The following is a 144,179-nucleotide window of genomic DNA, read 5'->3' as shown; positions in this document are numbered from 1 at the left end:
TAAAGGCCAGCACAGGAAGTCACATCATCGGAACTGGACTGGAAGTGATGTCATCGAGACCAGAAGTGACACCCTCAATAGCGCTGGACCCGGAAGTGACGTCTTCAGGACCAAACACGATGTCATCAATGATGCCCGGTACCAGAATTGATGTCATCAATGGCGTCGGAACCTAGCGGTATTTCCCATGGATGGTCTGCAGAGGAATGAGAGAGAGAGTAAGTGCAGCTCGCCACCCCCTGGTCTGGTGTGGTACTACTATTATTCAGGCCCTGTAGCTGCCTCCCAATTGCACGTGTGTGACAATAGATAGATAGATAGATAGATAGATAGATAGATAGATAGATAGATAGATAGATAGATAGATAGATAGATAGATAGATAGATAGATAGATAGATAGATAGATAGATAGATAGATAGATAGATAGATAGATAGATAGTGTGGTGGACCTGGCTGGGACGCCCCAAACATGGAAGGACCAGGGGAGAGAGTATTTTCAGGACAGTTTCTCCCCTGGGCTGACAGAGGGCAGCCACCTTGTTTTCCAGTGGGGTCACAGGTATTGAGAATGGGAGCTCAACCCTATTGAGGCCCGTGGCCACTGCCAGGGGACACATGGGCTTTTATAGTACCCTTTGCTGCACAAGGGGGTCATACCAGTTACTGCAAAAGTTTTTAACACACAAATTTGCAACATTGGACCATTTCCCCTAATAAATAAACAAATAAGTGTAATGTTTTTTGTCATTTGTTTAATTGTGTTTCCTTTATCTAGTTTTAAATAAAAATCTGATCAGGTTTTAGGCCATATTTATGTAGAAATAGAAAGGGATTTGAGTTTGCATGTTCTCCCCGTGTCTGCGTGGGTTTCCTCCGGGTGCTCCAGTTTCCTCCCACAGTCCAAAGACATGCAGGTTAGGTGCATTGGCGATTCTAAATTGTCCCTAGTGTGTGCTTGGTGTGTGTGTGTGTGTGCCCTGCGGTGGGCTGGCGCCCTGCCCGGGGTTTGTTTCCTGCCTTGTGACCTGTCTTGGCTGGGATTGGCAACAGCAGACCCCCGTGACCCTGTGTTAGGATATAGTGGGTTCGATAATGGATGGATGGATGGATAGAAAGGGATTTGCAAACTTCCTAAATATCATCCAAAATACAGGAGACCCAAACCACTCACACACTCTGCCCCTTTAAGAGAAAGCTCTTTTGCAAGACCCTGGGAAGAAATCCAGTGCACAGCAAATATGAGAAGTATGGGCAGCCTGGGACTATTTTGGTTCACGATTGGAGTGGAAAAATACTGAGTGTCCAAGGCTATCAGTAACTCATTCTTAATGAGCACTTCAGCCCGCAGGAAGACTCCACTTTCAAACCTTGACCTGAACTCTGCCAGTTTTACTTTACCAGACAAATGCAGATTGAGCACAGCCAGCTTGCAGAAAATAATCTTTTAATAAAAAATGAGCAATGCATAATTATAAAGCACACATTTATACACGCATAATTAGACAACAAACATTTTTATTATTGTGTTTATGTATTCTAGAGGTAGGATCTCAAGAGTAGCCTGCCTCCCTCCCTGTTCATGAGATACACAGCATATGAATGCACAGCTACATGGTGGCATAGTCACTTCTGACTTTTGTGTTCACATCTGTACTTTAACATTTATTAAAAATCAAAACTGAAATCTCTCATTTATTTAGGCATTCAAACCCTTTGCAGAGGCACTTTAAATTATGGAAAGGTATACCCTGTTTGCTTAAATTCTTCTTGAGATATGTCTAGAACTTGACTGGAGTTTACTTGTGGCAAATTAAATTGATTGGACATCACACGTCTACCTGTGTCTCTAAGGTCCCACAATTCACACTGCATGTCAGGACAAAAACCAAGCCATAAAGCCCAAGGAACTCCCTGTAGGCCTCTGAAATCAAATTGGGGGTTTGGCAAAGATCAGGGCAAGGGGATCAAACTGTTTGTAAAGCTTTTAATGGTTCCAGGGGCCCTCAATAATTGTTAAATGGAAGCAGTCTGGAACACCAAAAGTCTTCCTAGAGATGGCCGTACAGACAAACTGATTTACTAGGCAATAAGAGCCAAGGTCAGGACGATGGTCAGGAATGCAATGGTCACGTTAACAGAGCTTCAGAAGTCCTCTGCTGAGATGGGAGAAGGACTACTAGCACTCCATCAATCAGGCTTTTATGGTAGAAGGAAGCCACGTATGACAGCCCATTTGGACTCTGAGAGCATGAGGAAAAGGATTCTCTGGTTTGATGACACAAAAATTGATTTCTTTAGCAGAATGCCAAGCACTATGTCTGCTGAAGACCAGGCACTGCCCATCACCTGTCTAATACCTTCCCTGTGGTGAAGCATAATGGTGACAGTACCAAGACATCGGGGTGCTTCTCAAGGACAGGAAGACTGGTCACAATTGAGGGAAGGGTGAATGCAATCAAATACAGAGAGATCCATGAAGAAAACCCGCTTCGGAGTGCACACAATCTCAGACTGTGACAATATTTCACACTTCAGTGTGACAATGACGTGAAGCATTCAGCCCTGACAATGCTGGATTGGCTTCAGGACAGGTCTCTAAATGTCCTTGATGTTCCAGCCAAAGCCCAGACTTAAACTCCATAAAGACTAGAAGATGGCAGTTTACAGATCCTTCTCATCCACTCTAATGGAGCTTGAGAGGATCTGTCAGAAAGACTAGGATAAACTGCCCAAGCCCAGGTATGCAAAATGTGTAGAAACTTACCCAAGAACACTCAAAACTGGAATTGATGCCAAAGAGCCTTCTACAAAGTGCTGAAATAAGGGTCTGCATACTTCTATGAATGAGAGATTTCAGTTTTTGACTTCTAATAAATTTGCAAACACTTCTGAAAACATGTTTTCAATTAACATTATGGGTTACTGCAGTTTGACCCCAACTCCAGTCCTGGAGGGCCGCAGTGACTGCAGTTTGTCATTGTAACCCTTTTCTTAACTCTTTCAGGGCTGATGCTGACTTTTGTCAAAATTCAGGAGTAGAGGATGGTAGTCGGCTGTAAGCTATGACAAAACTTGCCCTTACATTTTAGTTTGACTCTCTTTGCATGAAGGAAAGTTATGTAGCTTTGTTGCTTTGACCTCGATTCCCTGTGTGTGAATGAGTAGTGAAGAGTAAACAGCCTCTAAAATGGCATCGACATCTGCTGAGACTAAAGCAAATGTGCAACACAAAATACTCCATGGATGTTTTATGTATTATCACTGAATCAGGCTCTGACTTTTCGGACTCTGAGTTTGATGCAAGTGATCTGGAGATGGTTATCGAAAATGAAAGTGAGGTACCAGCATCAGCCTTTCGGTCCCCAGCTGACTGTGGTGCTGAACACGTTCGTGTAGCTGATACACCTACAGGAGCGTTTGCCTAGGAGGACCACCACTTATGATGACGAGGTACAAACCATATTGGGTCACACTACGACTGCCACCGTTGCCCACCTGCTGTGCGAAGACACAGGTAGGTGGCCCGCCATGTGTTCCTGCTGATCATCAAGCCACCCCTGTGCAGCCACTGCTGCCAAAGATGCCGAACAGGCGCCAACAGCAGCCACAGCACGTAGGAACAGATGTTTTATATTGATTTTATGTATGAAACCAGTGCATTGTGTGGAAAAAAAATTCAGCCCTCAAGGAGTTAATTGGTGACCTGTTTTTGCTGCTAATTAACTTCTTTTACATTCATTTTAATTGACTCAGAAACCTCAATTGTTTTTTTTTTTCTCCTCAGTTTAACAAAAATGAGATATAAAATGAGTCAAAACATGACTGGCAAACTGTGTCCATCATACAATATCTGAAAATAAAGAAAGGTGAAGGTCTCAGGAATGCTGATCTGCTCAGGTCCACAAAACATTTTAACAGTACTCTTAGAAAAGAGAAAAATCAACAATTTCAGAAATGTCTGCTATTGCACAATGAGACCAGCAACAAGCCATGAAATTAAAGAATGGGTTTAATAAACCTGCATTATTATCATTCTTTAATTTAATATTATTTATTGTATCAGTATGCTGCTGCTGAAGAATGTGAATTTCCCATTGGGATTAATAAAGTATCTATCTATCTATCTATCTATCTATCTATCTATCTATCTATCTATCTATCTATCTATCTATCTATCTATCTATCTATCTATCTATCTATCTATCTATCTATCTATCTATCTATCTATCTATCTATCTATCTATCTATCTATCTATCTATCTAAACAACAAGAGTCGGTGCCTCATTAAGCAACTGGTTGAAGTCAAATTGGTTGGAGTTCAAGGCCCTGACTTTCATTTCTGTTTGGGTGCCATGTAAGGAAAGAAATGAAGTAATTCAGTGGAACTAATCTTAAAAAAACAAGTCAATTAAAATGAATTCAAAAGAATTAAATTAGCAGCAAAAACAGGTTATTAATTAAGAAAAGAGTTAGGCCGGGTTTATACTTCACACGTCGTGACGCATGCTCCAGCGGATGCTCCTGCTACTCAAGTGTTTTACTGTTTATACTTGCGCATGTACTTTACGTAAATCTGGAGGAATCCACCAGGTGGCAGTGCAAGATATTATCACGGTGAGAACAGGTTTGGCTTCGCTGTGTTGTGAATTGCCTGGAACAGCCATTAAATTCCAATGACACCAATATCTCTGAAAAGGATGTTTAATGATTAAATCTGTCAATCCAGGGATGTGTCCATTGCAGCAAGCATTGCGCACGAGGCAGAAACAATTCCTGGACGGGCATCAGCTCATCGCAAGGTGAATACAAGCACTCACATACACCAGTGTCACTTTAGTGTCACCATATCTTCATATCTTTGGAAGAAAAACCGGAGCACACTGTGGAAACCCAGCAGGAAAACGTGAAAATTCCAGGCAGGGAATATCAGCGACGTGACTATTTGCAAACCAGCAGTGCTAACGCTCCACCACCGTGTCACCTCCATATGTGTAATTATTAACAGTATTCATTATTTAAACAAAATTAACGATTTATCTGTAAAATGTAGCATATATAACTTTAATGCATTTCATCTTGAAAGTGATATCAAGTATAAATCTTAGGATTCTAAATGTGCAGAGATTTGGAATATCATACATTTAATGTGTTTTGTGTGGCGATCTATTGCTGTTTGCCACTGCTGTCAGGTCCAGAGGAAGCCATAGAAAAAAAGACGGCACAGAAGACGGTATGTGAGACTTTAAAAATGTATCGTGTCATTACGGGAATATGTGATGCTTGAATATGAAAGCACCGCGGATGCATTTGTATGTCGGCATTTTGCTTCAGATAGATAGATAGATAGATACTTTATTAATCCCAATGGGAAATTCACATTCTCCAGCAGCAGCATACTGATACAATAAACGATATTAAATTAAAGATTGATAATAATGCAGGTGAAAAACAGACAATAACTATGTATAATGTTAAATGTTAATGTTTACCCCCCGGGTGGAACTGAAGAGTCGCATAGTTTGGGGGAGGAACGATCTCCTCAGTCTGTCAGTGGAGCAGGACAGTGACAGCAGTCTGTCGCTGAAGCTGCTCTTCTGTCTGGAGATGACACTGTTTAGTGGATGCAGTGGATTCTCCATAATTGATAGGAGCCTGCTGAGCGCCCGTCGCTCTGCCACAGATGTTAAACTGTCCAGCTCCATGCCAACAATAGAGCCTGCCTTCCTCACCAGTTTGTCCAGGCGTGAGGCGTCTTTCTTCTTAATGCTGCCTCCCCAGCACACCACCGCATAGAAGAGGGAGCTCGCCACAACTGTCTGATAGAACATCTGCAGCATCTTATTGCAGATGTTGAAGGACGCCAGCCCTCTAAGGAAGTATAGTCGGCTCTGTCCTTTCTTGCACAGCGCATCAGTATTGGCAGCCCAGTCTTCTAACTTATCATCCAGCTGCACTCCCAGATATTTATAGGTCTGCACCATCTGCACACAGTCACCTTTGATGATCACGGGGTCCATGAGGGGTCTGGGCCTCCTAAAATCCACCACCAGCTCCTTGTAGGTGGTTTGAGTCACACCATTTAACAAAGTCATTGATTAGGTCCCTATACTCCTCCTCCAGCCCACTCCTGATGCAGCCCACGATAGCAGACATCACCACATCAAACCGTTTATCAAACATTGAAGCGTGCACACCGATCTCATAGGATCCACATAGTGGCTTTCTGTCACATGTAGACAGTAAACAGAGACTCTGACATCACATTCCGACTTTTAACACACTGCGCCCCCTGACTTTTTGCTGGTACTGCAACTCGCGCACACGTCGCGTTAATTTTTGAAGACCTGCTCAGAGGACGCGTCAAATGAATGCTGGGAACATGTGGCAGCTATGATGCGGGCGCGTACGCGTTCTGAGCGTGAAGTATAAATGAGCCCTAAGTATGAAAACCTGCAGCCACTGGGGCCCTCCAGGACCGGAGTTGGGGACTCCTGGGTTATTTAGTATAGAATGATGGGTAAAATTTGAGACATGTCTCAAGTTCAAAATAAATCCACCACAGAATAAAGTTCAGAAAAAATAATGATGTTTGAATACTTTCTGAATTCACTGTATACAAGGACCAGTCTACTTCACATACCACAAAAACAAAATGATGCTACTGTGGAGCAAATCATAATCTGTGGGTATCGTAATCCAATCATACTGCAGAAAACTGAAGGTTAACGGCACCTGACAGGGCAGACACTATATTAATAAGTTATTGGTCATTTGAATGTGTTCTTCATGGATAATTTAAAATAAACAAGGTCTCTGCACATTGGGGGACTCCTGGAATGAAGCACCACTGCAGCCAACATTACTAGGTGGATCTTGATATAATGTCATCATATTGGGAGAAATTTAAGAATCACTTCCTAACTGGGGATGCAACTTGGGTACATCACTATGAACCACAGTACAAACAGCAATTCAACACCAAGGAAAATCAAAGTACACACCAGTGCTGGCAAGATGATCTGCACACATGTTTATGACACCAAGGGCAGTCCATACTGATTACAACCCTCAAAGACCCACATGCCCTGGTAATGTTACGTCAATTTACTTTGACATTTATGGCTGAGAGGAAAGCTGTTGATCAATCTCCTAATTATTTTTTTGTTCTTTATTTCGCTTGTACAATTTCTTGTATTAGGAATTTGTTTGTTTTCACATACCCCTTGGGGTCAGAGTGCAGGAGCAGCCATTGTACAGCACCCCTGGAGCAATTGTAGGTTAAGGGCCTTGCTCAAGGGCAAGGCAGAGTAGGATCTCTTTTGGCAGTAGCTGGGATTCGAACCGGCAACCTTCTGGATTGCACTAAACAGATTGCCAGAGCTGTTCTGCAAAATTGTAGGTTTGAGGAGATGCCACGCTTACTCTGTTTTCCATATCTGGCCCTGTGTGCCAAACATCTGTTTCTCAATCTGAATAATTAATGTCATCGGACTTGCTAGGCCGATGATGAAGATGTCCAGTCAGGAACAGAATAATGGATGCACAATCAAGACAAAACGTTTGATTGGAATGGAATCGAAATGCTTTATGAACCCTGCAGCCAGTGCAATAACACACACGTGTTTAATAAAAACAACTTGTTTCATTTTACTGGTGTTTATCTTATAGGTCCGCCCCAAAAACTTATGATCATCCCGTAGTGAATCTTGTGTGAATGCTTGAAATATGATTACACAATTTCAGCAACTGCTCAGGTTCAGTTTGTGTAATTTAGACAACAGGTAATGGGAAATAAGCAGTGCTCAGGACAGCTTTTTAATGTAATACAACACTGGAGAGTGGTGACATGTTGAATGTTGATTGGCACACACAAGTTAACGGAATACTCCACCCAGAACCGGTCAATTCACTAGGCAGTATAGGCGACTGTGACGATGCGGGTCCACTCCATGCTCCCATCTTGCGTTCGGGTGCTCTGAACCCGACACCATCAGTAATGTCACCGAGATGAGCTGACAAATGAGGACAATTCTCAAATGAAGCCAGGGGATAGTGCAATCAATTTATTAAAAATCAGCAAACAAAAGCAGTTAGTGTATCGTGGGGATAAAAACAATAAATAAATCCTTTAAAATCAGAGGTTAAAAATGCAGTCCCACTCTTCCCGATCACAGCCCACCTCCGTCTCTCATTCTCCCCGGCTCACCCATTGCTCCCGCCCCTGGCGGAGACCCAACAGCCATGAGCTCCTTTTGGCCGACCTCTGTCTTGGCTTCCTTACGGACACCACTGCCAGATCCTCCAAGGTCGGTTCTTCTCCCTTCATCCTTCGTGCTCACGCAGTTGCTCCTCAGATCCCTCAGGAGGACACCTGCCTTGCTCACCCCACTCCAACAGAACATTCAGTGGGGCGTATATATACACACATCTCCCGAGCCTCCGTGGCCGCAGCTCCTTAATCACACGCTGCAGGAAGCCAATGAAGCAATTGAGAACGATTGCACCCACACATGCAGGTGCGACTCACTCCAACTACCAGATTAACTCCCTGCGGTCGTGCAATCGCGCCCATGGAGAATGACATGGCTATACGGGTTAAAACTTGGCCATTTTTTTTTTTGAAGCCACGGACCTTTTATACCACAGCAACCACTTATGAAAGTTAATGGCCGAGTGCTCCGCAAACCGAGTGGGACCATCGTCCACCCAGACCCGATCGTCAAACACGGATGATACTGAATGGGCACCGTTACCCACTGGACACTGTTTATGAAAGTGAAAGTGCGCACGCTCCATATACCAAGGCGTGTGCTCCTTACATTTAGAGTTACTAAAAAAAAAGATAAATGTCAATCCCAAACACTTTCACAATGGAGATTGGGGGGTTTCTGATTGCGTCATTGTAGGGAGTCAGTGCTAGGCTTCAAGGCGTAAGAGGGGTTCCCGCAGATTTGTTTTGCAATCTATAGAACTGGACGCCCTGGGGGTCCCCCCTAACAGTTTAATTGCCTGCCTCGCCTGTCCTGTTGCTACGTCTCTGTGGGACCCTGAGTGAGTCATTTCACCTGTCAGAAGTCCAACTGAAAACTGTGCAATTTTTAATACGTTTTATTTGTTCAAATCTATGCATTATACAGTACAAGTTTTATGATATGACAATCAAATGCATGTTTCAGGGTAAAACAAAATTCTAAAATCATGCACATAGAGTATATTACAGGAATAATTAAAATTTGTCACTTTAAGCCAGGCAGTCAATTTGGATGACACCAATGGATTAGTGCAGTGTGAGGTTAACAGTTCAAGTAAGCGGGTGGCCTAGTTTTTCCAAAGGAGAAAGTTTTGGATGAGTTACAAAGCTGCCCTGCCCTTCCACTCATGGCACTTATGTTAAGCAATGACAAAGAAAAATGTTAATGCCTGTGAATCTGAGTTATGAATTTACATTTGCAATGGGGTTCGGCAATGGGATGGTGTCACATCCAAGTTTTGTTTCTGCCTTGTACCCGAAGCTACATATGAATACATTATAAGTTTACAGCTTATGTTTACAAGCCAGAAGACTTTACCCATGATGCACTCCATTCTCACATTCCTTAACTTGCAGATCTTATCCTTTCCTGCTTTTTCCCATTGATCCATTACTGCAGTTCAGGGTGGTCATTGTGAAATTGTTCTTATCTTGGTAGCTTGAGTTGAAAACTAGAAACCAAGCCTGGAAGAGGCCATCAGCCATTGCAGATGTATGTTCATAACCAAGCCTGGTGCCAGGCCATGAAAGGGTACACTTGTGTGCACACACTCACTCACCCCTAAGGGACCAGTTTAGCATTTTTAGCTGTTTCGGCACATTTCTGTAATTTCATTAAGCTGGCCTTTAGCATTATGAAGGTGTCTGCTGAATAATTCAATGGCTACAAGACCTCAATGCTGGTGTATCATGGAGAGAATGTGTAGCATTGTTCATAATGGCCCTCAGTTTGATTCTCATTCTCTCCTCCACTACTGTGTCCCATAACTGAGCCTGCCTTTTTTATTCAGCTTGTTGATTCAGTGGACCTCTCCTGAAGTGATGTTACTGGTCCAGTACATCATAGCATAGAAAAGCGCACTGGCCATGACATACTGTAGTTGTATAACACATAAATGACGTCACTATATTAAAGTCTGCACTGCCCTTTCTTCTATAGATCCTCACTGTTACTATGTTATCATCTGAAAGGGTTTTCAACCAACAAACAGTAAGCAGGCCAAGGTATGAACTCAGGCTCTTGGAGATATGAGGCAGCAGCCTCTGAACCACCATCAACCCTAACTAGTGTGCCTATGGGGATGTGGGTAAGAAAACCCATGCACCCACCCATGAGTACTTACATACTCCATAGAGACAACATCCAGGTGTGGGACTGGAACCCATCATGCTTGATCTAGTGAGGCAGCAGTGATAACCACTGTGTCTTCATATAACCCAATTATTATTATTATTATTATCACCACCCTCATCTCAGTGCACCAGCATACTCTGGTGCATTCGCCAGAGGTCAACCGGACCTCTCAGGCTTTGAATTCAGCTTGTTGTTAAGCTGAGGACTCTTCGAAGAACGCGGGCCGTGCCGAGGAGTGCAATCTTCTGGATCTCTTTCGTGCTGACTCTACATGGGAGTTTGTCCAGATGCTTTTGGAACCCCGTCTTGAAGGTTCCCAGTGTGCCCATGACTACTGGAGCCACTCTTGCCTTAGTATTCCACATGCATCTCGACCTTTGATGATTTGCTCTGCTTCCTTGCTCAGGATGCTGCTGTCATCTTGAATCATCACATTGATGAAGACGCAAGACTTGCTCTTCTTGTCATAGAACATGATGACCGGCCTATTAGCGGTGATAGTACAGTTTGAGGTTTGTCCCACATGATGAGGAAGTCTCCGGTGTCAATGACCATGTCTGGTATATGCTTGTACCACTTGTCCGCCATTGGAACACCCAGCTGTTGACATAAAGCCCAGTACGGGTACATACTGACCTTGTTGTGACGTTCAATATATTTCTTCAGGGTCAGTACAAGGCACCTGAATTCTATGTGGCTGATTGTCTCCTCAGCTTCACCACACAGATGGTGTTTGCTGTTCGTTGATGTACCTATGACTTACTTCTGGTAGTGCCGGGTGTTCAAGGGTTCTCTTCCTGGCCATGGCACACATTGTGTTGAGTTTACATATTCTCCCTCTTTCTGTGTAATTTTTCTTCAGATACTCTTGGTTTCTATCCATATCACAAACACAGGGGTGTTAAACAAATTGGTGAACCTAAACTGATATTGACCTTAGTGCTCCAAAGCAGTAGAGTGTTGTACCGTGTTAGCCATAGATTGATACAGAAAAAAGTAGGGTGAAATGACACCTTTTATTGGCTAACTAAATAGATTATAAACGCAAGCTTTCAAGGCAGCTAAGGCCCCTTCATCAGGCAAGATGTAACAAAGAAACTGAAAAATACTCTAGCTTATACTGGGACAGCAAAGTGATTTTTTTTTCTTTCATCTTAACAACCTTTTTGTTCAAATGTTAGCAAAATGAACACACCTGAGATGAATTAACCCTGAAAGAAGACAACAATGAACTAATAAAATGTAGAGATAAGATAACCATCACTAGAGAAAGTCCTGTAAGGTTTTTTTTGAAGTGCATTGTCTGTAAGATAGGCCACTGATGTAGTCAGCTGGTCAATCAGTCACATATCTGGTCATAAAACTCTTGTCTGGGTTCAGACCATTTTGTAGAGTGTTGAATTTAAGCATAAGTTTGTATTCTCAATTCTCTCCGCTCCTGTTGGGTCTTGAAATTACCCATAAGTACAGTGACCCTCAGATCCTTTATGCTGTGGCTATAACTGTTAAAGTGTGCTGCCACCGGAAGATCAATACTGTTCTGATTAATATGAAATCTATGTGAGTTCATTCGCTGGCGCAGTGTCTGACCAGTTTCCCCTACATACAGTCCAGTGCTGGGGCACCTTAAGCACATGATTAGGTAGACCACATTAGCAGATTTGCATGTGAATCGACCCTTTATTTTATGCTCCTGCTGGCAATGTGGTATAACTACCTGATCTGTTGTGTAGTTATGTGCACAGGTGCCACACCTGTTCTGCAGGCAGGGAGATGTGCCATTTACTGCCGAGCCACATATAGAGTTTCGGACAATCAGTTGTTTGAGGTTTGGTGGTTGTCTGTATGCAAGGAAGGGAGGTTCTGGGAATATATCCTTCAGTTTATTGTCTTTCTGTACCATGGGTTGAAGCTCTTTCATAATTTTGTGAAGTGTTTCCAGATGTGGATGATAGGTTACAACTAGCGGGACCTGGTTCTTGGTTTCTGCACCTTTGTATTCCAAAAGGTTTTCTCTGGGTATAACTGTAGCTCTCCTGATTTGTAGGTCTGTTGATTTGGGAGTGTATCCTTGTTTGATGAAGTCTGTCCTGAGTTTCTGCAGTTGTGTGTCCCAATCCACTGGGTCTGAGCAAATACGATTGTAACATATTGCCTGGCTGTAGATGATGGAGTTCCGTATATGCTTTGGGTGGAAACTGTCATTTCTTAGATATGTCCATCTGTTGGTTTGTTAAAAATAGAGGTCATAAGGGTACCGTCCTTTATGCGAATGGTAGTGTCCAGAAAGCTGATTTCTGTTTGTGAATAATTTAATTTAACTCTTTCAGGGCTGATGTTCACTTTTGTCAAAATTCAGGAGTAGAGGACGGTAATCAGCTATAAACTGCAAGAAAATTCGTACCTTCTGTTTTAGTTCAACTCTCTTTGCTAGAAGGAAAGTTACAAAGCTTTGCTGATTTAACCTCGATTCCCTACGCGTGCATGAGTAGCGAAGAGCAAACAACCTTTAAAATAGCACGACATCTGGCAAGAGACCAAGGCGAATGTGCAAAGCAAAATATTCCATGGACATTTTACGTAATTTTGTTGAATAAGACTCCGAGTTTGATGCAAGTGATCTGGAGATGGATATCAAAAACAAAAGTGAGGTACCAGCATCATCTCAATCGGTCCCCAGCTGATCGTGGTGCTGAAAGCTTTTGTGTAGCTGATGCACCCACAGCAGTGTTTGCCTGGGAGGACCACCACTTATGATGACAAGAAGTTCAAACCATATTGCGTCACACTGCAACCGCCACCACCACCCACCTGCTGTGCGAAGATAGCCAGGCAGCTGGCACACCGTGCATTCCTGTTGACCAACGAGGTGCCCCCACGCAGCAACTGCCGTCAGAGATGCCAAACATGCGCTAACAGCAGCCACAGCACATAGCAACAGACGTTTTATGTTGACTTATATGTGAAACCATTGCTTTGTGTGCTTTCCAGAAAACTGAGCTTTATGGAAAAAATATTCAGCCCTCAAAGAGTTAAGTTTTATGTTGGGGTGGAATGAATTATAATTCCTATGGAAGCAAAGAAGGTCTTTTTCGCTTGCGGTCCAGATTATAAGAATGTCATCTATGTAGCGAAGGTAAAGCATTGGTTTTACTGCACATGTTGACAAGAAGTCCTGTTCTAATCTTGCCATGCATAAGTTTGCGTAATGGGGTGCAAAACGACATCCCATTGCAGTTCTGGCTAACTGAAAAGATTGCAATATGCAAGCTTTTGAGGCAACTCAGTCCCTTATTCAGACAAGATGTAATCAGCCTTGTAAATTTGCATTTTGTAATCTTTTAAGTTAGCCAATAAAAGGTGTCATTTTGCTTGACTTCTCACAACATCCATAATGGCTAACACTGTACAACACCCTAGTACTCTTTAAATCAAGACTAAAAACCTACCATTACTCCCTTCATTACAACCTGCTTTAGAATTCAGCCAAGACTATCATCTTTGAAATATTCCTTTAATCTATAAATTATTGATATTATATACCTATACATACCTTAACTTTTAATATTTAAGGTCATTGTATTTCAATTTTATTATTCCTCCAACATTTATGATTTTTTTTCATTTTTGTTTTTATTTTGCTTACTTTATATATTGCCCCATGTATTCTTCTAATTTGTACTATGAATTGGGACCATGCTGCATAGTGTTTATGCACTTTAAATAAAGTTGATTGATTGATTGATTGATTGATTGAGTGATTGATTTGTGCCCCGTCTAGTGCTGGTCCCTACCTTGAAGTGACTGTTTTTCGGTTACAAAAATCAGGGCAGCAGCCTGACTATACGAACAAATAGCTCACAGACCCACAATTCCTTTGTGAGTATCACTGCGAACTTGGCGTCCGGGAAGTCTGGCACACTTCACGAGGCAGTCATCCACCAATCCTGGATGAGAGAAGGAGAAACACCTACATGTCCTGCTATTGACTCTGGCACAGGTCCACCTTGTAATGCTGTTAGTCTGCTTCCAAAAACACTTGAATAAAATGAAGGCGCGTCTCATAGCTGAAAGGGGGTTTGTTCTTTGGATGAAGTGTTAGAGCTCTGCAGTAATGGCACACAGTGTGGCAACTATTTCATCATAAGATGGGGTAATTGAATATTGAATAGTCAAGGTGACTGAAATGCAATCGTGAAAAAAGAAGTACATCCCATGAAATACTATTTTTATTTTTTACCATACTTTATGTGGAAATACCAAGATTTGATCTTCCTTTAAACAGTATCTATAAATAAAGATGATACAGTGTAAGACACCTCATGCCACATTGACATTTTGTAGCTTATTGTATAATTAAAAAAGAGATACCTGTAAATGTAAATTTCACATATGGAAAAAGTAAGTACACCTGAAACACCTCAAATTAGAATTGGGTGCAAATGATTAGAATATCATTAGAGCTCTTTGTTCCTAAATTGTGTGTTGTCACTACGCCAAGACTGAAAGAGCTCTCTTTGGTTTTCAGAAACACAATTATAGATGCTTATGAGTCTGGAAAAGGATTTTAAAAGATCTAAAACAACTGGAAATTAACCATTCAACTGTCTGGATGATTTACAAGTGGAGAAGATTTCAAACAACTGCCAACTTATCCAGGCCATCTCAAAAAGAACAGAACACAATATGCTGAAAGAACTCTGTAAGAACCCCAGAATTTCACTATGGGACCTACAAAAGTAAGACTTGCCACTACTGATGGCAATTTGCTTGAGTCCACCACTAGAATGAGGCTGTACAAATTAGAACTTCATGGGAGAAGTGCCAGAAAGAAAGAAATCAGGGCAAGACTGAAGTTTGTCCATTAACACCTAGGCAAAGACCAGAACTTCTGGAACAATGTGCTCTAGAATGACAAGTTTAAGGAATGTTTGGTGAAAACCAAAGACAACATTTGACCAGAAGAACCTCACACCAATTATAAAGCATGGGAGTGGGAACATTATGCTTATGTGGGTGTGAGCAACACTGGAGTACCACAAGGAACTGTCTTCTCTTCTGTTTCCTTCACCCCATACACCTTGGACTATAAACGTATCAGCAGGTCATGTCACTTGCAGAACTTCTCAAGTGATTTTGCACTTATGAGGTGTATTGATAAAGAGAAAGAGACTGAACTCTTTTATTGTGAGGAGTAACATCCTTCAAAGTGTTCTACAACTCTGTGATGGCCAGTGTGATTTTCTATGCTGTGGTCTGCTGAGCTGGTAACATCACCTCAAGAGAGGCCCACCGAATCAACATGCTGATTAAGCAGACAGACTCAGTTATGGGATGCACTCTTAACTCCTCTAAAGGTAGCAGCAAAGGAAATAATGAAGACAAAACTGAGTGCAATTATGAACAATGCTACACATCCTCTCTGTGACACGCCAACTCTGAGGACTTTCAGCCAACAAATCATTCAGCAGAAGTGTGTCAAGAAACACTTTGGGGGCTCCTTTATACTCACAGCAATACGTCTGTATAATGCTTTACTAAGTCTAGGACAGTCAAGTCATATGTTTTCCTTCTTAGTCATTCTGGTGTGAATTTCAGAGAGATTAGTTGTTTGTCATAATATTTATCTATCTATCTATTGTGAAGTCAACCCCGACACAGACAAGCAGGACACAGGTCTAGCACACACAACACATGGTTTACAGTATTTACACAAATTGCCTTCACAGCTCAAAAGTCAAAGCACAGAGCACAACACAGTCCTTCTGCCTCCAATCCTCCTCAGGCTTTGCCCTCTTCTTCCCGACTCTGGCTTTTGAATAATGGGAACTGACACCCTTTATAGGGCATCTGAAAACACTCCAGGTGGTCAACAAGCTTCTTCAAGCAGCACTTCTGGGTGTGGCAGAAGCGCTGCCAAATAGGGTACTATAAAAGCCCATGTGTCCCCTGGCAGTGGCCACGGGCCTCAATAGGTTTGAGCTCCCATTCTCAATACCTGTGACCCCACTGGAAAACAAGGGGGCTGCCCTCTGTCAGCCCAGGGGAGAAACTGTCCTGAAAATACTCTCTCCCCTGGTCCTTCCATGTTTGGGACGTCCCAGCCAGGTCCACCACACTATCTATCTATCTATCTATCTATCTATCTATCTATCTATCTATCTATCTATCTATCTATCTATCTATCTATCTATCTATCTATCTATCTATCTATCTATCTATCTATCTATCTATCTATCTATCTATCTATCTATCTATCTATCTATCTATCTATCTATCTAAAGTTTTATTGGCCTTACTGATCACATTATAATAGTTCAGCTAAAGGACAGATCAGTCAAAACTTCATAAAGGAAAATATTGCAAACATGAATGTAGTGTTTTTCAGTGGTGCCACAGTAATATTGTAGGGGTGCCACAGGAGCACATTGCCAAATAATCAATCCAGTGTTATTGATATGAATGGTACTGGTACGCAAGACTGTGTTTGTGAGCATGCTGCAAGAGAGTAAACACCATAAAAATGAGTTAAGGAGAGTTTAGAACAACGATTAATAAGTGTAGCTCTTGGGGTCTGGATGTAGCTGGTCAACTGTGCAATGAGTATTTGTTTGGGATTTACATCAGAAAACATGGCATTCTGTGTCATAACAACTCAACAAAATTCACTATGGTTGATTCTGGAATAAAGGAGGTGTGATGGAACTAGCGAGCCCCAAACCCCCAAACACAATCACACCAAGAGTCCTGGGTTCAAATAAAGGAGATGTTTATTCATCACAATTCCACAAAGTAAGAAAAAGCACACAAACACAGGTTCTCTGTCTCTCCACAATACCTCTCTTCTTCTCACTGCACTGCCCTCCTTCAGTTGAGTGTTGCTTCACGTCCTCCTAGCTCCAACTCGCCTGGATAAGGGAGTGTGGCCCCTTTTACTGAGGACCCTGGAGCCCTTCCAGTGCCACGGTCACTGATCGATGGAAGTACTTCTGAGTCACATGGAAGTCCCGTATTTTGGGGAGCGCATCTCTCTGCATTGCCCCCTTGTGGCAGGACTGCGCTGACAAACTACAGTTCCCAGCATTCCCTGATGGTTCTTAAATGGGTGCCGGTATGAAGGGTTGCTGTAATCTAGCACCTGAGGGGAATAGAAAATCCCTAGTGACCTTTTCCACTTTCAGTGGGCTGTCCATCCATCTAGTCTGGCCAACTCTTCTGGGTCTGGTCCCTCTTTCTTCCCTGGTCAGGATACCTGTCTGCCTTCTAGGAGTCTCCCATCCAGGTAGGGAACCATCCCCTCTTCTAGCTGCAATGCCGGTCCAGCCCATGTGGTATCTCCAGTGGCTAGTTTTTGTCTGAGCACCTGGCTTACAAACAGGATGATTCCCAATGTCCTCCCAGTAGCAATCAGTGAGGTTGAGTTGCTGCTGTTTGCCCAATTCTCTACTGACTGTGATGTTACAAAGCTCCCCCTTGGCATGTCATACAGATGGGGCTTCACTGATTGTTGCTTCAGTGGAAGGATTTGTATCTTTGGTGAAGAAAGAGAATGTGATCGTCACCATCGTGAAGTGCCGTATGGGAAAACACTCATCAGTGAGCTGAAAGATGTAATAGACATAGTTATAAGAATGTTTTAAGTATATAAAAAGCAGATCTCATGAATCACATATGTTTGCAAAAATGTTAAACCAAAGCATGTTATTATTCTTCTTCTTTTTCTTCCTCCCAAGAAAGCATGATGGCATTCTAAAAGAGATGGAAGTGTTGTCACAAGTGTCTGAACTGAAGGATGAGATGTGTTTTTTACTCATGAGAAGCAAGAAGGATTCGCACGACACTAGCGGGTGGTACGTGGAATGCGAAAGTATCACATAGTGCTTAGTTTGGATCTTTGACTATTTTAACAAGATTAATGCCAACATACAAGGAAGGCTGAAAATACTGTATCTTACCTTCCACTGATCAAAGCTCTGATAGACAAGTTAAGTTTTGGGTAAGAATGGTGAATGATTAATACTCAATACATGATCATGCACAACATATTCTGCACCAGAAAATAAAATGATAATGCAATTGACTTCTGAGCATCATGAAGTAAAAGAGGAAATATTTACCAAGCGTGGTGGCTGAAGAATGTCCATATAAAATTATGGGTTGATGAATCCATTTATTGCATCAGTATCAGGCCTTACTAAGCTTAATTTAACAGAAAAATAGAAATGATTTGAAAAATATAGTGATGATTGTGAAATTCAAATATACAGAACTACTTCTTGAGGAATTATGGATAGAAATGAAGAATGAATATCCTCATATTGAGACATAAGCTCTGATAATTTTGATAATAATGGTTAAATCTTCCTTGAAAAAGAAAAGACATTTACTGTAATGGGGTGTACTTACTTTTTCACATGACTGATGAAAGATTAGGGAAGTTGGGACAAGTTTCTTTTAAGAAATGTTCTAACTGGAACATACTGTAACAAAGCAGTGTGTTACTGGGATTTTATATTGTAAGCATACCTGTAAAAGGATGCATGCAAGTTGTCAACACAGAGGTCTCTAAAGGTCTGGATACCAAATGCCATTTATTGTATTAAAGAGTGCGTAAGTTAAAGAAGGTTGGAATATAGGATTATCAGACATCAGAGCAGCAGGCACAACCATCTTTGCTTTAGCTGTTTCTTGTATTGGTTTCATTCAGAGTTTTAAGCAAACTGGACTACTTGTAAATTGCTGATAACTATTAATAACAGGAGTGCATAGCAAAGCACATAAAGAGGAGTCTGAACAAGATTAGATTTTCATGACAAACCAAGAAGATGCTTCTCTGTTACCTTTTCTTTCCTTCTGTAACCTCAAGCCAGGAGTATTCATGAGCCTGTAACACATTTAGTTCTTTGCAGACACTTTAGCCCAAAGCGATGTACAAACCAGCTTGCTATCATCTGTGTCCAATGTATCTTTTTCACATTCTTCATGCTTACAATGTCATGGTGCTCAATAAACAGTAGGTTCCTGCCTTGCCTGCACTACTGTGGGGAGAGGTTCTTTTGTGATAAATTCTACCCATTCATTTCTTATTTACTTGTGATCTAATTGATTGGTGTATTAGGAACAGCATTGTGCAGAATGAAGGTGAATTGAATGCTAAGCAGCATTGTATGGAAGTCCTCAGCATATCCACGGTCCTAAACCTTCTATTTTTAAAGACCTGGGTTCAATTATTTCAAAAGATGGCATGTGCACTCTCTCTCCGTGTCCTGTCATTCCCTTTAGGTTCTCCTATTTCCTGACACATCCCAAAGGTGTGATAGCTACATTGATTGATGTCACAAGCAGGCACTTCTCCAGGGTAGCCAGGCTAAGTCCCCCAAATATCATGTCAAGCCCCTTCACCCACACTGTTACTTGTTGAATTTTTTGGACTTCATCATACTTTGTCCCACCTAGTATTCCAGTTTTGGTCTGGAGCCGAAGCTGGTCATCAGATTAGCCCTATATACCAAAATGGGTGTTTGAGTGAGGGTGCCCTGCAATGGACTGACATCCTGTCCAATACTGGTTTCTACCTTGTATCAAAACCTGACCAAACAAGGTTATGGCCACCCTCGGCTGTATTATGAAATACTTAGGTTCTGCAATGGATGGCTGTATAAGTGATTAAACTTTGCTTTTCTGGTGCATCGTATTCCAAATGTGGATCAGGAGTATCTAGAAGAAGGACACCATTCCACAATAAGAGCACACTTTTCTGGCTGTGAGGATTATTTCTATTTTATTACCAGACTAAATAGCTAACACCACAGTTATTCTCTATTGATCCCATTTATGAATTGTTTAAAATATGGAATATTGACAGTTTTTCTCCCATTAATTGACTTTTCAGGGTAATGAATCACACATCCAAAGTGTGGTCACACTTAAACTACAGAAGAGAAAGATGGCCAAATTGAAAACAATTAGAAAAAAACAAGCCTGATCTTCCCAGTAAGCTTAAGAAAATGCAAGGAAGAACTCAAAATTTGCCTTCTCTGAAAATGCAACCATTGTTTCATATTGCTAAAGAAAAAGAAAAATGTTTACATTGAATAAGGATAAGCACAATACACAAAAATGCACATGTGAGTGAAAGAGTGGACAAAGTTTACAGCTCCACACAGCTGCTTGTGTACACCTGTTGGTGTTTGGTTATTTTTTTCAATATTTTAGATGAGTCTACTTACAATCTTCTATGACACTGTGATGACCAGTGTCATTTTGTACTCTGTGATGTGCTGGGCTGGTAACATTACTTCAAGGGAAGCCCACTGGATCACCAAGCTAATTAAAAGGGAGGCTCAATTATCGGACACAGTATTGAAGGAGAGAACGAGAACAACAAAACTGAAGCCATTATGAACAGTGCTGCACATCCTCTGTATGACACACTAGCATTAAGGACTTCTAGCCATTCGAATTATTCACATACTGTATGTGTAGAAGTACGACTTCATAATACTTCACTGGGACTGCTCTAACTCTATCCCCTGGAGGTAGTAGTGAAGGAGAGAGTTAAATTTCTAAAGTGTTGAATGCAAGGTGTGACAGAGTCTGCCAAGCTAGTATGTGGTTTTGCATATTTTTTAATTATCTCATTAAAGAAGTTCATAAAGTCTGTACTGCTAATGTCTGTTGGTATTTTGCACTGTAGATCGGAATTCCCTTTTGTCAAATTAGCCACTGTTCTAAACAGTGCCCGAGGATTTTTATTATTACTATCTATTATTTTAGAATAGTAGTCTGAGCAAGCTTTAAAGAGAGCTTTTTTATATTTTTTAATACTCTCTGTCCATGAAATTTGAAAGACCTGTAGCTTTGTTGTTCTCCATCTGTTCTCCAGCTTTCGACACTCTAATTTAACAGCTTGATTGTTCTCATTAAACCAGGGTGACTTTCTATGTGCTTTGATCACTTTTGTTTTAAGGGGAGCCACTGTGTCCAGAGCATCTTTCAAGGTCAAATTATAATGTGATGTTAGCTGATCTAAATTTTTTTCCACATTTACCTTTGATGTTAACTGATCTAAATGGTTTTCCAAAATTATGCTTGACTTACTCAAAATATCCACAAATTCTGAAGCAGAATTACAAACTAGATGTCACACTGTCTTTGTTTTAATCTGTGACTGTTTTGGTAAGGGCAGAACCAAATCAAACATAATTAAGTAGTGATCAGAAATAACTTTGTAAGTTACAATTAAAGTCAAAGTGAACTTTATTGTCATCTCAACCATATACATGTATACGGATAGACGAAATTGCGAAGCTCAGGGTCCACAGTGTAACAACATGACATGCAAATAATAAATTAAAAATAGAATTAAAATTTAAATTTAAAAATTAAAACACAAACGAGACAAGACATTGTGCAAAGACAGGACAAAGAAGTAGCAGCAATATTGATGTGTAAGATATGTAATATAATAAATAAATAATAAATAACAGATATAGATAATACAGAAATTATCAGTGTATGATAATAGTTGTCAAAGACATGTAAACAATGACAAGTCAGAATGTTTCACAGCAGAGATCTAATGTGTGGTTATGATTATGAGTTGGACCTTTTGACAATCTGACAAAATCCTACTAAATTTAACAAATAAGTAAAACATTTGCTAAAAATGTCAGTTTCCACATCGACGTGTACATTAAAATCCCCCATCAGCACTATGTGATCATAATTTATAGCCAAATCAGATAAAAGGCTGCCAAATTTAATCATGAACAATGAATGAACAAATAAAGTTCTACTTATCTAATGTGTATATCGTGTGGACTGAACTCCAACAGTGGAATAAGGGTAAACTGTACTGACATCAGATCTTCCTGGAGGGGCCTGACAAAGCACTTACTACTCCAAAGGTCCAGAGAACCACATCACCTCAATCCCCAGCAGCTACAGGTGTCATGATGAAGGTACAAGCCAGTTTTTCCAGACTCACATGGAATCAAAAAGAAATTGACCCAGTGGGTAAATTTAATGGCAATAAGTAAAAAAAAGACAGTAAAACCAGCACCATGCATGTACATTGCAGGAGATGCATCTGCATAAAGCAGTCACTAACTAACATTATGCTCATCATGTAAAGGTGAAATCATAACGACAGTAATTATAATTTTACAATTCTAACAAAATATGCAAAAATTGTCTTTGCATTACATTAATTAAACAGTTATCAAAATGCCACAGTTTGCGAGAAAGAAATGTTTATAAAATAGCTGTTTCATAGTGTGCCATTAGTATGTTCTAATATTTCATTTTTCTGCATATTTTACAAAGTTTTGCTATTTTAATGTGATTCTTTTCTAGTTCTGACAGTATGTAAACTATTCGGGTCAATCTGACCAATACCCTAAATGCTCCTTTTTTTCTCCAACATAATAGAGGGCTAAAATACATAAAAATGTGAAACTTAAAACCCTTTGGCAAATGTTTAAACTATTTATCAAGACCTGGAGTCAGGGCAGGATTTTCCTATAGGCTAACTAGGCTTCAGCCTAGGGCCTCAAGATCAAGAGGGGCCTACATTCAAATTGTTAGCAAAATTTTATTATCTCTCATGTAATTTACAAACTTAAAAATTGAAGGTGAAAGGGCCTCATAAGTGGAATAGCCTAGGGCCTCTTTTCATATAAATCCGGCCCTGCCTGGAGTGATAATAGAACTCCCCTGAGAGGATATTAAATTTAAAACAAAAGAAGAGCCGGCGCCTGCTCTTTAAATAATGAAAGTCGCGGTACATAGCTGCATCTGTTATCGCTAACATGTAAATTGCACTGTCCGTAGGCAACAGGAACAGAATTCTAGAAGATTCCGTCTGAGACTTTTATTCTCGCTGATGTATAACAATAGGAAGCTTTATGCCTACAGTCCCGCATTCTGGATTATTCCATCTCGGGCTTTTGAGGCGGCTGCATGTAAACTACAATATGCCTCTTCTTGTTCTTGTACAGTACTCTGTTTGCACGTAAATAAAATAATCGGTGTATTTATGTGTACAGTTATTTTTGTTAATAAATAAAAGTGATTGGACATTTTGATAGTATCCGTAGTTAAATAAATATTCTATTTGTTTTTTCAGATTGTACCGTAATAATAGACTTTACGATGCGAGATTGTCTTTTGTTAAATATTTATCTTAAGAAATTCTTTTCAGTTTTTTGATATGGAAAAATTCAATGTCAGACCTGTTAAGTTTTCGAATTCAAAACATTAGCCGCATACCTATGGGCTAGGGGCGTTGATAGCCGAGGACTTGGTCAAATAATCGGGCGCAGCACTGCCGTTTTATCACTCCGCTTGAATTACTCTGCAGTTGTAGCCATCCGCGCAGACCAAGGTTATAAAAGCAGCCTTGCTAGACACTCTCCTTCTGTTCCAGCCGACCAGGGCTTCCGGCTTGCTTGCGTAGTGGTAGGCAATTTTTCGACTGCGCAGTCGAACAGCAGCTAAACATAAAGCTTTGAATATATTTGTATCTTGTAAGTTTAATTTTGATTCATGCTTTTTTGCATATGTTGTTTGATTATTATGTGATTCAGTGTTTGGAATGTTTGCAGGGAAATGTTGACTTTAATTTGTAAATGCATATTAATAAAATTGTGCATGTTCGTGCAAAATTATTTTATAGAAAATGTGCACAATTGCAAATATAAAATGTGCTCAATTGCATTGTTTTTTTTATTCGACCACGCCCACCTTAAGCAGTCGGCAGTGTTGCATCAGCCCGGCGCTCCGGTATGCAAGTTTGCGTCACGGAGGCTGCGAATGGGTGACCTTTTTAATAATACCTAAATTGTTCGCAGTTTTAATGACTTAAAGAGCAGCACATATCGATAGTAAAATTGACTGTAATATTAACATGACTATTTCAGTAAGTAGTTTGGTGCCACTTTCAGTGTGAACGTTCTCTGCAGTCCATTGCGCATGCGTGCCTGTTTTTTATCGATAATATTGATAATGCAATGTGCTATACTGTACTTTATAAGTAAACTCACTTTAAATGCAAGACCTTGCAAAGTTGTAGATGCAATTTGCCAACTAAACTGTTTGAGCGCTAAACTGTAATTGTGTTTCTACCGATTTTTACTGAATGTATATGTATCGGCACCTAGCAATCCTGAACTGGTTAGAATATGGTGAAATGCTCTTTTTTGGTGTAAATGCATTAAAAAGCTAAACGATTGTCGCCTAATCGTCTTAAGTACCCGACAATGCATGCATGCATGAAAAGAGAGCTGTCTGCTCTTGATTCATGTGCCTGGGGGAAGATACGAGGCAACCCCACTGCGCAGAATCTTTACGTGTGGGCGTTTCCCCTGCCAATCATTTAAATTGACCAATCAGCCTTAGTGTCTTTATTAGTTTACATTTACATCATTTAGCAGACGCTCTTATCCAGAGCGACTTACAACAGTGTTTGTTAGTTTTTTATTAATCGTTTTTTCCCAGTATTTGTTTACGTACTCAAAAAGTATTATTTATTTGCCTATTTGCAGGTGTCCACTACGTCTCTAGAAGTCATGTCTGCCCAATCCTTTATACTGTGCTGCAGGATTGGACGATTGGCAACGAACCTGCGGGTAGCCAGTCGGAAACGCTGGTCGACATCGATCAACCGCTGCATTTCCTCCTCCACCGACAGGAAAAATTTGCTGGCCGTGACATTGCAAAATCACGCGCCGCTGACAAAAGCCTGGGACCGTTTCGGCATCTGGTTGGACGAGCCCATCTTGCTCCCCCCTCGCTTAGCCGATGCCCGCGTCGAGGCTGGGAGCCTTCCCAACGTGGGCTGCGCCAGCCAAAAAGGAAAGCGGAAAACAAACGAAGATCGCCTCTGCGTCCAGAAACTTTCAGACAACGTGTTGCTCTTTGCCGTCTTCGATGGCCATGGGGGAGACACTGCTGCAGAGTTCTGTTCTCGCAACATATCATACTTCATAAGGTAAGGAGAAACACTCATGTCATTTAATGATTTGATGGTCTGTAAAGACCTACTGCCCACCACACATCTTAATAAATTAATAGAACAGATAAATTGATACAATGGATAACTTGTTTTACAAACTGCATTGTAATTGCTAATTTCTCTTCCACAGGAAAAATCTTCAGTTAGAATTTGATCTTGAAACAGTATTACACAAGTCATTTCTCGAAGTTGACCATGCCTTTCTACAGCATGTTTATAGTTTGCAAGAAGGTAAGTTTTGGGAAGACTGGGAATATTTACTAAAGCTGTCTCTAGAGTATTTGCTTTCATATAGAAAATGCATTGAGAATTGCAGTTAGTATAAAAATGTTTTTCAAAGATCATGCAGTTTAAATGATTTTTTTTTTTTGTTTTGAACAAGTATGCTTAGGCTTGTTGCATTTTGCAGTCCACATAATTTAATTTAAATAGAGATAACAGATGTATGCAGTGTTACTTTTAAATATGCATGAACATATTGAAAAATGTAGGCTTGTTTCCAAATGTTGCATGGGATGAATTGGTTTTAATTATCTAATATTAAAAGTGGCAGTTTAATTCTGACTGAAGTGCTTGTAAAATTGTGTGCGAGTTTTTAAAGACTAATGTTAGATTTTTTTATAATGGACTGGGTCCTTATTTATCAATCATGTAAACAAAAAATTTATACATTAAGACATATCGCCTATAGTTGCCAATATTTACATAACTCATTTACAAATGCCAATTTACATATCTGAGCATGTCAAGTTTAGAAGAAAACCCTTGACAGCATTACATTATGATGATTTTATCCAGTTTAGACTTTTTTCGAGACAGTACATAGACCATGACACCTAATTTATGTGTAGTGGGAGCAGCTAAGGCAAAGCTGAAATCCTAGAATTGGGTCCAGCAGTACCGCTTTACCAATGTTCCCATTAACTTTTCTGCATTAAAGCAGAGTGAACGTAATGCTGTCCCAAGACAAATTTAGCAAGTTGTTCATTCTTCAGAAAATGCTTTACTTTGAAGAAATAGCCACCTTGTAGTCAGCAGTAGATAGTAAAAAGACTTTGCATTTAAATTGCGAAATTAAGGAAAACTGAAAAGTAACTGGCAACTTTATTGGTGGCAGCTAGGCATGCCCTAAAGAATGGAACAAAGTGTGACACAATGATCTCCAGCAAACATTTTTATGGCATTAATGTATACTGCCTTCAGAAATGTGGGTGTTTGCCAGTGGTAATGTGGCTTGATACACATTAGTGTTAAAGCCCTCATACACAGTAATTGCATAGCAAATCATAGGTTATTGGTAAATGGGGACCCTGATCTGTTCTTTGTGTAGCATCTCTATTCCAATTCTAATATTAAGAGATTGTTTTAGCTTTCGTGTTTGTGCTTTTCACATGCTTTTTCCAGTTAGTGAGTGGGATAGAAATGTTCTTGTCTTGAATCTAACAAGCATTTGAGCCTTAGCTGGCTGCTTTTTGGTTTGTTACCTCCTTTATATTTCAACCTAGGTGATGGAGTCCAGCGGTTCCATGTCTGGACTACTGAAGACTGCGAATGTTTTTTAAATACCATGTAAACTCCTCGTGAGTTCTCCTCTTTTTGAGCAGTTCTAAGGTTGGCAGTAGTACGATTTAATTTGAAAGATTTAGGCGGATATGTAGACACTTATTAAATTTAATGTAATTTTGAGCTGTCTGTAATGTTTGATAGTATGTTAATGGATAGAAATCAGATTATTGGCTGCAGTTTTAACACATTAATAATTGTAACACTTTAGCTTTTAAGTTATTTATTGCATTTTAATATATTTAATATTTAAACTATTAAGTAATATAAAATGCCCCATTTTTACATTTTAAATCATTCATAATCTTGAACATGACTTTCCTGCTAGAGGAGTAATGTCCAGTTTTTTTCTCCCAAATTTGCTGATTGTAATTTTTTTTCGTTTTTAGGGGTTGTCTTGTCTGTTGGCACAACAGCAACTGTTGCCTTACTGCGCAATGAAACAGAACTTGTAGTTGCTAGTGTTGGGGACAGCCCAGCTGTCCTTTGTAGAGAAGGAAAAGCAATGCATTTAATTGAGGACCACAACCCAAGGAGAAAAGACGAAAGGCAAAGGTGAGATCTACAAGAGAAGTTGTGTTAGTGGATTAATTTATCCTCTATTGGCTGTCATCACCACCACAAGATTTATTAACACCACAAGATCCTTTATTATGATTTTATATTCACTCAAGTGGAAGTTAGGTTGTCAAATACTTTACACGTTTGTTTTAGTATTGTCAGAATGATGCATTCTGTAGATATTTGGGTCTTTTCTCATGCCTTTGTTGTGACGAGGCCTAATAGATTTTTGAGATATTTGCCAACCGGGTAATTTTGTGGGAATTACAAGGGTTACCACAACTCCCACCATAAAGCATTGTGGGGAGTGGAAGAGGCCTAGTAGATTCACTCAAAGATACAAGCTATTGCCACAGCTAAATGCATGTTTTGGGCTTTTTCTTTTGATTGTTGTATATTTTACACAAAAACTGCCATTAGGGAAGTGCTTTTTTCCCTTCGCCAGTATGACAAGCCAGTGGTGTCAGATTTATTCTTGCACTACCCCCTTTTTCTGGCTCCTCAAACCCACCAGGAGCTTGTTTAAATGCAAACAATGGCAATAGCATTGGTAACGTTCATTTTTATTTGAGCAATGCAGTGACAAGCAGCGGAGTTGAAGTTTTTATAATTAGATATTTAAAGTTAGCTGCTGCATTTTTTTTTCAGCTGGTAAATGGTATTTTAAATATTTACTCCTGCAGGATCCCGCAGTTCAGCATTTTTACAAATAATGTTATGTGCTTTTAGAATGTAGATGCTGTTTGGTAGAAAGGTTTACACATCCTCAAGGCTTATTTTTGCCATTTGGAAATCTGCCCAATTTTGGTTTCTTGTAGTGAATTTCCACTCAAATATGATTTTGTATCCATCCATTTTTATGCACTGTTAATGCAGATGATCAGAAGCTTATTCCAGCAGCAGAAAGCAAGAAAATGTCCCAGACTAGGTCTCTACTCCATTGCATGGAAAAAATAATTTATTCAATTCAGTTTTACTCTTCAGAAGTCACTTCTATTTGCAAACTCTTTAATGGTCTTTTGCAGAATTCAGCAGTTTGGTGGATTTATTGAGTGGAACAGTGCTGGTGAACCCTATGTTAATGGGAGGCTGGCTATGACCAGGAGTATTGGAGATTTTCAAGTTAAACCATATGGTGTTATTGCAGACCCTGAAACTACAAAAGTAATGGTATGCAAATTACAGATTTGTTTAGAGATCTCCTTTTAGTGTGTGATCAATAGTATTTGGAGAAACCTTCTCAACAAATTTTGATTGTGCAGTTGCAGGAATCTCGAGACTCTTTCCTGGTATTAGCTACAGATGGAGTCAGTGGAATAATGGAAGTTCAAGAAATGTGTGATATTGTCAAAAAGTGTCAAGACTCGTCAGAAGCTGCTGTTATTGTTACAGATCAGGTAAGATTTTTGAAAGATTTGAGAACTTTTAGGGCATAAGCTGTGTGCCCCCACCAGCACCAGCCTAAATTGTATTAACTCTTTCAAGGCAGATGTGGACTTTTGTCGGCAGGGAGGAGTTGAGAGTAGAAAGCAACTACAAATGGTGACAAAACCCGCCATTATGTTTTAGTTCCTCTTTGCTAGAAGGAAAGTTAGCTTCATTGGTTTGACCAAGATTCCCTGCATTTGTGGGAGCAGTGAAGAGCAAGCAGCAACAAAGATGGTATCGACATCTGGCGAGAGATCGAAGCGAACGCACAAAGCAAACTACTTAGAGGACAACGTTTTGTATATTATTGCTGAATTGGACTCTGACCTGTCGCAAGTGATCTAGAGATCGAAAACGAAAGTGAGGTACCGGCATCCGCTGATCGATCTCCAGCTAATCGTGGTGCCAAACACGTTCGTGTAGATGAAGACCGCCACTCATAATGACATGAGGTACAAACTAGGTAGCGTTGCGCTGTGACCGTGACAGCTGCTGCCGTCCCCACCCACATCATGTGAAGATAGCCTGGCAGCCGTCATGCTGCACATGTTATTCTCGCGCAACAAGAGACTGAACTGGTGACTACAGCACCCAGCAACTGATCGTTTAGGTTGATTTATGTGTGAGACCCATGCTTTGGGTGCTTTTCAGAAAACAGTTTTTTGGAAAAAATATTCAGCCCTCAAAGAGTTAGATGTTTTGAGAATGTTTTTAGAATTGGTATTCAACTGGAAGTGAAACAGTGTAATTGCTAACCTTAGCATGGTTACTCTTTCAGTGCGTTCATATTTTTCCATTCTAAAATTGGTGTGTCGTGGTAGACATTTTTAATGTGCAGTTTTAGGATGTAATTGTCATTTCAGAAGAAATTTAGTATGTAGTTGTCAATCTTTAATCTGTACTTTTATTTATTTTTTTTAGGCACTCCAGTATGGCGCACAAGATAACGTGACTGCTATTGTTGTACCCTTTGGAGCATGGGGAAGATACAAGAATGCACTGACATCCTCTAGTTTTGGTAGAATAATGGTGGCAAGTTGTCGATGGAGTTAGTCTGACAGTTTTTATTTGCACACCGAGTGTGGCCTTGATGTAAATGCTATTACTGTGCCTAAAATTTGTGAGCTTTCTGGTTTTGGGTGTTAGTTTTTCTTTCGGTCTAAATTCTCCAACTCTTGTAGTGCACTGTAATCCCCAAAAATAAACTGAGGTGCTAAAGTTTAGTGGCACACTTGTTTACACATTTATGTGATACCACTGCTTTAGTGTTTTTTAGGGCTTCTTCCTCCTTAATGGCAGGTTCTGTGCAATCACATCTTCAGTATGAAGCGCATGCCATTGGCAGTCTGCAAATACCGGGAGTGTTTTAAGTTCACTTGCATCTGCTGTTATAGTGGAGCAAGCTTGTTGCTTGTCTTGTAGTATCAGACTAGCCGCAAGTGTAGCTTTGTGGTACCCACATTATCCATTAATGGGAGGAAAATCTAAAAAGAGTCATTAATAGATGATGCACTTTAAATGAATAAGGTGTGTGCTTAAAGGGTGACCTGTGATGTCATGGGTTAATTTGTTTTTCACCTTTTAGCAGCACACTTACCTTACATGCTGTCGTAACCTAAAGAATGATTGCAGTAATAATGTATGGCTGTAGCATCGGAAACCAGAAAGCTTTGTCTAATTTTTTTTTTTTTTTTTAAATGTTGTCTTGCTTTTCCAATTTCCAAAAATATGGATTAGAGGTGTTTTCTCTGGATCGAAAAGGTCCTTCATTTTTTTTTCTTTCATTTTTATGAAAGTATACACACTAGTGCTTTTGAAGCACATTCCTGTAGAATTTTAAATGGTTAATTTCAACTGATCTGTATCTAAATTGCTTCTGTACAGTTACTTCATTGGTATTTGTTACAGAATGAGCCAAAAATGAGAAAAGTGGAAAGATGTGCATTGTCTGCCACTCGTTCTTTGTTGTGTCAAATGTGTAAATGTACCAAAGTTGTCTGTATAAAATGTGATTTTATTTAATGGTGTCTGTTGTCTTTTTTTAGCTGTTCAGTATTTAGAAACTAAGGTTAGAGGCACGGGTTGTGTGTGTTTTTTGGGGTTTACATGATCAAAAAAATTTCTTTAACTTCTGTTTCAGCAATACCCTGTCAAAAAATATTTTTTACCACCGATTGGCAGCATGCACAATGATCTTTACCCCTACAAAACTGCTTTTCCTTTACACTAAATTTCAGAACAATATTTGAATACTGTACTACAAAGACAAATTCTTCACAAAATGTATATTTCCAATTGTTCTGTTCTGAACAAGCAGTTATTTGTGCTGCTATTGTGTCCACCAACTTGAAACCTCTTTCCAGAGCCCACACAAGGAAGGCAGTCCGTGGGCTGGCAGCCCTTCATAATGGGAAGGATGGGTCATGTCCTCCTGTTACTTCCCAGTGCCAATTTTTCTTCTGGCACAATGTCTTGTATGTGGATTACAGTGGAAGTTGTAAAGTGTGCTGGTTTTGCAGGGGCTCTCTACTTAAATGTTTTCCCTAGCAGTCTTGGGCCAGTCCTATTTGAGATAACATTTAATCTTAATACATGCTTAGTTATTTTAGTGTGTTTTATGAAGTGAAAACAAAATGTAAGTGCAAAAAGCAACACGCTGAAAAACTCAACATTTGTCTCCATTACATACCCCCTTATTGGAAGGTGTGTTGTGCCTTACCAACTCCACCAGGTGACAAACGCAGCATTAATTCCTCACGTCTCGAGCTCTTCAGATCCTGGATGAAGCCCACCTGCATTTTGTCTACCAGGCATGCTTGGGCAATGCTGTCCGGTATCCATGAGAGGATTACATTTATACCCCATCTTTAAAGTGTCTTTACCTTTTAACACCGTTGACTAGTTGATTGAAAAATTGTACAAATTTTGAAGAGCTCATTTTTATTTCCTTTCCCATTTTGGTCAGTTTGTTCCACTTCATTTGTGTGGAAGCTCATGCGATGACCCATGTCACTGATGCTAGGCTGTAGTTCTGTTCCCACACTTTACTATTCCTTTGCATTCCAGCATTGAAACGTGGAACCTCCTTCACCACAACATTATGCTGTGTGAATAACCAGGCTTTGGGAGTTAACTAACTTCAGCTGCACCTTCATCGTGAGGATGCTGTTCATTTGCCTCATTTCCACATTTTGCCTCAGCAGGTTCCACAATTCGACACGGACAAACAAGCTCTTGTACCTCAGAAATTGAATTTCTGGAGTCGGAGTGCCTCCTAGAGGTTTAGAAGGGGGGTAGTACTGCAGGCATTGCTTTCAGTGTCTTTTGATGCCTTGTAAGATGGGTGCTCACTGAGAAAAGGTGTTTTATGAAACCAAGATGAGTGATGTTGATTTCCTTTGAAAATGTTTTGTGAAGCTTACGGGAGTGTCCCTCTATTCTGTTAATCCACTGCTTTAGGGAGAGGTGTAACTGACAATAATCTGTTGAACTGTTTACGTTTGTAAATGCAATATGTATTTAAACGGTGAAGGAACTAAGTTGTGAAGGGATCGTTTCTACAGGAACGCTGTTTCTACGGCACTTCCTGGAACGAGCTGTGTGTTTTTATATATATATATATATACAGTATAATAAAAAAGGGGGGGGGGGTAGCGAGTGTGCGCCACAGTCCTTAAAGAGAGTTGTAGAGATGAATAATGAGAAAGAATTGAGTACGTTAGTCTCCCATTTTGTAATAAGTGGAGAATGAGGTATGGTTTGAAATTTAATTGTGTTTAACTTCTAATTCGTGTTAAATGTTAACGTTATTTATATGCAAATTAGTACATGTCCTGTAAGTCCCTGTTGCAGGGGTGTCGAACTCCGAGCTTTGAGGGCCACAGCATTCTAACCCTTTTCCTAATCAGTAACCAGTTAATTACTTTCATTTCCCCTCATTTTAATAGCCCTGTTTTTTAACGCGACAACAGATGAGCATCTAAATTTCACTCCAGTCGATTCTTGCTGTTATTTAAACCCGCTATTTAATTCAATGGCTTGTTGCTGCTCTCATTTTTGCCACAGCAGGCATTTCCAAAACTGTTAGTTTTCTGGATTTTTTCCCTAATAACACCATCATAATATTCCAGTAACCTGAGAGATCAACCTTACTGAGTGAGACCTTCACCTTTCTTAATTTTAAGATATTGTGTTATGTGCAGAGGTGAGCTGGTCAAGTGTCGGATTATTTTGTGTTTCATTATTGTTTGGCTGGGATATAATTAAGGATATAAGAAATAACTAAAGGGCCTGAGTCAAGTTAATTAAAATGAAGGCAAAATAAGTTAATTAGCAGCAAAAACTGGACACTAAGAAGAGGGTTAGAATGAAAACCTGCAGCCACTGCTCTACTGTTTATTAAGGCATAGACCTAGAGATGTTTCATCGTGGAATACTGTATATGCTGTTATTTAAGTGAAATGATCTCTTTGGGTTTATATTGGACTTGTTTTAAGCCTAATTATACGTTTATACGTAGTGCGGAATGGGCTAGGGATCTGCGTCGGCAGTCGGAAGGTTGCCGATACGAATCCCATAAATGCCAGAAGTAATTCCAGTCCTTTGGGCCCTTGATTGAGGCCCTTAACCTGCAGTTGCTTCGTCCAGGGTATGACATTAACCAGCATCCAGCATTGCAAGCAGGTCCTCCAACTTACAGGGAAAACTTGGGAGCTGGTGGCAGGATTGGCACTCCAGCCATTGTAAAAAAAAAAAACGCTCCCTGTTCTAGTGTGGTGCTGAGGTGTCACCCGCTGCACTCGGGTCCCAATCCGACTGGCACTCTCCACGCCTGCTCCCATCCTCTCTCTAGTTATATGTGAGTCAGAGGAAAATATAAGTGCTATAGTTTATGATGTGGGTTATGTTTCTGTCCAGTTAAGATTTATATGTATATTTGTTTCTTTTTCTCACAATGGTGATAATTTGAATAATGATTTAACATCTAAATAAACCATTCGTTAATTCAAATAACTGTTGTGCTCGTGATTACTGGAGGGAGCTACAAGCGGAGCAGCTCTGGTAGTTAGGACAGGAGCCACCAGCAAAGTGTCGCCAACCAACCTGAGATGTGAGGGGCAAACTCCACAACGATCAGCGTGTCAAAAAACAAGACGCCCTGCCTGCATCACCAGAAAAAGGAAGAGCCGCTCACCAGACACACGCAGTGGTCTCAAGGATTCAGACCCCTTCACTTTCTGCACACTTCACTGTGTTGGAGACTTCATTTGAAGTGGATACATTTGCCATTTTTGTCCATCAGTAACCTAGAATGACAAAGTGGAAACATCTTTTCAGAAAGATTGTCAAATGTATTCAAATCAATAACTAAAATCTCATGTTCATATCAGTACTTCGAGCCTTTACTGGGACGCTCCAAATTGTGGTCAGGTGCCTCTTGTTTGCTTCTCCCTGACATGTGTCCAGAACTTCACTGGAGTCCACCTGTGGCACATTGAACTGATTGGTCGGACTTGGTTTATTTAGAAAGGCACACACACATACCTGTGGGTATAAATCATCTCCCCTCTGTGAGGCCTTCTCAAACAGCTCATTTCACAATTCCAGCAGTGCTGATGGAGGCAGAGCCGTTTCTGGGCATAGGCTGTCCAGTCAAGGCACCCCCTAGTGGTCAAGATGCATTACTGCAGCCCTCTGTAGAGATGCCTATTTTTATTTTCTCTCTCTATTATAAAAAAAAATCCTAGGAGGGAGACGAGATGTGATCTTCTCGGAAGACAATCTGACGTCCCGCGAGACAACATTTAAAACAAGTTCACAGACATCTAACCTAGCAGTTGTTGCAATGCTTTTGGCAGACAAACTTCAGGTTCTCCCAGCTCTTAAAACAACGACAAGCAAAACACGCAGCTCGCCAGCAGATGATCGAGTGGTAGAGACGCGAAGAGGCAAAAGGACAGCTGCTGTACAGGCTTTGAAATGATTGACGTGACAAACATAACAACAGCATTTATTTCTATAGCACATTTTCATACAAATAATGTAGCTCAAAGTGCTTTACATGATGAAGAAAGAGAAAAAAGACAAAATGAATAAGAATTAAAATAAGGGGACACTAATTAACATAGAATAAAAGTAAGGTCCCATGGCCAGGGAAGGCAGAAAAAACAAACAAAAAATCCAGATGGCTGGAGAAAAAAAAAAAATGTGCAGGGGTTCCAGGCCACGAGACCAGCCAGCCCCCTCTTGGCATTCTACCTAACAGAAATGATCAGTCCTCAATAACAGGCAGCTCACCAGAAGCAGAAAGACAGCAGCTGATCCAACGGCATCTCCTTAGCGTGTGTTCAGCCACACCCCCATCACAACACGAGCAGCGTTATACGTCCAGCGAGAAAGAGATGTAACCACACCTGGGGCCAGAAATAAAGGACAAGTATTGTTTTTACAAAAGTTTTAAAGTAAAAGTGAAAATAATGCACATGTAACAATTCCCATGAAAATAACAATCACTTTAAATTGTATATCTGGTAAGCAAAGCGAGCAGGGGGCAGAGCCCCCTAGTATTTAGAAAAATATTTCCGGCGTGCAAAGAAACACTTAAGTTGTGTGCCTGAGCCGCGCCTGCACAGTCTGTTCTGTTGCGTACACTTGAGCAGGCGGCACGCCGGGCAGTTTGTATGACGCGCAGCCTTCTCGCTACCTGTGCACAATGTGGCACGTGTGACCGTGAGCCAGAGCTGCTTCAACTTCAGCAGTCAGCCACTGTCATGGCCCGTGATCCTTACATGTGACATGCAACCTGCCAGACGGGCACACAGCTGGATCCCAGTCTCCAAGCCCCCCCTTCAACTTCATGATGAGTGAAGTGTGAGCAACTGAGTGCAGGCAGCTTCATCTTGTCGTTGTTGCTGCCTGATTTACTTGTTCCTCAGGTCAGGTGGTACTAATGTGAGAGAGTGAGCCGGAGGAGCGGAGGTCTTGGGGGCACTGCAGCAGGGACACTATGGTCACTAGGAATTAGTCAGATATAAACGAAAAGCCTGTGGGTGTGTGGAGCAGTCCACTCTGCTCACGCTCCACCACATCCACTAGATGGCGCATACATACACTTTTACAATTTTTCAGAGCTTGCATGCACCTCACTTCTCACTACAAAAGACCTGTGGGCAGCAAACGCCACCACACAAGAACAACTATTTCCTGTTAATGGCACAGATGAAGAGACATGACATCAAAAGGACACAAACGCTGCAGCTCAACAATGTGCAAGTGAAACACCTCAGCAACGGAGGGCAAGGATTGAAGTTTTCACTAAAAACATTGTCTCTTTGGAGGTATTTTCTCAAGACAAAGAATAATAGGACTCATATGCCAATGATACAGCTAAGATATGGCGTCACCAGTGTCTTCTTACGAAAGCCAGTGGGGCAGCAAGCACAGGTGGGTCCATGTCCTCTGCAATACGTAAACCTTAAGAGTTAGCCGACGCCTCTCCAAGTTCATGAATATAGTAAAACGGCAAGGGAGTCTTCGGGTTGCTGTTTGTCCTGAAGACCACACGCAGCTAGTATAGCATATGATGATGTTATAAATTATTTTGCTGCAAGAAACCCAAGGTGTGTTTGATTTTAAAAAGACTTTTATTTGCAATATTAAGTCCCTCTATTTACCAGCGACGTCTTTCTAGTAATATTTAGATGTTGTGCTTCCTTTTTCTATATAAAGTTTGTAGAGTCTGTTAAGTACGTTATGGTTCTCTTTCATTATTTTAGTGTTCTATGTAAGTTTTGCATGTTTTGGTATATACACAATTTACATGTAGAAGAGTTCTATTATTATTTTATTACTCTACTAGAGGGCTTTACCCCCTCGTTTCGCTCGCCAACCAGCCTGCGCTACGCGCCAGCAACTTCACGTCTCACGTATGTGGATTTCATTCTCACCAAACAACAGATCTTTTAATTCTTGTGGATACGCCTCTTCATTGGGAACAAACACTATTAAATCTGAACAATATATTCAATCTCTTTTTGCTGTTCCGTTATTTCACCGAGTAATAATTTTCGTTTGTTTACGCTAATGCGATCTTTACTATCATTTTTTTGAGACTTTTGAATTTTCGTACTTCCATTATCTCTAACCTGCTCTGCACCTGTGTGGATAGCGCTTTGAGTACTGAGAAAAGCGCTATATAAATGTAATGAATTATTATTATTATTATTATTATTATTGTTATGTGTATCGCGCCAAAGTTTTTGAATTCTTTACAACGTTCTACTTTGTCATCTACTCTTTGTCTTTTATTTCCGGCCCCGGGCGTGGTTAAATCTCTTGGCACAAAATCTCATCTTGCGGGATGTGAAAGTGTTTCTCTGTAAAAAGTCACGTCTCGTTCCAAGCTAAAAAGTCTCATCTTGTTACAGGATTTTGTTTATATAACAGAGAGATTCACATTTATTTTTAATTAAATAAGTGAATAACCTGTGTTTGTTGCACATTGTGTGTGTGTGTCTGTATATACAGTGGGGCAAAAAAGTATTTAGTCAGCCACCCACCAATTGTGCAAGTTCTCCCACTTAAAAAGATGAGAGAGGCCTGTAATTTTCATCATAGGTATACCTCAACTATGAGAGACAAAATGAGAAAAAAAAATCCATAAAATCACATTGTCTGATTTTTAAAGAATTTATTTGCAAATTATGGTGGAAAATACAGTGAGGAACATAAGTATTTGAACACCTGGCAATCAGCAAGAATTCTGGCTCTCAAAGACCTGTTACTCTGCCTTTAAGAAGTCCACCTCTACTCCACTTAGTAATCTTAATTAGTAGCACCTGTCTGAGCTCTTTAAAGACACCTGTCCACCCCACAGTCAGTCAGACTCCAACTACTACCATGGGCAAGACCACAGAGCTGTCAAAAGACACCAGAGACAAAATTGTGGACCTCCACAAGGCTGGAAAGGGCTACGGGGCAATTGCCAAGCAGCTTGGTGAAAATAGATCAACTGTTGGAGCAATTGCCAGAAAATGGAAGAGGCTAAAGACGACTGTCAGTCTCCATCGGACTGGGGCTCCATGCAAGATTTCACCTCGTGGGGTATCACAGATGATAAGAAAGGTGAGGAATCAGCCCAGAACTACACGGGAGGAGCTGGTCAATGACATGAAGACAGCTGGGACCACAGTTTCAAAGGTCACTGTCGGTAGAACACTATGCCGTCATGGTTTCAAATCACGCATTGCACGGAAGGTTCCCCTGCTCAAGTCATCACATGTCCAGGCCCGTCTGAAGTTTGCCAATGACCATCTGGATGATCCAGAGGAGGCATGGGAGAAAGTCATGTGGTCAGATGACACCAAAATATAACTTTTTGGTCTAAACTTTGGAGGAAAAAGAAGGAGGAGTTGCATCCCAAGAACACCATCCCTACTGTGAAGCATGGGGGTGGAAACATCATGCTTTGGGGGTGCTTTTCTGCGAAGGGGACAGGACGACTGCACTGTATTAAGGAGAGGATGAATGGGGCCATGTATTGTGAGATTTTGAGCAACAACCTCCTTCTCTCAGTCAGAGCACTGAAGATGGGTCGTGGCTGGGTCTTCTAACATGACAATGACCCGAAGCACACAGCCAGGATAACCAAGGAGTGGCTCCGTAAGAAGCATATCAAGGTTCTGGAGTGGCCTAGCCAGTCTCCAGACCTAAATCCAATCGAAAATCTTTGGAGGGAGCTGAAACTCCGTGTTGCTAAGCGCCAGCTCCGGAACCTGACAGATCTAGAGGAGATCTGTGTGGAGGAGTGGGCCAAAATCCCTGTTGCAGTGTGTGCAAACCTGGTCAAGAACGTTTGACCTCTGTAATTGCAAACAAAGGCTTCTGTACCAAATATTAACACTGATTTTCTCAGGTGTTCAAATACTTATGTGCAGCAGTGCAATACAAATACATTCTGTACAAATCATACAATGTGATTTCCGGAATTTTTTTTTTAAACATTCTGTCTCTCACAGTGGGAATGCACCAACCAACAATATGAATTTCAGACCCCTCCATGATTTCTAAGTGGGAGAACTTGCAAAATCGCAGGGTATTCAAATATGTTCCTCACTGTAAGTATTTGGTCAATAACAAAAGTTCATCTCAATACTTTGTTATATACCCTTTGTTGGCAATGACAGAGGTCAAACGTTTTCTGTAAGTCTTCACAAGGTTTTCACACACTGTTGCTGGTATTTTGGCCCATTCCTCCATGCAGATCTCCTCTAGAGCAGTGATGTTTTGTGGCTGTCGCTGGGCAACACGGACTTTCAACTCCCTCCAAAGATTTTCTATGGGGTTGAGATCTGGAGACTGGCTAGGCCACTCCAGGACCTTGAAATGCTTCTTACGAAGCCACTTCTTCGTTACCCGGGCGGTGTGTTTGGGATCATTGTCATGCTGAAAGACCCAGCCATGTTTCATCTTCAATACCCTTGCTGATGGAAGGAGGTTTTCACTCAAAACCTGACGATACATGGCCCCATTCATTCTTTCCTTTACACGGATCAGTCGTCCTGGTCCCTTTGCAGAAAAACAGCCCCAAAGCATGATGTTTCCACCCCCCATGCTTTACAGTAGGTATGGTGTTCTTTGGATGCAACTCAGCATTCTTTCTCCTCCAAACACGACGAGTAGAGTTTTTACCAAAAAGTTTTATTTTGGTTTCATCTGACCATATGACATTCTCCCAATCCTCTTCTGGATCATCCAAATGCTCTCTAGCAAACTTCAGACAGGCCTGCACATGTACTGGCTTAAGCAGGGGGACATGTCTGGCACTGCAGGATTTGAGTCCCTGGCGGAGTAGTGTGTTACTGATGGTAGCCTTTGTTACTTTGGTCCCAGCTCTCTGCAGGTCATTCACTAGGTCCCCCCGTGTGGTTCTGGGATTTTTGCTCACCGTTCTTGTGATCATTTTGACTCCACGGGGTGAGATCTTGCGTGGAGCCCCAGTTCGAGGGAGATTATCAGTGGTCTTGTATGTCTTCCATTTTCTAATAATTGCTCCCACAGTTGATTTCTTCACACCAAGCTGCTTACCTATTGCAGATTCAGTCTTCACAGCCTGGTGCAGGTCTACAATTTTGTTTCTGGTGTCCTTTGACAGCTCTTTGGTCTTGGCCATAGTGGAGTTTGGAGTGTGACTGTTTGAGGTTGTGGACTACCTGACAACGTGAGGTTGTCTTTTATATTGATAACGAGTTCAAACAGGTGCCATTAATACAGGTAACAAGTGGAGGACAGAGGAGCCTCTTACAGAAGACGTTACAGGTCTGTGAGAGCCAGAAGTCTTGCTTGTTTGTAGGTGACCATATACTTATTTTCCACCATAATTTGCAAATAAATTCTTTAAAATCAGACAATGTGATTTTCTGGATTTTTTTTCTCATTTTGACTCTCATAGTTGAGGTACACCTATGATGAAAATTACAGGCCTCTCTCATCTTTTTAAGTGGGAGAACTTGCACAATTGGTGGCTGACTAAATACTTTTTTGCCCCACTGAATATGAGGTGGAATCCCCAAATCTTTATGTTTGTTTCCTTGCCTTGTTTCACAAGGTGTTGAAAAAATAATTCAAACCAAGCATTGTCGATTCTACTCGAATGTTTTCTTTGTTCTTGACTTAATTAAACTCCAGTAGACAGAAAATAAAGGCTTAACCCTCTACTTTGCCATAAAACACATAAAACAGGTGGGCACATTTGAGAAAGAAGATTGTGGTAAAGCAAGGTCTGTGGTTCATTGTCTTTTAAAATAAATAATCGTGGCTTAGGGAAGGGGTATAGTAGTCTGGCTGGAGCAGTTCCCGGGCGCACTGTGGGACAGGCGTTTCCGCACTTAAGTGTACAGGTGAATCATCTGTGTCTGCAATTGATGCGGGGAGCTGCTATTTGCCACACCTTTGCCACGTCCACACATATAAAATGAGAAGCGCAAGTGCATGGGGAAAAAACCATTGGATGTTTTTAAATTTTTATTCTTGTACAACATTGAATCACAGCTGATTTCTTTTTTTTTTAAAAGCCAAAGTAAAACATACAGGTCAGGTCTGGTTAGGGAGCCTGCACTGGTACGGCGCGTTGCTGTACCCACCACACAATGAAACAGCTCAGGATCCCGATTGGTAACCCCCCCAGGCAGACACGCGGTCCAGTCCCACCCTCCGTAAATGACCCTCTATCAGCCGCAGCCAGGTGTTGCGTGGGTGACCCCTTGGCCTGGTCCAGCCACTCAGGTCCCCAACAATGAGGATCTTACGAGCCGGATCACCCTCTGGGAAACGCACCACTTGGCCACTCCCTCAAACTGCAGGTAATGTGCCTCATTCAGGACTCCATGAGTAAACTCTCATTCGACACAAAGTCAAACCAACGGTACCCAAAGTATTTTCCGGATAGACACAGTACCAAAGGAGTCCAGTCTTCATCTCAGGTCACTGGATAGCATCCATGTCTCGCAACCATATAGCAAGACAGAAAGCACCAGGACTCTAAAGACTTGGACCTTTGTCTTTTTGCAAAGATAGCGGGAGCGCCACACACCCCTTTCCAGCGACCTCATGACCCCCCATGATCTCCCAATCCGTCTACTGACTTCATATGAAGAGTCACCAGATACATGAATGTCACTGTCAAGGTAAGTAAACCTCTCGATGAGGTAGAAACTCTCTCTGCAGACAGACACACTGCTGATGGCCGTGCCTAAGAGGTCATTAAAGGCCTGGATCTTGGTTTTTATCCAGGACACTCACAAGCCAAGACACTCCTCACTCAGTCTCTCAAGTGCCCCGATCAGAGCCTCCATTGAAGATCACAGCATCGTCAGCAAAGTCAAGATCAGTGAATCTCTCTTCACCAACAGATGTCCCATAGCCGCTGGACCCCACGACCTTGCCCAACACCCAGTCCATACAAGCATTGAACAGAGTAGGTGCAGAACACACCCCTGACGAACCCCAGAATCAACTGGGAAAAACGCAGAGGTCCTGCCTCCACTGTGCACAGCACTCACAGTACCAGTGTACAGGCCGGCCATGATATCCAGCAACCTGAAGGGGATCCGTGAATCCTCAGGATGTCCCACAGGAGTCGAATGCTTTATGAAAATCGACAAAGACTGCAAAGAAACTTTGCTGATATTCGCGTTTGCGCTCCATGAGAACCCTCAGTGCCAGGATGCGGTCGATTCTTAGGCGTAAAACCAGACTGCTCCGGTCGCTGGTAGATGAAGAAGTGATCACAGATCCTATTGAGGACGACCCTAGCAAGGACCTTACCCACCACTGAGTATTGGCAAGGTAGCTCTAAAGTACAGGAGAGGGCAGATTTGCAGTTCATGGCAGTCGCTGTGGTGTGTTGGTTAGAACACAAGAACTAATCCAACCATTGCAGGAACATTGCTTTAATGTTGAAATGCCAGAAGTACACATGAGGTAGAACAGCTACTCAGGAAGGTGTGTGTGTGTGTGTGTGGTTCTAACAAGGCAAACAACAAAAATGGAACATTTCTCTCTATTATAAAAAAAAATCTTGGGACGAGACGAGACTTTTTTCCTGTGACGAGATGTGATCTTTTGAAGAGAGACAGAGAGACATTTTCAAGTCCCGCGAGACAGTCAAGTCATGTCATACTTACAACCATTTTCAAACAAAACCACGGTCATCTAACCTCTCAGTTGTTGGAATGCTTTTGACAGACACACTTCCTGTGCTCCCAGCTCTTAAAAATTTTATGAAGTAGAACGTCATAAAGAATTCAAAAACGTTGGTGCGATACACACGCAGAGCAGGTTAAGAGATAACGGAAGTACGAAAATTAAAAGTAAAGAGTAAAGATTGCATTAGCTCAAACAAACTGAAAATATTACTCTGTGAAATAACAGAACAGCAAAAAGAGATCGAATAGTGTTTGAGGATGTCTGGGGGAGAAGAGAGACACGGCAGTGAGAGATAAGGACAGCTGCAGTGCAGACTTTAAACATTTGAAGCGCCTCACGAGATGCAGATCACGCAGCACGGCAGCAGCAGCAAGCCAGCAGCTGATCGAGCAAAGAGGAGGTTAAAAAAAAAAAAATTGCATCACCGTTTAAGAGGGGTTTTGGAGGAGTGACCGCGTCTCCTTGGGGTGCGTTCAGTCCCCTTCTTCACAACTGTACATAGTGCTGACGAGAGGGGGCAAAGCCCCCTAGTCGTACATATGTAAATGTTATTCTGTAATACTAATATGTTGTTTCACTGTCAAGTCAAGTCAAGTTGGGGAGCATGCACTGGTACAGTGTGTTGCCGCACCCACTACACGATGAAAGAACTCGGGATCCCGGTTGGCAACCCCCCCAGGCAGACACACGGTCCAGTGATCCTCTGTCTGCCACAGCCAGGTGTTATGTGGGCGACCCCTTGGTTTGGTCCAGCCACTCGGGTCCCCAACAATGAGGATCTTACGAGCTGGAACACCCTCGGGGAAACACGCCACATGGCCGTAGTGCTGTAACTGACGCTCCCTCACAAAGCAGGTAATGTGCCTCATTCTGGACTCCATGAGCAACACAAAGTCAAACCAGCGGTACCCAAGGATTCTCTGAAGAGACACAGTACCAAAGGAGTCCAGTCTTCATCTCAGGTCACTGGATAGCGTCCATGTCTCGCAAACAGGAAGCACCAGGACTCTAAAGACTTGGACCTTTGTTCTTTTGCACAGATATCAGGAGCACCACACACCCCTTTCCAGCGACCTCATGACCCTCAATGCTCTCCCAATCCGTCTACTGACTTCATAGGAACATGAATACAGAAAAACTCCCAATAGATAGCACTGTAGCTAGACACTACCAACATAATTACAAACTCAATGCTGCAACATAACAGGTTTACATCCATACTAATACATAACATCTCTTAAAGTTTTAATGCAGTATCCCACTAATTATTATAAGCAGGTTCTATATTAAACAAAGTATAACCATTCTCTATTTTTCTGAATGGTACTTAATGTATTTACAGTAATAATAAACAGTATTAGTTCAGAACAGTTTCCTCTAACGTTTAACACTTGTAAACATGTACATAAGGACTTATATTAACTTACATTTGGTCAAGAAATGTCCAAGTAGCGTCTCCAGCAGTTCTGGCTTTCATGCCTCTCAGCACTCACCTGCTCACCTTTCACATAACTGGGCCTCGGTGCCTTACAGACACGTGAGCGTGTTATCCCCGTTCTTCCATCTTCAGATAGGGATGACAAGTGTCATTTTTTGGTCAGTTGGGATGACTCCTATCTCCCAAATGGAAGCAAAGATTGCTTGCAATGCCAGGAGGACGGCCTTACCACCGGCCTGGTGAAGTTCACGCCGGACACCACAGACCCCTGCAGCCTTCCCTCCCCTCAGCTGGTTCACCATCTCAGTGAGACTGGGTGGAGAATCAGCCTCAAGAACTGTGCACCCAGAGATATCCAACATCCTAGCCAGAGGATCAGCTTCAAACAGCTGCTCAAAGTAGCCAGCCCAGCGGGTCACAACTGCAGCGTCATCCTCAGGGCGGGTGATGGATGGTCCTATTAACATTGATCCACAGAAAAAGACTCATTAAATGTCAAAGTGAAAGCAGATCTCTGCAAAGTGGTCTGAAGTAACTACTGTCAAATGAATAAACAAGAGCCATAAAAAGGTTTGGGGCAGCCTCCCGTATACTTGAAGCCTGGCTGCTAAATTGAAAATTGCAAGCACAATTGAACTGTCTGAATGAGGCAAAGATTGTGGCGTTAAGGGTTGGCAGAGGAAGTGACATCATCAGAAGCTGGAACCAGAAACTGTGTCATCTGGACTGGAAGTGATGTCATCAAGGCTCCTGACTGGAAGTGACGTCATCAAGGCCAGGCGGAATTCCCGGTCTGCAGTGGAAAAAGAGAAAGGATTAGTGCACCTCGCCACCCACCTGGTCTGGCATGGAATTACCCTCTTTCAAGCCTTTTAGCTGCCTCCCATGCACACCCGTGTCACAATACAAATACACAACACTACTAAGTTGGTCCTCACCTCCGCGAGTCAGTCTTTAGCAGATGGCCGCCATGGCAGCCTTGTGTCTGTGTGCTCAGGTCTCTCTTTGTTTATCTGCTGCTCTCTGCCGTGTCTCCCGATTCTTCTTTGCCAAATGGCTCAAGCTCTGTCATGGCGCCTCTGAGTTGAACAGCCTTTGTCAAGTCCGGCCACAACTTCTCCACTGGATTGAGATCAGGACTCGACTCGGCCACTCCAGGACATTCACAGTGTTGTGTTTCTAACAGCCATTCCTGTGTAGCTTTGGCTTTATGCCTGGGGTTGTTGACCTGCTGGAAAACAAATCTTCTTTCAAAGTTTAGGGTTTTTTTTTGCAGACCACATCAGGTTTTCCTCCAGGATTTCCATTTATTTTGCTTCATTCTTTTTTACCCCCACAAATCTTCCATGGCCTTCCCACCGTCTGATGTTTCATAATGGAGATGGTGCATTTATGCTGATTGGCAGCATAACAAGTAGTGTGGCGCAGTTGTTAAGGTTTTGGGCCTCAGACACTGAGGTTGTGGGTTCAAATCCCACCATGAGCAAGTCACTTCATCAGCCTGTGCTCCAATTAGGAAAAGAAATATAAATCAATTGTGTCTCAGATGCTGTTGATTTGGGTAAAGGTGTCAGCCCAATTAATAAATGAAAATGTGGTCTGATGGCCGTAAAGCTCAATTCGAGTCTCACTGGATCACAGAACCTTCTTCCAGCTGACTTCAGACTCTTCCGTGTACATTTCTGGAAAACTCAAGCCAAGATGTCACGTTGTGTTTTTTCTTATTGCCACTCACCCACTCTCTGTGACTGGTGAAGTCCCCGGGTGGTCTGGACAGTCACCCCAATCTCAGCTCCTGTAGCTTGTAACTCCTTCAGAGTTCTCAATGGTTTCCTGGTGGCCTCCTCTCTCATCATCTTCTTGCCCAATCACTCAAGTTGTTTGTGGATGGCCTGCTCTTGCCGATTTCCAGCTCTGCCATTGAGTTAACCGGATATTCAGTGACTTGGATATTTTTTTGTCTCCATAACTCGACTTGTGCTTTTCTTAGAGTTGCTTGGACTGTTCTTTTGTCTTCATCGTGAAGATTAGACCACCATCCTGACTCCCCACAAGTCACCCCGTCCACATTCAGGTGCATTTAGACTACGATCAACTGAAGGCCCAGTGGTGAGGTGAACTCATTCTGGGACGTCTCCAGCCAATTCAGGGGGTGAATACTTACGGGACCAGTTATTTGGTGTCTTATATTTCTGTTTCATTTCCACCACGTTGCAGAGATCTGTTTTCACTTTTTCTATTGCTCAGTTTCAAAAAGGCCAAATTAAGTCCACTGCAATTGGATGTCACACAACAATAAAATGTGAACACCTCTGAGGCGGTGAATACTTTTTACAGGCCCTGTAGCTGCTGTGAGTAAAGCTGAACACTGAGGCGATTCATGAAATCCGAACACACAACAAAACATACAAAAGCATCATTTTAATATATCTGTTTCTATTCAGGTAATATTTAAATATACATAAAAATATATACAAAAAGGACATTTTTTAATACAGTTGTGCTGTAAATGTACAGTTCAGAGCAATTGTCACATTTCGTCTTTTTGACTCCTAACATACAAACACTCTTAACTCCCCCAATCCAGGGCAGTGCCAGGGCATACTGCAGCCTATCCTGGCAATGCCTGGCACAGAGCAGGAAACGACCCTGGACAGGAGAAGTGCCGACCCAGCACATGCCCACCACATTCAGGGTCTCCCAGGCATTCCGTTAAATGAAGTCTTTTTCCCTTTTGGATCAAAATGTCCCTTCATATATTTATCACTTTACACAAATGTACAGGGAAAAACATTAAAGTGCACTCACTTGTTTACAACACATTAATCCTAAAAAATGGTGACTTGACTGTTGGGGTATTGGGGTGTTACACTAGAAAATGGCCCGAGAGTAAAGTGCGGTGCCCCTTTGGGGCTTACATTGACCTCTCCTTACTCAATAAGGCCTTTTACTCTGTCCACTTTCAACTCAACAGTATTCAGTTCAGGTTGGTAGGAAGTTGGCACCTATCCTGATTGAGATAGGGTGGGGGGTGGGAGGGAGAAAGGTGAGAACCAACAAGGTGCCAGTACATCACGCAACAGGCTCAGCCGCACAGGGACAATCACATTTCTGTGATTATGTCTGTTCCATAGCATGGAATGTCAAAATGCATGGATTGTGAAGGATACCATTAACAGACAGATCAGCTGTTCATATGCGATAAGCTTATAAAACTAGAACCGCAGGCAATGGCGTGTAAAAAGTTGAGTGTGGATTGTAATACTTACAATAATTCATTCCAAAAACCCGCTTAATCCAATTTATGGTTGCAGAGTTTGGGGGCCCATCCTGACAGCACTGGGCACAAGGTAGGAAAGAGCCCTGAATGAAGTGCCAGTCCACCACAGGCAAACACTTAAACCCCACTTAGGGGGCAAAGTTAAAAAAGTTTCCAGTTCACATAACCTTTATGTGCTTATGAATATGGAAGGAAAAGCAGCAGCGACATGGACAGAACATGCAAATTCCACATGGACCACGACCAGGCACGGACCTTGAGCACCCAGCCTTTGCCTAAAAGGCAGGAAAGAAAGAACCGACTCCGAATGTGTAAGAATACTGGAATTTTCAAAATGCAGACCCCCACTTACACAATTCTGCCACAAAGAAACTTGCCTTTACCTTAACTTTGAATTGATTATCTACTTCCTTAACGTGCCAGGAAAATACGAGGAAAAAAGACAAAGTCGGTATACATTTTCATTTTTTCCTCCGTGACATATTCAAACAGCACGACTTGGGGCTTTGCCTGGTCCCCTGACTGCTGTGGGCCACACGTGCAGATGCCAGCTGGGCACACTAATCAGCAGGTGTGATTCTTAAACACGTTCTTCATTCAAAACCTTTATGACTGACAAGTGGCACACGTTGTATCAACAGTATCGTCATGTAGAGAGCCCAGTGAAACTCATGCCTGATGAATTTCCACCAACTCATGTGTAATTAATTAAAATAATAAAATGTTAATACAGCAGGGGACACTCATTTTCCAATAGATGCCTTTACTTGTTGTTCTTGCCTATGCCATTTTACAGACACCCTCCAGGTCCCAGCATCTACAGCAGGGTGGCCAACTCTGACCTCGGAGAGCCGCAGTGGCTGAAGGTTTTTGTTCCAACTCAGTTGCTTAATTAGAAGCCAAAGCTCATCAATAACAGATCTTATTTAATGTCATGGCTTCTTAGTGTTTTAACTCTACCACGCCCCTTTATTCTTAAATCAGAGATTTTCTTTCCTTTCTAATGATGCATCTATCATCCAAGTCATTTGAAGCCTAAAACGGATGTGGAATTTTCAGTTCTTCACTTTCTCTCCAGTTTCCTTCTAAGTATTTAATTAAACCAAATAGTGAATGATGAATACACACGGGTGGAAATGGAGACGAGCTAGATGGAGAACTGCTGGTGCCTTTGTTATCTGGATCTTATCTCTCTATTATAAAAAAAATCTTGGAAGGCGACAAGACGTGATTTTCTCAGACATTATAACGTCCCGCGAGACAAAAGTGAGACAGTGAGACAAAAGGACAGCTGCTCTACTGGCGTTTAAATGTTCAAAGTGGCGCACGACATGCAGATCATGCGGCATGGCAGCAGCTGCTCAAGCAAAGAGGAGGTAAAAAATGTAATCACCGTTTAAGAGGGGGTTTCAGAGGAGCAACCGCATCTCCCTAGCGTGTGTTCAGCCACCCTCCCCCCCCACCCCCACACATAGGGGGAGGCAAAGACGTCAAGTGGCTGGCGTGTAGCGTGCCCCTTGGGGGGAGGGTGAATAACTACAGCTTTATTACTGGCAAATATCAAGAAATAAAAAATGAATGAAATGAAAATAACAATCTCTATAAATTGTATATCTGGTTAACCAAACCCGGGGGTGGGCGAGCAAAGCCCCCTAGTTGTTAATAAGGAGCACAGTTCAAACAATGAATACAGCTGTTTAAGACTAAAATAAGCAATTAAGGGTTCAATATCTTAGCAAGTGACATAACTACAATGAAGCAGAAAAATCTCACCTGAGCAATGAAGTGACTTGACCTCCCATGAAGCAACTGGAGTGGAACAAAAACCTGAAGCCACTGTGGCCGTCCCGGACCACCATTGCTCAGCACTGATGTAAAGGGTCCGAGTCTTAAATAGCAAATCAATTAAATGAAGTTAATTAGTAGCAAAAACGTATCACTAGTTAATAAAATAGAATGAAAACCTGTTGCCCGTAGTAGTTGGCCACCCCTATGGGTAACATGACTCGCTCCTTTGATGCCTTCAGTTAAAGTAGACACCAGGGGGCGCCATCACCTCACCCTCTCAGTCTGGATTATTGTCATTTGGCCACTTTCACCAAATTCATTAAGGTGTGCTGGAGACTCAGTAGTGTATTTGCCATTTGTGCTACAAGTTGTGACCCCCAATAAACCACTACTTTTTTCTTTTTAAACACTTTTTAAGGAATATTGTATAAACAGCTACAGAAAGCGAGTGGCTGCAAAAATGAGCCTGCTAAGTGTTTTTTTAACATTTTATGGGGGGCATAAAACATCAATCAAGTAGTAATTTAACTTATTTAACTTAAACATATATTATATAAAGAAACTTAAATATTAAATTTCACTTCATTTTTGGCAATTTTGTTCTCATCCCAACGGTTACATGTCCTACTATGTCAGATCCTGAAGGTGTGGCCCCTAAAATGTTCCAACAGGTTCCAAAAAGGGACTCAGAGTTCACTCCAGCCTCCCCTCAATCAGCTTCGCCCTGCCCGGGCATTTTAAATATTTGTCAGCATCAAAGTCTTCATGTCCACTTTAGGTAAATTTCTTCATGAAACGCAGTTTGAAATACGCAATGGCCAAAAAGATGATGATCATGCAGGCCAGTGCCAAGTTGTTTTGCCACATTGCCCAGTCATCTTGGCCAATGCCCTGTCCACAGAGGTAAGCGTCGCCATAGCACCTACAAAATACAAAGAGAAACCTGTCAGCCACTTCAGACTCTCCAACGGTCAGCCTGGTCTTTTTTCTCAGTTTTGCTTTTCTATAAAATTAAAAAGTGAAGTAGGGATAATGCCAATTCAGTAGCTGAATCTCTGGGAATTCGCAATGTCTGCTGGTTTTCATGCCAGTTTTTTTTTTTTTTTAAATATATTGGCTGAATAGATTTTGCAAAATATTTGGAAGTTTTCCCCAACATTAATCTTCTGGTTAATTTAATAGCATATATGTATAAAGGTCTGTTCATTTGGGCAGAGCCCATCACTACTTGGATGTGTGGAAAGCAGCACTCGTAGCCAGTCAAACCAAAGGACAAGTTCATCAGCTTAAGTGACTATGTATTGTGTTGTTATGGACTCACCACGAGCCATCCAGTTTGTATATTTGCACTGTGCTAACTGTTGGTGGTCAGCCGAAAACCTGTAATGAACTAGCAAGCAGGCAGACAGACAGACGGACATTGCTTCTAAGCACTGAAAGGTGTTGCATTATCTGGTGAAGTCAGCTGAACTCACTCCCTCTCATTCTTCACAGTACCCCTTGGCAGTGCAAATCCTGCCAACAACACCAGGCGCTATACCATGGAATCACCCCAACGATCCATCCAAAATCTGGCATCAGTTTAAGCTGTCAGTGGTCTGCCATAAATCTGTGATGTCTGGATAACAAAGATCTTACAGGGTAAGCCAGTACAAGGATGCCCATACTCATTTGCATTGGGCCTGCTTTCTAAGAGCTGCAAGCGGAGGGCTTCTTGGTGATGCCAGCTATGCCCTCTCACACTATCCCCTTAGCTCCTGTGCAGCACCATTCAGGGTGAACACCTTTGGAAAATCATTTTCCCTGTAGATTAATTAACAGCTAAATCACAATCAACTGAAATGTACACACAATGCCTCCAGTGGTGGCTTATCTAACTGCACTTGAGTGACTTTAGATCCTCTCTGTCTGAGCTCCACTGCCCACAATTAAACTTTTCACATAACAGAAGCAGAATACAGTGGAACCTCGGTTCACGAACGTCTCTGAACACGTAGAAATTGGGTTATGACCAAAAAGTTTGCCAAACTTTTGCATCTGTTCACGACCACACACTTGGTATACGAACAAGCCAGTTTCCCTTTCGGTTTGTGTGCGCCAATGATTTCCGCACGTGTTCAGTCTCTCCCTGTGCAGCGAGCGACAGAGAGAGAGACACATACCCGCCTGCGAGAGACACACACACACGCGTGAGAGAGAGACAGACAGAGAGAGGGCTGGCTGCATAAGGCAGTTAAAGAATGCACCGGGCTTTAATGAAGACTTTTTTCTATTGGATTTTAACCTCCACTTCACTTCTGTTTACAGCGATTGGTTCGTAGCGTGTATTGTTGCAATGTTACTTTTCTTGGTGGTTTATTAAATTACGGAATTTTCAAATGTTCATTTTTTCCCCTGTGCTTAAAACTTAAAAAAAAACGTGTCTTGAGTGAGCGGTTCGTAGCCCTATAGCGCGAATTCTTGTAATGTTAGTTTTCTCTGTTGTTCAAGGTTTTCTCACTGTTATTCAATTTTTTTTACGTTTAGCTTACTATTACGCTGTGCATTCTATGGTACACTTAACTATATTTGTGCTTAAAAATCTTTAAAAAAAAAATGTATTTACATACAGTTCATACGGTCTGGAACGGATTAATTGTATTTACATACAATCCTAGGGGGAAAATTAATTCAGGGTCACGACCAAATCGGGTTACGACCAGAGTTTTGGAACGAATTATGGTCGTGGCCCAAGGTTCCACTGTATGCCATTAATTAGCCCTGTAAGTGCTACTGTGGTGCAGTGGCTTTTTAGATGGACACCATTACCGGTTCAGTGTGTGTTTCTTCTGTCAATCATTAACACAGTATTCAACACATGCAACACACATTAAATGCTACTGCCTCTATTGTACTGTGATGCAAGCTGTTAGACTCCTTAACACCAGGCTGCCCCCTGGCACCTTGCACATGGCCTCAACCACCTCTAAAAACAGAACTTTTATACATGCGAGCCACTGTCCTGCAAAGACGAGTGTGCAGGTAGAAAAGAACTGAAAATCTCATACTGACCTTTAAGTATTTTGACACTCTTGTTATCCTTCTGCTATGAAACATTCTGTTTTGGTCGGTTGTAATGCTGTGTTTTTAAGCACTCAACAAATAAATATGGTATGGTATGGTAATGACCTGTCATTGTTTACACACGTCTTAAACAACTATTATCATACACTGATAATTTCTGTATTATCTATATCTATTATTTATTATATTACATATCTTACACATCAATATTGCTGCTACTTCTTTGTCTTGTCTTTCCACAAGGTCTTGTCTTGTTTGTGTTTTAATTTTAAATTTAAATTTTAATTCTATTTTTAATTTATTATTTGCACATCATGTTGTTACACTGTGGACCCTGAGCTTCGCAATTTCGTCTATCTGTATACTTGTATATGGCTGAGATGACAATAAAGTTCACTTTGACTTGAATTTGACATACTTGAAGAAAGCCAATCACATGAAAGTCCTCATTTGTCAAAGACTCTATTTTATATAGCTCCTTTGTATAGTGAACATCATCCTAAGATACTTTAAGGGACAAGTTGAGCACAGGCCACTTGCATGACTTGCCACAGTGGGTCTGAACATATGGTTTTCAGTCCAGCTTCTTATCTATACCACATTGCTTTAACACACTTAAAAGCCGAAGTTAGCTGTAAGTGGACTGCAGCTCAACTCTAAGTGGTCCTAAAATGAAAGGGTTTAATGCCACCCACCCTGATTTGCTTTCATGAGAAACTGAGTACACTCTCTATATGTTTACAATAAATTATTAATAATATAACCCAAAATTCTCACATCTCCTTATTCCAGTTCAGGGCTTTAGTAGCCAACGTCTACTTAAGTCACATTGATGACAAAGCTGGAATGAGCCCCAGACGGGATGGCAGTAATCACAAAGGCTCTTATTCTAAATCCAAATGAGATGGCAGTACATTACACCGTCTCTTATTTGAATTCAAAGCTTTGTGTTTCCTGTATTAATCTTTATTTAGTGTTTTATGCTGATATTGTTATGTATCCAATATTGTGTATTTAATCTTTTTTCTGCCTTTTCCCTGTTGTTCATTTTGAGTTTCTGTAAAACAAACACTCTGAAATGGGAAAGGTGCTATATAAATGAAATGTATTGTTTTTACTGCACTCCCTTAGCATCTGAATTGGTCTGGTATAAAAATACGCTTATCAATTGATGACTCTAAATTGGAAATGTGTGCAAGAGAGCATTTTACTGTAAAGGCTGTACAGTACTATATTGTAATTACAAGATAAACTTAATAGGCTAACTCAGAAATTTTAAATTTGGCACTGTGGCTTCTACATTAACTTATCTCCAAAGTCAAATAATTAATTATTAAAGACAACTGATTGACAGATATCTCCTTTTAAGTGTCAATAATGCATCAGTGCTCACGGAGGTTATCAAATATTGGGATTTTCTGACTGGCACCCCGCAGAACAACTTAACAGGTGAAATAAAAACAAGTAATTGCAGTACACAGGCAGCCGGGGTAGCACATTGGCACACAGGGTGGTGCTGCCGTCTCATTGCTATGGAGACTTGGGTTCTATTCTTGGCCTGGTCATCTCCCTGCATGGCTGGTCTATGGGCACACCATTGTTTATTAGCCCAGTAGGAGTGAGTGTGAATTATAAATCAGACCCTTAGTGGTCTCAGTTCTCTTTGGGCTCTTCCCTCCTCCCAGAGGACAGGTTAGGTTTACAGGCGACTCCACATTAGCTTGGTATGCATGAGGGTGACTGTGTGTTCTACATAAAAGACTGGCATCACAGCCATGCCCATTCCTGCCTTACACTAGTGACTCGGGTTCATAAAGTGGGTGGATAAAATAAACACATACACTCCTCCAAATTGGGAAGTGCTCGAGGAGCAAGTAGCCATGGCTTGTTCATACGACTGGGTAGTGTTTTGACATAAGACCAATCCTCTGAACTCATTTACTTGCAGGGCCTGTGAAGGATAAAAATGAGTAAATTAATTCAAACATGAAATTAGTTCATTAAAAAGCCGCTATTAAAACAACCCCCCCCCCCCCCCCCCCCCCCCCCCCCCCCCCCCCCCCCCCCCCCCCCCCCCCCCCCCCCCCCCCCCCCCCCCCCCCCCCCCCCCCCCCCCCCCCCCCCCCCCCCCCCCCCCCCCCCCCCCCCCCCCCCCCCCCCCCCCCCCCCCCCCCCCCCCCCCCCCCCCCCCCCCCCCCCCCCCCCCCCAATTCCAAAACACCAAACCAAAACCGCTTTTTACTTACTGTTAATCCATAGCGTGGAATGCTGAAATATTTGAGCCAGTTGAGCCAATCCATGACAGAAGTGAGATTCACCAGGAGCCCAGAAAATATCTACAGAGACAGGAGGAGGAGCACAGCTGTCACATGACCCCGAGATAATGGGTGGAGCGCACAGAATGTCGCAGGTAAAGCAGACAGGCAAATGGGGGTCCTGTGCCATCTCCCCTGTGTATCTTATCACTCTTTCATTTGATGTAGCACGTTTCTATCCTAAGGCACTTTTCAGCATTCTACATTGTTCTGAAGTGTGTGCAAAAGCAATGAAACAACTTACCCAGGGCCATGAAAGTATTGCAGTTGTGACCTATCATTCATTTAATGCACCCTTCTAAAAAAAAGGTGCCACCCAGCCCTAGGCACTTTATTGGTATACTGCAAGAGCGCTCATATTTCTTCACAATCACACACAGGACAAAAAAAAAAAAAAAAAAAAAAAAAAAAAAGATTCACTCAGCATAACACAGGAATTTAAAAGTTAAAATAAAGTGGCATATTTCTACAAAGTAAACCATGGCAAAATAGTTAGTCTCCTCAGGGTTACAGATGCAATAATAAAATAAAATTAAAACAAAAAGTGATCTTAAGATGTTTTTAAACATATTTCTAGAGAATGGCTCATAAAGAAGTCATTGTGCCAAATAAAGGCAAGAATAAACTCCAGATTGCAGAGCTTTACCCACAAAAGGGTGACATTGAACTGGTCACTCGCCTTTTAATTATTTTTCTTCAATAACCTTTCTCGAGATATATATATATATTTTAATTTCCTTCCTGAAAAAGGTTAGGGTACTATGTTAGACAGTTCCAAGCTGAACACAAATCTAATAACTGCATCCAGTAGGAATTTGGAGAATAAGAAATGAGCTTTTATTGAATTTAGTATGTTTACTCGCTTAATGATGCTGACATGTTGCCTTAGGTCAACTGAACTAAAAAAGTTTTGCTGCAGATTACCACAGGTACTTAGCATCTGATACTACTCGTTTCAGTGCTCAGCAATAGTTGTCCAGCACTGATGGATAGCACATATCCTGATACCACTTTTCCTCGTGAAACCTTCTTCATGTTTGTCCCTGTCTGCACCAAGATTAGCAGGGAAGGCATTCAAGTGTGAATGTAGAAAATTCATCTCTAGCAACATGTTACACTTGAAGCATCTTGCCAACCAGCTGGACGTAATCTGATGTCCTGCAGTTTCCAAGAAAATTCTCAACATCCTTGAATGACTTCCATGTGATTTCATCTGGCCCCACTAATAGATCTTTGAACTGCTTCATTGATGAGATGTCTAACTTGTGAAACAACAAAAATGCCTTCTACAAATCTTGGCATTAGTTATTTGTGGAAATGTCTTTCAAATATACAAACTCTTCACTTTCTCTGTCCATTGCTTTCACAAAATTTTTCATCAGTCCAAGTTTTATAGGAAGATGCAAAAATATCTTTGTTGGGTCAACAAGCGATTTATGTGCCTCACTTTTCTGCCTTTACAGAGTGGCCAGTTATTTTTAAATGGGATGAGACCCTTTAGCATGGCTGTCCCATTCACACTACTTTGTATATCGGAGCTGCTTTTCTGGTAGCAGTGCCACTACTTTTAGGTCACCATGGTATCCAGATGTTTTTGTTTTACTGTATATTTACAACATAAAAGGAAATCACAAAAATATGCAATTTCAATAACACAGTATATGATATGATAATTCAAAGGTGATATTTGTGATCAGCAGACCAAATCCATAAGATATGCTGAAAAGCGTTCAGGAAGAGCTACTTGAGTCTACAAGGATAGGCTCTGGCTGTTGAATGTCTGAATTGGATTATAAGATTTACCAAAATGGATGCATGTACAAAGAAAACAGAAACTCTGCTCCAGCTTAAAACAGAGTACTATTGGAGGCCGGTAATGTTTTGTGACAGATATATTCCAAAACCATTAGGTGGCAGCAAGTGACCTTAAAATGGCTTATTCCTTCTTAAATTTCAGGACATCCTGTGCTTTCAATGACTGCCAAGCCTTAGTTACAGTGGAGTCTGGGACCACTGGGGGTATATTCTACTGAGTTAGCACCAGGAGCTTTTGGGGTATATGTAAGAGCTATAAAAATGGCCATTTCCTGATAGTACTCTGGAGGCTTGCAGTCAGCTGGAGAATGTTAGAATGAAAGAAAGAGAAAGATTTCTGCAGGAATGAAAGAAAGAGAAAGATTTTTGCAGTGTGTAAGTCTGAAGCTGGTGGGACCTGCTAGGTTATGCACCCATCAGACAACTACACCACTGTTATCTACTCAGTTAATATTTGTGTTCACTCTATATAATCATCCCACCTTTATATTCTGTTAAATAATTTACCAATGCAGACAAGTAGCTGACAAACCTTCTAGGACCTTTTCAAGTTCTACTTCCTATAATGAAAGTTCACACTGTAGCTCCCACTTCTCTTTCTTGTATTTACAACCTTTAAAAAAAAGAAAGAAACCACATTCAAAGAGAGTGTCCCCCTCCAAGTTACAGATGGAGGAGGTCTTAGAATCGGGATTGTTGCGAATACTCATAATAAGTATCCATGATCAGAGGCTGGTTGCCCCAAGGTAACAGGGCCCTTGTCACTGTGTTGAGCACCTGTACAAGATAAGAATGATTTATAGATGCAACATGAGCACCAAAAACAGATGGTGTAAAATATATTCTTTGTCACAGAACCCCAACATACATATAATGGGAGAAGATAAAATAAATAAATATTTTTCAGATCTTAAAATCTGTTATCCATTATTCATGTAGCTGCCTTCAGGGCAGATCTGAAAATCATTCTAATATATTAAAAATTAAGTAGAACCTCATATAGTATTTCAGACTATTTTAGGGGCGTGGTCGGATCTTGCCCCTAACTGGACATGATCTCTCCAGACACCTGTCAATTACCTCAAACTGTTGCCAAAAACATTTCACCTTCAGGATTTTAAATTATTTGCGGTTACTCCGAAAGTCAAAATGCTCCATTACTTCATAGCTTATAGATCCTTAATGACAACCTCACTATAGGAGACCATAGTTGGAGCCTTCATGATCACCCAAACCTGGGACCATGGCTTCTGTCCGGGTCCTGTTTGGCCACATTACAGTTGAACTATGTTGAAAATGGATAGGAAATTCTGAAAGCTTCTGAACCCCCAGTGAACCCTACAATCAATCTAGCTAAGCTCCAGAGAACCTATGTGGAGATGGGAGGAACCATCACTGCAACACTCCACCGATCTGGGCTTTATGTCAAAGTGGCCAGACAGAGGCCTGTCCGGCTTGGAGTTTGCAAAAACACACCTGACGAATTCTCACATCTTGAGAAACAGGATTATCTGGTCTGATGTGACCAAGATTGAACTGTTTGGCCTAAAATAAGTGTCATGTCTAGAGGAAACAATGCACCACTCATCACCTGAGCAATACCATTCTAACTGTTTAGCATGGTGGTGGCAGCATACTGTGGGGCTCGGGACTAGAAAACCAGTCAGGGTTTGAAGAAAAGCTGAACTGAGCAAAGCACAGAGATATCTCCTGGACCTCAGGCTGGACCTTAGGATTACCTTCCAACAAGACAAAAAATGTAAGCATAAAGCAAAGACAATACAGGAGTTGCCTGTATACATCTGTGAATGTCCCTGAGTTGCCTAGTCAGAGCTCAGACGTGAACCCAAACAAACATCTCCATAGAAGCCTGAAAACAGCTGTCTACTGACGAGTCTCCATTAAACCTGACAGATGTTGAGAGGATCAAAAAAGAATGGCAGAAAATCCTCTAATCCAGGTGAGTGAAGCTTGTTACATCATACCCAAGAAGACTCCAGAGCTATAATCAGTGCCAAAGGTGCTTCAATGAAGTACTGAGTAAAGGGTCTGAATACTTGGGTTAATGTGTTATTTCATTTCAATTTTTAATTTTAATAAATTTGCACAAATTTCTAAAATCCTGCTTTTGCTTTGTCATTCTGGGGTATTAAGTGTTGCTTGATGAGGGCAAACGATTGTACCATAAGGCTGCAACATAACAAAATATGGAAAAAAAAACTGAAGGGGTTGGAATACTTTCTGAAGGCACTGTAAACCTGTGATTGAAGCACGAGCAAACTTGATGTGTAAAATTAAGTGAGATAATGTACGCTCAAAGTGGAATAAAAATTATGTTGAAAAGTGGGAGAACATCTGCACATATTTTCCTCCTCCATCCCCAAAGATGGCCAGGTAAGGTAAACTGGATATTCTAAATTGACCAGTGAGTGGGTGTGTGTGTCCTGAGATGGACTGGCATCCTCTCCAGGCCTGTTTCCTGCCTTGCACCTAAAGCTTCCCGGCCAACTGTTAAGCAGATTAAGCAGGTTTTGAGGAGGTTTTTATTCCTCCATAAATCACTATTTGTAAGTCTGTTTATTGCATTTAATACTTTTTAAATGTTTGCTTTTTTATTTCATTTGCAATATAATATTTTTCTTGAATAACCTCTGAAATATTAAAAGCAGACTAATCTAACAACACTGACATTGTAGTCATACTCACAATCATGAAAACGAAGCAAATCGTGATAAGCAGGTTTGCAATGGCCACCACATTCATACCAGCACTGATGGCGAGGGCCATAGATGTGGCCGTGTAGGACACCATAACTAGGGTCAACATGAAGTAGAAAAATTTGCCAGCCATTTTTTGGTAGCCTACAAAGAGAAAAGAAAAGACAAAAAGAGACACCAATCAGAAGTGAAGTTTTTAAGTTAGTCATTCCAAGCTTTGGAAAACCCTGCTGAGTTTCTGTTCATTTGTGTGTCAGGAGGACTATGGGAGCATTTCAGACATAAAAGAGTCACCCAGTGGGGACAACATGATACTTTTGTGATGGAAGGTTGGAGAATATACTAATAGTCACAGACAAAAGTGACAGATACACAGAACAGCATTTGCACTTTTAGATGCACACTGGGTAATTCCCAGCCTTTTTGGTGATTGAAGCTATACAACATTTGGACCTCCAACTACTTTACCTTTCTTTCTCTATGTTACTTGGAGGGCCCCCTACTAATTACAGTATATAGGTCCCAGAGATTTTCAATTCTGGAAACTCACGTCAAACACTTCATTTACTACTCCTTTTTCTGAGCATCATGGCGGCACTCCAGCTTTGATTTGTAATACCATAACTGGGGTGTATAAATCCCCAGAACTTTGGGACATAACTAATTTTGGCTGCATGTTGTTCATGAAAATGCTGCTGATCATCTGCCTCAACAAGTCCCACCATTCAAGATATTGCAGTTTAGACATGGAACTTCTAAACCCAGAGTGCCACCTAGAGATTTAGATGGGGTAGGTAGTACTGACGGGATTGGCATTTCAATATGTTTTGTGTTGTTTTGTAAGACTCCAGGTTGGTGGGAAAATACACTTTATAAAAATAAAAAGAAATGCTGTAAATGATTTGTAAAACATCTTATGATGTGGATTAGAAGGCTCATAAAATGTGTTCTTCTGTTTTATATTTAAGGTACCTGGAGATGGTGCAAAATAGAAATGAAAAATCATCTATCTATATATATATATAAATAAAAGTCAATGTATGTATGTGTATGTATGTATGTTCCAGCATCACTTCTGAATGGCTGGAGTGATTTTTATGAAACTTAATACACATGTTTCTCATTGGTCGACTAATAATACTTTAAGGTGAAATCAACCCTAACCCACCACCTTCTGGGGGGGAGGGGGGGTGCATCTTATATGCATGTTATCATCCACTTGACACTCTGAACGACCACCAAAGGGCGAACTGGAGGTGACTGCCAGAATTCTTTACGTTTCAGCACCACCGCACCCTGTTGCTTTTCAAATTAAATAGAGTTTGTAGGTTCCAAGGTTTAACTGGATAACTTACATACAAGACCTCGAGACAAGCACATTAGTGAGTCTTCATTGTTTGTTTTATTTTTATTTTTAAAGTTGTGATTTTTTTAACTATATTTTTCTCAAACAATAAAAAAAAATACCTGGGCAACGCTGGGTATTTCAGCTAGTATAAAATAAAATGTGTCCAACTTAAACTAAGGGCTATGAATGCATGAAGCAGCAGCACCAATGACTGTGCCACTATACTGTCCCCCCCAAACCCCCCCCCCCCACTTTGAGGCCTGTATGTTCCCTGTGTTTGTATGGATTTTCCTTCAGGTACTCCATGCTTTCTCCCACATCCTTATTTTCAAGATGTGCTCCTTTGGTTCACTGGCAATTTCAAATAGGTGCCTGCAGAACGGAGTGTGTGCCATTGAAAGATTGGCATCCTGTCTACGGTCATTTTTTACCATGTGTCCAGCGCTGCCAGTACAGGCCCCCCACAAGCTGTAACCCTCATTTGAATCAAGCAGGTGATAATGTTATGACTTAAAGTGATGTGGCAGGTCTAAGCACTGCTCACCTCAATTCACCCAGTGTATGTGTGGAGTTTGCATGTCTTCCCAGTGTCTACATGAGTTTTCCTCCAACCTTCCCAAAGACGTGCAAATACGGTTAAATGGTTATTCTAAAAAGGGTTCCATTTTGAGTGTGGTTGTGTGCCCCCTTGAATGGATTGACACCCTGTGAGTTGCTTTTCACCCCATATCCAGTACTATTAGGGTAGCTTGTGGCACACTTGTCACTGAACTGAATTAAGAGGGTCTGAGAATGTTAAGCATATATGTATGACTTTGGGTGAATGGCACGACAGCAGTTAGCCTTGCCTTGCTACCCTAATGGCTCTGGACACAACATCTGTCCATGCCAATCTTACATGTATTCTAGGTGGCTTTCCTCTCACATCGGAAAAACTCAAGAGCTACATGCATTGGCAGTTATAACTTGGCCCTGTTTTGGTATCTACGTGAGCGGACTTGGTGCTGCTGGAGTAAAGTGCAGTTCCCCAATAACTCCAAGACTGAGAATGTTCTAGTATGACTGATTAAGAGCGACCAAGGCAAAATAGTCTTCTTTAGTCCTTGTATAAACTCACCGGCCACTTTATTAGGTATACCTGTTCAATTATATGCTAACACCCTATTTTGGTATCTACGTGAGTGGACTTGGTGCTGCTGGAGTAAAGTGCAGTTCCCCAATAACTCCAAGACTGAGAATGTTCTAGTATGACTGATTAAGAGCGACCAAGGCAAAATAGTCTTCTTTAGTCCTTGTATAAACTCACTGGCCACTTTATTAGGTATACCTGTTCAATTATATGCTAACGCAAACATTTAATCAGCCAATCACATTGCAGCAACTCAATGCATTTAGGCCTGTAGACATTGTCAAGATGATCTGCTAAAGTTCAAACTTTGATTTTGAATGTGACATGGTTGTTGGTGCCAAAAAAAACTGCTGATCTACTGGAATTTTCATGCACTATCATCTCTAGGGTTTACAGAGAATGGTCTGAAAAAGGGAAAATATCCAGTGAGTGGCAGTTCTCTGGGTGAAAATACCAGAAGTCAGATGAGAACAGTCAGACTGGTCCGAGCTGATAGAATGGCAACAGCAACTCAAATAACCACTCATTACAACCGAGGTATGCTGAAGAGCATCTCTGAACACACAACATGTCGAACCTTGAAGCAGATGGGCTACAGCAGCAGGAGACCACACCAGGTGCCACTCCTGTCAGCTAAGAACAGGAAACTGAGGCTACAATTCATACAGGCCCACCAAATTTGGACAATAGAATATTAGAAAAACTTTGCCTGGTCTGACGAGTCTCGATTTCTGCTGCAACACTCAGATGGCTGGGTTAGAATTTGGCATCAAAAACTTGAAAACATAGATCCCTACCTTGTATTGACTGTTCAGGCTGGCGGTGGTGGTGTACCTGGTGGTAGTGTCCTGGCACACTTTGGGCCCCTTTGTACCAAATGAGTATTGTTTAAATGCCACAGCCTACCTGAGCATTGTTGCTGACCATGTCCATCCATTTATAACCACAGTGTACCCATCATTTGATTACTACTTCCAGCAGGATAACGCAGTATGTCACAAAGTTCAAATTATCTTAAACTGGTTTCTTGAACATGACAATGAGTTCACCGTACTCAAGTGGCCTCCACAGTCACTAGACCTCAATCCAATAGGGCACCTTTGGGATGTGGTGGAACAAAAGATTCACATCATGGATGTGCAGCCGCCAACAAATTTACAGCAGCTGCGTGATGCTATCATGTCAATATGGACCAAAATTCATGAGGAATGTCTCCAGCACCTTGTTGAATCTATACCATGAAGAATTACAGCAGTTCTGAAGTACTGGCAATGTGTACCTAATAAAATGGCCAGTAAGTGTACATACCTCAGGCAGCTAGCGACCCAAGACATCATGTTTACAACTCTCATTGGGTAATATGATACAGTGTGGACGCAGTTCTCCAGGTATGCCTCATTCATTTCATCTGTGATAATTTACCACCAAATAAATGAACATAATAAAATAATTTTAAACTATTTGCCTAAAAGGTATTGGGTCACTAGAGATGCTAGATACAGTAAAGTGTCATTTTTTAACTTGCACATTTAAGTGCTGTGTTTGTAAACAGCACTTGGAAAAAAATGTGTTTTTTTCAGGATTTCTTTGTATCCCTATATGTTCATTACAGCTGTGTTTCTATCTTGTTACTTTTTATGTAGGCATTTACCAGTTCTGAGAGGTAAGAGATAAGAACAGAAATGCTGTGGGCTTGTCAGCACAGCAAGCCCTTGAAACAGCCCCTGTCGCTGATAGTAGTCTACGAGTAGGAGAGAAAAGCAGTGCAGAGGATACTTCTGGTGCCAATGGGACTATGAATGCCACGGACAGGAATTTGTAGAGGAGCACAGCTCAGGCTAGGAGTAGGAGGAAGAGAATGAAAGTGAAAGTGGCAAGCAGCTGCAGAGAGTGAAATAATGGACCAAAAGAAAAAAAAAAAACGCAGAAGGTGTTATTAGAGCTTTATTTCTATTGCATTGCTTATTATTTAGGCATTTATGAGTTCTGAGAAATATGAGATAAGAAAAGAACACTTGTCAGTAAAGGAAACCCTTGAAAGAGTCCCTATCTTTGACAGCAAATGACGAATGGAAAAGATAGTGAGATGCATGCAGTGGGGAGACTAACAATGAACAAACAGACTGAAGCAGTGCAGAGTGAAACTTCTGATGCCATCTGATCATGAATGTTCTTTGCAGGGAATTGTAGAGGGGCAGAGCTCAGACATGGTGGAGAAGATTAAAAGTGAATGGGGCATGCTGGTGCAGTAAGCTGCACAGTGGGAAACAGCACAAGCCTTGTCATATTAATCAGCTTCTTACAGAAGCAAAGGTGTACAAGAAACACAGACTGTGACACATACAGTATGTTCAGTATAACTGGACTGCAAAACAGATAATCACTGTAGAGTGTGCCAGGGACAACATTGCAATGATCACAAAAATGTAACAGTAGTTTCGGATTACTTTGCTGAATAGCAAACAATGACCGCGTAATTATATAAAAATATTAAAAATCAAAAGTAATTAAGTACTAGGAATTAGTTTAAAAAGAAGTGTTTAGGGAATGTTTTGACAGTTAACAGTTATTTGTGGTTTGATTTAAAGACCTTAGGTATATAATAGTGTTTGTAGAACATCCTTTGTACAGTATAATGTCCCATCTGCACACGCAGATTAGGCTAAAGGGTGACAACAAAACTGACAGTATCTGAGCCACCATTGATTAGTATTGCACCAGGGATAAACTCCGCTTATGTGATTGTGAGCCTAAGTGAGTGGATTTGGAAAGGAAATAAATGAATGAGAATTTAACAAACAAGGGGACACCATTCAGTCCATTTGTTGTCCATATTGTTATCTAGATTTTACCAGCTTCTCACACAGATCATCTTTCAAAACTGTGTTTGTTTCCTTGGTAAAATGCCTAGTGAGGATCACCATACCAGAAGATCTATCCTACGCATTACTGAATTATTTACAAACACATATGCTCACACGCCGGAATTAATGTTGAGTCATCAATTAACATGAAAACTGGGTTGAATGAAACCCATGGAACACAAGAGTGCACAACATGGACTGTAAGGGGGTGGGGGGCAGTATTTAATACACATCCTTGAAGTTGTACAGCAGACATGATATAGAGAGTGAAAGGTATAATATAAAATTTAGCTTAGTTGTTGGTTACAAAGTTGTGGAGTGTAACCTCAATAATAATGCACTCTTATAATGTACTGGTTATTCTCACCACCCTCTCCAAAGTTACTCACCTATCATCCAGTATGTGATGATTGTGAAAATAATTCCTGGCAGTGTCCTCATTGGGATTAGATCCCCTATAAGGATTGCAATGAAGTAAGCAGACAGTCTGTAGTATCCACTGATGTACTGGTGTCTGAAAGTGAAAAGAGAAGACCACTAGTCAGCCAACATGGACCTAAAACCACAAACACCCACCATTCTTCCAAAAACCTGGTGAAATTCACATTTGATTCAGTGTATTAAAAAAATGCATTAAAAGAAAGTACACCCATATCCCCCAACTTTGAAGCTGGCTGTATTTACCTTTTACATCCTTGGTCAAGAACTTACTTTTCATTAATTTTCAATTTCATGCGGTTTGCTCTATTTACTTTCTTCTTTTTTGAAACTCAATGGCCATTGCCATCCTCCTCAACCCCAGATCATTTTTCTCTTGCTCACTTGGCAGGTAAGGCATTGCCAAAAATGAGCCACAGAATTCAAGACACAACCATCAGTTGTATTTTATCTTGCCTTATTAATGCAGTAAAAAGCCTTTTCTCTTTAACCATTACATAAAGGCTTTGAACCTTTAAAAGATTAAAATTAAGGTAGAAGTAATTTCTATTAGCAGCAGTAATTGTTTATAAATTACACTACTGGCTAGAATGAAAACCTGTAGCCATTGCAAGCCTCCAGGGCCTGAGTTTGACACCCCTGACCTAAAGAGTCAATATTCTTGGTATTCATCCTTTTTAGATCCATTGTTAATTCAATGCACTCACTGCTCCGAGGCGGCCACTACTTAAATATATGGCTAGAAAAAAAAGCGAAGAGAAACAGCCTGGCAATAGAATGTTTTACAATTTTATATCAAACCTACATGAACAGCTTCTTGTCCCTGATGAACAGCTCAATGGCAGAAACACTGGAAAAGCACTGATTGGTGGTCAAGAAGAACATGGATCCCACCCTACAAAAGAAAATGAAAATGATAAATGAACTCGGCTCAAATTTCCCACAACACAGTTTTTTGTGGCAGCTGCTGGTTATCATAGCCTCATTGCAAAGAAGCTGGACAGCAATGGAGTTTAAACCACTGACGTCCTTTGATGCTGAGAGAGGAATCAAAGGTGATCTGCATGAACTGAAGTTTAATAAACCCTGGGTATACCGTGAAAAGCAACATCTGAGTCAGCATTTAATAACACTAGAGATGGAATCTTAGAGATCTAAGAAAACTAGAGCTCAATTTGAAGGCCCAGGTTCTCCAAGAAGAAATTCCATCTATGGGAATTACAAAGTGACAGCAAAAATGCTCACTGTTACGACTGGCAGTCCCGATGCACAATTTTAAGAATTTCTTTATAAGGGGAAGGAGCCTTCTTATGGGTAGATGCTCCATGAAAGGACCTACCCAACCCAACTTTAATAAATCAATAAAGTTAGCAGTCAGGCATCACTACCAAATGGGCAAAAAAAAAAAATAGTAGTTAGCAACCGAAGGCTGTTCCTGAATAAGCTGACAAAAATGGGAGTAGATTCATACCTGGTGGCATGGATCATGGACTATTTTACAGACAGACCTCAGTATGTGCGTCTTGGGAACTGCAGGTCTGACATTGTGGTCAGCAGCACAGGAGCGCCGCAGGGGACTGTACTTTCTCCGGTCCTGTTCAGCCTATATACATCGGACTTCCAATACAACTTGGGAGTCCTGCCATGTGCTAAGGTTTGCTGACGACACTGCTATTGTGGACTGCATCAGGAATGGGCAGGAGGAGGAGTATAGGAACCTAATCAAGGACTTTGTTAAATGGTGCGACTCAAACCACCTACACCTGAACACCAGCAAAACCAAGAAGCTGGTGGTGGATTTTAGGAGGACCAGGCCCCTCATGGACCCCGTGATCATCAGAGGTGACTGTGTGCAGAGGGTGCAGACCTATAAGTACCTGGGAGTGCAGCTGGATGATAAATTGGACTGGACTGCCAATACTGAACTCTGTGTAAAAGAGGACAGAGCCGACTATACTTCCTTAGAAGGCTGGTGTCCTTCAACATCTACAATAAGATGCTGCAAATGTTCTATCAGACGGTTATGGCAAGCGCCCTCTTCTACGTGGTGGGTGTGCTGGGGAGGCAGCATAAAAGAAGAGGGACGCCTCACGCCTGGACAAACTGGTGAGAAAGGCAGGCTCTATTGTAGGCACGGAGCTGGACAGTTTGACATCTGTGGCAGAGCGATGGGTGCTGAGCAGGCTCCTGTCAATCATGGAGAATCTACTGTATCCACTAAACAGTATCATCTCCAGACAGAGGAGCACCTTCAGCAACAGACTGCTGTCACTGCCCTGCTCCACTGACAGACTGAGGAGATCGTTCCTCCCCCACACTATGCGACTCTTCAATTCTACCCAGGGGGGTAAACGTTAACATTATACAAAAGTTTTTGTCTGTTTTACCTGCATTTTTATCACTCTTTAATTTAATAGTTTTTTTATCAGTATGCTGCTGCTGGAATATGTGAATTTCCCCTTGGGATTAATAAAGTATCTATCTATCTAATAATACTCTCCTTATATCCTATAGGATCCTATTTCTTTCCCTCTCGATGCAATCATATAAAATTAATTTATTTTTAACTTTACTGCCTGTCGGCTGGCAATTTGCATAATGGCACATACTGCAAAACTTTGCAAAATTAACAAACAGAAGTTATCTTCTTATATAACCTTTTTATATTAGCCCAGTACCAACTTCGGTCACTTTTAAATCGTGCCTGAAAGCATGTCTTTTAATCTTAGATTTTTTAAACTTGTATGCAAGTATTTATTTATTGTATTTATATATATATATATGTGTGTGTGTGTATTTGTGTATTTATGGAAGCCGTACAGCACTTTGGTTGACTTCTGTTGTTTTAAATGTCCTCTATAAATAAAACTGACTGGACTTCTTTTGGCTGCTGCTAGAAGAATCTCATGGACCTTGTGTGTTCTTTATGAAATCCCACTTAGTTTGCTTACATTAGGTGGTTTGCACCTTCTCCTGTGTTTTGCAGGTTTTTCCTGTTCTCTCCAGTCTACCTCTTACATCCCAAAGATGTGCATGTTAGGTAAATTGGATCAGTACGAGTAAACCCCTGAAGGGGCTGGTTCCCACCTTACAATGCATTTGGAATAGGCACTCGCTTCCTGTGACCCTGATCTGAATAAACAGGTTTGAAAAAGTCGATGGGCAGATTTTCTATTTACTACACACACAAGACCTCAGTACAGTTTGGATAGGAAGATATTTCATGAAATGATGGCATTTCATGGTATTTTCTGAATTAATTCTGTTGATGGTGGATTTGCTTTTCTTCCAGGTATGACAGCACATTCTCCACAGAAAACAATGCCTTTGCCATTAATCCCTTTGTGTATAGTTTTATAGAGACTAAATGTCAATAAAAACTACAGCCCTTGGTACTATCAGTAGATATCTCTCTTGCTAAAAGTTTCCCACTCCTGATCATCAGCGGTCTAATGGCCCACTTCTGGCCCACAGATTCTTTCCAGTGCTTACGGTATGTCCTATTAATGACACTATATAAAATGAACACAGTTTGACAAAATGTTTCTCCACCGGTTCACAACCAGAACACCAATCCCCCAAATTTTTTTTTTTAATTTTCAGAATTCCAATGAAAAAATATAAGCTTTTAGTTTGTGGGCACTGCCACCGTTACCAATACTTCTAGGAGGCTGAAATTTATCCTCCTTTCTCTTTAAAGTTAAGTTCATCCATTTAAAGCTTAAATCTTTCCATGTTAGAGGCTCCCACCCCTTATGCCCAGTAGATGTGTCCCCACCTACTCTTCACAAGTTTAAACACACATTAAACCTTCAGTCTCCAACACCCTGAAGCTGACAAAATAAAAAGATACTAAGAGATCAATCCTGTACCTGTTCTGGATTCCACTTGGGTCCAGCTTCACGCCAAAGAAGATAGCACCAACAATAAGTCCCAAAACAATTGTTACAACAATCTGAAAAAAGAAAAGTCCACTGTGTTACTGTCAGAAAATTATCATTAAATGAAAAGTGATCTTCTGGAAAGACACTCTCACAGGCCTGCTTTACACCTGGCATTAACATCCATTTTGTATCTGGATATAATTTAGGTAGATCAAGAAGCAGCATCTCTTTCTATACAGAAAATTGAAATCTGCTTGTTGCTCAGCACAGTAGGATTAATGGCTCTAAGAAATAAGTGCTCTCTGCTGGGGTGCTATTTTCTTCTATGATATGTGCATCAGCATTCTGAGCATTTTGTTTGGTCTGGTTGCCTGGTCATTACTAAGCTGGATGACTCGCCGTGACAGTATAAAGATAAGCATTGTGCACTTTCTGTGTGTTCAAATTTACGGATATTTTCAAGGAGAAAATTTTACCATTTGTGTGTTATTTTATTTCTGTCTTACTAGCTCTGAGCACTTTTTTGCTCTTGACTACAATTCCCATTTCATGTCCTTTGTATTGTTAAATGTTCCTTTTTTTGGCTTTCTGGCATTGACCTTTGCTAGTTTTCAGACTTTGACCCCTCACCTATTTCTAATAATAAAAAAAAAAATCGTACAGTTGTCATCATCCTGTTAAGTCAGCACACTATTGCAGAGAGATTCTATCTTCTTCTGAGAAAAAAACAATGAATGTCTCCTTACATATATTTGTTTCACCTAAATGTCAGTCCTGTATCTTGCTAGGAAACAAAAATTTACAATTCACACATTTTACTTAGTAGCCACCTACTCCACGCATTACGCATCTTACCGATGGCCCGCAGAAGGTTCAGCAGAGCCCTACCCAGTCAAACAGTAAAAATTCAGCTTGGAACGGCAATAGAAAAAACATTTTGTACTTGGCTTCATTAGTGGAAAATTCTAGGACTTTGAGTTATACAGTTAAAACCCACTGTTGAGCCCTAATAGGGAACTGGGACAACTGTCTACAACTGAAACTGTTGCCACTTCAGGAGTGCACAAAGTGGCATTTAAAAAAAAAAAACTCATCTACTCCCAATGTACATGATATATACAAGAGTGCACTTCAACAGTCGTAGATTAGAATATGTTTAACTCCAATGTCATTGTCTACATTTGAAGAAAGTATGTTAATTAAATCAATGTTAATGTACGAAAAAGGCAATAAAGTGCAGTTAAAAGAAATTTACAGATTTAAAATTAAACCACAACATTTACAAATTTTCTCATTCCAATGGGGAGATGAAAATCATTATGTAGTATTAAAATAATGCAAAATGTGCAGAAACAACTTTAAAGCCAATGATAATGAGTTTTATAAAAGTGTGTTCTAGGTCAATTGATCTAAACCAGTCCATTTGTCACTTTTGCCTTATTTCACACTTTTGCCTTATCCTATTACTAGTGTGCTGTCATGTACGTGAGCATCGGGCATGCCTCACGGGTGTGGGTTCAACTAAAATTATGGGGAAGGTTTTTGGTGTGACTCTACCAAAAATGCAATTTCTGTTTACTCTAGAATACAAAAGGACTTTCCAGCTTCACCTATTCTATACTTAACAGCCTTCACACAAGTAGTCCTTGTTCACTTCGGACCCGACTTCAGACAAAGATGGGTCTTCTCCCTTTGGAATTCATCATCTGGCTGCAAGAGCCCAACAAGATGTTATACTTGATTTATTAGATGAAAATTTCATCAGCTTACCCTTTCTACAACTCGGGCATTAAACAGGGTTGACTCTGGAGCCCCACCCTTCTTTTGTCTCTTTCTCGTGTCTTTACAGTGCCCAGTTTGGCTAATGTAGGGTTAGTGGAGGACAGGGACAGAAGTATATGGAATCGCTTCGGGAAAACCTGAAGGTGTGGTTAGGAACCAGTGGGCTGACAAAACATCTATTTAAATCTTTTAATTGCTTAACATGGTAGATTAAGTAGTTACCACTTTCAGAGTTAAAGCTGATAAAAGTTGACTCCTAAACCCAAGGCTGTGGAATCGAAGTTGGAATTATTGGGTTACTGGAGACAGAGTTGGAAAAAATATACTGACTGACTACATGTAAATATAATGTGTTAAAATTTCCAATTTCACATATACTGTACTAATTCAATGAAATACTTTTTTCTTCTAGATACTTTTTGATAAAAGTATAGCTTTTTTTTTACTTTTGTAAAATTAGTCCATTTAATGTTACTCAGTGTTTGTAAACCACAATAACATTGCTATAGCCTTTAAACCTGAACTTTAACAGATCAGAATGCTACAAAGTAGCCTGATGATTCATGTTGGCAGTAATGAACAGACTTGTATATGGTCTATTGTATGATTTCAATCAACATATTAAATATATTAGTCAAATTACAAATACAGAAATTGAGTTGGATTTGTTGCCGATGGTTCCGTGTACCAACTCCACAGCTCTGCTAAAACCACAATTCTTCTATTTCACATTTCCTAAACCATGCATGCCAACTTGCAATTTCAAACCAACCTAGTTTTAGAGCAGGAGTGCGCATTTGTATGTTAGTGGACCTTAATATGGACTGCTGCCCTGCCCAGGGCTGGTTCCTATCTTGTATGTGACACTGTCAGAATAGGATCTGGCCCTCTTCAACTCTGAATTGGATTTAGCAGGTTGGAGAACATTATGTTCATCCAATACAATCCTGTTTTTCTGGTGTATTCCCTTCTGAGGTAACAACAAAAACATTTAAAAAACCTGAGCCTTGAATTGCAAATTAGATTCATGTTAAATTGGGAGTATCAGATTCAAAATGGTTATTTTAATAGTCTATTGATTCATTAATTTATTGAACCTGCTTAATTCAAGCTTGAACTAAGAAAGCCTATCCCACCAGTATCAAGTGCAGAGAGCACATTCCGTAGAACACTGGACTGATCTATAGACACCAGCCAAACTAACCCAAATGTCTAAACTGGTCTAGTGTGTGACAGAAAGTGTCCTGTAGTGGATTGGTGTCCCTTGTAGACCTGGTTCCTGTTTTGCACTAAGGATGGCTCAAGCAGTCTTCTATCCTGGACTGGAATATCAGGGCCAGACCATAAATGAACACCACCAAGTGCTTGGACTCCCTAATCACCCAAAATGCACTTTTAACTGTAAAAGCCTAATAAACAAAGGACTTTTATACACACATACTTTACTTTTATCCTGCAAGATATAGAACAAACAATTAGGCTACGATTCCAGCTGCAAATATTGATCTTATCATTTACACTTGATGTTTGGCTGTGAATGTATTGATGCATCTTTCCATTACTATTTCCAACGTTGGATCATAAAACCCAGTCACCTTTACAAAACATATAATTTACAGCTCTAAAAAAGACAATGACTGCACGCTGTTGCCTGGCTATCAGTTGAACATACAAGTTGACATACCTGTGCAACTGAAGCCTGAGGGTTCCGAATCAGATTTTTAAAAGCACGATTGATCACCCAGTAGAGCTGAGTTGCGAATGAAGTGGAGTAGGTGATGGACTGCATGAACTTCCTCTTCTTAGATGGCGGTCGAATGGCTTCAATGGCCTTTAGAGCTTCCATCGTTTCAGCATGAACCTCTGACTTGAGGTATTCTTCATGCAGCTTCTGCACAATGGTCTTATCAATGCGCTCAACATCTTCTATGTTGATTGCAGCATCATTGTCTTCATCTGCCTTCACTGCAAAAATAAACAAAGTGTTCTAGCATGTTCACACACAGACGTCTGAGCAACATACTAACAAAAAATTTGAAGAACCATACCTTGCTTGACCTGTTCATCATTTTCTATTGCATAATCTTTGCTTGCAGTCACAGCTGTGGAATCTCCATTGATAACATCCAAAAAGAAATCTGCAGGATTGTTGAAGGATTCACACTCATATCCTTGTGTGACGCAGAAGACAGAAACAAGAGAGAGAGGTGCTTTAATATGCCATAATAACCAAAGATCTCTTCTTTTTATGTGTAGAATTGCCAAGTGTTAACACCTCAAAGGGTTACTTTTGGGGCTTTGTGGGCATGTACTCTGAGAGGAATGCAAATTTGACAGACAGGTTGAAAAAAGAGATAGATTCATTTAGAAATATTTATGTATAACTTGCAAACATTTATAGAATTTCACATGAACTGTGTATAAAATTCATCTTGCAGTACATATAGCAGACATTCTTGGGGTGTCTATAATAATGTTTAATGACCTACAGATATTAAAATCCATCCATTCTTCAATCCTTCCATCTGAGAAGCTCAGGGCAGACTAGGATGAAAGGCAGGAACCAACTCAGTTAATCCAATGTAGAACACATCTGGCGATTAAGGAATTACTATGTAGCTTTTATTTAAATGTATTCTCATAAAATGTACATTTTCCATTATGGATGCACAATACACTCATTACATACAGCACCTGGCAGTTGAAAAACAAAAAGCAGAATACAGTATATACTGTATAAAGTATAAATATTGTAAATATTTAAATAATAATATAAATATTGTACAGACTTTTGCAGTTTTTCAGGTACTTAAGGCTGCAACTATTGGAAAAGTAAACCAAGATAAAGGAGAAAATATGACAAAATGGGGTGGCTGGTTTTCAAAAGTATGTTGGCTGACATGCTCGACTTTCCAGGAGTTTTTGTACCTACCAATAGAGCGGAAATACTGCAGTGCAGAACGGGAAGGTCCATGGTACATCATCTTCCCAATGGCCAGCAGTGTCAAGCTGTCAAATAACTTGAATATAGAGTATCGTGGCTGGTGAATGGAAAATATAATTGTTCTTCCTCTTCGTGCAAGTCTGGATAAATAAAATTAAATGAAAAAAAGTTAAGTCACTTAATCAGGAAATACTACAGGCTATCTTAAGTGCTAAAGAACATGTTTTAGGCCTCTACTTTATCATGGTGCCAGAGAGTGGACACAAGTCGATTGGACATGCAAATATGAATTTCACTGGATATGTGACTTGCGGCCCACAACTCACATTGGCAGTTTAATACCCCCCTTGCAAGTCCCTATACAATGCTTATTTTGCTAGACTGTGTAGCTGCCTAGTGGCTAAAGTGATCAGCCTCCAATGTTTCATTGAGTGCATTTACATGCACACACAAAACTGAAACAAGGTGAGTAACCCAGTTAAGGCAGAAACCAGGTATCTTAAGAAATCTGTTTACATGTGAGAGGCCAATTATGGAATTCTTCTTTGAGAAAACGCTCTAATGTCATTAAACTGCGCAAAATACAATTAAACATCATCAGCTGCCATAAATATGAACCAAGCGTAGAGTCTGCGAGATGTTCCTTCTTTATAAATACTGTCCCCTTTGTACATCCCAGCCCTGAGCCTTTGAAGATTCAACATATGGACAATAGCTGCTGCGTCACCCAATCACAGAGTTTCAACATATCAAGAGCAAATTACTGGATTAAAGCTTTAATAAAATTCTGTTACCAGATTGCAAATAGCACACTCTTTCTTTTCACCTTGGCTGTGTGATTGAGCCCTGCAAATGAGTGGAATGCCAGTATGACTGCTTCTTGTCTTATACCCAGTGCTGCTCGGATAATTATAACCCAGGCTATTCGTAACTTTGAAAAGTAACTGGACTGTGTTATGCATTATACTTTTAACCCACAAGCACCAACACATCTCCATAATGTTGTGCTGCTCAGCTTAGCACTGTACGTTCAGCTCATCAACATAAATTTAGCAATTTCTGAAATACTGAAAAAGGTTATTTCACCCAGGAGAAGAAATAATATAATCACCTAGGCATTTGTCTCAGGAAATTTCGTTTTGTACGCTGCCATTGTTTTCTACTGTACCTGCTGGTAGCATGAAGCAAATACATGCACAGGTGAACACAATGCACAGACTACAAAATCATTAACTGTAACCCGGTCAAGGGTTTACATGGCCAAATAACCAGGTTACTTGCAGAGAAATCTACGTGTTTAGCCTAATTTCTCAGAGATCGATGTCCTGGTTTCTCTAACCACAATAAGGGTTGACATGGTATTTCAGAAACCAGGCCTCTGTTAATAATCAGGTTATTAAAGCATATATATGTAAAAAGCCCCCAAACAAGCTGCATCACTTGTCAGTAATCACACTATAGAAAAGTATACAAAAAATATATTTCTTCTCATTAGTAGCTGGTTTGAATAAAAGTAAATTTAAATGTAACAAAAGACTTTATGTGCAAACTGCTCATTGCAGTAAGAAAATATGGGTTCTATGGTGCAGTGAAGACAAAGGCCCTAAAGGTATTGTATATGTTATCTGACAAATTCAGTACATTGGTGTAATACAATACAGGTGGACAAATTAGCATAAATGTTTTACAAAGTTAATATCAAGGGCCTATCATGGGATAGGGCCAGCTTTACCTTCAGAGAAGCTTCACCACTTGTCACTTGCAACTCATACAAGTCCTATACTGTTTATAGGGGGATACTGCACTATACTCCAAGACAAAAGGCCTCCAGTTCTTTGAGGGATTAATGAGGTGGACATCTAGAACTTCCCTTAAGGGTTCAGTGACGTTTGATCTGATGACAGGGGGAAACATAGGTGAATTTGGGAGTTTGCTTTGGTGATCGCCAAACCACCCTTGGTTTAGATTAATACACTGTATAGATGAATTAGGGGAACATCTGGAGAGAACAGTATCTGCACCATAGCATGCAAGTGGTCCTGTAAAACAGCCTCATGTTCATTTGTCAACCATGCAGAGTAGTCATGAGAGCTAATGACTCCCACAAGAGTGCTGCCTATGCCATTATCGATCCTCTGCCATATTTAACAGCTGACATCAGAAAGAGTTCTTTCAGTTTTCTTAAAAAGAAAAAATGTTCATCTTTTTACATTTGGCTAAGATAGCCTTATGTACGAGGGTTGTCTGGGTTCCGCGCGGAATTTTATCATTTGTCGATTGTCAGCCTGTCGAAACCTGTTCTGCTGTGTAGAGGGATTATTCAAGTGGTTGCATGTTTTTGTTCAGATGTTTTGCTCCCTCTTTTCCTTCAGAATGAACACGAGAAACAAACAAACTGAGAGTGCGCAGCCGGCGCTAGCGGCGAAGCTCCCGACTCCGTGCGTGCGTGACTTTCGAGTGATGATTTTTTACGACTTTTCTGATGGTTTAACAACTAAAGAGTGCTGCCAAAAACTTTCTCGCATCTTCAAGAAGAATGCTCCAAAGAAGACGATGGTTTTTAAGAGGTTCCAGCGCTTCAGCACAAGCCACTTCAACTTTGACGATGAAGAACGTGAACCGAAACCGCGAAGTTCGACTGATGGCAGAAATGCTGATCATGTGAAGGAGTTCCTGGAAGAAGATGGTCGTGTGACCATCAGGAAAATTGCCCTGGAACTTGGGATGACCCGGTATGCTGTCGACACCATCATTCGACGAGATCTTGGCTTTACAAAGAAATGTGCCCGATGGGTTCCAAGGCTGCTGACTTTGGAACAAAAGCAAGCTCGCGTGGAATGGTGCAAGTTTTTCCTTGACAAGTTCAACAATGGCCAATCGAGTGTTTTGCGGCGTGGGTCAGAAGAGCCCAAAAGTGCATTGATGTTGGCGGTGAATACTTGGAAAAAGTTTAAAAAGGATTGAAGTACATGAGAAAAATAGAAAATAATATCCTTGGCTACTTATTTCGAGTGATTCCGCGCGGAACCCAGACAACCCTCGTATCAGTTGGGAAATAAGACAAAACACACAGCCGGCCAAAGAAGCATTGGATAGATGTGTTAAGGGAGGACATGTTGCACATGAACATTGCCCCCGAGGACACCTTTGATTAGGTCAGGTGGTGAAAGGCGTGCAAACATGCGGACCCTGCACCTACAAGGGACAAAGGCTAGGTCAAAGGAAAAAAAAAGGTTTCTAAACACCAGCTTTATGTAGCTCACAATGCAAAGTTTTTATTGAGAGCGGAAAACTGAAGTGCTGGTTAAGTTCTGTGGTGAATTTCAAGGATGTTCTTTTGTGGTATTTAGTAAATGTAACTGAAGTGCTTGCCTATCATTGTTGATGAACCTCAGCTTGTGACTATGGTTTCTTCTTCCTGATGCAGTCTGCCCATGTTTGGCATACATTATGATGTCAATATTGTTCTACCTGTTCACCTTCAAATATTAAACCATTCTATAGTTTATGCAATGGTACACTTGTAATTCGGGCACTGATTAATTGGCCTCTTATAATGAGTTTTAAAAGCAACAGGAGACAACTAATAGAGCTGTAAAGTACTTAGAATCAGACCCCTTTTATAGTGAATATATACAATTAATAGGCAACTCAACTGTCCTGCTGGAATTTACTTATTTTACTCCTTTTTTATTTGGTGTTGGCTGTTTTGTCCACCTCCTATATATCTAACATCAATGTGGACACAAACTTGATGTTATATAGCACCTGCCTTCTTTAGTGAGCACTCTACATTTGGGTTTTACAAATCCACTGCGTTTGTTGTTGTTTCTAAAAATGGGGTAAATGTAGGAGTCTGTGGTGGGAATGAACCAGCAAAATTGTGAGTTACAGCATCATATTTTATGTGCCTAAAAACAGATGCTGGTCTTAGTTTCTCATTTATCCTTTCCCAGATTCTTACACTTTTGTTTTTCCCTTACCGTTTCAGAAGAATAAGAACAGCTTTCGCCGTGCTGGCATCAAGACCAGTCGTTGGCTCATCCAGAAACAATACAGGAGGCTCTGTGATCAACTCCATCCCGATGTTTGTCCTCTTCCTTTCACCACCAGATACCCCTCGGATTAATTCTGTGCCCACCTGAAGAAACAAAATGTTACAAAGAAAAGGTGTGATCCTTTACAATGGATGAATCTTCAAGGGTTTTTCTCGATTACAAAACCTTGTTTGATTTTTCCAGTTATAGGAACCACATGGGACGAAATGTGCTCAATCTACAATGCAGGGAAATGTTCTGAGGAAACACAATGAGAATCACTAACTTGACCTTCCTTTCCTTTTGGAAATCCAAACAAATGCTTGTTATTTTAAAGGGCTGATTCAACAACAGCAAATGGGAAGCTACTTAGTGGCCAAAGTTGAGGACAAGGGCAGAATGCTTTTTTGCTTTTTTCTGCTCAACAATTCAAAGTGAGGAAAGAAAAACAAAAAACTACAAAAGATGCTGAGGCCCCCATGGCTGCAGGTCCAAAATCAAATAGTTCAGACTGTGGGAAATGAAAATGTCATAAACAAGTGACAAAAGGCATAAGTACACTAGTATTTCACTGATCTACCTTATGATCTCACTTACATTATACAGCGGCCTAAACAATGCACCCAGTTTTGATATAAAAACATGAAATCTTGGTTAGTATAAAAAGTTTCAGTGCAAATGACAGTGAAATCCCACATGTCTTATAAAGTTTTAGTGCCAATAACACTTGCTCATTATTCATCTGTTATGTCCAGAATAATATAACAAAAATATTATAATAAAATAATAGGCATATAAAACAGAGCTGGGCAGAAGGCAAACACAAAAAACACATCAGGCATATGTAGTGTACTCACCTTGGAATTGGCCACTCTTGTCAGCCCGAGTTCAGTGATAACGTTTGACACTCGCTCTTCCTTCTCCTTGAAGGTGATGGAGGACGGGAGCCGCAAGGCTGCTGAGAAGAGCAGATTCTCCCGCACTGTCAGCGTACCCATCACAACATCATCCTAGAGCAGAAAATAAAATTGATGTTCATCTCTGTTTATGCTGCTCTGTACACCATTCATTCTTTTTAGTCACTCACTTTCTCATAGACACCAATTAATCCATTGTCTAATGCACATCCCAAATTAAATTAGGGGCTGGATCTAAGACAACTCTGGATGGATTACTACTCCATTACACTCACTACTTCAGAGTCTCCAAACAACCTAACATGTACATTTTGGAATGTATAGGAATAAAACCAAATGGACACAACCAGAGCAGTGGAGAGGCTAGTAATTAAACCTAAGACTTTGCAACTGTACTGTAACAATCCCTTCATTAACGGTTGTAAGTCCATCATAGGGCAGTTATCTACATTCAGTCACAGCAGACCAGGTTTGAATAATCATTTAGGAAAACCTTAGTGATTGCGTAAAATGTACAGAGCAAGGATTACGGAGCCTAGGGTGTCACCTGGTGTACCTTCAGCCTAATGAATTCTGCATTGTTATATTTTACATAAACCTATAGAGCAAGACACATATGGTGCTACCTCTGTGTTGGTCATCTATACAAATAAGGGAATCTGAAATGATACACTTCATCAGAGTCATTGTTAAATCAAAACCCAAGATTTCTGAAAGGACATGCTATCTACATGTGCTGACTAAGTTCACAGAATAAATCAACACTCCATGTTGTGTGCTTTCTGTGGCATGGTGTGTGCACACATATATAAATATAAAGAACATGAAAAAAAATTAAAACAAAGTATGCTGTATAGCTACGCCATAAGGAAAGAGAATAGAGTGCCAAAACGAAATTACCAATTTTTTTTAAATGGTACATGCAGAGTCAACTCTTGTTGAGAGCAGGTAGAGAGAGAGAAGGATTGAGGGCTGCATATCTGAATAAAAGTAATCAGCTATTTTTATCTTTTCTTTTCTGTAGACATAATACAAAGAAGAATTCCGTTTTCAGGCTTGGTTGCCAATACAAAGTTTTGACTCTTAGCAATTTAAAATTTACATTTTTGTAACTCTCCTGAGTACTGCTGACCATAAGCACTTAATTGTGAGGTTAACTGAGGGTTGCTTACTGAAGTTGTTCAAACAACATGTAAATGTTTTAACATTCCCTGCAATAAACCCTTGTTAACTAACAGTGATGTTTCTCATAGGTGGAGGTTGATTTGTTTTGAACATAGTTTTGTTAAACTTCATTTGCTTTTATGGAATGTTGTTTGATTTTAATAAAATTAATAAAATGTTTAAAAAAGACAAAAAAAAAAAAAATAGTGATGGTGAATCACCAGTGTACAATACTAGTGTTACGGTGCATGCATGATGTCATCAGTATTTTTTGTTTTACAGGCAGATCTTTAAAGTGAATGTGCACATACCACTGATCTGGCTCACAATTCCCATCAGTTGTGATTTTCTTCAAGTCTGAAATGGACTTACTACCAGCGAACAAGGATTTGCTCACTGATGTTTTCCTTATTCATCATGCAAGAACAATACATTATATTATCATAGCAGCACTGAATATGCTTATAATAAAATGTACTTTTTTTTACAATTCCATATTGCTATTGTTTTAAATAGTATAAATACACATAATACTAAACTAATATGTTTATGTTTGTAAATTAAACTGAAGTTGCACAAAACTGAATCTATTATTATTCTAATTTATAACAATTGTGTTTTTCAGCTAAACATTGCTCATGTGGACTATAGCACCTTGACTCCCTGATTAAACTCAACAGATATCAGTCATCAGATACTGGTCACTGACTCTGTTGTGGTGGAAACCGAATCAAAACTGCAAACAAGTCACAAGATTCTTGTTCATTTCTGAATCTTCTTTGCAAAGTACACAGTGTGATATGGACGCTGTATAGTGCCCGACCCGACAGACTCGCACTGCGGCACATGTAAAACACCAAGAACTTGTATTTTTCTTCACCTGTGGGCACACGTCTTCCCCATGAACCACAGGCAATACACAGTCCTAAGCACACAAGTAACAAAAGCACTTTTTCTTCCTCCTTGGCGGTGGCGGCACCACCACCACTCCTCCTCCTCCTCCTCCTCTCCTCCCCCCAACCCCAACCCAGCAACCTTGACCTCCTCTACCCAACAATAGCCCCTGAGTAGTGTCTGCAGGCTCGTTTTGTAGCCCTTCTGGATGTGTTCCAGGTGGTAATTGGCCTAATTAGGCTGCACTTCTGGGTGTGGCTGCATTCCAGCCAACATAGGCTCATTAATGCAGCTCCTCCGGGGGGTGGCCACAGAGCCCAACAGGTCTGAGTCCTGAAGCCCCACACCTGTGGTCCTGATGTAACCCAGGAGGGCTGCCACCACGCGTTCCGGGGAACGTAGAGTGCATCCCATGGCTGCTCCCCCAGATCCAGTGTTGAAGGGGCGTCCCAGCCGGGCATGGGACCCGGCCGCCCATCACAACAGCTTTATCAGTCAAGGAGATCTGTTCTGTACAGTGACACTAAATGAATCTAAAAAGAATAGCAAAGTCGAATTGTTTTCTTTAATGACAAGTTGGACTGATCTCGAAACATAGAGGAACTACATAAGAAAGGGAAGAGCAGGCCATTCTTGCTTAGGAGACTGCATTACTTTAATGTGGGAAGGGCATCCGTCACATCTTCTACAACTCTGTGAAAAAGTGCAATTTTCTATGTTGTGGTGTGTTGGGCTGGTAACATCACCTCAAGAGAAGCCCACCAAATCAGCAAGCTAATTAAAATCGCAGGCTCAGTTATGGGATGCACACTGGACCCCCTGGAGGTGGTAGCAAAGGAGAGAAGTAAAACAAAACTGATTTCCATTATGAACAATGCTGCACATCCTCTCCCTGACACACCAACAATGAGGACTTTCAGACAAATAATTATTCAGCAAAAGTGTATCAAGAAACGCGAAAGGGGCTCCTTTACAACAACAGTAATATGTTTGCACAATGCCTCACTGTGTGACTGTGAGGGCTAAGTCAGAACATTTCTTTCTTTTGTATTTTCTTGCTTTATAGTCATTCCTGTGTGTGTTCAGACGAACGTGTGTATGTATGTATAGTTATTTATTTGCTTATCTATTGTGAAGGCTAGAGGACACCAGTAAGCCCCAAATTCCAAACATGAACACACAAACACAGTCCCGGGTTCAAATAAAGGGGTGTTCTCTCTCTCTCTACCGCACTGTTACGCCTCCAGTAGAGTGTTGCCCTCCTTCCTCTGGTTAAGGAAGCTTTCTCTCTTTTAGCTGGGATGTCCATTCATCCACCTGGAGAGTCTCGATCAGGTATAGCATGTTTCTCTCTTTCAGCCAGGATGCCTGCCTATCCACTTGGGCCTCCCATCTGGCAAAGGAATCTTCCCCTCTCCTGTTCAGGATGCCCATCCATCCTGTGTAGCACTTACACTACTTATTAATGTATTTAAAGAGAATCTGTAAAAAGCCAAAATTCTACCTGGGGTCAAATAAAGTCCTATCTATTTATTTTAATTATCCATTTTCACTATGTTGTCTTACTAATGTCCCACGGTTTAACACACAATTAAAAATTCACAATGGCAGGTTTTGAATTTTTTGATTATAGATTTTCATGTGTGCCTACTCTACTGTTGAGAAATCAAAAAAGTGAAATGAATCGATTTGCTTAAATGAATCAGTAAAGTGAATTGATATACGCTTCACTATTAACTAAACACAGTGATTCAATTGTGCTTGTGTTCTAACCAAGAGTAGAGAAGACTAAAACAAAGAGGTTAACAATGTGTAATGCTAGCAGATAGGGGTAATCGTTTCTATTAGATGACTTTTTTTCAACTGGAAAGCAACAAAATGTGTATCTAAAAGTCACATTACAACAGAATATGCGGGATATATGTAGGCTGTGAAGTCATAATTATTTGGGGTGCTTTGGTTATAGGCTGCGGTGGGCTGGTGCCCTGCCCGGGATTTGTTCCTGCCTTATGCCCTGTGTTGGTTGGGATTGGCTCCAGCAGACCCCCCCGTGACCCTATGTTAGGATATAGCAGGTTGGATAATGGATGGATGGCTATAGGGCATCAGTTGAGCTGGCACCTATGCCATTAACAAGCTGTTTCTTATATAAGGGGTCCTACAGCAATATCTGTGTAACCCATTCTAGAATTTTGCATGAACCCCCTCCTGCTGATGTTTTCAACAGTCCATGGTACAAAGTGCACCCCAACATGAATCTGAATCAGGTTTTGAGCAAAGTGAACTGGTAATGAAATTTTATACACCTCTGTGTAGACAAAAAAAAAGAAAACTCTTTGCATCTGACATTTCACAACTTGGAGCATGTCTAATTCCATCCCTTCCAGCTCCAGTTTATGATACAGACCTTATAAAAAACAAGGTGCCACTACACTAAGGATTAAAGATTAATAAAACACTGACAGAAGGTCATTTTGTACTCTGTTACTTGTTCACTTGCAAGGTTAAATGAGGCCATTAATGCTGGCAGGTTTTGCAGTTTAGGATGATCACATAGTGCCAATAAAAACTACTGTCCTCATCAGAAAACAGCTGCCAGCCACGTCCTTACACCGTAACCATAATCAGTATTGAACTGGAGGGACACAAACATCTCCAGAACACCCCTCCAGGATTAGCCTCTGCACTAAGAGACAGGAAAGGTGGGGGGTATTTGAGGTATACTCTGCCAGGAGTGGATATGATACAGAATAGAGGGCTTGAGTATTAGACTAAAACGACTGTATATATAGAAAATATTTAAAAAAAAAAAAAAAAACTTATTTTCTTATTAAATTCCAAAACTTTTTTGCACCCGTAGATGCCATTAGGCAGTGTGTTTAACTTTAGTGATCTTTGCACTTTTTTTTGGAAACCATTACTTGCGTTTACTGAAGAAAATCTGCCACAGACATGATGTGGCTACACAGTATGGATATATTGGTCAAAATTCAGCTGCCAGCATCCCTAGAATTCTAATGCCTTTCTGAAGGGCAAAAATCTGCAAGGTGCGTAATGCGTCTATCCTGGCTAATGTGTTTACCATAGCTGGCAAGACAGAAGGGAAACGATTATCACAAGGGCTGGTGGATTATGGACAACCTTAGAAAATCGGCAGCTGAGCTTAGGGTTTAGAGCACTCGGACACAGACCTGCACCACGTAACCTGAGATGCACTTGAAGTTGGCGGGTTGTTGTGCACCATCAATAAGCACATCTCCAGTTAAGCCGGATGGATCTTTCCTAGCAGCCAAAACGTCCAGAAGCCTGAAAGAGAAGGACAATCACGATAAATACCTTTTAGAGGTGAGGACCTTTCAGCACATGGTGGGAGGAGAAGCAACATGGAGTTAACAAAGTTAGAGAGTGCCATTCTTTCATGAATTCCACCACCCTGCCCTTGCATTTTATATCGTTCAGTTAGGGCTGCACGATTAATCTTTTTTTTCTCATGATAACGATATTTATGACCCACGATCAGTTAATAAATATCGTCGCGATTTTACAGTATAAAGACCAAACAGTTTTTTATGGGCTGAGTTTACGGATTGGACTGCGTCACTATGACGTTACTGCGTCTAGATTGCAAGCGCTTTCTGAAGCAGTAGAAGTCAATAGCAGCAATAACAGTCAGTCAGAATAAACATATGATGGCGGAGCAACGTGAGGAAGGTGCAGAAGTGCGATCGTTAGTTCCTAAAAAGGGGTCATACTCAGTTGTCTGGAACTATTTCGGTTTCGAGGAATGTGATGTTGATCAGGTACGAGTCTTGTGCAAACTTTGCTCCTGTTCCGTCCAAACGTCCCAAGGTAACACAACAAACCTCATCAACCACCTTAGAAGCCACCACAAAGTACACTATCAAGAATTTCAACGACTGAAGGCACAAACAGCAACAACAAAAAATTACCAGCCATCCACAACACAGACAACAATATCAGGGACATTGTTCAACGCAATACCATATCTGCCTAGCTCGCAAAGACACCGGGAAATAACAGAGGCGATCACGTACCATACAGCCAAGGATATGTGTCCAATAACCACCGTGAGCAGTGAGGGGTTTAAAAAAATGATCGCAACACTTGATAAAAGATATAGCATTCCCTCACGCAACCATTTTTCCAATGTTGCGCTGCCCTCGCTGTATGCGAAATGCCGAAAAGAAATAGAAAGAGAAATTCTCAGGCTCAGCCTTGAATATTTTGCTGCCACGACCGACTTATGGTCAAGCAGAACTGCGGAACCGTATTTGAGCTTGACAGTTCATTTTATTGACAGCGAGTTTGAGATGAAAAGCAAGCTTTTGCAAACTTCGTTTTTCCCACAATACCATACAGCGGAGTTTATTGCAGTGGGCCTCAAAGAAGCGATGTCCGCTTGGGGCTTGGTGGAAGAAAGACTTGTGTGCATCACAACGGACAACGCAGCTAATATGATTAGGGCAGCATCTGTGAATAACTGGCCGAGGCTACACTGCTTTGGTCACAGACTTCATTTAGCCATCGGTAAGTTGTATGTTTTTTTCCCAGATATATTGAAACAATTTGACAATTTAAAAATATTAATTGTTGTTGTTGTTTTAGTGATATTATAATCAGGGGTGCACATAACTGGTACGCATGCGTGGCAAAAATGATGAACGCATAACGTCATTTTGTTACTACAGCGCTTTCGCGTACAAAACAGAAGAGCTCTTGACTGTGACCGTTTTTTGACAGCGTGCGATTAAAATTTCACCTTCACCATTTGTTTTATGTCCTTTCGGTTTAGGTACTGCGTTTATGTTCGAAAAGTGTTTATTCCTCCAACTCAGGACCCTATTCTGCACCGGCGGAAAGCACCATACAAAGTGGTTTCGTTTTGAAATAATTTTTAAATGAGGCGCAGCTGTGCGCATTTTCGGCTACTTTAAGACGGCCAAATGACAGTGCGCTCTTCACCAACAGTCTTTAGTCAGTGACGTTATTTATTAAACGATATTTAAGCGCCACGCACTCACGTGATATTAGATACGTACTCAAATAGCATTTTATTTTATTTCGGTTTTATCACAAAAGAACAACTGATTCTTTCATACCATTTTTAATGAAACGCAATACATTTGTTTAATGCATATTACGCTCAAGACGCAACCTTGTGTTCCGTCAAGTTGCACAATGACGATAAAAACCACAAAACCTAAAGGGAGCGATCTGCACTTATTAAGACCTCGCTGCGGAGTGCGTACCAAATACCAGCTCCTGCTACTCACCTGAGGAACACACTCAAAAAGTTATGTGCACCCCTGATTATAATGACACACTATAATGACAATGAGTCATATGTCTACAGTATAATAATCATCATTTTTATTCTGCTAATCTATCAAATTAGATACATTTAAAAGTTAAAAAAATATTTGATTAGTCAAATACTATTATGTTAATGTTTGTGAACCCAGATGAGTTTAGAATGAGTGTTTATTATTTATTAATAAATGTTTGATAATTGTCTTATGTAGGTGTATATAATTAGTGAAATAAAAAACATTTTTTTTTATTTCTGATCAAAAGTTGCATAAACAACAAGAGTCTTCCTGTGTCTTACTGTTTTTTTTCTGATCATGTTTATTTCCTGAAGAGAATGCCATGAAGGATCCAAGAATTGACCGGGCTGTGGGGCTCTGTAAAAAGTTGGTGAGCTCCTTCTCTTATAGCTGGAAGCGCAAGAGAGAGTTTTTAGCTGCACAAAAGGAGATGAAACTCCCAGAGCACTCACTGAAAACAGAGTGTCCAACAAGGTGGGGATCACGTCAGGCCATGATAGAGAGAATCATCGAGCAGCAAAAGGCCATTGCACATGTCCTGTCCTCTGACAAGAAGTCTCGTCCTCTTATCCCAACATGGCAGGACATGGATGTACTAGAGGCAATCAACAAATCCTTGCACCCTCTAGTTAATTTTACAGATGCACTGTCTGGCGAGAAGTACGTCAGCGTGTCATTTGTTAAGCCAGTTCTTCATCTTTTCAATGCATCAATCTTGAAAGTTAAGGATGATGATACTGACCTGTCAAGAGCAATCAAGTCTAAAATTTTGGAGTACCTACACGAAAAATACAGTGACCCAGACATCCAAGCTCTATTGGACATGGCATCTACGGTGGATCCACGATTTAATACGAGATGCACGGCTGAGGACAACAAAACAACAATTCAATCCAGACTCAAAGCTGAGATGCAGACTTTGGCAATGATGGTAATAACAATGAGCTGCACTGAGATCTATATTAGTGTTTTGAGTCTCAATTAGTTAAATTTGTTCTAAATGCCTTTTTCTGTGTTTAGGTGCCACCCCAAGAAACAGCACAAGAGACCAGCGAGGAGGATGCTGAAGCTGGATGTGCCCCAAAGAAAAAGATGACTTTAGGAAGCTACTTTAAAACTGCTGAACAAGCCTTGCCACCTAACAACCAGAAATCTAGTGTAGCCTGTGAGCAGGAATCTTACTTGCAGTCAAGCTACCTGGATAGTGAGGGGGACCCATTAAAATGGTGGAAAGAACATGAAAAGATCTACCCAAGGCTTTCAAAAGTGGCAAAAAAATACTTGTGCGTACCAGCCACAAGCTTTCCTTCAGAGAGGGCTTTTAGTTCCGGTGGAAATGTAGTTACTTGCTTGCGGTCTTCCTTAAAGCCCGATCAAGTTGACAGGCTTGTGTTCTTGGCCAAAAATCTGTAACATGTTGTAAAAATTTTTTATTCTTATTTGATTTTATTACAAGTTGATGTAAAAGAGGCAGTTTAATTTTATTTATTTACCACAGCTAAGAAAAACTCTCCATTCTAAACATGTTCGGTTTGTTTATTTTTCTTTATTTGTGGCTGTAAAGTGCAATAAGAATACACAAGTGAATAAAAGTTCATTACCAAGGGAATAATCGTCATTATTAATCGTGATAAAAATTTTGAGCAACATAATCGTGATAATCATTTTTTCTGTTATCGTGCAGCCCTACGTTCAGTCATAATCAACAATTTGAACCCTCCATAACAATTGAGGTGATCTGGATTTTTCTCATATTGACACTTGATGAGCTAGCTGTTCACTTCCTTGTAATGTATTCAATGTAAAGCCTACCAAGATGAAACAATTGGCTGTGTATTACACAGGGAGTCCACAGTCAAAACTGAAATTGAACAAGCAGCCTCATCATTTACAGCGGGACTCATTAAAAAGTTAAACCACACTACAGTTCCCAATGTACCCACAACCACCATTAAATATCACCAGCTAAATATCCTCAGCTACCTCACCGAGTGACCTGGACAGAGTAACTTCCTCAGCCTGAGCTCATATTGTACAAATATGAAAAACGTTTTCCCATATACATTATATATCACATGATATATTGCATATATGAGCTCTTCTTGATGGTACACACCCTGAAAGGCACTATATACTACCATAAGATTGACAGTTTAGTGTTCACCATTGCCTCCATATGTGAAAATGATTGAATCCCAATGCTTGACAGGCTCATGTTATAGTTAGACACATGGAAAGCAGTGTCCATCAGCACATGAAGTTAATCTGAAAAGTTCCCCCCTTGAAGATGCTATATACTCTCAAACTGTACCTGGTTCAACAACCTCCATTATTTCCCTACGTTACCCCAAATCCATCACTTCACTAGCCAGTGCTCACACTGAAGAAATATGGAAACTGCCCTGTACATGTTAAATTATGTGGAATGGTGTCCACTTTGAAAGGCACTATATAGGGTCACGAGGGTTTCGAGTCATTTATCATCATTGCCTTCCTATAGCATACAGTGCAAATCCCTTCAGTTGACACATCTCATTACATAGAAATATGGAAACAGTTGTTTGCACATAAATCTATTCTGGATGGTGTCCACATTGTCAGACTGGTAGAAGTTCCCAAGTCATTTGTTCCTTGAGAAATCCTTAACTTACCTGGGTGTACACTTAAATATAAAAGAAGTCTAAAAGGTGCTATATACTGTTATAAAGCAGCTAAGTCCCGCTGGATGGTGTTATATACAGGTTCAGTCTCTCACCACTGCTTTCCTAAGAAATCTTGAATCAGTCAGTTTATTTTCTAGGGCTCACACTATAGAATACAAAACGTTCCCCGTACAAACAGATCCATGTTTGAAGGTGCTACAATTAGGGTTGGTAGTGTGTAAACTACCTTCCCTGAGTGAGTCACTTCAAGTGCCAGACCTTATATAAGTTTTAAAGCGTCTGCACTAACTCCTTGATACCTATAAGTTGCTTTGGATCTGAAGGGGTAGAAGAATTCACAAGAATAAAAAAGAAAAATAATTTTACATATATTAAGGAGTTAGATGCTTGCCTGCCAAACATATCTATGGCCCCAGCCAACAGTGCTGAAAAGAAGAAATTTGATACTTACGAGGACTTGCCACTTCCTGTCGGGCCAAGGATGGCATTGAGCCCAGGCTTCATGATGCCACTGAAAAAGATGAAAAAAAGAAAGCAAAAGTCAATAAATTAAGAACCAGCAGTAAGGCAGGATGGCCCAGAGGTTACCAGTGCCACCTCACAGGTCCATAGGCTTTGAATCCCACCTTGCTCCAAGTCTGTAGGGGGACTCATTTTCTCATTGTGTCTGAGTTTTCTGTAAAACCCCTGCATCTTCACGTTATGCAGGTCACGCTGAATGATGAGATGAAAGTGACAAAGTTTGAGTGTGTATGGGTGTGCATGCCCAAATATGTCCTCCCTCAATGTTGCCAGGACACTGGGATTAGTATAGTAAGAAATGATCACTGTATCCGTGTAAATTAAAAATAAAATGGAATGTGCTGACTGATAACATCACCTGCTCAGGGTTATCCAGGGATCACAGGTGGGGATGGACCCAGCAACCTTGTATTTAATGATTCTACAGCAGGACATGAAGCCCATCTGGCAAAAGACAGATACAAAATGGTGATTCATGTTAAGAAACTGGGAGTTTATCCATCTAATTGTAAATCAACCTGCCTCTCCCTGTCCTTTCTACAATGCTTCCCATTTGTGGACTATTTTCATTTTCTAGAGTTATTTATTTAACACAACTTTAGCAAAAAAAAAACAACAAAAACAAAAACACACACACGTTTTGCTTGTTGTGAGCATAAAACAGGATGCCTTGACAGGTGGATAATGCAACGCAAGTAATGACAGATTTTTTTCCATGGAAGTTTTTGATATTATTTACGTTTGTCCAGAGTTGGTCACCATTGGGTCATGTTCTATCAGAAACTTTGTCCATCCTCCAGAAAAAACAATTGGATAACATATACAAAAATAAAATCATTTTTAGGTGGTGTATTCCTTTAAGTCAGGGGTCTCCAACCTTTTTTCCCCTCCAGAGAGCTACTTTTACAAAATGAAAATGGTCGAGAGCTACTCATGGTTTTCTAACGTTTATTCTCATAGCTTGTTTCAAGCCAAATAAACTGAATAAGCTTGTTTTGCTTGAACATTTACAAAATGTTGGTGTCCACAACTCACATTTTGTATTAAAACATCACAAAAAATATTTAGTTTACCTGCAAATGCATTTTGTATGTCTGTATGCATTTTTCTAGTGTATCTCACACTACTGAGTTAAAACATGAATGCTGTCAAAACAAAACAATGCAATTCCAAATATACAGATATGACTTATTCATTTGTCATTTTGTTACATGTCACCGTTTCACATGTCCAGTTGCATGTGTGATGTGTTTTTTAGTTAGTCAGATGACTGGCACTGCATGGAGTCAACAAGAGAGGCAGGTGTCTGGTGGAGTTCATCTGTCAGTGTTGTTCTGAACTTTTATTTCATGACATTCATGTCAGACTCACAGAGGTACAGTATGGAGACCCAAACAAAGCAGATATTTTCAGAGCTGCTTGGTGAAGACTCTTATAGCTATCTGGCTCTACAAAGCTCCACAAATGCTGAGAATGCTGTTGAGACTTTAACTGCACATTATTTTGAAGATTTACTAATACAATATATAACATCAAATGTATGTCTGTCCGCTTTAAATGCGAGAACTACTTAACGGATTTAGATCAGGTTTTTTTTTTATAATTTGCTTGAAAATTCCATTTTACGACTTCTCTCATTGCGCTATGTATCATAGTTCGCTTGTGGTACTGGTTTATTAGCGTGAATCCAAGAAACACGCAGCAGGCCGAGTGGTGGTCCTCCTCACTCACTCGCCAGCTTCGGGATGTGTACCTTAACTCCGCTTAGCTAGCAAACTAGAGAACAATTGAATTGAACTTTGTTTGATATTTAAAATAAATTGTTAGTTAGGTCATGATGAGTTTGAGTCCGGATATTCTCTTAAGTGTACGCCACATTGAAAAGATAGATTGCAATTCAGATTGTGCAACATGATATGATTTTTTGGAAAGATCGCCCACCCCTAATTTGACTAATCAAGTTTTCAAATTTATGCAGGATTCATTAACCCTTTGGCGAGCTACTTGGAAAGAGGTTGCATGCTACCGGTAGCTCGCGAGCGATGTGTTGGAGACCCCTGCTCTAAGTTATCTGCCTAATATTTTAAGAACACCCTGATTGATATATAGTACAAATAAACAATTTTTTTCTCCCCATAAAAGGACATTTTGTTGATAAAAAGGCAACAATTAAAATTCATCATTGGGGCATGAAGAGATGACAGGAGGCCTCAGGCCTGAATGGATGCCAGTCTTGCAGGGCACATTTGCCCTTGGCCAGTTTAGAGGTACCAACATGACATATTTAGGAGTCAACTTAGTAGTTAATGAAAGCCGTTTACCCAAACAATACCTCACATAGGACACAGGGAGAACATGAAAAAAACTTTCCACAAGCGAGAGAGATCTGTGACACATCTTGCTACCCACTGTGCCCCAAGACCTCAATGGTTCATGGTTCTGTTTTCAGCCTGTGAACAATTTGCATTTTTCTAGGCCCATGTTGGCGTTCCTCTATGGACTCTGGTTCTTCACCCACACAAAGTTGAGCTTGTTGGATTATGCAGCGATTCAAAACTGGCCAGTGTGATCTAGAGGGAGTTTGGCATGCAATTTCCTGGCATCCCCATCCACCTCTGGTTCCTGCCTTGTGTTCAGTGTTGCCGGGTCCCTGGCAGCTTGAACTGAACTAAGCAGGGTCAGAATATGACAAAAGAAATCCAGCACAAATGGGATTTGAGTTTTCCTGCTTCAGTCTGCCAGTGAACATTCAAAGGGATGTTTTCAAAACCAAAAAGGCTTTCATTCTTGTCCTCTCCTCAAACCCCACTTAGGCACATCTACTGTTGGTCTCCGTGGATGCTATTGTTTTTAGCAGAGCAATCTGAGCCTGCAGGACTGGGATAGAATCATCTGGGCAAAGATCTGGAAAAGCCAGCATAGCAGCTTCAGCAAAGTACGGATTTGAATTTAAAGGGGAGGACTTAAATAAGACAGCGCTAGAAGACTTACTTTAGGGGCAAAAGGTTGAAGGGGGTTAGAAACACATACCCATTAGGCACAATAAAAACTTTTTTTTTTCTCATAACCATACATCCTTTGCATACTTAATTCAATAATACAGTGCTAGTCTGTTAATACAGAGCAATATATCACTTAATTGTGCAATATATGTTAGTGATTCTTTGTTGTTTAATCTTGTTATTCTAGTGTTTATTCTTGTTAATTTTTTGTTGCATGTTCTTGCACATCATTGGGTTGGGTGGTGCAGTTTTGTTCTGCTGTGCACTGCTATGTGTAGTTTCGAAAGGCAAAGTTATCCTTGAACCTAAAAAACTATTAGAAATGCTGTGAGCTGTAGAGTACCCAGTAGCATCGAGTGCAAGGCAGGAACCAAACCAACCATTCAGGTGTCAAGATGGGTACAGGTAATGGATGACCTTATCTAATAATAGACCTTATCTAATTCAGTTGTGTTCACCCCATTTTGTGACTGCCAATAACACACTGCCAGTCAGAGCCAGTGCTGTACGAATGGTTAATAAGTACGGAGAGTTGAGACGCAATCTCAGCCCTTTGTTCTTTTTATCCTGCTGTCGTGGTATGCAGAACACAAGACACCAGACAGACAGACAAGCTTCTCTTCTGTTTGTGATGTCCAAAATACCCATGTTCCTTCCTTGTTGCTGCATCATATGCATTGTACTTCCAAAAAAGCATTCATTTGTTGTCAGCTCTCATGCACACAGAGCTGCCCTCTACAACTAAAGAAAAAAAAAATCAAACCTTACAGACGCCTTCCAGACCCAATGTCCCAAGATTAAATTTTATGCCTGGTTATTGTCTCTATGGAATTGTTATATTATTCCCATGACTCTAGGTTTGCCTCGTACATCCTCAAAGATGGGCAGTATACAACAAATAGCAATTGCAAATTGATCAACTACAAGTGTGGGGGAGTGCGACTGGCATTCTGTCCTGGATTGGCACCCTGTTCAGAGCTGTCTCTTAATCCTAAAACCCTGAACTAGATTAAGCAGTTTTAGGAATGTTGTTTTTTTTTGCCCTCTTGCTTGTCTGCTTCTCAACATCAAGCTGTGAAACTGCTTTGAGTGCCCTATTCCTAAACTGCTCCACACCAGACGCTGCCTACATCTGTGTTGTAGATGCCAGACTACAGCTCCCTGTAGTGTCCTAACTTCCCTTGAGCCTTTAGTTCCCCTTAAAATGCTTTAGGAAGCACTTCTGCTGATCATTCCCTGTATGAAGCCATGCTAAGCTGCCATTCAGTGGATGAGTACGAGGGTACCAGACTGTCCATTCTCCCAATTTCATTCTTGACTGGAAAACCAGACCCCAACTTCCCAAGCTAATAGTCTTTTAATGGTTGGTACCATTGTCCAGGGTGTCATCTAAGCCTCAAAGGGATACAGTGGATGTAGTTATATATCACCCATTATCTTCATCCTAGTGTCCACAGTATGGTCAAGCAGGATGCATTACGCCCCATGCATCTCTCTCATCTGGAGGTGCCAGCCATCCTTTCCCAGACAGAGGGTTCTGAAATGGCAGCAGTGTTCTTCAATCTCCAGCTCCAGCCAATTCTTATTTTTAATAAAGTATGGCTAGACTGGCTCAGCATGGGTCTGTGTAGTAGTGCCCTATGATAGACTGCCCAGGGTTGGCTCCGGCCTAATATTCAAAACTGCAGTGATAGGCCCTGGCTCCCAAAAACCCTGATGTGGATAAGTGAAATGGATAGAGAGTTGAATATTTTGCTAATTAGTGATCTAAAAAGCTGCAGACATTCAGGAACCGAGTTCAAAACTCCTGCGGTAAATTAATGGCAACAGGGTGTGTCTGCAAGGTCAGCTCATGACCCCCACCAGCTTCCACCAATTCTATAGACCACAGTCATCCTTTCATATGTTCCGCTCCGCACAGGTAAACAAGCGCCTTTCCCACATTGAGGAAATTAGCTGCAGACAGATCATGATGCCTGCTGGGAGCTCACGACGAGGTCACTTTTTGCACTTCAGGTTATTTTGGTGGAGTATGCTTTAAAAAAAAAAAGAAATGCATTAAATTGGAAACAAATTCCAAATGTTACTCCAAACTCTATATCAAACTCCACAGCAAAAGTGAAAATGTAGTGGTTGTGGAAAATGGAGTGCACTCTGTCACTGAGCAAAGAACAATGAAGAGGAAATACCATTTAAGAAATAACCCACAGCATTTTATCAATACAGTTTCACTAAGGAAGGGACAGGTAAAGGGAGAACTCGAAATTAAACACAAAAGCCTCTCTGGGCCACCTAAAAAGGGACTGAACTCCTATATTCAATGCCATTTAGTTTATTTTTGTATAACACTCTTCACTATGTGTGGTCACAGAATACTGTGACAAATTTTCAGGTGAAATGCGAGTATACATTTTACAAATTACTAAAATACAGGATTATCAGACATAAAGACATAGATCTGTTTAAACGTATAGTAAAACACAGTTTGAAACTGATTAATATAAATGAAAACCAAAAATATTTGTTCATTAATCAATTGTTGAACTGTAGTTAGTTGACAACAGAAAAGAGGAAATCCAAAACTCCAGTAAGTAGCATCCCCGGAGAAAATAAAGCAGGGTTTCCAGTCAGTTGTACCAGAGAAAGTCAAAAAACAAAAAGGCAGACACAGTCACACAGTCCTGAAGATCACACCCAACTGGCCCTCCTAAGCATTCTATAGTAGAGTCTGTACTGGGCTGTGCAAATGGATGACATAATCTTTCCATCTGAGGACTACAAGGTTCCCAGCATCTCAGAAGACTTTTCCATGGTCAGGAAAACAGCTCCCATATTATGATGGGCCCATTTACTTACTAACCATTCTACACAAGCACTCCCTAATCTCCTTTTCCAACTGCGAGTTCACCTGGTCAGTGGCATGGAATACTCCTTAAGGATCAGCCCAAGGCTACCTCTCTGAAAATACGGGGTGACTGCTTCTGCCAGGAACAGGTACCTTAGTACTACTGAGTGCCAATTCTTATTTAAAAAATATTTTAAAAAAAGGCCAAGCTCCCAGAAGACCCGAGTTGGCCTGTCCACCATACTATGCAGCTGGGGACAAAATCCATTTTATTGGACAGCCTTACTGCCAACCATTAACCTGGGGGACTTCTGTCAGTGTCCAGTCATGCTCCTGGTCATGATCTCCTGCAGATGAATGATGGCACGCTTTGTCAAAGTCTATTTATTCCTTAAGACCTTGTGAATCCTTAGTACCATGCCCTATGATAGCCCTCTCAAGTGATTTCAGTCCCAACTGGACATTTTACCACAACAAATATGTAAATACTATTATGAAAATAACCCTGATTGTTTTGTAAAACATTCTGCAATGGTACTTCATGTAAAATGAACTACTACAAAATCATATCACTAATTTAATAACTAACAGAATAAATTCAGGTCAAAAAGCAAAAACAAAAAGCTATGAAACGTGCACCTGTTTCCACACTCACGTTGAAATGTACAGTATAAAAAGTAAACTTGGTATAATGCTACGCACATTTTCACAGCAGCCTCAGACCATGTATAAGCACATTTCTGCTCAGTTCTGTAAATGGGCAGCACCCACCAACAAAGCAGTGCCACTATTTCTGTGTAGTTTCACTTTCTTTTTTAGATTTGTATCCATGACACAGGCTTTATCAAATACACCAAAATTAATTGTATATCATTTACAAATTTAAGTTACTTGATTGCAATCAATCTGTAACAATATAATGGTGCACGGAATAGCCAAACTATTCCAACTATAATGGCTCCTTTAGGAATGTCAGAAGACATCGCACATGTAAGAATTGTAATGTAAGAAATGTAAGATCATACTGATTTCTTGTCCCATGATGATGACTGGCTTCTAAGTCAATTTAGATTTCCAAGAGCTATCCTCTTGTAAAGCCGGCTGCAGTTCAGCACACAGCTCCAAAGGCAGACTTTGACGAATTGTGCTCTACCTGTTCCTTTGCAAGTTCTGCCCAGTCTTGTGTTTTTAGCTGCAGGAGCTTCTCAATGTGAACTGGCTGACCGGGTATTTCACAAACATCACTGAGTCGCGCCATGCTAGCTGTATAGGATTTCCTTATACTGTGGTGGAACAGGCAAACATCAAAGCGTAATTTGCAGCAAAGTCCAGTTTTCCAAATGTAATCGGAATGGTCAACTGCACGCACAGTCCTATAAAGGCACCTTCAGAGAATGAATTTGCTTCTGTAAGCAGAAAGTATTTCCACTCTAATAATATGCAAATTATCTGTGATGCGAAAATGCTGTGGTGAGATGGCCTGGCTCAACTGATGATTCATTCATTCTGAGAAACAGTACTGTTGGGAACAAACTTGAAAATTATGCTGTGTGTGATGGCTGGCTTCTCGGTAAGGTAAGACATTTAATATTACTCCTTTGGTCAAAATTGTAAGTTATCTGTATGATGTAACCATATATCACGATTACTTAGGTGACAGCAAGTACCTGCTGAAAACTTGGCTTCTTACCCCGCTTGCCAACCCACTGACTGAACAAGAGAGATGTTATAATGGCCTCCACTCTCAAACTTAGGTCACGGCAAAATGCCGGTGTGAGCCCCATAATTCTGCTACCTCTTCCAGTGGTGCGAACACTCAAGATGGTGGACTGCGACTCACCTTTCACGTTAACTTTGATATCTGACCACTTCTTTTTAAATTTCAGACACTGTACAACTTTCTGAATTTGAAATTTTCAGTGCCTCTGCCATGATGTGCTACTTCATTATTTTCATTATTATACCACTGCTTAAGCAACAAACAGAATGTTTTCCTTACCTTCACATCAATGAGCAGGATCTTCATTTTGTATTCAATGAAATTCTCCTTTTTTACATGTGCTTTTCCCATTGTATTTTAACAAAACACAACGAAAGGGACTATTTATATTGATTTTCATATTTAAATAGGGTGGGTTGGCACCCTGCCCGGGATTGGTTCCTGCCTTGTGCCCTATGTTGGCTGGGATTGGCTCCAGCAGACCCCCGTGACCCTGTGTTTGGATTCAGCGGGTTGGAAAATGGATGGATGGATGAATGGATGATATTTAAATAGGCAAAATTCTGGGAGAAGTCGGGGTGGGGATGTAGGCTTGTGCATATGCATTAAAATTCATGTTGACTGGGATTTATAAAGGGGAAAGTGCGTCAAAATTTGTACAGTTTTATGCATCTGAATTTTTTGTGCGTCTGCCCATTTCTGGTTCTGTCCATATGCCATATTTAAGAGTGAATTCTACGCAAAGGCATTATACATGAGGGCCCTGGACAATGGAAGGGCTATCTAATGCCATCACTCAAAGGCTGCAACTTTAGCAGACTTACACAAAGGCAAAGCCTTGGGCAGCCTTTTCATCCACTCATTTCCAGTTGAGAATGTAGTGTAAGGCTATCACCAGGGCCTAAGCTGACACGTGGCTCCAGATTCTGTTGGATGAATAAGTAAGATGTCAATAGGGTGAGCAGAACAGTACTGTAGTGATTAGTGATGCACTTGAATTCAGTGCCTAGATATTGTCTTTGTGTAGTTTGCAATTTTTATTTTTTACATCTTATAGGTAGTCTGATTTTCCTCCATCATCCCCAAGGATGTGTAGGTTTGATTAATTGGAGACTCTAAAATTAGCTCCTGTGTCACTTTTTACATGGTTTGCTCCAGGGTTGGCTCATACTTTGCAACAGATTGCAACTGGGATAGACTATGGCCACATGTAACTCTGAAGCTGATTAAAAATGGGTTTAGATCTGTACGGTCAAGCTCAGTATATGGTGTTATACACACAGGACTGGCGAGTCTTTAACTCGGACTATTTCTAAAGTAACATAAGGAGAAGGAACATGACCTGGAAAAGGGTTGTCATCACTTCTGCCCTACCCTACACAAATGGAATAAATGGACAAGATGTTCATCATTGCACATCTTAGAGCTATCCACTATGTTATCAGTTTAGGATGACATTTTGCCAATCTTGTTAAAAAAATATATATATATTATCTATACTAATTAATAAAAGGCAAAGCCCTCACTGACTGACTGACTGACTGACTGACTCATTACTAATTCTCCAACTTCCCGTGTAGGTGGAAGGCTGAAATTTGGCAGGCTCATTCCTTACAGCTTACTTACAAAAGTTAAGCTGGTTTCATTTCGAAATTCTACGTGTAATGGTCATAACTGGAACCTGTTTTTTGTCCATATACTCTAATGGAGGAGGCGGAGTCACGTATCGCGTCATCACACCTCCTACGTAATCACTTGAACTAAAAACAAGGAAGAGATTTACAGCACGAGTCAAACGCGGGGAACGAAGGTAAATGACATTAATTTTTGAGTGTCTTTTAATACTGTGTAAGCATACATATTAAAACATGTGCAATTAAACGTGTGCATTTACGGGGTGATTTCTCAGGCATAAAAGCTTGCCTTTTATCAAACACGAGAACAAAGGTAAATGACGTTAATTTTTGAGTGTCTTTTAATACTGTGTAAGCATGCATATTAACACATGTGCAATTAAACGTGTGCATTTACGGGGTGATTTCTCAGGCTTAAAAGCTCGCCTTTTATTAAAAGGTAAATGCTAACTGTTTTCATTCTGAAGGGCACAAACCACGTTGGATTTTGTAATGATAGTTGATTAGTAAGGTCTATTAAGGGATACGTACAGAATGATTAGTTATGCCTGTGAATGCCGATGCAAGTAGGAGAATGGGCGTGAATTAAAGAACGATTAGTAACTTGTAGAGTAAATATCTCTAAAGTCTGTCTATTAAAAAGTTATTATATCTTTCAATCGTGTGTATTGATTAAACTACGAACCTAACAAGATCACTACATGGTGTCAGAAGTGGCGGATTGCAAGAGGAATGTGAAGAAGAAGTTCAGCTTTTGAACGAGTCGCGTGTCTGTTAGTAACCCGAAAACGTGATCAGAAAGCGCTAAGACGTTCTAGCAAAAGAGAAAAACAAATATGTTAGGATTACAGCCCCCACCAAATCTCCAGTTAAAGGGAAATGTAGCTGAAAATTGGAAAAGATTTAAACAGAGATTCGAGTTGTATCTTGCTGCGATTGAAGCAGATAGGAAAAGTGAAAAAATTAAAGCGTCTATGCTTCTACATGTAATTGGTGAAGAGGCGCTAGAGGTGTATAACAATTTTCAGTTTGAAGAAGATGGAGACAATATGAAATTGAACAAAACAGTTGAAAAATTCGAAACGTATTGCAACCCAAAGCGCAATGTGACGTTTGAGCGGCACAAGTTTTTTTTACATGTTTCCAGAAAAAACGGAGAAACAATAGAGCAGTATGTGACGGAATTGCATAATAGGAGCTGTTCTAAGAAGAAACCGTCAAGACATCAAAGGACCAATAACCTCTAATCAGAACACTAACACCAGCGAAACAAATATTAACGAGAAACAAGTATAAATCAGGAAAGAACATCTCAACTGCAAACACAATTAACCAGAATATCAAAATGTCAAGTAAAACCACCAGAACGACTCATTGAGACATGTTGAGGATTAAAGGAACATTTTCAATTAAGAAATGCTGAATTCCTTTAACAGTTGTGCTTTTTATACATAGTTTAAATGCTGGATATATGCCTGAAATGTTCTGGATAGTTCAGTTGTTTGAAGTGATCAAGAATTAAATGTGTGCATTTACGGAGTGATTTCTCAGGCTTAAAAGCTCGCTTTTTATTAAAAAGGTAAATGCTAACTGTTTTCATTCTGAAGGGCACAAACCACGTTAGATTTCAGCCGTTAAATGCGCAAAAATGTCGGTACACCAGATAAATAAGAGCAACATATTATCAGTTGTATTGTATGCTTACAATACATATAGAAATGTGTTAATCGTTAACTAATAGTATCGGATGGTGTTTTTCGACTCGCACCTTGATTTAAACGATTGCATGTCTTGGTGGGTTTGCGTAGCTTATTGTCAATATCTTTACACCTGTTTTTAAGACTTATTGACTGAAACGGGCTTTCATGAAAAAACTTGCTTTGCTACAAGATACACCCTCCACAAGTTAAGGAAGTAAAAATAAAAAGTATATATTTCTGTTTTATTTAAACCTTTTAAGTTCGTATGCATAGCCCCATTTGGTTGTTTAAGTTTTTTTTTTTCTTCAGTAATATTTAATCTCCTTAAAGAAAAACAACATATGCATTTTACATTTTTTGTATCTCTTTAGTAATATTTTAGTATAAAAGGATAACGAGTATTTAAACCTTTTATGTTACTTTATAAAGTTATTTTACACAATGTTGAAAAATTAATAAGAACGCTACATATTTTGGCAGCTGCTGCTTTAATTTTCAATGAAATGAAAAAAGCTCTCCAAGAGAAAACCTCAATGAAGAAGAAAACAGTTTGCACTATCTAAAAAGGAGAAACCCTCATTTATAAAGGTTTGCTGCAGATGACTTAACTGAAAATAAATGAATAGTTCCTATGTGTATAATACATATTTATCTATTTGACTTATGCCTTTATTCCAGCAACTTACAACATCTGAGGTACAATTTGTTACATTACTTTGGTTTTTTGCAGCACAGGCAGGTGAAGTGACTTCCTCAGGGTCACACAGTGGTGTCAGTACCACGATTTGAACTGACAAGCTCCGGGTTTGCTTAAATATTACTGAAGAATGAAAAAAAATGAAAATGGGCAAATGGGGCTATGCATACAAATGTCCATCCATCCATTATCCAACCCGCTATATCCTAAATACATGAGCCAATCTCTGCCAACACAGGGCACAAGGCAGGAAACAAACCCCGGGCAAGGTGCCAGCCCACCGCAGGGCGCACACACCCACACACACCCACACACCAGAGACAATTTAGAATCGCCAATGCACCTAACCTGCATGTCTTTGGACTGTGGGAGGAAACCAAAGATATGTGTATATGTAGATATGTATATATATGTATATATGTATATGTATATATAGGTTTACATAACCTCTTTAACATACTACTTCTCCGCTGCGAAACGCGGGTATTTTGCTAGTATATCAATAAATAAACAAATAATTTACATTGCGTTTCAAACTCCCAGCTGGAGACCAAGGTCCGCTACAGCCTCCTCGACCAACCTCATGAGAAAAGGAGAGCAAAACAAACATGTTTAAAGGGAATATCAACAATTGTAGTCAAACAGAGTATTTCCAATAATACTGATAAGTTGCTACATGAATTGCACAAGACTGCATTAAAACTGAAATAGAACCTCCTTTAATGGAAAATCTCCACCAGGAAAACAAGACATCAAAAGGGTAACTCAGGGCATCCCTTTTGAAACAGCAAGTCAACTGACACACAGAAGACACAAAGAACGGCCTTTCATTATTTTTCATTTGAAAGATCTTCCATCCAAATTGTCTAATTAAATGTGGTCTTAAAATGAGTTCCCTTTGTTGCAATAAGCTTCTGCACAGATTACACCACGAACAGTATAAGTCAGCTTTAGACTGGAACACCACTGCCAGTATGGTGGACACTCCCACACATTTCTCCCAGTACAACTGCAACTTTTTTTTGCAAGGCGCTCTTCACTGCGTACCATCACAGAGTGTTGTGAAAAATCATCAGTTAAAATACAAGTATGGATTATACTAAATACAACCCACCTAACTAAACTTAATTTCAGGCGCTACATATCTCAGTGAACTCAGTCCCAAAGTATTTTACATTATGACTGATTAAGGAGCTGTACACCTCATGGAACACCAACAGGTTACGAGACTAATGAGAGATTCTTACCCAATCAAGTAAATAATCAACAATTAGGAACTTTCCAAAACTAACAGCTAAAAATTTCATAAACAACTTACAGAAAGCAAAAGTATACTCTATCAACAATCACAATTTAGTTCATCCTTCTGGAGCCATTCAAATCATCCCAGTCCACTCACTGAGTAAGATCAAAATCTGAAGACTCTAACCCAGTTAACACAGAGTTAACCAATTAGATAACACTTTGGGGAAAAGTAAATAAATCGGTCAGTCAGTTAAAGCCTCTCTGGATTACTTGATTAATCCTGCACTTCCTTCCCACAGCACCATTCAGAACCTGAAGTCCCCATGCTCACCCTTACAGTTCAATCTTCACAACACCAGTACCGTCACTACATGACTTCTCCAGTAATTCAGCTGTAACCTTCATTTAAATAATCTTTGCGAGTTGTGGATAGTTGTGATGCACACCCATGATCACCAGTCATGTAGTGCAACATCCCCAGCGACTCTGTCATAGTGCTCTGACATGCCATCACAAAATCAAAGATACTTATTCAGAAGTCATTAGGGTGGGCGCCTGTGAGAACAAGAGCTGACCACCAATAACTGCTTGGCAAGAAATACTGTGCATGCAGCCCTGTTGTACATAATTAAACAAACATGCGCTTCAAGTTTGACATACAGTATCTGTTTGTATTCTTGTTACAAATCAAAACATTTCCTGAGATTCCTGTTGTGTAATCAGACTTCCGCAAGGTGACGAGATTGAGTAAATGCTGTTACCGAGTTTGACATGCCCTCCACGACTTAACTTCTGCAAATGCCAGCCTCAGACAATGGTGTCTACTTTTCTAGCAAGATTGCTTCTTATCAGAGCAACTGGTTTGGATCATGTGACTAGGCCTCGGGATTAGCACTGATGTTCCGATTCAATTCCAATTCACAATGTCTTGATTCAACTGAATATCAATTTTATCTTGAATTAGTGTGTACTGATGTATTTGAAGTGCTGACTTTTTTAGAGATTAATTTACCATACATAGAGAACATTGATATAATGAGACAAATTTCATTAACACTCTATTTGAAGGGTGCCTACATAGCGACCTCATAACACATGCATACACATCCATCCATCCATTTTCCAACCCGCTGAATCCGAACACAGGGGTCTGCTGGAGCCAATCCCAGCCAACACAGGGCGCAAGGCAGGAACCAATCCTGGGCAGGGTGCCAACCCACCGCAGGACACACACAAACACACCAAGCACACACTAGGGCCAATTTAGAATCGCCAATCCACCTAACCTGCATGTCTTTGGAATGTGGGAGGAAACCGGAGCGCCCGGAGGAAAACTCACGCAGACACGGGGAGAACATGCAAACTCACGCAGGGAGGACCCGGGAATCGAAACCCAGGTCCCCAGATCTCCCAACTGCGAGGCAGCAGCGCTACCCACTGTGCCACCGTGCCGCCTGCATACACATGGAATCACATTTAAGAAGAAATACTTGATTAGTAATGAACAGTTAACATCAGTATTTGGAAGATGTGGAACAAAATATCATTGCTCTTAAAAAAAAAAAAAAATTCACAGGATTACATTTCTATTAAATTTATCATAATTTAACTAACATATGTACCGCCACATCAGAGTCTACACAAATTGGCGGGGTTGCTCCTTGTTTTAATACAATGCAAAGGCATCTATTTTATAAAGCATGTATATCATCTTAAGAATAATATTATTATAAAATAATTAAATATTGCTTCTCAAATAATAAATGTTATTCAGTAACCTATTCGTGCGTTATGAATCTCCATGTAGACACCCTTCAACTAAACTGTTTACCAATGATGATAATGGCGCTATTATGGAGCTACTTCAAGTCGGCCGCTTTGTGCACACGCTCGCTTTTATATTGTAGGCTGCTATGCAAATTCCAACAACTGCCTGCTTTCTTTGCTGGGTGAGGCTAGTTGTAGGGTCTCTTATCTTTACAGATAAAAACTGCTATAGATTCTTTTATTTCTGGGGCACGAGGCAAATTAAATGGAAGCCTGGATCTAAAAGAGGTCAATTAAATGGAAGCTTGGAGCTAAACACCATCTCCAGTGCAGATTGTTAAGGCTCTACTTGTTTGGATGTCGACTGAGATTAGGTCTATGGGTGACACTGGGATAAATGATTTCTCAAATTTTTTGTGTTACAACAATAATTCACTTCTGAGCTGCACCGCTTACATATGGCTTTGCTTTTATCCAGTTTTTCTTTACCAACACACTGTTTGGATCAGCACTAAGTCCACACATCTGAATTAAGTGTCTAAGATGCTGATTTCAGTTAAATAGGACATACCATTTTATGCAAAATACTGAAGTATTTTTTCCATAGAAAGCCTTAACAGGCACATTAGCGACATCTACCAGATCGGACGCCAAAAAATGAGCAGGATGATGGAGGTTCAGAGATATCGATCTTGAGACTTAAGAATCAATATCAAAATTGCTTAAGCAAAAAATTAATCAGAAAATAGATTATTTTTACCCAAGCCTACATGTGACCCCCTATCCAAACTGAAATTTTGACCTGAAAACTCCAGCCTGACCCTTGCAGACAAACTCATGGAAAGCCCCTGTGGAGACGAGATATTCAACTAAACTACAGTCCCAAAGCCACTACAGATCATGTGAACTCCATGACCACAAAGGTCTTCTTCTCACACATAAACCTCCACAACACAAGACTGAAATAAAGCCCAGAAGCATGAAAGGAGCATAAAACTGAGCATCTTCAGAACTGGGAAGGCCGCTCCATGTCACCCTCTGAAACTGCCATCAAAACCCTGAGTCACAAAGTCACAATGCTCCTCATCAACTGCATCATAAAGGGGTTTTGGCAGATAGTGCAAGACAGGAAACCTGGCTGTAAGAAGCCCAGGTGTCACACACACCATCAATGCTGTTATTGCCAGAGACAAGAGATCACAATCAATAAGGGATAGTAAGCCCCAATATGGTGAATCAAGCAAGTGAATAAGATGGGAAGCACGCCTGAAGCCTGTTTCTGTGTTTCCCAATAGGATGGGCTGGTGTCTAAGTGAGTGAAGAAACATCTTGGGCCATTTGAAAGGAAGTCCTGTGGGATAACCTTAGGAGTTTCACACCATGGATGTACTAGCCAGGCTACTCCTGGAAATAGTTCTAGAGAAATAATTAAAATGATCTCTTTGCCTTAAGCTGGCCGAACTGAGAGTCAGGTGGATGTGAACAAGGGTTCTACTGACAGGAAGAAGACAGCTGGAAGGAGTAGATGAGGGAAGAAGTGAAAGACTTGTTCTTATTTTGTCCCTTTGCCTCTAAAACCTTGTACCCTGGTATATTAAGTCCCTTCTTTTATATATTTTTCTTTTTTATTGGCATTCTTTAGGTTTGATATCTGCAATAACCCCCTTTTTCTAGCCACAAACCCACACCCCCTCTCCCAAGAAAAAAAAAATCTTTCCATTAAAGCAGGGAGTTTCCCCAAGTATGTTCTGACCATTTGACCCAATGCAGAATCACACTCTGAGGCCCTCTTCTCTTAGCCCTCTAAGTGCAACCAGCAAACAAAGAACCTAAAGATATAGACATGGGTCACAACCTTAAGCAGAACTAACAAACCAGAGATAATTCAATAATAATCAGGGCTCACAGTCTTTATGTTCGCAATAATCTACTCTCTCCTCCATTCCTATTTAAATGACCAATCCGTGTCCAACATACATGCTTTAAAATTTATAACACTGCTTAGTAACCTAAAAGTCCAATAAAGAAACAACTGAGTCCAAAGAAAGTTTATGAAAAACCCTGAAAAATTATTAAAAACAAAGGAATTCTACCCTGCAACCTTTTGCACAGTATTTGAATGGGAGGTTATCTGTCATTAAATTGACATCACAGCATGGACTTTGCCCACTAGAAAGAGACTTCCTTTATTGCCAATGCCCGACCTTGAAAACAACAAGTTAAGATGCAAGCTGGGGGTGGGAAGCCATCAGTGAATGCAGTTGCACAGGTGACCGAGATTTGTTGCACTAAACCTTATTTGGTTTAGAAATATCTTAAGTTATTTATTCTCAGATATAAACTCACAGGACAGATTAATCCAAGAATCTTTAGCTGATTTAGCATACCACATTCTTACAACTGCTTCAGTGTCACATTGGTTGAGGATGGAGGTGTTGGGGGGTGATGTCGAGGCATATCTCAACAACATCAGATGCAAGGCAGAAAGAATCTAGGCCCGGACAAGATGCCAGTCCATCATAGGTCACATACGCACAGACCCAGTATTGATAATAAATACAATTTTTGATACCCAGTACAGTATATAATGCAACTCAATAAAAGATTTAAATAAATTGCAATTCTGTATACATTAAAATCTTTACATTAATGTAAAAAAATAATTGAAATTTTAGTCATTAAATTAATGCAGTCTTTTGTAAAGGGTAAGAGTTAAGTTTTGTAAACAAAAGTAAATAAGATTAAATCTGATCAATTTTTTTTTTTTTTTGCATTTATGAAAACAAAGTGTTACTGAGGTAGTACAAGAAATGTTATACATTTTATCAAATGTTAATTGAGCAATTATTGTAATTGTTTGTAAGGAGTCTACATAAAATTATTAAAACAAATATTCTAGTGAAAATAACATTCATTTGGTCTTTTGGAAACAATTGCTCACAAAAGTAAAACACAAACATTTCTAACTGAGCTTGTTTCACCCAAGGGGATCACCCAATGGCGCTTGTTTCACCAGAAGGGCGGTTTGCAATTGTTGCTATGGGGTCATAAATGATTTTAAAAAGGCAAAACTGACCATAAAGATTAAGAAACACTGGTATAAGGAAGACAATGCAGTAATAACAACAACAATAATAATAATAATACCAAAGATTTCTTAACACTTCTGGTTTTAGCAATGTCTAGAACATTACTACCCTACTGTTTTTCTAAGACACTCAGCAGTAAGAATGAGTTGCCTCAACTAAGTAGGTTATAAATCTGCGCATGACGGTTCATACATACAGATTATTAAATGCACAAACTGAATCTATATTTAATGGATTTAAATAATTATCTATTATTAAAATCTTATTCCACTTCAGAACTGCATGGTGCTTGAGTTTGTCCCGACAGCTCCTGGTACAAGACAGGAACTCACATGGACACATCAACACTTACTCATATGGGTAATTTTGTTGTGGATTTACACCACAATCCATCTGTTCAAACATTTGCATTGTGGTACGAGCCCATGATGTCTGAATTACAGAAAGAAGCTGCTTCTAAGATACTTTGTAATCCAGACAAAGACTTCATGTCTGGCCACCGGCAGTTACCATAAAGCAAATGTCCTAACAGGGACAGATTATGGTAAGAATCCATGATAAGACACTTAGTGTAGTCAGCAGGATCTGTACTATGGATGGATGGGATGCAGTGGCAGTGCTGCAAAAATAGTGGGAGAGAGCTCACCTGACATCACCAAGAAGCACTGTGAAGCAGTCCTTGTGCACTTAAGTGTAGGAGTTCTCCTATTAGCTCATGCTGTAAAGGAGCTGCTTCGTGAGCCTTTGTAATCTCGACGGCACGGGTTCACAGTTGGCTTCTGGCAGTCACCATAGTGCAAATGTCCAAAATGGGCCAGATCTGATTTAAATCATTATATTTAATTGAATACACAAATTAGCTTAAGATCTGTATTTAATAATGTCATAGCAGAAGGTACTTCACTGTAATTAGCCCAGGCATTCTGGAATGCATCAGGCTAACTGGATTGGAAAGTAATTTTTTTTAAAATAGCCTAGGCTCTTGGCAATGACCTTACATTGCCCCACCGTAATTAGCCTAGGACATTTCAAAAATAACAACTATTTATGCCATGAATGCAAGGCCAGCAAATCTGTAAGAAATGCAAAGCGCTATTAAGGAGGCATGGACCAAAGCAATATTTAAGGCACCTTAATGAATACATGCCTTGAAGAAATTAGGCTGGTCAGGAGAGTTAATGGGATGGGGTCTGGTACTAGACAAGTGTACTATGGATTATATTTAACACTGCATTAAACAACTTTGGAAATACACTGTATATGCCCATCCACATATTTTATCAAGTATTTCTTGTCTGGCAGCTTCTTTCCCAAAAAGTAAATGAGAAACAGAACAGGGAGATGGTCCAATCAGTTAATAAAGTAGACAAGTAGAACCATAAAAATGGGAAGAAGCAGGCAATATTCCTTCAGGACTTAGCTGACAGCTAAGAAAATGCCAAGGATGCCAGACTTGCTACCGAAAGAGACCTCACAAGACTGGCTAACAGAGGAACACAGAAATGGAACCATGTTGTCCTTTCAATGGTTAGCACTGGCTGGGGGCCCTCTGGCACATTCATTTTTGAACTGAGTGGTAATATTGTCTGTTCAAGTGACATGGGGCCTCATGTATAAATGGTGCGTACACACAGAAATGTTGCGTACAAACGTTTCCACGCTCAAATCGCAATGTATAAAACCTAAACTTGACGTAAAGCCATGCACATTTCCACGGTACCTCATACCCTGGCGTACACAAACTCTGCTCAGTTTTGCAGACTGGCGGCACCCAGCGTCAAAGCAGTGCTACTGTTCCTGTGTGGTCATCCTTTCTTTCTTAGACCCACATTCCTGATGCGGCTTTATAAATACACTGAAATTAACTGCGTATTGTTTATTAGTGTAATGCATCTGATTGTAATTAACCTGTAGCAATATAATGGTCCAGGGAATAGCCATAGTATTCCAAATACCATAACTGTTTTAGCATTGTTACTCTCACTGCATCTTTTCTTCTTTCAGCTGCTCCCGTTAAGGGTTGCCACAGCGGATCATCTTTTTCCGTATTACTCTCACTGCACAACTCGGAGTTATTTATATCACTGTATCTGAGTGGGGAATCACAGCAGCAGCTGATCGGAAAGAGAATTATCGGTATACAGTTTCAAGCACACACTACCTCAGCCGCAACGCGTCAAAGCCTTTCCTGTACGGACCTCGCGTTTCAGAAACAGTTTCATCCCAATAACTGTAAACGCACTCAATCAGTCCATCAAGTGCTCCTTGTAGAACTGTTTGTACTTATAAGTACAATTACCCCACTGTAAACTTGCACTACAGTTATAATATTGCACAACCTGCGCCACTTTATAAAGCGCGTATGATGACGATATCATTTTTAAGATGAAATGCAGCAAAATATTTTGCTTATAGTGCACAGATAAAACGAACTTCATTTAAATAATCTGTATTGTTAATAATTAAACATGTGAGGACACGGTGCCACAGCGCTAGCTAGTTCAGGGATAGCTCCTGTCTTGCTCTGTATTATTGCAGGTGCTGACGCAACACTGGAAGGATAGACGGATAGAATAATTAAACATGTACTATGAAGATATTTCAATGTTCCTTAAAAGTTTTGAAGAATCGGCGTTCTAAGCTTACAGATGGCTTAACGTCTATTACAGAGCTGATTGTCTGGCGATTGGGTATTTGGAGAAAGAAAAGTAAGGACAGGAATTGGAGGTTAGTACGTTTGAAAGAGACAGTACTTCTGTAATAAATTATTTTATCGAAGGTCGCACATGGCGCAGCAAGCCTCTTGCGTGAGATATGAACAATCACTGCGCCACCGTGTTCCCATGTTTAATAACATGCTTTCATTCCTATCATCATGAAAAAGATATCACGTATACATCTCAGTATTTTAATTATTCAGAGAGCTGTAATATCACAAATGTAATGGATTCTGTGTCCTGTTGGAGAAAGAGAGAAGATCAAACACAGAACAAAACATTTAACGTGCTACTTGAGAAACTAGTAAAATAAACGATTTTAAGATGAAGTTTATGATGTTCTACTTTAATGACAAAATAAACTAGATGATTAAAGTGGAAATTTCGAGATTAAAGTTGACATTTCGTGCTTTTTTCCCCACTGTGTGCCTATTTTTTTTCTCTGTACCCTAATAAGCTTTCATATGACACTCAGACAGCCCGCTGCGAGTCGCCTTTTCACGCCGACTTTGATATGTGACAACTTCTTTTTTATTTTGGGCACTGTGCGACTTTGTGAACTTGAGCTTTCGAGTTTCTCTGACACTATGTCACTCGATCAACTCAATTTCTTTTGTTGATTATACCACTGTTTAAACCAACAAATAGCACGTTTTTCCTTTGCCTCCACTTGGTATTCGCTGAAATTCTTATATTTTCCCCTGTGCTTTTCCCATTGTCTTTTCACAGAAGGCTATTTATATCGATTTGCATATTCAAAGAGGCATAATTCTGGGATGAGTTGGGGCGGGACAGAAAGCGCGTGCATGTGCGTTACTTTTCACGCTGATCGGGATTTATGTAGTGAAAGAACGTGAAAGTTTGCGTATGCACAGATTTCTGCATCTGGATTTTTCTGTGCGTATGCACATTCCCGCTTTGTGCTTACGCCATGTTATAGTGTGAGTTCTACGCACAGCGTTATACATGAGGCCCATGGTCCTTTAAGTGTTACAGAAAGCTCAAAGGAGCCATGGCCATAACTGTTTTATAGATCCACCTCGATATAGAAATAAAAATCTGGCTTTGGACATAGTGACCCTCAGATGGAATTTAAAGCATCCTCAAGGCTCAGGACTCCTCTAGTCTAGCATTGGGAAGGGAGTTTTTCCCAGCGAGTGGTGTTTGGCAGTACTTTGAAAATGGCAAAGTGGGCAAAGCACACGTCTAGTGCACAAATACACAAATCAGTAAGCAGGGAAGCAACCGGTCTGAATTTTTATATTCAATTTTGTACTTTTGTTTTCTACTTTAATACAGTGCATCCGGAAAGTATTCACAGCGCATCACTTTTTCCACATTTTGTTATGTTACAGCCTTATTCCAAAATGGATTAAGTTCATTTTTTTCCTCAGAATTCTACACACAACACCCCACAATCCATCCAACCATCCAATTTAGAATCGCCAATCCACCTAACCTGCATGTCTTTGGACTGTGGGAGGAAACCGGAGCGCCCGGAGGAAACCCACGCAGACACGGGGAGAACATGCAAACTCCACGCAGGGAGGACCCAGGAAGCGAACCCAGGTCTCCTAACTGCGAGGCAGCAGCGCTACCACTGCGCCACCGTGCCGCCCATACACCCCATAATGACAACGTGAAAAAAGTTTACTTGAGGTTTTTGCAAATTTATTAAAAATAAAAAACCTGAGAAATCACATGTACATAAGTATTCACAGCCTTTGCTCAATACTTTGTCGATGCACCTTTGGCAGCAATTACAGCCTCAAGTCTTTTTGAATATGATGCCACAAGCTTGGCACACCTATCCTTGGCCAGTTTCGCCCATTCCTCTTTGCAGCACCTCTCAAGCTCCATCAGGTTGGATGGGAAGCACCGGTGCACAGCCATTTTAAGATCTCTCCAGAGATTTTCAATCGGATTCAACTCTGGGCTCTGGCTGGCCCACTCAAGGACATTTACAGAGTTGTCCTGAAGCCACTCCTTTGATATCTTGGCTGTGTGCTTAGGGTCGTTGTCCTGCTGAAAGATGAACCGTCACCCCAGTCTGAGGTCAAGAGTGCTCTGGAGCAGGTTTTCATCCAGGATGTCTCTGTACATTGCTGCAGTCATCTTTCCCTTTTTCCTGACTTGTCTCCCAGTCCCTGCCACTGAAAAACATCCCCACAGCATGATGCTGCCACCACCATGCTTCACTGTAGGGATGGTATTGGCCTGGTGATGAGCGGTGCCTGGTTTCCTCCAAATGTGACACTTGGCATTCACACCAAAGAGTTCGATCTTTGTCTCATCCGACCAGAGAATTTTCTTTTTCATGGTCTGAGAGTCCTTCAGGTGCCTTTTGGCAAACTCCAGGTGGGCTGCCATGTGCCTTTTACTAAGGAGTGGCTTCCGTCTGGCCACTCTACCATACAGGCCTGATTGGTGGATTGCTGCAGAGATGGTTGTCCTTCTGGAAGGTTCTCCTCTCCACAGAGGACCTCTGGAGCTCTGACAGAGTGACCATCGGGTTCTTGGTCACCTCCCTGACTAAGGCCCTTCTCCCCCGATCGCTCAGTTTAGATGGCTGGCCAGCTCTAGGAAGGGTCCTGGTGGTTTCGAACTTCTTCCACTTACGGATGATAGAGGCCACTGTGCTCATTGGGACCTTCAAAGCAGCAGAAATTTTTCTGTAACCTTCCCCAGACTTGTGCCTCGAGACAATCCTGTCTCGGAGGTCTACAGACAATTCCTTTGACTTCATGCTTGGTTTGTGCTCTGACATGAAGTGTCAACTGTGGGACCTTATATAGACAGGTGTGTGCCTTTCCAAATCATGTCCATTCAACTGAATTTACCACAGGTGGACTCCAATTAAGCTGCAGAAACATCTCAAGGATGATCAGGGGAAACAGGATGCACCTGAGCTCAATTTTGAGCTTCGTGACAAAGGCTGTGAATACTTATGTACATGTGCTTTCTCAGTTTTTTTTATTTTTAATAAATTTGCAAAAACCTCAAGTAAACTTTTTTCACGTTGTCATTATGGGGTGTTGTGTGTAGAATTCTGAGGAAAAAAATGAATTTAATCCATTTTGGAATAAGGCTGTAACATAACAAAATGTGGAAAAAGTGATGCGCTGTGAATACTTTCCGGATGCACTATATATTCTGCCTGGTGTTTATCTTAATAATAAACTAGCTATGTTACCGTGCCTTGCCCAGGAAATTTTATAAGACAATGGGCATCATTTATAGTGCTGCTGGTTAATTGTGTGCATCAGAAGTACTAGATAACTAATTAAATTTCTGCATACAATATTTGTAGATTTTTACACAGAGCTAATATTATTAGTAGACAGTGTGGTGCAATGGTTAAGGTATTGGACCTAGGACTTCAAACGTTGAGATTGTGGGTTCAAATCCTGGTACTGACACTGTGTGACCCCGAGCAAGTCACTTCATCTACCTGTGCTCCAAGTGGAAAAGCAAAATAAATGTAACCAATAGTATCTCAGCTGGTTTAATTAATTTTGGATAAAGGGGCATCAAATAATCTCATATATATTTCTCTTCTGGTTCGTCCTGCTTCCACTTCAAAACCAGTCCTATTTGTCCTCTTCCAAACATTTGCCCAGGCTGCACTGGGACTCCAGACCAGCAGTGCAAACACTGTCATGCACTATACTGGCCTGCTGAGCTTAATACATCCAACAAGTACTCGAGGTGCTGTCACAACAATAAAATAGCTTTACCACATTTGCGGGAGCCACCTGTGTCTTTACAACAGCTTCTTACACAGCAAACATCAGAAGCTAAAAATTATCGTGAACACATTCGAGAAAACAACTCTTCTCTAGCGTTTGCTTCCATGGGTATACAGATAACGCAACCTCCTGGCCACGGACCACACGATTTTAAAATACACGGGCAAATTTATCACCAAATCTCTCCACTATACTCTAACACTTCTACCTCTCCAGGATATGAACAGTTGTATGTTTTTGACACAGAGCGAGCCACTGAAGTACGCTTACAAAATAAAGCAAACTCTGCATGCAGCGAAAATTTACTTCTCCAGCTAGATTCCATGCTCAGAACCAACAACCCCTTCGCTAAATCATACAAACACATGCATGAAATCGCTCAGTCCAATCCAACAGCATCTGTACAAATGGTATTCAAGGAAAACCCTAGGCAGGATTTACGACGATACCATGCCCCGACATGTCACACCGATGTTGCACTGATTTTCGTCGGAGAAGATGGCGAACCGCCTGCCGAAAGAAACATTTGCATCTATCTCATAGGCAACTCCTGTAAACAGATTTCCATGCTCAATATGAACTGCGATCCTGTGGTTTACCCACTTTTATTCTCTTAGGGAGACATTGCCTGGCACAAAGATTTACAACATGTTCCCGATAAAAGAACCACCAAGCGAATAAGGTTTACTCAATGCCAATTTTCCACGTACAGATTAGCAATGAGGAATACATTTAGTATTTTGCACTCCAGCGGCAAACTATTCCAACAGTACGTCGTAGATGCGTATGTTAAAACAGAGGGTGCGCGTCTCAACTATCTCAGATTACATCAACAAGATCTACACGTGGAACAATACACAGGACTATCAGACGCACTGCAAGCAAACGCTGAAAATAACAACATACGTGTAGGCAAAATGTTCATATTACCGTCCACATTTCCAGAAAGTCCAAGATACATGCAACAAAACTATCAGGATGCCATGGCCATAGTATGCAAATTCGGAAAGCCTGATTTATTTATCACTTTCACATGTAATCCTGCTTTGCCGGAAATTCTACATGCACTGTCGGATACCCAAAGACCGGAGCACAGACCTGATATTGTAGTACGAGTCTTTTGGATTAAGCTGCAGGAATTACTTAGAGACATTCTACAACAACATCTTTTTGGGGTTGTTATTACACCGCCGTATATTACGGCGGGCGTTGGCTAGTAAGATAATAATAATATTATTAGGTCACTGGAGCTGGCAACTCTTGAACATTCTATGCTACTGTATACACAATTGAATAAAACATTCCTGTGTTAGATGAATTCCTGGTTTTCCTAATGACTTGGCTTTTATTGATGGTTATTGCAAAACACAATTTTACAGGAAAGTGTACTCTTTTAAATTGAAATGATTAATAAGTAGGAATAACATGACGTTTGAGTATGTACTAATATTATTACTAGATCTGTACAATTTTAATTTGTTTAGGTCTTTCTTTCAAGTAGGTCTTTTTGTGTTTTTCACCAGTTGTATGTGGGTCCCCCTTGAAAGTCTGCAGTCTGCGGGTTGGGTTCACCTCTGTTCAAAATAAGAAGACATTCATGTAAATGTAAATGATTTTGGAGGGCAAGGTGGGGGAGGGGGGTCCCCTTTCCAAATCTGTACATGCAAACGTATATTACAATGGAGTAACTCATGTGGGACCCATTAAGTTTAAACTGACACTGTTGATACAAAGGTATTTCTATGATTTACAGGTATTGGGGTCTTAGCTCTCTCTGTCACTGTCATGTGCAGTCTTACATGTGTATAGAATTAAGAGAATGGTTGAGTCCCTTTGGACTTTCATGCACATTCATATAATGATTTAACACTGATCAGTGGCTATGTTGTATATGATGGACAAAAAGGTCAGAGGCTTACCATTATTAGTCATGTGAATAATTGAGAAAATGACTGGGATGGGCACAATAGATTAGGGGCTTAATCCTTTGAAGCACGTACCCTACTTCCGATGCCACTGCATTGGTCCTGGCTTGTCTTGGGATTGCTGGACACCACTTTCACCACTACTTCTCTATCTTCCTCCCTTTCTGCTTCTAGTGAAGAGACACCAACTCACAGTCAGAGTACCTGGAACCCTCAGTGAAGCTTTCTAGAATGCTTGCTAACCACAGAGGTGTACATCTTCCTTGATCTTTGCCAAACTTTATCTTTCCATTTTAGACCTCACTGTACAAGTCAAATGCAAACATGTTCCTCTTTCTTGCCCAGGACACCACCCATTTACCCTTTGTAATCAAGCAGGATAGACATACAAAGATGTTTATTTTTGGGACTTGTGCCTATTACATTTATGGTACAGTGAATGAATCGGTTACATTTTAACTGTAATAATCACGTCAAAGGAGTAACCATGTTAACACAAACATCATAAAAGATTAATTTTTACTCAGAGGAAGGGAAGACTGAAACTAGTTGGACCTGCTCCGACTCACCTGATGCCACAGAGGATTTGCTTTTCCACCACTTTACGCTTGAATGGAGGCCCACTGGTCATCTTCACAGTGTAGTCAATATTGTGGAAGCTAACAGTGGAGCCACGTGGGACTTTGAGGGACTCTCTGGTCGGCACACCACGTTGAAAGGTTTGCTCTGCTTCACCGTCATCATTCAGCGGAACCACTGTGTGGTTTCCTATGGACAAGCGGTCTAAAGATTTAGGGGTAGGTGGGGCAATTTCCACATCCGGGATGCCACTGTTGGACAGATCTTTCTTGACTGGTTCATTCTTCATTATGTTCAACAACTATTTATCTGTAAAAATTAGAAACACATTTAGTGGGTTTTCACTTAAAGATAGTATCTGATCAAGAAAGTGGCTGTAAACTAACAATATTAACAGAAAATGGAGGAGTACGTTAGCAGGTGTAAAGTGGCCCTTAAGAATATATTTAAGAGGAAATATAATATGTTCAACTTTACATTTATTTTCATGTATCCATGGTAAAATGGAGATTCTTATTTGCATGTTGGATGGCACAAATGCAGCAAACAACAATTAATATAATATAAAGATCATGTTAAGGAGAAAGATTACCCAAAGAAATTTTTTAGTACTTTAGTAGTAAACGAACCATCAATCAGGAGGTGAAGTGTATCAGGAATAACAAGGGAGAATTAAAATATACAAACAGTAAAATATAAAAAATGCTCTAAACTTGCATTTTTCTGAAGTTTTTACATGTGAGGAATTGAGAAACCTCCACTAACAGGGACTACTAATGACAAACTGAGTGATTTGGAAATTGTACAGGAAGAAATACTGCTTGGATTAAACAGACTGAAATCTAACAAATCACCAGACCAAGATATTATTTATCCCCGAGGTCTTAAATAGGTTAAGGTGTGCATATGTGAACCCTTGACACAAATTTTTAGAAAGTCACTGCATGCTAGGGAAAACTCCTAAAGGCTAGAAAAAAGCAAATACTATCCCGCTATATAAAAATGGTGAATGGGTATATTAAAGAAGTGGGGAAGGTAGTGTTTCACTAATTTGCTGGAATTCTACAAGGAAGTCATCTCCAGTGTGTAGATGGATGCAAAATTGGGTTATGGTGTGAGGAATCTTGTCTACTGTTAAAAGTGGTGTCTCTCAGGAATCAATGCTGGGGCCACTGCTACTTTAAATATATATAAATGATCTGGACAGAAATAGAAATATAACAAGTTGGTTAAGTTTGCAGATGATACCAAACTAAATGAAATGACAGCTAATCCGGAATCAGTCAAATGATTACAGAGGGACTTGGACTGCATACAGGCTTGGGCAAATTTTTGAGAGATGAAATGTATTGTACTATTTTTAAGTACAATAAATGTAAACAGTTACATGTAGGAAGTAAAAATGTTAAGATTTGAATACACAATGGGAGGTCTGAAATGTGAAAGTACCCCTTATGAGAAGGACTGAGTCATAGTATATTCATCCCTATCTATATCCAGACAGCACACAGAAGCCATTAAGAAGGCTAAAGGAATGTCAGGTTCTATAGCATGATGTGTTTAGTACAAGTCAAAAGTGGTTATACTTAAGTTTTAAAATGCACTGGTAAAGCGGCACTTGGAGTAATGTGTGTAGTTATGGTTTCTGGGCTATAAGAAAGTCCAAAGAAGAGTGACTAAGCTGATGCCAGGGCTGACAGGCATGAGCTATGAGGACAGATTGGAGGATTTGAACCTTTTCAGTTGAAGCAAATGGAGATTAAGATGTGATATGATTGAAGTGTTTAAATTATAAAATGAATTAGTACAGTGGATTCAGGCTCTTATTTCACAAGGAGTTCAAGAAGAACGTAGACACAATTGGAAACGGTATTTCACCCAAATGTTACAAAGTTTTTCTTCACACAGAGAACCACAGACACATGGAATAATTTAGCAAGTAGCGTTGTAGACAGTAGGACGTTAGGAACCTTCAAAATTCAGCATGATTGCATTTTAGAAAAGTGGATAGGATTGGCAAGCTTAGTTGTGCTGAAAGGCCCATTCTCGTCAAAATGTGTCTTAATGTTTAGATAGGATATACATGAAACACTATTGCAATTGTCAGTATGAGCATCTGTTATGCGACCTTACAATGTGTAGATAAAAACTGTCCAGAAGAGGAGGAAAAATGATTGGGCAAAATAAACAAACAGCAACAAGGGCCAATGTAAAAGCAGAACTAATTGTGACCACAAATCAGAAAGACACATTTCACAATAATTAAAGTTAACTTAAACCACAAAGTTTTTAAATTCAGTAAGCTCTTTCTGGCAGAGGCAGTGCACTGGTGAAAATCCAAACACCAGAGTTCATTACTAAGCCTGACCACAATGCCATCTTTAAGTTAATAAGTAACTCTAAATGGGCCTGATGAGGAAGCGCATCTCGACGTACTCTACTTGCTTCTTGTCTTGTGCCCAATGCTGCCTGGGTAGACTTAAACATTGTGTTCATTTCTAGCATACATTAATGGATGAAAGGATGTCTCTTGGAAGCCAAGCCTTGTGTAGAAAAAAAGATTTAACTGAATACTCATTCATCCATTTTCTTTGCTTGCTTAGCCCAGTAAATGGGTTGCGGAGGGGCACAGCCTATCCCAGATGCAGCATCAGGAACCAGCCCATATAGTACACAATCACTCACATACCAAACATACTTGAAGATAAACCTACCTGCACATCTTTGAGATGTGGGAGAAAAACCTGGAGTCCCCAGAGAAAAAAACCCACAGAGATATAAAGACTGTGGCCAGGCTGGGAGTGGATTTAAACCCAGTCTTAGTGTAGCTTTGAGGCAAAAGAGCTACCAAAGTATAAGGTGTTTGACATCATGTGGAAACTGTGCAAGCTGAAATGCACAGTTGATGGGCTATAACATTAACATAACATTTCCTATGAAGATGCTTCCACACGATGTCCAGTGTGGCAGGTCAACTTTTACTCACAACCACATTTAAATTGCTTGGCCTAAAACTTCACCTAACAGTGCAAAGGTGTAGCATCACCATACATAGCATTCAATCTTTTTCATTTGGCTTATTTGAATTTATTGAGTGAACAATGCTCCCAATCTGTCGATTTCTTTGTAGACTCAAATGGAGATGGTTTTGCCATTCTCACTCTCTGACATAATGCTCTAAAATGATCTCAAACTGAACATGTGGTATGCCAAGCCATGTTGACAAGTTCCGATCGAGATGGTTTTGCCATTCTCACTTTCTGACATAATGCTATAAAATGATCTCAGACTGAACATGTGGCATGCCAAGCCATGTTGACAAGTTCCGATCTTTAACAGAAGCACATGATACTTATATAGGTAACTTGTTGAACATCCCTTGTTCCACTAAGCAGTCCTACTTCACCAAACAGGCAAACCTAAATACCCAAGATCTTCAGATAAAAAAAATAAATAAATAATAATAATAATAATATGGATGGTGCAAACCCCAGAATGGGTATCCTCTAGCAGAGTGAAAATGCTAGTTGGGCTCAAACGGGTTTAAAACTACAATTTCTATACACTGCTTTATGCTCCATCTTTCGTTCAGTGCACTGAGTCAACCATCAACTAAACTACAAGTTATTTGTGAGGACTAAGATCTCAGGTAGATATCAAATACTGAGTCATTGCAATTGTTTTAATATTGTTAATCCCCCATTTTAAACTTAATCCACAGATTTAACTAAGGTGAGACATAACACTCAATGGAAGAGAAAAAAGATGGGATACCAAAATGTGGGCAAGCAAGAGCAAACCAAAGGAAAGAAAGCAAAGAAGATCAACAGAGTACTTCCAGATCAACAAATGTGAATGGGGAAAAAGCTCAAAAACCCAAGACCTGGTGGAGAAGTGGGTTTCTAAATGACTAAGCACTGATTTAGTGTAAAAAGACAGAGTGAAAATAGATCAAAAACCTAGAAAGAACAAGTCAGCCTCTAACCTCAATATAGGGCTGTTAAGAAGGTGGTACAAAATTAAATAAATGCATAATTACATTAACGCATTAAAAATTTCAAGGGAATTCATGTCTATTAATGGTGCCTGATCTTTTTCTGTATTGTTTCTTGATAACAGCCTTCATCCACACATAAAAGTACAGTCAGCACTCGTCACTTGGTAATACGAGATTTTCCCATATTAGAACATAAAATACAGCATACCATTTGAAATCAATAAGGGGCAAAGTCTGAACCGCAGTTTCATATACATCGTTTCATATATACATTTGCTTTTCAAAGTGCAGAAAATGACATGAGAACAATTAAAATCAAACCAGTTATACAAACAGAGTGAAAGAGTTTTATTTTCATGTTGCGCTAAATTTGTAGACGGACAAACCATGTGCATCAAGTGAGGTTGCATGTCAAGGTTACATGCTGCATTCACATGCAAAAAGTTAAAAAAAAAATGCATACTTGAACATTCAGAACAAGATACTACATGCAGTGATGCCTGCTAATGCAATTTCGCCCTTGAAACATAAGAGGCTGTCAATGTATAGGTCTGAGTGCAAGAACAAGAAGGAATGTCAGTAAGTTAGCCCTGTCCCTGGCTCACAAACACATTTGCTGTGGAGCTTTTAAGGTTGCCCATGGAGAGATATCTGACATGAAACAGCACAGTGCAAGTGCAACCCATGTCCGAGCTGTTAAAGAGCAGATAACACGGAGTTGAATCACTTAATTCCTTTTACCTCACTTGGACTTACCCCAAAGCAGACATGGTACATTGTTGTTGTTTAATTACAACAACATTTATTTATATAGCACGTTTTCATACAAATGATATAGCTCAAAGTGGTTTACAAGATGAAGAAAGAAAAATACAAAAAATGAGATTAGGCAATAATTAATAGTATCCATCCATCCATTTCCCAACCCGCTGAATCCGAACACAGGGTCACGGGGTCAGCTGGAGCCAATCCCAGCCAACACAGAGCACAAGGCAGGGAACCAATCCTGGGCAGGGTGCCAACCCACCGCAGGACTAATTAATAGTATGTTACCCATTACAGTCTACATTACAGCCTACATTAGCCTATATTATACTGCAATTAATAAAACTAGGCAATAATCATTGCAAATCGATCATGCTGATATTTATGATCATTTGGGCTGATGGTTAAGATAGACTTGTTTTATAATTTATAAATGATACGTGCTCCCCATGACCCTGTGTTCGGTTTCAGCGGGTTGGAAAATGGATGGGTGGATGATACATTCTATGGTAATGTGAAGTTTAAAAACATCTAAATAAATAACTGTCAGATAAATATGTTTTAAGATTTTTCAGTCTATTCTTCTTTATTTAAAAGCCTAATCTATACATATTTCCAGTCTCATTAATGACTTCCCTGCAGGTTAATAGGTGCAGAGTTGACTCGTACGTATCATGCAGTTAAGCACAACCTGAGCTATAACAATTATGTACAAAGGCTGAATCATGATTTGTTGTTTCTTGCTCTTTAATATTGTGCAATTGTTAGTGCTTTTGGTATGTTGTCTGGCAATATAGCAATCCAAATCATATGCATTGGTTTTGCCAAATATTACAGTAATCCTCAGGGGGTAGGGTGTTTGGTGGTCGTTTCTGTTACACAAAATTGTTCAATAAACTAACTGAAGTAATGTAATGTGCATACACAAGTGATTATTAAAATGGCTTTTTTTTAAATAAAAATGAATCACCAAGTTATTTCTGCTCTATAGAAAAATATTAATATTCCTAAAAGAAATACAATACATTTTGATTAATATGCAGTTAATTTTGATTTAAAATTGTAATCGTTTGGTTAATCACCATTAAATTTTTAATCAAACTGCAGCCCTAAAATATATAAATGCATTGTCAAATGTGACAAAAAAAGAGAATTAATAAATGTTTCAATAAATGTTTGTTGTTTGTTTCTTTATGTATTCTTTCTCCATTTATCAATTTCAGTGACACCACACTCAACATGAAATGAAACTTATTATTATAAACTATTAAACTATTATTTTCACTTGTCAAAGTTAGAAAGTGTGCTCTATAGAGTACCTGAATTTGATTAGTGAATTGTCGGTAGACAGGATACACACTCACAACTTTGCACATGCTTATGAGCCACAGAATTCTCAAGGCAAGCAAAGCGAATGCTCAGTGTTGTGACTGTGCACATCCATGACAGCCACAAACACAAAAAAAAAAGTTGCCCAGAATTACTGCACAAAGCAGCCACTTTAATTCAAGTAGCCCTGAATTTATCATCAGAAGTCTGCATCTGACATGTGGCGTATACCTGTAAATGTAGAACCTGATGGCCAAATGCTTAAGTGCACTCCAACGGCAATTCACCAATCAAAAAACACAATAGTCACTAGAGCCCACACTCCTAGAAAAACTTAACCCAAAACTACCGTGCAACATGGCTGCTTTAATTAAAGAAGCTCTGAAAATTAATCATCAGGAGTCTGAAAGCCACATTTACAGCAAATACTTCAGATGTAGACTTTTGGGAGCCAGCATATGAAGTTTATTCTGTAATGTCATTACTGTAATGACTTTGCTACTTTAAAAGCTCTGAGGTGCAATCTGTTAAGTATTAGTGTAGTAAGATGGGACCTGTTATTACTAGATTTGTTTTCCATGATGTTTAAAGGATATATTGTTGAATTTGATTTCCAGTGTTGCAAAAGATGAGCTGATCAGACTTTGCATTTGGCTTGAAATGTATAAAGAGAAGAAGAAAAAAAACAAAACACACTCACACTGGTAATATTTTACATATGGCTAATACATTGTAAGGCTGAGGCTGGACCCCATTGGTATAGTTCTATCCCAGCCTGAAATGTATAATGGTGGTCCTGATCATTCCAGGCATGTACAAATGCTACAGTGGGCACGTTATGCCAAATAACTATTGTTGTACTGTATTCCTCCAAAAACCTTATACTATGTCACCAACTGTCAAACATTCAATAACAAAAGTCAGCAATGTAGAAAGGTAGAAGCAAGACAGGGTTACAGCTTTTTGCCTGTGTCTGGTGTTTAGATATGTGTTTTAATATTAAACACAATAGCATCTTCTAAGCTTTTAACAAGAAAGGTTCTGAAATGGCACTTCACTAGGCCATGTGGCTCCTTACTGAACTATCCAGCCATCTTCCAAACCCACTTACACAAAGCAGGGTCACAGAGAGGCTTGAGCATTGGATGCAAAGCCAGGAACACAGTATGGACGAGGCACCAGCCCATTGCAGGGTCTTATTAAACAATTGCTTGACAAAGAACCATTTCACTTTGGAAAATATACTTTGCATATGAAATTGGTTCTGTGGGGTTTGAAAACGTTCTTAATTATAGACAAAACGTAAATCTTTAATGTTTAGTAGGCTACTTAAGAGGATACTAGAAGATCAAGAAAATCTGAACTTAGCCAGTGTTAATGTATGTAGGAGGAGTCTTTAAATAATCAGAAACCCGTTGGTATTTCACAAATCTGTTACCAATGTCTTCTTTCGGCTGCTTCCGTTAGGGGTTGCCACAGCAGATCATCTTGTTCCATATCTTTCTGTCCTCTACATCTTGCTCTGTTACACCCATCACCTGCGTGTCCTCTCTCACCACATCCATAAACCTTCTCTTAGGCCTTCCTCTTTTCCTCTTCCCTGGCAGCTCTATCCTTGGCATCCTTCTCCCAATATACTCAGCATCTCTCCTCTGCACATGTCCAAACCAACGCAATCTCGCCTGTCTGACTTTGTCTCCCAACCGTCCAACTTGAGCTGACCCGAACCTGTTACAGATCTAAATAAAAGGTTCTTTCCAGAAGTTTCATGTCTATGGTTCTTTTGGGAACAAAAAATGATTCCCCTATGGTTTCACTCTGGAAGACTACTTTAACACCTTTGTTTTTAAAAGTGTTGAGTGCATCTGAATTCTCTTTACCGGGTGAATTTTGGCAAAGATTTGATTCCATGGACTTTAGATCTGTAGAGCTAAATCCCAGACTGCAGAGCCGCCAAGAAACTCTCATGAAGTTGCAGGGGAATGAAAAAAATGGGGCATAAGGTGAATTAATTGAGGTTTCCTAATCATGCAGAATACTGTGAGGGATAAAACTGGAAAGGTCAACCAAGCAAGCTTTCATTAAAATGTAGAGACTCACTTCTAGTTAAGAAACAATGGTAGTAATGGAGTGCTTCTTAATTATCCCCCTAAGCATTAAGGATTATTCCATAGCACAGGGCTATTCAATTACAAATTCAGTTGGGCCAGATTGTCAAACCAAGAAGGTTAGCTGTGCCAGTCATTTTAGCGGCAAAGCAGCTCGTAATGACAAATTTTAAAACCAAAACAAACAAATTTATTGAAAAACATAAGGTTTATTCGTTGTTTCTCTTTTAACTTTGGTCAGTTTGCAGAGCAAAAGGTGCATACAAAAAGAGCTGAATTAACAGAATCTGAGGTAGCCCCTATTTACAAAAGAAAAAAAACTGACCTAGGCTACATATCTGACCTATCTGATCACAAAGTGCATAAAACAAAATAGTGCACAGTAGTAGGCTATTAGAAATAACATTGTTTCCTTTTGAAACAAAATAAACAACTTGTACACATTTGACCCAGTAACATCTCAAAGTGCATAAAATAAAAAGTGCACAGTATTCACAACTATAACAACACTGAGGGAACATATTTTAAATCACCATGTGTGATTAGGCATGCCTCTGTTACGCATCCCACATTATATTGATGTATTGTAGGCTACAGTTACCCTGCTGACTTAATGGGAGAAGTGACATTTTTTGTTTTGAACGAGAGCAGTGACTTTAGGCTCGTAAGTTGTCAATGCAATTCGAAGGCATTGGAGGAGAGTTGCTTTTTATGGAGTTCATGTGTGAAAAACTTGACTCACATGTATATGTTGATCCAAACATACTGAGCATGACGATCGCTACTTTCTTAATGTTAGGGAACTGATGTGCGTTGACATCAGTCCAAAACATTGCAGGCCCGTTAGTGGAAAGCTCCTGTGCCATGGTTACAGATGACTGCATGTCAACAAGTTCGAGTGTGAATTTCCCCTCGTCAATGGAAGGGACCAATTTCTTAGCTCTGGCGGATAAGTCCCCTTCTATTGCAACAGTGAACGGGTCTCTGACAAAAACGGCCAACTCTGTGGGCAGATCAAGTCCATCCAATCGACCAGCAAAGTTATTGTTCAACATCGCAATGAAATCTGTCATCACATCCGTGATTTGTGCGGGGGATGAGATGCATTTGCGGAGTGTTGGAAAATGCAGCATTCGGCCTGTGCTCAAATCATTTGCGAAAAGGTCCAGTTTAACTTGGAATGCGCGCATCTGTTCCACAAGGTCGATGACAGTTTTGTCTCTGCCTTGTAGTCCCAAATTGAGATCATTCAGGTGTTTGAATATGTCGCTCAGAAAGCAGGCATCGGCCATGAAGTTGTCGTCCAGTATGCAACTCAAGTGCGTTTCTGCCTTTTTTTGCTTGCTGCCGCGGAGGAAAGTTATGATCTCTTCTCTGAGACTGCAGAAACGCTCCAGTGCTTTGCCTTTGGACAGCCACCTCACGTCATTATGCAAAAGAAGGTCGTGGTGCTCAGCAGACATTTCTGACAGCAGCATGCGGAATAAGCGGTGTTGGAGGCTTGATGTTGAGCGAATAAAATTAATTATAGCCATAACGCTGTCCATTGTCGTTTTGAGCACCCCGCTTAGTTTTGCGCACAACACCGCCTGATGCACAATGCAGTGTAAGGAGATCAACTGAGGTGCAACAGGGGACCAACGTGCTGCCAAACCATTCACTTTCCCTGTCATGGACAGAGCCCCATCTGTAACAAGCATGCACACACGCTTCATATCCAGACCACTGTCTTTAAAAAAGGCGGAAATTTTCCCAAAGACTATATCGCCAGTTGTGTGTCCTTCTAACGGCAGTAGGCTGAGCAGCTCCTCTCGGAAGCATTTGCCATCAAAAAAACGGACATATATGCACAACTGAGCAATATCAGTTTTGTCTGTGGACTCATCTACTGCTATAGACATAGTATCAGCTTTCATCAGGTCTCCTAACAGCGTTTCATACACATCTGCAGCAAGAATTTCAACTCTACGAATGTTTGAAGTATCTGACAGGGGTACGTTTTTTATAGCAGATACCACGCTCATTTTAATTTTATCATCATTTATCACCTCATCCACGACAGCCAGCATACAGTCCTTCACGGTTTCAGAGTCTGTGAATGGCCTTTTCTTTTTTGCCAGTATCCAGGAAACACGAAGGGATGCTGCAGTAGCTCTCTCTTGGGCTGTGAATGACCGCACCATGGTAGTACTGCTCCGGTTGTAAGATGCAATCAAACTCTGCACTTTTGCAGCCCTCTCTTGAGATCCCTCTGGAAAATTGGTGCGAAAAGTGTGGCGTTTCTCAACATGATGCCTCCGCACATTGTAATCTTTAAATACTCCAACGCACTCATTACAAATTAAACACATCGGTTTGGCGTTTGGATGTGGCGGTAAAATAAACAAGTATTTGTCAGTCCAAGCAGGGTTAAACTTACGGTTTTCATTGGCAATTTTACGTTTCAGTGTTGAGAAAGACATATTGATAGTAATCTAAGCTACTACCGGCGCGCTCTGCATTGTTTGCGTGTTGCAGGCTACGTAATTTACGTAGGAATGCGCGTTTTTGGCGGGACCATAGACATAATAAATACTTCATATTTATATTAATATACTATATATTTATATTAACATAATATATATATATTTATATTAAATTATATTAAATAACAATTTATGAATAATATATATTAATTTATTATCTATGGGCGGAACCACGGGCTGGGCCACTCGGAGGTTGATTCTGGGCCGCATGTGGCCCACGGGCCACCAATTGAATAGCCCTGCCATAGCACAATGGCTACAGTTAGGTCCATAAATATTTGGACAGAGACAACTTTTTTCTAATTTTGGTTCTGTACATTACCACAATGAATTTTAAATGAAACAACTCAGATGCAGTTGAAGTGCAGACTTTCAGCTTTAATTCAGTGGGGTGAACAAAACAATTGCATAAGAATGTGAGGCAACTAAAGCATTTTTTTAACACAATCCCTTCATTTCAGGGGCTCAAAAGTAATTGGACAATTGACTCAAAGGCTATTTCATGGGCAGGTGTGGGCAAGTCCGTCGTTATGTCATTATCAATTAAGCAGATAAAAGGCCTGGAGTTGATTTGAGGTGTGGTGCTTGCATGTGGAAGATTTTGCTGTGAACAGACAACATGCGGTCAAAGGAGCTCTCCATGCAGGTGAAAGAAGCCATCCTTACGCTGCGAAAACAGAAAAATCCCATCCGAGAAATTGCTACAATATTACGATCTGCAGTTTGGTACGTCCTGAGAAAGAAAGCAAGCACTGGTGAACTCAGCAACACAAAAAGACCTGGACGTCCACGGAAGACAACAGTGGTGGATGATCGCAGAATCATTTCCATGATGAAGAGAAACCCGCTCACAACAGCCAACCAAGTGAACAACACTCTCCAGGGGGTAGGCGTATCAATTTCCAAGTCTACCATAAAGAGAAGACTGCATGAAAGTAAATACAGAGGGTGCACTGCAAGGTTCAAGCCACTCATAAGCCTCAAGAATAGAAAGGCTAGATTGGACTTTGCTGAAGAACATCTAAAAAAGCCAGCACAGTTCTGGAAAAACATTCTTTGGACAGATGAAACCAAGATCAACCGCTACCAGAATGATGGCAAGAAAAAAGTATGGAGAAGGCGTGGAACAGCTCATTATCCAAAGCATACCACATCATCTGTAAAACACGGTGGAGGCAGTGTGATGGCTTGGGTGTGCATGGCTGCCAGTGGCACTGGGACACTAGTGTTTATTGATGATGTGACACAGGACAGAAGCAGCCGAATGAATTCTGAGGTGTTCAGAGACATACCGTCTGCTCCAATCCAGCTAAATGCAGTCAAATTGATTGGGCGGCGTTTCATGATACAGATGGACAATGACCCAAAACATACAGCCAAAGCAACCCAGGAGTTTATTAAAGCAAAGAAGTGGAAAATTCTTGAATGGCCAAGTCAGTCACCTGATCTTAACCCAATTGAGCATGCATTTCACTTGTTGAAGACTAAACTTCGGACAGAAAGTCCCACAAACAAACAGCAACTGAAAGCCGCTGCAGTAAAGGCCTGGCAGAGCATTAAAAAGGAGGAAACCCAGCATCTGGTGATGTCCATGAGTTCAAGACTTCAGGCTGTCATTGCCAGCAAAGGGTTTTCAACCAAGTATTAGAAATGAACATTTTATTTCCTGTTATTTAATTTGTCCAATTACTTTTGAACCCCTGAAATGAATGGATTGTGTTAAAAAATGCTTTAGTTGCCTCACATTTTTGTGCAATCGTTTTGTTCACCCCACTGAATTAAAGCTGAAAGTCTGCACTTCAACTGCATCTGAGTTGTTTCATTTAAAATTCATTGTGGTAATGTACAGAACCAAATAGAAAAAAGTTGTCTCTGTCCAAATATTTATGGACCTAACTGTATATGACATTTCAGAGTAATGGGAAAAATCTGTAATACAGTACAGTAAATGTTGTATTACCACCCAGAGTAATACATGGGTGGACTGGACAAACGTAGATTTAGAGTTGTTTGTATGGAAAAACACATGCAGGTTATGATTATTACAAATAGCTTTATTCACTTTATTAACTCAAAAGAAAGTTAGATTGGCAACAGTACACTTACGTACAATCTCCTAAATGGTCAAATTGCCGGCCTCGCGTACTCAAAACAGTAAACTTACTTTTGCCCATCCATGTATTTTATATTTTACCTTTCAAATAAAATTAAAAAGTGCACCACACATATTTTTCTAACTTTGCCAGCGTTTGTCTTTGTAACGAACACCAGCACACAAGCTGCAACAAGCCTGCAGATTAATGATAAAGAAAAGCATAACTTCATTTATGCGGGGAGGAGCAATGTACCTCGAGACAGCTCGATTAGACAATTTGTCTAAAATTGGGAGAAATGAGCGTCCCTAAACGACTAAAAATGATTTCCCTGTTTAACAAAATTGTGCAAAAACGTAGGCGCATTTCTTCGGACCGCCATGTGGACTGTGGGAAAAGTCAAAATGACATCCCTGAAACGAGCACAGTTTCCTGGCTTTTACCCGGAGAAGTAGCGGCTCGCTATTAATTCCGCAACGCCCGCCGCTCACACCAACTAACGTGGGACGACAGTATAGACAAAAAATGGGTATCTATAATAAGGACAGGTCATTTAAGGTGATAAGCCATCCTGACACCGCAGAAGAAGCCGACAGGCTCGAACTCACCTCATCCCCGGCCGTCACTTAGCGATGCAGCGGTTCCTGATCCGACGCTTGGCGCTTTACTCTTCCTCGTCGAAAAGCGCAAAAGGAGGAGCGAAGGTTAACTTGTGTCAGCGTCGAATTACGATTAGAAGCAGTGTGGCTCGAGTCACCGTAGGATAAACTGTAGTTACACAAATTTGACAACAGCGGAAGCCCAGCCGCTTTGTTTTATAACACGCGCCTCTAGCCCCCCTCCCCCTTCCCTTCTTTTCTTTTTTTTCCTCATTCGCGCACACATCGTTTTTTAGAAGGCGGCCGCTACAACAACTGATACAGCGACATTAACGGATATTAACTTAAAATGGTCAACAAAATCTTCCACGTGAAGAAACTAACCCTCGATCGATATAGTAGGCTTTTGCACTTTTGAGCGATTTTCTATTAAATATACGGGCTGATCAGCGACGTTATTTCATGCAGAACAGATCTTAGCCTTTTGGCAAACCGTTAATTTAAAAAAAAATTAAAAATGTTAAATCCTTATATTGCATCTTTAATTTAAAACGCCCTTTCCTATAGCTCGCAATTCCAATTTTAAGATCATTCATTTTAATTTGGCAACACGATTTTCCCTCTGCTCACTCGGTGTAGCCTTTATCGTTTATTCCGCATAGCATTTGCACCCCGGTTTCTATATCCAAACACAGAAATTTGTGTGGGTGTGTGTGCGTGTGTGTGTGTGTGTGCATCTTGCCGTTCATCTTCGTTTTGATCATCAATCAGAAAGTAAGCTGGCCAGGTATAAGTTTTTACGAAACGAGACATGCGATCAAAACTGGGGACCAGTACACACTGTTACAATTAAAGGTGCTAAAGTGGTTCTTTAGAGCAATGCCTTTGGTAAACCATATTTGGTTCCTAAAAAAACTATCCACATTAAAGTTTCAGAAAGAACATTTTAATCAGATCCATGGCCGGTTCCATAAAATAACCACGGGCTTGTGAAATAAGGGAGGGTTTGATTTTAAAAGGACACTCACTACATACAATAACTCTGGCTAAGCTCAGGTTTTCTTGATCTGTGCGTATCCTGTTAGGTAACCTACTATACATTAACGATTTTTGTTTTAAATGCCCACCTCCCCCAAAAAGCCAATTTCATATGCAAAGAACCCTTCACAGAATGAACTGGTTCTTTCTCAAACAATGATTCCAGAATGAATCACTCGTAGTAAAATAATTTTATGACTGTAGGTTGGATTCTTTTCCATCAGCGTGTTGATACCAGGACCTAATACACAATCCTAACAGTAAAATGCCAATTTGAAAGTGAATTAAATGTTGTGAACTAGACGACTAAATATTTTGTTAGTTTAGCACAGGACTGGGTTACAGTGCAGCTCAATGGCAGGGCACTTAACAACATGTCACAGGTAAGAGCTGAGATGACTCTAAACACTAGCTAAATAGTGGCATGCACAGTAAAAACTGACCAAATTCTGCACCTGGTTGGTCCATGGGCAGAGAGATGCATTTTGGAGTAATTAAATATGACCTGGGCGGCACGGTAGCGCAGTGGTAGCACTGCTGCCTCGCAGTAAGGAGACCTGGGTTCACTTTTCAGGTCTTCCCAGCTAAGCGTGGAGTTTGCATGTTCTCCCCGTGTCTGCGTGGGTTTCCTCCCAAGGTCCAAAGACATGCAGGTTAGGTGCATTGGCAATCCTAAATTGTTCCTAGTGTGTGCATGGTGTGTGGGTGTATGTGTGTGTGCCCTGCGGTGGGCTGGCACCCTGCCTGGGATTTGTTCTTGCCTTACGCCCTGTGCTGGCTGGAATTGGCTCCAGCAGACCCCCGTGACCCTGTGTTAGGATATAGCTGGTTGGACAATGACTGACTAAATATGACCTGCACTCTTAAAAATAAAGATTCTTTAATTGTACTTTATGCTTCTTTACAGGGTTGTGTAGTTCTTTACAGAGCCATTGCTTGACAAAGTACCATTTCATCCTGAGACGAGTTCTTTACATATGAAGGTAGTTCTTTGTGCTTTGAACAATTTCCTATATTTAGAAGAAACCTGAAATCTTTAATGTATGATAGGCTAGGAAACTAACAGGTTTAGAAAACCCGGACTTGTCTTTGGTATTGTGCACACCAGGAGTCCTTTTAAATGAAATCAGGATCTATTGGGATTTCATAAATCTGTTACCACTTATTTGTGGTTACTCACTCTATGGAGCCTGTTAAAGGTTCTTTTGGGAACCTTCATTCAGATGACTCTGTTGGGAACTAAAATGGTTCCCCCTAATGCTTTGCTCTGTAGAAGGACTCTGGCACCTTTATTTTGAGGAGTGCGCAGTGAACTGAGACCCACTCCATCTAGTGCTAGTGCCTGCTTGTAACAGATATTGTCTGGAAAGGCTTTTGGGGTTCAAAACAAATCATCCCCCACCCCTTTGAGAAAGAGAGCTAGGCCAGCAGAGTATAACTTTAAGCTAGTAAAAATAAGTACATACTGTAGGTAAATTAATAAATGAATAAAGATAAAAGAAGTAAAGGAGAGAACTGGCCTCCTCAATTTAAATGCTTATTCTAAGATGTTATCGATTAGATCTTGCCAGGTTTTGAAAATGTTTTATACAGAACCTCTAAGTGCAAATTTGATTTTTTACAGTTTCAAACATCATCAGTTACCCACTGACTTAGAATAGGAGAGTTAGGATTCTTCCAGTTGAGCAAGATAAGTCTACGTGCCTAATGCCTAATTACTACTCCTCCCGCCTTCACCTTTTCCAATAAAAATATAAAAGTGCAAGTCCCACTTACATAAGGGAACCCCCCACCCGAAACAAAGCTGCAAATTCTTCATTGTAAGCCCTCAATATTTTCACTGTAAGAAACGAAAATGTAATTGTGTTTAGCAAAATATTTTTTCAATGCGTTTGTGTTTATGGATGCAGATTTATGTTGCCTTATTTTCAATGTACTACTGAAACTGTAGCCCACCCTATATCAGAAAGGCAGTGTTTACTTCTCCACTTGGTAACATAAATTGCATTTTGTAAAAGTTACAGATCACATTCAATGACTAACGTATTATAATGCATTTGTGATCGAGAAGGTAATTGGTATGAACTTTCAACTGGACTAAGTTGCTTTCTGAATTGTAATTTGTACTGTGTAAATAAAATGTACTTTTACATAACAGTTGTTTATATTTTAGTATAATTAAGTATTGTTAGAGCATTAGAAACGTTCAGATGAGGACAGGCCATTCAGTCTAATAGCCCAACTGTTGTTAATCTCAGCTGCCAGTCTTTTAACCATTAAATTATGGTCAATTTTTTACCGTAAATGATCAACCCCCAAACACAACACAGATGGTAACTATATGAAATCTCAACCCAGCTTCCTTGAAGTGTGAGACTGAACACATAATCATTTGACTATGTTCCTCTGATGTTATGTACTTGAAATACTTGCCTCATTTAATATCTTAAAGAAAATGGCTTTAAAGAATACCATAAACAAAAGAAAGTGTCTTATTTCTTATACCCCGCTGCCTGCGCTTGGGAAAGCAGATCATAACCTGGTTCTGCTTCAGCCTCACTATAAACCAAAAGTTAGAGTCCTACCTACAACCACACGATCATTCAGGAAGTGGACTCCGGAGGCTGAGAATACTCTGAGAGAATGTTTTGGAACTACAGACTGGGATATCCTGCAGGGATCTCATAGTGAGAACATTGAGGAAGTTGTTGACTGCACTACTGACTACATCAACTTCTGTATGGACATTGTAGTTCCAGTAAGAACAGTACGCTGCTATGCTAACAACAAGCCATGGATTACAAGTGACATCAAGGGCCTTTTGAATCAGAAGAAAAGGGCTTTTAAAGACGGTGATCAGCATGAGCTCAAGTGCGTGCAGAAGGAACTCCGAGTCCAGCTCAGGGCGGCGAAGGAGCAGTACAGGAGAAAGCTGGAGCAGAAATTGCAGAATAACAGCATGAAGGAAGTGTGGGATGGGATGAAGATCATCACTGGCTGCAGCTCGAAGCGGGGTACCACCATTGAGAGAGACGTGAAGAGAGCAAACCAAATGAACAACTTTTTTAACAGGTTTGACCACCCTAACCCACTCTCACTCTCACCTCGGAGTACTGCACCCTCCACATATCCTTCTGCTGATACCAGCATAGGAAAGACATCCCCACCCATAATTACAACAGCGCAAGTGAGCAGAGAGCTGAGGAGACTTCGTGCCAGCAAAGCAGTGGGTCCAGATGGAGTATCGCCACGACTGCTGAAGGTCTGTGCATCGGAGCTGGGGGGTCCTCTACAGCGCATCTTCAACCTGAGCCTGGAACAGGGGAGAGTCCCGAGGCTTTGGAAAACATCTTGTATCACCCCAGTCCCAAAGGTATCACGTCCTAGTGAGCTGAATGACTTTTGGCCTGTTGCTCTGACATCACATGTGATGAAGACCATGGAGAGGCTGCTGCTTCACCACCTTAGGCCACAGGTTCAACACGCCCTTGACCCTCTGCAGTTTGCATATCAGGAGAAGGTGGGAGCGGAAGATGCCATCATCTATATGCTACACCGATCCCTCTCTCACTTGGACAGAGGCAGTGGTGCTGTAAGAATTATGTTTCTAGACTTCTCTAGCGCCTTCAACACAATCCAACCTCTGCTCCTTAGGGACAAGCTGACAGAGATGGGATTAGATTCATACCTAGTGGCATGGATCGTGGACTATCTTAAAGACAGACCTCAGTATGTGCGTCTTGGGAACTGCACGTCTGACATTGTGGTCAGCAACACAGGAGCGCCACAAGGGACTGTACTTTCTCCGGTCCTGTTCAGCCTATATACATCGGACTTCCAATACAACTCGGAGTCCTGCCATGTGCAAAAGTTCGCTGATGACACTGCTATCGTGGGCTGTATCAGGAATGGGCTGGAGGAGGAGTATAGGGACCTAATCAATGACTTTGTTAAATGGTCCGACTCAAACCACCTACACCTGAACACCAGCAAAACCAAGGAGCTGGTGGTGGATTTTAGGAGGCTCAGACCCCTCATAGACCCAGTGATCATCAAAGGTGACTGTGTGCAGATGGTGCAGACCTATAAATATCTGGGAGTGCAGCTGGATGATAAATTAGACTGGACTGCCAATACTGAAGCGCTGTGCAAGAAAGGACAAAGCCGGTTATACTTCCTTAGAAGGCTGGCTTCCTTCAACATCTGCAATAAGATGCTGCAGATGTTCTATCAAACAGTTGTGGCGAGCGCCCTCTTCTACGCAGTGGTGTGCTGGGGAGGCAGCATTAAGAGGAAAGACGCCTCACGCCTGGACAAACTGGTGAGGAAGGCAGGCTCTATTGTTGGCATGAAGCTGGACAGTTTAACATCTGTGGCAGAGCGAAGGGCGCTCAGCAGGCTCCTATCAATTATGGGGAATCCACTGCATCCACTAAATAATGTCATCTCCAGACAGAAGAGCAGCTTCAGTGACAGACTGCTGTCACTGTCCTGCTCCACAGACAGATTGAGGAGATCGTTCTTCCCCCAAACTATGCGACTCTTTAATTCCACCAGGGGGGGTAAACGTTAATATTTAACATTATACATAGTTATTGTCTGTTTTTTTTTTTTTTTTTTTTCACCTGTATTATTATCATTCTTTAATTTAATATTATTTATTGTATCAGTATGCTGCTGCTGAAGAATGTGAATTTCCCATTGGGATTAATAAAGTATCTATCTATCTATCTATCTATCTATCTATCTATCTATCTATCTATCTATCTATCTATCTATCTATCTATCTATCTATCTATCTATCTATTCCATTGTGCCAAAAATAGCCCCACCATATACCACTTGTACAGTACAAACATGGATTGGAAACAAAACTGCTTTAGCCAAAATGTGCCACAAAAGTTGACAGTGCCACCTTCAACTGCATATAAATAAAAAAATGACAAATTTTAGAAGACTTGAAAGACTTTATACTCTTTTAGTAGGGTAACTTGGACTTATTAATGAAGCCTGTTTACTTGTTTTAACAGAATATTCTCAAAAGGTCATGGAGGCCTGAGCCCATCTCAGCAACATGCGAGTCCATCACAATGCCCACTCATGTTTGTCCTTCAGGGATCATGTTCACACAGTCTCTCTGTCTTACAGATTCACTGTACACCGTATCCTAATCTAATAGAATATGCAGCACAGCTCCTGGTCCAGGCTTTGGTTCTTGACTCGTCCGGACTTCTGCAACTCTGTTGGCAGGAATACCAACAAATGTCACCAAGCTACTGCAGATGATTCAAAAATGCAGTAGTATGTCTGGTGTTTAACCAGTTGAGGCGATCACTTGTCACTCCTCCTCTCTTCAGATCACTACATCAGGTCCTTGCAGTGGCACATATTAAGTTCAAATCCTTCATGTTTGCCTACAGAGTAGACAATGGGTTAGCACCCATGCATATGGAGAACCTTGTGATGTCCAATATTCCTTCTTAATATCTCAGATCTGCTGATGAATGGAGTCCGGTGATGTCATCTCTGTGTGCTGTCAAATGTGAATCCAGACTCTTTTATTTCTAGCTCCTAACAGGTGGAACAAGCTGCCTACCTCTATTTTGAAGTGTGATTCCTTCAGTATTTAAAAAGAGTTTGAAAACTCTTGTTGTTTGGTGAATTGCTGCCTAACTGATATTAGCTATTAGACTTGAATTGTAACAAGTTTGTATTTTGTATCTGAGCTCTTCACTTCAATTCACAATCAATTCTTTAACCTTTTCCTGTAACACTTGTTTCCAAACAGTCCTCCAGACTGATGTTTACTTGATTTTGTATGTCACTTTGGATAAAAGCATCTTCTAAGTGAATAAATCCAAAATGTAAATGTAACTACATACAGTATGCCGGTCCATCATAATGCCCACTCGTGCATGCACATACCTTAACTGGGCAGATTTAGAGCTGTCAGTTCCCCTAACCTGCACCTCTGTTGGATGTGGGAGGAAAACCGGAGCACTTACATTGGCTGTGCAAACTCTGAACAGCAAACAAAGCTTGACAGGACTGGGCTTAAGTTTGTGCTCCAGCTGCAGCTCTGCAAGGTCCTTATAGGTAAGAAATGAAAGACTGCAGTGCAAAATGACTGGAATTTACAATGATGAATAAGCAGAAATCAACAGGTACATCAGATTAATCCATCCGTCTAGCACAATGCTTCATTTCAGAGTCACAAGGATCCACTTTTCACACTGGGCATGATACTGGTACCAGCCAGTACTCTCTTATAAAACAAAGGTGCAGGTTCATCAAACCATTTCCACTGGGGAGCCATCTGAGGTTCCCTGAAAAACGCATTCTTTGTCCTTAACAGGGTCTATAAATGATCATGAACAGATGATAGATTTGTAAAATGCTCAATGTGCTCATGATTTTAAAAGGACTAAGTTCAGGTTTTCTTGATATGTTGTATCCTGTTATGTATGCATCAAAATATTTGTTTTGTGCACATAAGAACCCTTTTAAAGCCTAAAGAGCCGATTTCAGTCCCTTCGCAGATTTCAATGGACCTTTATCAAGAGATGGTTCAATGAGGAAACACACAGCACAGTAAAACGCCACTTAGGAACTACTGTATTTAAGAGTTTAGGTGTCGCCTATCAAAAAGCACACTCACGCACACACCCGAATTTATGAAGTCTGCTAATAATCTGAAATGCAAGTCATTAGGATGTGGGAAGGGCGCGTACGAGGTAGGAGGAAGAAAGCGTAGAGTAGAAAGTCCGCAAAGACGGGGCTGCATTCTGGTGCTTTTGACACGAGTCGACTTTCTTCTTCATAGACCATCATCACTATCTGCATGTGTCAGGTCTTTGTTTACTGAAATACTGTACGTACAACGAGGAGTCATCAAAAGCAATGGATACATTCAAAGTGAAACCTGAAGAAAACGCATTCAGCACTTTACGTCATATGCATAGAGAGAGACAATAAGCTTCTCTTTTTGACACAGCAGACTAGAGAGCACGACAAAATCCCTTGATTAAAACGGAAATCAAGAAATAAAATAAATTTTCGTAAAGTAACTAGTAACTAACTGCCACTCCGTCCTTAATGAGAATACATTAACGTCGCGCCTCGTGTGCTAAGTGTCGGCATTCACCTGACACGGAACAGCAAGCACTGAAGACTCCGCAGAAGGCAAAATATGCAGTTTGTTTTAACAACTTTTTATATGGGCTTATTAGATACTAAAATTGAAGTGCTAAACTTCTAACGATCAAGATACCATTAAAGAAGGACAGTTTGAAAGTATAAGCAAAATGGCAGGTAAATCAGATCCGACGAAGTTCAAACATGAGCGCGTTCGCAAATTTTTATTTCTTCAGTCTCACCACAGGGACTGCATTTAAAATGAGCACTGGTATTAAACAAAACTATAAATAATTAAAATCAAAACACACCCGTTGCACGCTATTAAGGCATATAGGTGATTAAAAAAAGTTAACAGGTTGTATGAAGATTTTAACATCCTGGTTAATCGGTGACCACTTTATTTCTCAATCTGTACCCAAATTCCCCATTCTGTGATCGATTAGTCTGAGCCAATACTGTCAGGTGAGGATATTTTAAAGTAAGTCAAATCTGTTGTGGTGCAAGCGATTTATGCAAGGCGCACATACACTTTTGGATCGCTATAAGTAGAATCGCAACAGGGATTCGATTTCTTTTCCCATTAACGAGACACATGAACACAATACCGATTAGAGCTTGAAAGGCGCACATACACTTTTGGATCGCTATAAGTAGAATCGCAACAGGGATTCGATTTCTTTTCCCATTAACGAGACACATGAACACAATACCGATTAGACAGGTTTTTAAATTCACGTCGGCAAGTAAAATCATGCAATACGTACCTACGTGCAGCACGCGTCTCCAGAGCTGGGTGGCTGGTAGCAACACACAAGTCACTTCTTAATGAAATGATCGCTTGTGTGTGAGTTACTGTCGGCCGCTCTTATATAGATAGGCGCGGAATGAGGACAGAGGTCGAGCGACGACTACATGACTACTGCTATAGAACAAGCCTTGTTATACAAGCTGTGACAGAGGTCGAGCGACGACTTCATGATTACTGTAACAAGCCTTGTTATATGAGCTGTGTCTTTAAAACCTCGTAAAGCATAGAAAAGTACAAAAGGGTCAGGTTTGGCCAATCCAAACTACAAATTCAATTTCCCTCACGGTTTTTTAAGTTTTAAATTAAACCTGACCTTAAATTCCGTTCTGATTTGTAGTCTGTTAAAATTTATTTCAATTAAAACATTTCTGCTGTATTTTCCATTACATGTTTTACCTGCTGGTCTTGGAATCTTTGACTTTCTCAAAGAATACATTTTTGAAAATCATACAAAACTCTAATCTCATCATTCACCAAGTTAATAATATATTTATGAAGAAGCTACGTTTCATCCTGAAAAAGATACATATTCTGGTTATCTTTCAATACTTAATGGCGAAGAAAGGAGCAGAATGGCACAGTGGGTAGCGTCACAGATCTATTGTCTTGGGTCCAAATCCTGCACTCTCTTGATGCCCATGTGAATCTGCACGTTACGGATATTCCTTCTTCGTCTCCAAATATGTCTTATTTGGTTATGACTGTCGATCCCAGTTGCTGTATTAGTTTGAGTGTCGCGAGGGGACAGGCGATGGACTTCACTGATGTTTCCTGCGTTTCCTTGCGTTCAGATCTGGAAAATAGATTAAGTGGGTCAGAAAAACTTATGTTGCAGAAAGCCAGTGCAAAAATAGTCGGTTAGGGGTACAAGGCAGAAGCCAGCACTGGACAACAGAATAACTCTGTTCATTTAGGATTAAGGAATTAACAAGAGCACAGGAACATTTTACAACATCCATACGGAATGAACCTTAAATCCAGACAGCACTCCCCCATGCTGTTCACAATGGAAAACATAAGTTCATACTTTCAAATGTACATTTCTTTACATCCATACCGCACTTAGATGGAGATCGCCAGGTAACTTTGGCCGAACTTGTTGTGCCACTATCACGGTGACTCTCTTTGCAGAGTTAAATTATTTATTTAATCAATTAATCAATCAATATTTTCTGTGGCGCCATTGATAACCTGTAGAGTCACAAAGAGTTCTGACTGAACAGGATCGTAAGTTTGCTATGAACATAAGCCGAATAACAATTTTGAGAAGGATGATGGCGAGTCTTCTTTTAAGGTTGAATTTTTCGACCAGGAAGTTTAAGAGCCAGAATAAAATCGCTTTTTTGCAGCTAATATACAATGTCTTTATTCAGAACATGCATACTGTATCCGCCCCTCTTAACTCTTCTCATGACTTTAACGTTTTATTATTTATTCTAATGAAATATTAACTTTTACTTGTTGTTTTATAAACCTGTTACACATTACATATAAACATTACACCTTTAATAAATGTAGAAGAGATAAGCTACAAGAAACACAGCGACATCTGTCCAGTTTGTTGCTTAGCTCGCAAAATGCTGCTTGCATAACCGAGCTCAGGATCGTAATACACCTAATAGCAGGAGCAACTTTTTTAAATGCGCGAGTAACCTGTCCGGTCGTGACCGCTTGATTAGAATAACATTTGGTCTTTCAGGTAGCGCTGCTGCCCCCTCGTACACTCTCAAAGATAACGGTTTTTAATGGAATTTTATGTGTCTTTATTAGGTTGTTTGGCTCCTCATTGAACTATTGTTTGACCAAACACTTCCCATTTCATTCTGGGAAGGGTTATTTGCGTATGAAGTTGGCTCTTTGTGCTTTACAAAACGCTCTGATATAATAAGTAAATAAATCAGGAACCATTGGTATTTCATAAATCTGTTGCCACTTATTTGTCGTTATTCGAACTATGGCGACTGTTAATGACCAAAATAAGTTCTTTCTGGAACCTTCTTGTGGATGGGTTTTCCACGAACCAGAAATGTTATGCTATGGCATTGCTCTAGAAAGAAAAACTCTGGCACGTTTATTTTTAAGATTATAAGCCTACACTCTTAAAAAGAGAGATGCAGGGTTCACGTCCCAGACCCTCTTTGCGTGGCGTTTGCATGTTGTCCTTGTGTCTGCGTCCGTTTCTTCCGGGTGCGCCAGTGTCCTCCCACTGTCTAAACTTTAGAAAGTCTTTAGACTCTAAAGACTTGCAGGTTAGGTGAACCCGGAAATGCTAAACTGTCCCGAGTGTGTTTGGTGTGTGTGCTCGTCCTGCGATGAACTGGCGCCCTGTCCAGTGTTTGTTCCTGCCTTTCGCCCCACTCTGTCTGGGATATAGGCTCCCGCGAACCCTGGTGTGGATTAAGCGGTTAGAAAATGACATGATATGATATTTTGTCTTTCACTTATACGCGGACATTATTGATGGGACATCGGTCCTTTCTGCAGAAAGCTTCTGTAAGGACAAGAGTGGCGTTTGGGGGCGGCAAGTGGGGCGACCGCCCCAGGCCCCCACGCCTAAGGGGGCCCTGCTTTTGAGGTCCGCGTTTCCCGTTCGAGAGGATTTGTCAAGTTATATTCTCCAATATATATATGCCGAGGACGAGATCATGGTCTCGTTTGATGTTATATCGCTATACACCATGATCCCGACCCAACTGGCCACAGAAACATTATTAATGAAACTGGATAGTGACCCCACCATAGAGACAAGAACCAAACTGTCCATCAAAGACTTAATGCACCTAATATCACTTTGCCAAAAAACGCACTTTCATTTCAACGGCAAGTATTACACACAGAAAGAAGGCATGCCGATGGGATCACCGTTATCGGGACTCCTAGCTGAACTGGTAATGCAACGATTTGAAAACATAGCTTTATCCCAGATTACACCCAAAATTTGGATACGCTATGTAGACGACACATTCGTCATATTAAGAAAGAACCAGCTGAATGAATTCTTCAATCATATTAACACAATATTCCCTGCAATCCAGTTCACAATGGAAAAAGAAAATAATCGACACATCAATTTCCTGGACATTTACATCAAAAGAAATAGTGACGCCACCCTGACCACAAGTGTTTACCGCAAACAATGCCACGCAGACAAGATTCTACACTTCACCAGCAATCACCCGGTATCTCATAAACGGAGCTGCGTGAAAACCCTATTTAAACGAGTCCACACGCATTGTAATACCAAGGAAACAAAAATTAATGAGAGACGCTATCTGTTTCAACTTTTCACCTCGAACGGATACTCAAAAACATTCATTAATCGGAGTCTACACAGCAGGCGCCAAAGGAATCAGCATACAAGCGACGTAAATCAGAACCCCCACCCCACCTGGCATTCACTCCCGTACCACCATAATGTGTCAGAAGGCACGGCACGCACCCTGACCAAGTGGGGCATCAGAATAGCACATAAACCCACCAACAATCTGCGCATGGTCCTGTTTAATGCTAAAAACAAGAAATCGACAGCCGAAACACGAAACGCAGTTTATAGTATTCCATGCAATTCTTGCTCAGCTGTATACATAGGACAAACGTCAAAAAGAATTTCAACACGTGTACAGGAACATCGCAACGCTGTCAGAAGAAAGGACGCACTATCTTTGATATATGCACATACTAAATCGACAGGACACACATTCAACTGGGACAACGTGAAAGTAAAATTTAAGGCCAGTACAAAAAGCGCCAGAGAGTTGGCCGAGTCTTGGCTATCAGATGAAAATGCCATCAACAGACACTTGGACATAAACCCAGCATATGCCAACTTAAGAAGGACATATGCACTTTAATTTAACGATAACCCCCCCCCCCCCCCCCCTTTTGATCATACGGACTTAGTCACCTATATATACGCTCGTATATATATAAGGCTTCGCCTCTGACGCTGACGTCCGAGGTTCGATTCCCCGAGAGGGGGGTGCAGTGAGTGTGTACGCCTGATGAGCCCAGAATTAGGGCGAAACACGTGTCGCGTACTCTTTGCATTATTATATATATTTGAGATGCTTCTAAGAGGAACCCTTTTAAAATCCCTCATCAAGGTCAAATTCTGTACATGTACGTCTTTGAAAACATTCCTTTGTCCGAATATTAATGCACAGAAACAATTGTCCGAATATTAATGCACAGAAACATGTATCGCTATGACAACCGGCTGATATGACATCAACCTGAGTTATGACTATAACATCCTGCATATCGAGACTCAGAGTATACTTGCAATTTTGGTACTTTTCTAGAAGAGGCCCTGCTAATTTCCGCATGACACCGCATCACATTTCGCACTGTCTTGGTATTGTCATGAATTATGAATTGTACTTTTTAAATAGATTATATCGTTATGTTTTGATAAAGTCCGCGTGTTATTTTGCAAAAAATTACCTGAATACTGTAATGAGAAAATCCGGTGTATGTTAACATTATTTTTATTAAACTCGCGCGCAAGTTTATACAGTCCACACATACCGGTAGCAGTGTTTGACATAATCGGCCCCGCGTGGGGTTGGTCAGCCCTAGCTCCGCACAGCCCTAAGGCCGCCTGTGTAAGGATTTGGGATAACGTCGGTTCCAGGAAAACAAACAGATATTGCGCATTACTATTCTGCTGTGGTGATCAATTGCCGTCAAAAAAGTTAATCAAATGGCCATGTTAACAAAAAAGGAGAAACCGCTCCCTACACAGAATAAAGGTGACAGGCGCCCATGAGCAGTGACATCAGAGTGCGAGGAATCGATTCTCAAACGATACCTGAAGGAACGAATTCGACATCGGTCGCCATGCGTTTTAATCCTGCATATAAAAATATGTGTGTTCACTATGCAAGAATATTGTTTCTGTTATCGATCAAAATGACACGCATTATTTTATGATACAGAACACCGAGACAACAACCAAACACTTAAAGCAAATACACAAGTTTATAATAATTTAAAGAGAAGAACGATTACATATGCGACTACAGTAACCTGATGCTGCATATCCGATCGATGTCCCTCTTTCCTTGCAGCATCTTTCGTAAGGCAGTAGCCAACCCAGCACACACCCAGTACACACCCAGTGACTCGCAGTCACGTGACATGCCAATCTAGAATCGACAATTAAATTAACACTTCCATGCAGTGCAGTGGGAGGAAAACTATAGAGAAATGAAGAAAAGCTATGCAGGCATGCCCACACTTCGATGCTCTTATGAAAACGTGTTTCCCCATCATGGTTTTCCCCGTTATTGTAAATTTTCGAAACTGAATCTTTTCATGTCTTCACCCAAAATTTAAATGACGTCTGAGTGAAAACATAACTTTGTAAACTTACTTCATTTATCTTATAAACAATAATGTCCCAGCCCAACGGCAGAAAACATTTTAAATCCACTGAATTAAAGGGATAATTACTCGCTTAAAAATAAAGTCGTTAAAAGTGATTCTTTAGAGTGATGCCGCATAAGGGAACAGGTTTCCATCTGCATGAAAGTTCCAGAAAGAACCTTTTCTTATTTAGCTCTGTAACATGTTTCATACATAACCATGCATAGGTAACAGATTTGCAATGTTCTATGAGGAACCATATACCCAGGTAAAGTGCCACTAAACAACTGTTATTTTTAAGAGTGTGTAGTTAGGTCATTTAGCAAGACAACAAAGCAAAACACAAAACAAGTCTACACACCAGAATGGCTGGGAAGCAAAATTAAACGTTTTCAACAGGTCTACTTAAAGTCCAGAGCCTGAACCTCACAGAGATGGTGTGGCCCCACCCAAAATGAACAATTCATGCTAGAAAACCATTCCAAGTTTTTGAATTAAAATGGTTCTGTAAGGAAGAGAAGACTTAAATTACCTCCATCATGATATGAAAGACTGATAGTATAGGAAGAGTTTGATTATGTCATCACAGCTAACGGACAGATAGTGTACAGGGGCAATTACTTTTTCACATAATGTTAGTTGGTGTTGGATGACTTTGTCCATTCATTTCACGACATAAGAAAAAAAATGCAGCTTTTTGTTCAGTCTGGCACCCTTTATTTACTTATGAGAGT

The 144,179-nt window shown here is 40.5% G+C and overlaps 2 protein-coding genes across 3 annotated transcripts; one reads left to right on the top strand and one right to left on the bottom strand.

Moving 5' to 3' along the window:
- The first annotated feature begins 23,763 nt into the window (after positions 1-23,763).
- LOC114647269 (protein phosphatase 1K, mitochondrial-like) lies at positions 23,764-30,978 on the top strand. The gene is made up of 7 exons (XM_028795924.2): positions 23,764-23,917; positions 24,935-25,380; positions 25,535-25,635; positions 27,357-27,522; positions 28,554-28,698; positions 28,791-28,925; positions 29,878-30,978. The coding sequence occupies exons 2-7, from the start codon at positions 24,959-24,961 to the stop codon at positions 30,007-30,009; spliced, it is 1,101 nt and encodes a 366-aa protein (XP_028651757.1). The 5' UTR covers positions 23,764-23,917; positions 24,935-24,958; the 3' UTR covers positions 30,010-30,978.
- Positions 30,979-46,530: 15,552 nt separating this feature from the next.
- Positions 46,531-138,190, bottom strand: LOC114647267 (broad substrate specificity ATP-binding cassette transporter ABCG2-like). Of its 2 annotated transcripts, none has more exons than XM_028795922.2 (16): positions 138,035-138,190; positions 115,670-115,988; positions 88,940-88,999; positions 83,669-83,783; positions 78,360-78,512; positions 77,449-77,606; positions 73,454-73,605; positions 72,570-72,692; positions 72,206-72,486; positions 68,728-68,810; positions 65,661-65,750; positions 64,807-64,931; positions 59,066-59,220; positions 54,476-54,565; positions 54,071-54,180; positions 46,531-50,088 (listed from the first exon to the last, which is right to left on the bottom strand). In XM_028795922.2, the coding sequence occupies exons 2-16, from the start codon at positions 115,966-115,968 to the stop codon at positions 49,941-49,943; spliced, it is 2,142 nt and encodes a 713-aa protein (XP_028651755.1). In that variant the 5' UTR covers positions 115,969-115,988; positions 138,035-138,190; the 3' UTR covers positions 46,531-49,940. The 2 variants fall into 2 exon arrangements, with proteins under 2 accessions (XP_028651755.1, XP_028651756.1); XM_028795923.2 differs by lacking the exon at positions 138,035-138,190 and adding an exon at positions 129,105-129,355.
- Between the last annotated feature and the right edge of the window lie 5,989 nt (positions 138,191-144,179).

The sequence above is a fragment of the Erpetoichthys calabaricus genome, chromosome 2, assembly GCF_900747795.2.
Source record: "Erpetoichthys calabaricus chromosome 2, fErpCal1.3, whole genome shotgun sequence".
Lineage (NCBI taxonomy): Eukaryota > Metazoa > Chordata > Cladistia > Polypteriformes > Polypteridae > Erpetoichthys > Erpetoichthys calabaricus.
Note: the sequence above shows the minus strand (reverse complement) of the source record. Positions and strands in the feature narration are given on the sequence as shown.

Excerpts from the sequence above, each read along its gene's own strand:
- LOC114647269 (XM_028795924.2), top strand. The coding sequence starts at position 24,959 with ATGTCTGCCCAATCCTTTATACTGTGCTGCAGGATTGGACGATTGGCA. Across the intron at positions 25,381-25,534 it reads AACATATCATACTTCATAAG|GAAAAATCTTCAGTTAGAAT; the intron begins GTAAGGAGAAAC and ends TCTCTTCCACAG. Across the intron at positions 25,636-27,356 it reads TGTTTATAGTTTGCAAGAAG|GGGTTGTCTTGTCTGTTGGC; the intron begins GTAAGTTTTGGG and ends TTTCGTTTTTAG.
- LOC114647267 (XM_028795922.2), bottom strand. The coding sequence starts at position 115,968 with ATGAAGAATGAACCAGTCAAGAAAGATCTGTCCAACAGTGGCATCCCG. Across the intron at positions 83,784-88,939 it reads ACAGGAAGTGGCAAGTCCTC|GCTTCTGGACGTTTTGGCTG; the intron begins GTAAGTATCAAA and ends CTTCTCTTTCAG. Across the intron at positions 64,932-65,660 it reads AGGGACAAGAAGCTGTTCAT|ACACCAGTACATCAGTGGAT; the intron begins GTAGGTTTGATA and ends TTTCACTTTCAG.